The 144,179-nt window shown below is 44.2% G+C and overlaps 1 protein-coding gene across 2 annotated transcripts; it reads right to left on the bottom strand.

The window, feature by feature from the left end:
- Positions 1 to 19,403: 19,403 nt before the first annotated feature.
- On the bottom strand, positions 19,404 to 95,851 carry CPEB4 (cytoplasmic polyadenylation element binding protein 4). 2 transcript variants are annotated; one of them, XM_066591273.1, is made up of 10 exons: positions 95,594 to 95,851; positions 94,098 to 95,511; positions 59,093 to 59,174; positions 42,027 to 42,050; positions 31,286 to 31,459; positions 29,183 to 29,272; positions 27,658 to 27,776; positions 25,404 to 25,518; positions 24,198 to 24,379; positions 19,404 to 20,140 (listed from the first exon to the last, which is right to left on the bottom strand). In XM_066591273.1, the coding sequence occupies exons 2-10, from the start codon at positions 95,208 to 95,210 to the stop codon at positions 19,913 to 19,915; spliced, it is 2,127 nt and encodes a 708-aa protein (XP_066447370.1). In that variant the 5' UTR covers positions 95,211 to 95,511; positions 95,594 to 95,851; the 3' UTR covers positions 19,404 to 19,912. The 2 variants fall into 2 exon arrangements, with proteins under 2 accessions (XP_066447370.1, XP_066447371.1); XM_066591274.1 differs by lacking the exon at positions 42,027 to 42,050.
- Positions 95,852 to 144,179: the final 48,328 nt, after the last annotated feature.

The raw sequence follows: 144,179 nt of genomic DNA on the forward strand, positions 1-144,179 counted from the left end.
CATGCGCAACTCTTCGAGATGCAGGCGCATCAGATCGCTGAACTGACTAACCATCTTGATGACATCGAGAACCGCCATAGGCAGAACAATCTCCGCATCAGAGGGCTCTCCGAAGAGGTGGACAACAGTCAATTAGAAGAATGGATAGACGCATTCTTTAACCATATTCTAGGCAGACCTTCAGAGACTACCCTGGAACTCGACAGAGTACACCGCGCATTAGGCCCGAAATCGGTGGATCCAGCTAAACCAAGGGACGTCCTCTGCCGGGTCCATTTTTATAGAGAGAAGGACCAAATCTTACCAAAGACACATATAGCCGGTGACCTGACCTACTGGGGACTAACAGTGGCGGTGTACCCTGACCTCTCCAAACGTACACTTCAGCTGCGGCGGGCCTTGAAACCGGTGCTCATGGCCCTACGAGAGAGAGATATCCCATACAGATGGGGCTTTCTGCTCCAACTGCAGGCGAGAAAAGGAGGGAAGACGGCTACATTCAAAAACCTGGGCGACCTGCCCAAGATCCTGGGGACACTGGAACTGCCACAAATAGCGATACCAGACAGGCCTAAAATTGGAGGCTTCCCAACACGTCCGCCTCGGATGGAGTGGCAGGTGGTAGGGAATGGCAGCTGTAGAGCGAGAGACAACGCAGCAAGAGAAGGCAACAAAGACTGACACCAAGAAGCCTTGGAGCAGAAAAGGAAAAAGAAAAAAAAAAGCCCTCTCTCCTACTGGACTACCCAGAACTGACTTATCCTACATCTTGACCTCCCGCGGTCAAGACGGTCCTGCGGCGGACCTGAGTATTGCCTTCAGATGCAAATACCTCTTTCCCCTCTCTCCCCTCTTTTTCCTTCTTCTTCTTACCTTCTGTTCCTATCCCCTCTTCGCTCTCGCCTCTCTTCCTTTCTTCTTTCCTTCCACTATTTCCCTCTTCCCCTCGCTCTCTTCCCTCCGCTATCCCTCTCCTTATCCCCCCTTCCCCCTTTCTTCTGGAAAGTGCAATGGTGGTGGTGGGGTCGGGGGCGGACCTCTGTTTTTGGTCTCCTCTTCCCCCTAATAGGGTGGGCAGCCCTGAGCTGCAATGAAGCTTATTGTAAGGCGGACTACTGGATTCGGTTCGCTGAGGTTTTTCCTTCTATTAAGTTTGAAAATGTTTTTGTCTTTTCCCATCCCCTCCCCCCTTGCCTTTCCCAACCACCTACCCTTCCCCCCTCCTCACCCAGCATAGGCGCTTGCTCAGAAATGCATTATGGCTCCCCCTAACTCTTTACCATGAATAATTTGAAGGTCTGCACCTATAACGTCAAGGGGCTGAATATCCCGTCCAAGAGAGGACAAATTCTTTATCACATGCAAAAAAGGGGATGAAAGTACTCCTATTCCAGGAGACACACTTTAAGAGCGGAGAGATACCTGTGTGCTCCACCAAATTGTACCCTCTATGGTTTCACAGTCCCGATCCCTCCCGTAAAACGGGAGGCGTATCTATTGCTTTCCATAGCTCTCTACAGATCCAGCCCCTTGACGTGTTACGAGATCCTGAAGGACGCTTTATATTTATCAAAGTGGAAATCTTAGGCAAAGTGTTCTCATTTGCTAACTTATACTTCCCAAACCAGGGCAGACATCCTTCAGAATCTCCGTCCTAGAGAAATTGACGGTTAGCAGAAAACACGGCCATCATACTTGGAGGGGACTTCAATCTTGCGTTCGACCCGCAACATGACACTTCTTCAGGTAAGTCCTCTGTCTCACGGGTTGCAACACACTCTCTTCTCAGAGAGCTAGGGAAACTTCGTTTAGTGGACTTGTGGCGTGTTATGCATCTGGGCATTAGGGACTACACCTTCCACTCGTCTGCACACAATAGTTATGGCAGAATAGACTATCTCTGGGTTTCCCACACGCTTCTCGACACACAACCATCTAGCTCCATAGGACCATTTATCTGGTCCGATAATGCACCAGTCTATGCAGAATTTGCGGACACCCAAGACGACATACGCAATAAAATATGGAGATTAAACGATAACCTGCTAATAGACCCTCTCTGCGTCTTAGATGTAAAGGCAACTATAACCTATTTCATAAAAGACCACTGAAATGGGAGGCTTTAAAATGTGTCCTGAGGGGAATATTAATCTCACACGGATCCAGACTGAAAAAAGAGTGCTCGTGCGAGCTAAGCGACCTATTGTCATCCCTACATGATCGGGAGTTGGTAAATAAGAGATCCCCGAGCAACTCACTACAGGCAGACATCTCGGCCCTTCGCCAACGAATCAGATGAATACTAGACAAGAGGTCTTTAGCGTACAGGGACAGGATCCGCGGGGAGGCTTTTGAGTCCGGGGATAAATGCGGTAAATGGCTAGCCTGGTCTCTACACCCCAGAACGCCATCGACATTCATCCCAAAACTCCACAAAAATGGGGGAAACTTGGCCTTCTCAACTCAGGACATACTAAAAGAGTTCCAACTGTACTATGATGGCCTATACAATATAGAGCGAGAGCGCGGGCCAAGCGAGGATAATAGGAAGGAGGAAGAGGAGTACCTAAAAAAATTCGGACCAGGCCCCCTAGACCCGGAGATAACCGAGACCCTGGAACAGGATCTCACCATTGAGGAAGTCCTAGAATGCATTGGGGAGCTAAAAGTAGGCAAAAGCCCGGGCCCAGATGGGTTCTCAGCATGATTTTATAAACTTTTCAAAGAAGAGCTATCTCCGCTCTTAACGCAATCCTTTAACGAGGTGTCCCGGGGAAGTCGCTTCTCACCCCAGGCTCTCCAAGCACATATTGCAGTGATCCCAAAAGCAGGAAAAGACCCCTCCTACTGCGTAAACGTTAGACCGATCTCCCTGATCAATATAGATGTCAAAATGTTTGCCAAACCTCTGGCAAATAGACTCAGCAAACTCATCCCCGGCTTAATCCATAAAGAACAGGTGGGCTTTGTCTCTGTCAGAGAAGCCAGGGACAACACCATCAAGTCCATTTCTCTGATAAGCAGATCTAGAGCGAATGGTGACCCGCTCTGTCTGCTCGCTGTAGACGAAGAGAAGGAGTTCGACAGGGTCAGGTGGAGGTTCATCGAAGGACCACTCCAGCACCTGGGGCTGAGATGCAGGATGAAGGAGTGGATTATGGCATTGTACAGCTGCCCCTCGGCTAAAATCAGAGCAAATGGGGCCCTATCGGACACCATAATGATCTGCAATGGTACGCGCCAGGGTTGCTCGCTATCACCCCTATTCTACATCCTATCAATGGAGTCTCCAGCCAATGCCATTAGGGAAAACGCCTCAGTCAGAGACATAACAGTTGGCCCCTCTGAACACAAAATGGCGCTGTTTGCGGATGACCTCCGCCTGTTTCTGTCGAACCCCAGAATAGGACTGCCAGTGGTGAGGAAGGAGTTCACAAGATATGGGCGGGTGAGCAATTTCAAGGTTAACCTACAGAAATTCGAAGTTCTAAATGTAACTCTCCCCCAGATCGAAGCCCAGGAACTTTCAGAAGAGTTCCCATTGGAAACCCGCATCCATCAAATATCTGGGGGTGCATCTACCCGCAGACCCTGCCCAGATTTTTTAACTCAACTTCCGACCCTTCTTATCTAACCTCAGGACGGACCTAGAAAAATGGAGCCCTCTTTATCTGTCATGGACGGGTAGAGTCAACGCAGTAAAAATGGACTCTTTACCAAAGTTCCTGTATCTGTGCCAGACTCTACCCGTCCACTTTAATCGGCAATATCTGAATAGCATCCGATCCCTGATCATCAACTTTGTGTGGAAGGGTCGAAGACCTCGCCTTAGTTTCGCGCTCCTCATGCGCCCTAAGGAGGAGGGAGGGTTGGGTCTTCCTGATTTCGCCCTGTATTGTAGGTCGAGCCTGGCTAACGTTGTGCTGACACTCCTCCAGGGAAAAGGCTCCAAGTTATGGGTCGAAATGGAACAAGAACAGGCCTCAACCACAGTACAGGGGGCCCCCTGGATTCCGAGGAGGTTCCAGAAAGAGGTTAGCACCCTCTCGCCTCTTCTGATGGGAGTACTGAAAAAATGGGGGACATTCGCTTCAAAATTGGGCCTGATATCGGTCCCAGGACTGTGGACTCTGTTAGTGGCCAACCCTCAGTTCCTGGCCTTCAGACACAGAGCTACTGTCCTTTCCCTACCCAGCGACACAATCCCACGGGTAAGAGATGTAGTCACACAAGCAGGGGTGAAGCCGTTAAGAGAGTTCTACATGGGCACTAGGCTCCCCCCGGGGGCATGGCTGAACTATTTCCAGGTGAGGGGCTACGTGGGGTTCCTGACACACGAAGGATGCTGCACCTTACCACTGACACGCTTTGAAACCTTATGCATGATGTCATTCCCTGTGGAGCACGGGATCTCAATAATTTACAAACTGTTGATAATCCGCGGGACAGAGGACAACCGCCCTGACTTCACGGGACAGTGGGAGCATGAGTTGGGGGTGGAGTGTACTAGTCTTGATTGGAATAAGGCCTTTAGCATGTGTCATAAGAGCACCAGGTTCGGTAGAATTCAGGAGCAGAATTTCAAAATCCTATCGCGCTGGTATAGGACACCGTCAAGACTCCACCAGATGGATGCCCAGATCTCGCCAGTATGCTGGAGATGTCTGGTCATTCCGGGGACAATGACCCACATATGGTGGGACTGCCCCCCAGTCAGAGAGCTGTGGAAAAACGTAGAACTTCTGTATAACAACATGACCAGATCGACGGTGTCCTTAACAGCTAAGATGGTCCTCCTGCTCATGCTACCAGGGTCCATGGCAAAGATCAAGTCGGAACTGCTTCGATTGGTGATTCTGGCGGTCAGGATGTCTGTCCCTGGTCTGTGGCGCTCCACGTCCCCTCCCACAAGGACCTTGTGGACGGAAAAACTCAACATGCTCATGAGATATGAAGTAGAAGGGCCACAGGAGGAGGGCGAGAGGACCAATTCATATGAACTCTGGAGACCATGGGTAGCCATGAGATCTTCAGACGCATTCGAGAACTGGCTAAACACGGGCTGCCTCGACCCATAGGAGCTTGCAGATTCGAGAGAGCAAGGCCTCCCCCCCCTTAGCCCCCCCATCTTTCCCACGCCCCCTCCCACCCCCCCTTCCCCTCAGTTAGGTTTGTTTTCCCTTTTTATTGGTAATGGAAATTTAACATACTCTGCCACAGCTAGAATAGCATTGCGCAGAAACGTGATGTAGCTATGTTGCGACCGAAAAATACAGGCGGATCAATGTTGTGAAATATCACTTTGTTCTAATTGAAAATGTTTAATAAAAACTGATTGAAACTAAAAAAATAAATAAAAGGTAATAACAGTATAAAAAAGTTTCCCATATTTTTAATAAAATCTGAATTAAAAAATTGCTATTGCTGCATCTGTAAAAGTGTGCTGTAACAAAACACATTATTGCACTTTTTTGACCACCCCGTCTCCAAGAAAAAAATGTAATAAAAAGTGATCAAAAAGTTGCATGTATTCAAAAATGGTACCAATGGAAACTACAGCACATAATGCAAAAAACCAAGCCCTCACACAACTATATCAACGGAAAAGTAAAGTTATGGCTGTCAGAAAACGGGAGTTTAGTTTACCGTTAATTCCCTTTCTTGAAGGCATCATGACAGCATACGATGGAGATTACTCCTCTGCTGACCTGTAGGGACAGGAAGAGGCAGAGAATAAAAGGACCTTTCCTCCACTAAGCATCAGTGTGTTCTAAATAACCACAATGACAGTATACTTAATCAGAAGGTGTGTTTTATCGTCTTCACATACCTCCAACAAAAAAAGTATATATACATACACATTACCTCATGTGACAAGAAATAAACATGCCGGCAGGGAGGGAAAAAAAGCCTGTATGCTGTCATGATGCCTTCAAGAAAGGGAAAAAATTAACGATAAACTAAATTCACGTTTTCCCTACGACATCATGACAGCATACGATGGAGGAATTCCAGATAATTGCAAAGGCTTTTAGGGAGGGATTACTGCCTGCAACACCTTCCTACCGAAGGTTGCATCATGACTAGTCTGTAAGTCCAGTCTATAATGTTTGATGAAAGTGTGGCTAGAGGCCCACGTGGCCGCACCACATATCTGTTCAATGGAGGCGTGTGCTCTCTCCGCTCAAGAACAATCCACCGCCCGGGTAGAGTGGGCCTTCAGTCCTTTGGGAGGGGGGATGCCTTGGGCCTTGTACGCCTCATGGACTGCTTGCCTGAGCAAACGAGCGGCCTTTCCTTTGGCCGGCCCCTGAAACTGAATAAAAAGCTTGTCAGTTTTCCTAAAAATGCTTTGTTGCCGCAAGGTATGCTAGTACCGCTCTCCTTAAATCTAAGTCATGGAGCTTTTGTTCCTTTTCATCCTTAAAGTCCTGACAGAAGGATGGAATAGTAATAGCCTGATTCCTATGGAAATCAGACAGGACCTTGGGCTAAAAGAATGGGTCCAAGGTAAACGAAATCTTATCAGGATGAACAGTCACATACGGGGCCCTATGGATCTCGCCTACCCATCTGGCTGACCTTAATAGTACACGAGGAGGGCCACCTTATACGTCAAGAAGGCAATATGTAAATCCATAGAGGGCTCAAATGGCGGATCACAAAAGGCCTAGAGGACTATAGTTAGGTTCTAGGGAGGGGCGGTGGTTCTAACAAATGTGTGAAGTCTACTCGCACCCCTAAGAAATTTTCTTAACGATCTGTTCTCCGCAAGTGCGTAGTCAAAGAACGCCCCCAAGGCCGCAACCTGGACCTTCAGGGTGTTCGGGCTTAACCCCTTATCCAGGCCCTCCTGAAGGAAGTCCAGGATCTTAGGCATGTCTGGATATTCTAAATCCTGTATGTTCTGGCCCATCCATCCAAGAATTTCTTCCAAACCCTTGAGTAAATCTTTTTAGTTGAGGGCTTAAGGCTCTCGCATATAGTCGACACTACTTTGTTGGACAGACCCTTTCCTAAGAATTTTTCGCGCTCAACATCCAGGCTGCCAGCCTGAATTTCTGAACCTCTGGGTAATAGAGCGGGCCCTGACGAAGGAGATCTGGCCTTGGCAGGAGGTGGACTGGGTCTCTGACTGAAAGGGATCTCAGGAGAGGAAACCAAGACCTCTTGGGCCAGTAAGGAGCCACCAGAATTACAGACTTTCTTGACCCTTGTAGTTTTCTTAGGAAGAATGAAATCAAAGGGAAAGGAGGGAACATGTTGGTTAGTTCCCAATCCCAGGGATGAGAGAGGGCACCCATGCCTACAGCTTGACTTTCCGAGCTTCGAGAAAAAAAAAGCTGGCATTTGGCATTCTCGTTGGTGGCAAAGAGCGCTATCTGAGGAGCCCTTCATTTTGTGACGAGTGATTCGAACACCTCGGAATGCAGCTTCCACTCTACTGGATTCACCTCTCTCCTGCTGAGAAAATTTGCGGCTGTATTCTCAGCTCATTTTATATGGAAAGCCGACAGCGACCGAGTTATGCGTTACGCCCAATGAAGGATCTTTTCCGCCAGTTGCTGAAGCAGAGGATTCCTGATGGTACCATGGTGGTGAATGAGCGACACTGCGGTCATGTTGTCTAAAAAAAACCCTAACATGCTTCTCCGCTAACTCTGAAGGCTACGCAGAGACTACCAAATTGCATTCAATTCCCTTAAATTGTGTCCTCCTGAGTAGTGGTCCCCCCAACCCTTAGCACTGGCATCTGTTGTCACAACTATCGCAGGGTCCTGGTTCCTCTCTGAAGCCCGAAATAGGTTGTCAATCGACATCTACCATCGGAGCGAGTATTTGACCTTGGAGGAAATAAGAATTGTCTTATTGAGGGAAGCTTGTGATTTGTCCCATTTCTTAAGGATAAGCACCTGAAGATCACGGCTGTGGAACTGGGCCCGGGGTATGATATTGATACAAGAGGTCATTAACCCCAGGATCTGCATGGCTTCCCTGCAAGACACCTCTGATTTCTTATACAGGGCTGAACATTCTTCAAGAATGTGCTGTTTCCTTAAGGGGGGTAAGGAAGAACACTGACAATGGGAATCCAGGATTACTCCTAAAAATGTTTTCCTCTTTTTAGGATCCATGCTGGACTTCTGATAATTGATAACCCAGCCTAGGTCCCATAGCAAAGCAACTGTAACATCTAGATGTGCTTTTAAAATTGTAGGAGAATCTGCCACTAGAAGAAAATCATTTAAATATGGGATGATGATTATTCCCATTCTATGAAGGTGGGCAATCGTCCCAATGACCACTTTGGAAAAGACCCGTGGAGCGAAAGAAATCCCAAAGAGAAGGCAAATGAATTTAAAGTGACAGATTGATCCTTCGATTTCCAGCGCAAATCTTAAGAACCTTTCTGAATTGGGGTAAATGGGAATGTTATAATATGCGTCCTTAAGATCCATAGTGGCCATAACACTATCTGCCCTAATTAAAGGGATGAAGGTTTTGATGGTTTCTATTTTAAACTTCCTATATTCTATAAAGCTGTTTAGGTTGTTATGGTTAATTATGGTTCCATGTGAACCATCAAGTTTGGAAACGAGAAACAATGGGAAGTAAAATCCCTTTTGATGAGGGATTTTGAGCAATTGATCCATGTTAGAGGAGAATAAGTATTTCTTCTCCTCCTGCACCACCTCACTCAATTTGCCTAGGGAAAAATCTTTCTCCATGTCAGAGTCAGAATCTGACACCGCCAGAGCTGTCCTTCTTGTGGCCCCCGAGGGCTCGGGCTGGAGTTCTTCAAGTGAAGACTGCACCTCTTCATGGACTGCTGCCCTGATATCGGACATAAAAGATGATTTTTCTTCTTGCAATATTTTAGCTGAACAAGCAGCACAAAGTGTTTTAGCGTAAGCTTCGTCCAACTTTGTCACACACATTGGACATTTCTTACTCCTTCTCCTAGCCTCCCTGGGCTATTGAGTATCCCTATCCTGCAATGACAAGGAATACTCAGTGAGTGAAGTGAGTGTAGTGCAGGTGCATTTTATGGTGTCCCACAGGACCACTTACAGTCTGGAAACTCTCTGGATACTTTCTGGGCAACATTCCTGCAGTGAGTTCCGGAATCTTTTCTTGGAACCGGACACCAGTCTGTATATGCCTCCCGCAGCGTTCCTCTAGTGTAGGAGCTTTTAAATTTGGTGCACTTCCGCTAAGCCACGCCCCACGCACACCGGCTGACGCCCCACCCTCTTGCGGAGCGTCGGACGTCAGCCGCTGACATCCCGAGTAATCGGCCGTGCTGGGGATTGTGAAGTGGCAGCCACCTAGATGACGGCCGCAGTGGTGCCAGCAGCCCATCCTTGGACTCTGGACCACGCAGCCTCCAGTTAGGACCCAGATGAGGTACCTCTCACTGCGGTAATCGGGGCTGCCACCATCCGATGTTGCTACGCGACCCCCTACCGGGGTAAGTCCATTCTTCCTGGCAGCATGTGGGGGAGTCTCTGGTGGAGGGGGCTTTTTATTCTCTGCCTCTTCCAGTCCCTACAGGTCAGCAGAGGAGCAAGCTCCATCGTATGCTATCATGAGGTCGTAATGAAAATAATTTTCTTTTTTCGAGATTCTTTTAGCATTTGTACAGCAAAAAATATATATATAAATTTTGCATCAACGTAATTATACTGGCTCCTCAAAGAAAGTGATGTCATTTTTGCCGCAGTGTATTCACCATAGAAACAAATCTCTCCCCCCACACCCCAAAGATGGCGCAATTGCATTTTTTTCCATTTCACGCCACTTAAAACTCATTGAAATCAACGGGAGTTGTGCCTGCAAATTACAAGCATTGGCCGCTACATGTAGCAGCTTCTACTACGACCCCACTGTATATGGGTGCTTTTAGCAGGTGCCTAATCCTCTCAACTTTTGACCTGGGTCTCACCCCACTGGCCTAAATAGATTGTGGACAACAAGTGTGTAAGCAATAATCTAACGGCTGTATCTCTGGCTAGCAGGTAGCTACTGCTGCAATTTTGGTCATTAGGTGTTGTAGTTGGAAAGTTGTTCATGCCAAAAGACAGATCTGCATCCTATAAATGCAAGCCTAGACCAAGCCACATCATGGTGGACATTGATTATCAATTTGTTGCCAACCCGGGCCAGTGCGCTACGATCAGAAGATTCTGCTTCCTGTGTGACAGTGGTCCTGGGAATCATATGATCGTCGGGGAGCCGAGTGGAAGGTTCCTACCAATCATCTATTGATGACATAAAAAAAAAAAAGGATAAAAAAAAAGTCCTGGAATACCCAAACATTTTCACCAAAAAAAACTCTGAATATGGACATAATGAATCTGAATGGACATAAATAAATCACAGCAATAAGCTAAAACTAGTGAAGGGCCATTACAGTTTTACCATTGTTGGTCAAAAAAGATTCAGAAGGGACAACCAATCAATATTCATGGATATTTTTCTGACCACCACAACAGAATAGAAAATGCCAATCGAACAGATAATGAAAAACATAATGAGCTAACTATTCTCTACTGCAGAGTACTGATTAAAAGATTGGCAATTCAATTTATAACTGGAACTTTTGCAAAACTAGGGAATTACGCATATAGTGGTAATTTTAAGGTTACGTTCACATCTGTGTTACTATTTCCATTGCGAATTGAAACTTCGATCCATCGCATGAAAGACACTTGCTGTTGGGTGTCACTGAGGTGTCTGTCGTTGAAGGGCAAAACAACATTGCATTTAATGCTATTTTTCTTGCCGAATATGCAGTCTGCAATGCAGATGTGATTATAGACATAGGCCGCCTGCACACGACCAGGTCGGATTCTGCATGCGGGATCCCGTAACGGAATTCGACCCAGTGCCTGGCCGGTGACCCCCGCATACCTGTCCAGAATCTTCTTTTCTGTGCTGTGGATGTGCTGGCCGGCGCACGTGTGCAATACAGATAGTGCCACGCCATTGCTAGGTGATGGCGCAGACTCCGCAACCTTTCTACAGTGATGATTGTGGAATGACTGTGGGTCGGGCGGCTTCCATTGACTTTAATGAAAGCTGTCCGTGCGGACTCCGCACAGAATCGCAGCGTGCTGTGATTTCTCTCTCCTCTGCGAGCGGAAAATTGTCTCCAGATTCTGCAGCAAATACCACCTATAAAATGCTATGTAAAAACACGATTTTATCTACACGAGCGGAAATCGATTGTGAATGCCTGCTCCACATTCCGCAATGCAAATCCGCCCTTGTGCAGGCAGCTTTTATACATACTTTTTTCCAATGTGAGTTCTCGGTTTAACTGTTCTTTACATTTTTCATCCAGTGTTTAACCCTTTCAAATCCAATTTCTATCCTGGTTTTTCCTAAGGGGCTTACTCTTCTGCTGTTATACAACAGTGCTATATGCTGGCTAAAGCCAGTACTGCATGAGGTGATACAATGGATAGGCTCAGACAGCAGAGAGGCTGGCAAAATACAGTAAGAGAACCCCGATGGATGTCTTCCAACATCGGAGCTGTACAGCCTTAAATCATAATGTCTTCAGAGGTCAGACAGTGGATTGGAAAGGGTTTAGAAGGTTTGCAACAAATAAAATGGAGTTATAAAAATCATGAATATAGAAACCTAGTCCAGAAAAACAGAGACCCTAAACCCTTCCCACTGCAGCCCTTTTTAGTTTTCTCAATTTACTTTTTACCATTCCCACTTTCAAAAAAAAACTTTTTTTTTTCCAGTTACATAGCTACATGAGGGGTTGTATTTTGCAGCGGTACCATTTAACTTACAATCCAATGTGTTGGAAAAGTTTAAAAATTTCAAAGCAGGGAGGAATGGAAAAAAATGCAACTGCAGTTTGCCTTTATGATGTTCATGACGCAGTAAAAATCTTTATTCTGCAAGTTAGTATGATTACGGCAATAACAAATTTATATAGTATGTAGTATGACTTAAAAAATAAAATACAAGCTTTCTGTTGCCATCTTTTGACTGCATAACTTTTAATTTTGTTGTAAACCAAGTTATGTGAGGGCTCATTTTTTGTGCGGTGTCCTATAGGTTTTATCATTACCATTTTCGGAGTACATAAGACTTTAGGGTTAATTTTTTTTTTTTTAATTTTCCTTAGATGCAGGATGACCAAAAAAAGTGTCAGAAAAAATCCCACAATTCCAGAATTGCTGTGTTCACTGCGCATAATTATGTGATATTTTAATGATCTGGACCAAATTATTTTTTTTCCTTTTTGATTAGACAACTGGAATTTTTTTTACTTTTGATTATTTCTTATATATTTATGAAATTTTTTGTATCTTTACCTTCTATTTCAGTCTCCACAGGGGACTTGAACTTGCAATCATTTGTATATCATACAGTATAGTGCAAGACTATAGTATTGCATTATACTACATTTTGAGCATTCATGTCAGTCCTTGGGGCCTTTAGAACACCAGGCTGCCAAGACAACAGAAATGAACCCCTCCCCCCCCCCTTCCGGATTGCACTATGGGGAAAATCACAGTGCAATCTGTCAAAGATGGCTGACACCCACTTTGTGTATGCTGCGAACCTGGGAGCCAAACCTGCTACACACAGATACCCTTATATGTACAGTGCACATCAAGAAGAGGTTAAAATAAAATAATTAAAACTGGGCTATAAACACAGATGTGTCATAATTGTGCAATAAATATTATATAAAAATAAGTGTCCCACGCATATGGAAAGAGTCTACATTTCTCATTTTTTTCAAAAAGTGACCAAACTCATCCGATTAGTCATGTTTCGATTAAAAACCTTCATAAAACTTGATGAAGTGGTGTATTTGGGAAAACCGAAGACAAGGAGTAAGGCCGGGTTTACATGACCATATGTTTGCCGCATATAACGCAGGCTCTGTACGCCCGTGTGATCCACGGTAACTTGCAAGCAATGAATTACATTTCCTTACACAGTTCTGATCACATTAGTGTCTCAGAACTGTGTAATACGCAAGCACAAAAATAACGCAGCATGTTCTATTTTACCGGGTGTATACACAAGATAGAGCCCATTGCTCGATAGTGTCACGTATATATATGCACCCATATGCAATTACATTGCGCAAGGGCCACGGGTATACGTATCATCGGTAAGCGACAACGCTGGAAATATGAACAAAAACCAGGTGTACTGCACATGACAGCGTTGTTGAGTACACGGTCATGCGCAGTACAATTCTGCCCCCATATGCAGCCGTACGCAGGTTCATGGCCGACTCCACAACTATAGAATGCTGCGAGAACGCCGCTTACGGCTGTGTGAGCCTCAATGACCATTAAATAAAAATTCCCCAGAGAATAAGGGGTACAATTTGACATATACTGCGAAAAGTAGAAATAAAAAAAAAACAAAACTAAAGCCAAGCAAGAGTTTAGAGTTAAAAGTTTATTCATTCAACATCTCACATTACAAATATTTAAAAATTATATGCATACTGGTATAAATAGTCATTTGCAAACTATTTAATAACATTAATTTTTCACTAGCACTTCAACAAATGAACTCCTTAAAAAAGAACTTGTGTTATATAACTTAATTAGAGTAAAACATACAAAAATATGAACTTAAAAGTGAAAATGACTTTAATAAAAAAATGAATTATCTTTATTTAAAATGCTATAATAAATACTACAACCTCCCCATACACAGTAAAAACTATGTGTAAATTCAGCCAAGTGGTACACTGACATACTTAAATAACTTTTTTTCCTTCTGGTAAATGAGCAATACAATGGAGAAAAAAAGAGAACATTAGGGATTAGTAAAAACTAGACACCCACTTGTTGTTAATAATAATAATAATAATTTCACTTTCAAAAAAATATAACAAAGGAATCTGATGAAAATTATAAAAACTAATTATGCTTTCAAATTTAAAAATATAAAAAATAAAACAATTGAATACAATATTGTCCCAATTCTTACAATGTTATCAATCACAGTAGCTTTAAACCCTGACTGTCTGGAGAGGCGGCGCAATTCTCAGAAAAGCCTTGCGCTCCTTCCCCCGACACCAGATGTTAAAAGAAGGTAACAAAATAACGCCAATGACCAAAACCTCTTTTATTCCATTTTTTTAAAAAATAATCTGTTTTACATTAGTAGAAAGATTGATTTCTGATTCTTTTCTTTAGAAACACCAGCAAGAAAGAGGATTACTAGAACAGTAGAAAACGACATCTTTTAAATGCCTGCAATTAAAAACAATGAAGAATTACACTGCAAAGATCTCTCAAAAGTCAGAAATAAGTATTGCACATAACAACTTGAAGTTCAACTCGCCACAATATATTATCATATTCAAGTTTTAAATCACCTTTTAACAGAAGGCTTAAACTCTTCAAAAGCAATAAAAACATTAAAAAAATAAAATTAAAAAAGGAAAAAAAAAAACAAAAAAAATTAAAAAAGGTGGGATTATCAAGTCTTTCCAACGGCATTTCTTTAGAAAATGCCGGTCATTCACTGCAAACATATTAACTTGCATTATGCAGAGATCTGTGTATGGAGAAGTAATATACTAGGCCGAAGCATTGGGCAGTGAGCGTTTCCTTCGCGTGGAAACAAAAAGTAATGCGGTTCTGTTATACAGTGCTGAAGAGAGTCATGTTGACGCCCTCGCATGGGATGCTTGGGCTGCTTTTTTTCGGCTACAGGTACAAGCACTGCACTCACTGCTAGAAAGGCTTATTCAGAAGAAAGCAGGTTACAGAAAACCAAAAACTCCTGGCATGTGAAGAGACGAGGACTTATGCTATATATCACATGCTCCGCCTCGGCTCATCAACCGAGGTGCCAACTATTGGCCGAAGAGATCGATTATCTACTAGCATACATTATACTAAAGCCATGAGTCCGTACAATGGAGTAAGGTCATGGGGACTTTATGCTCTGTAAATTAAAGTGTTACCAAGTCTGTATCTGTAAACACGCTTTTCACACAATAACAACAAGTGAATATTAGTAGAATAACTAGATTTTTTTTTCCTTATATTAGTCATGCATACTAACATTACACATCTGGAAACCCGAAGGTGTGGTTTTAATGTCTTTTAATTTTTTTTTCCACTTAAAACATTTTTTTTTATGTTTTTTTTTTTCCAAACTGCAGACTGGTCTGCAATATAAAACACCTAACATTAATTCTGTTAATATGTAAAATGGCTAAACATTCACCAAAAAAATTTGCAAATTTATATATAGGTTTTTTTTATTTTCACTTCTTTAAAAAAATGAGAAATATGAAGAAGCAGAATACATTTTCAGTTGTTACTTTAACTTTTAAATTTCTATGCTACCATTTTTATTTTTTTTCATTTTATTTTTTTTGCATTTTTCCAAGGGACTATAAGAGTAGATTAAATTGTCTTGTTCATGCGATTTCTATTTTTTTTTCTCATCTCCTCAATGGTTAAGATCTAGAACATCTTTGTTTTTTTTATGTTTTTTTTTTAATGAAACATCCACCAAACGTTTGGTGTGGGGGCTAGCAAATTTTTTGAAGCCACGTGCTTTGTATCTCTGCAGGTTCTGAAGTAGCATTACCAGTGCGCAACATCCATCATTCATAATGTATGCGGAGCACTGAAATGTATAAAAAGCAGAATAAGAAAATAAAAATTTATTAAAATTATTTATCTTAAAAAATGAAGTTATATGAAGATCTCTCCGTAATAAAAGTACAAAAAGCTACTCTTTGCAATATGAAAAATTGAGGTATTGCATAAAGAGATATCCCGCCAGTGAAAAGTGGGCCTAAATGCTCACTGCTGGAAACATAAGATATATAAAATTAGTGCATAACAAGTGTACAATATGTGCATGACAAAAATAAGTTAGCTACAAAAACACTGTACCGAAAGTCAGCAGGTCATGTACAAAGGGAAATAAAGAGAAAATATTCTTCAAAGCTAGCTTCCAAACAGTGGTTCTATTTCCGGAGTTAACCTTTTCCATGCCGAGGTGGAGTCTACACAAAGCCATCCAGATTATTGGATCTTGGATGCATAAAGCAACTGTGGGGCTTTGCTGTGCAAACATTTAGCAATGAAAAGGTTAAGTAATCACCACCATTTACTGATAGGAATGGCACTCTAGCACACCCCAAGCCACCTCCACTCACTTTCAACAGATCAAAGGATTCGAATCTGTCAAGCCGTTGACTAGATGTCTACGAGAGCACCCACCTATAGGAATGACGTTTTTGTCATCGCAGTACAGGGATTGGTTTTTGTAAGCAGCTCCTCTAACCAGTTCACTAGAACCATCAGCAAACGTCTCCATTTCGAAAACATATTTACCATACCCCTCCGATGGTAGCTATGCACATTAGAACAGATACAAAGGAACACCGAGAACAATAAAATAGGCAGGTGCATTGTTTAGTAACGTTAATGCTGAGGGGAAGGGGAGGAAGGCTTTGGCTTCCTCTGCGAAAGTCACATACCTCAATATTCGATTTCAAACCAGATCTCATTATGTTATTATAGGGAGTTGAAATTTGGTAATAACAGAGGGGCTCCTCAAGAGTTAAGCAGCAGCACTGAAGCAAGTCTTTGGTTTCCACAACCTATGGTAGCACTGCATTGTTAGGATGCAATGCGCTTGGACATTTTAAACCAGTTACATCTGAAGTGTTTATTAAAAAAAAAATTAAAAAAGGTCAGTTTCCGGAGCTAGTACTTGCCTCTCTAGCCTACAGCAAGAAGTCACTGTAACCCTTTTGCAGTCAGACAGCACCACGTTATTAACTGCCATAAAAGCTCATTGAATAAGCCTCTGCAAATCCTGCCCTTCACAGCAGCAATTCAAGAATGCAAATCCCAAGGAACCTCTGCAAGGTGTTCTATGCAACTATTGCCATACTGATCTATGCATCAGATCTTCCGTCCAGTCATGCTCTTATGAAGCGGATGTTTACTTTGAAAAGCATCTGTCACTAGGATGATAAGAGAATAGTCGTTTTTGCACCCACTATGTGGATCGCTGAATTGCTTATGAGAGTGGACCAAAATGAGTGCGACTCAAGGCGGTCCTGCGTGTTATTCTAAAGCTTACTGAAGCATTTGCTGTAATATATATATATATATATATATATATATATATATATATATATATATATATATATATAAAATGTTCATCATTTCTGCCCTGCAATCAGTAGTTCAGGAAGCCATATAGTGGGTGCAAATGCACCAGTTAGCTTAAAAGGGATTGTCCAGTTATAAACTATCAATGGTTAATCCTCAGAATACTCCGATCAGCTATAAGCAAGGCTGGTGTGCTAATACACTGAGCTGACCTCTGCAGTAAGCACACAGCTCTGTCCCCACTGTAGTGGCTAAGCTCAGTATTACAGGCAGAGCTCCCATTTACTTAAATGGGTCTTTGAACAGTCATACCAAGCCTGGCCGCTGCAGTGGGAACAGAGCTGTCCACTTCCTGCAAAAATCAGCTCCGTGCAGAGGCGCACTGACCAGCCAAACAGCTGGGGTCCCAAGCGGCAGCCCCCCACTGATGTACTTTAGTTGACCTATTTTTCAGATAGGTCATCAATAGTTCACAACTGCACACGCCCTTTGATGCATATGAATGCCCTAATTAAAGAAATAAATGCCATTTAAAGTAAACTGGTCACCTACACACAATGGAAAGATGTGAATTTCAAGTTGAACCAATAATCTCTGGGTTTCAAACACCGAGTGCTGCAACAAACTACATACACTCCGATATATACCACCTCAGCATACAAATTCACTGCTTCTACTGTATGAACTGGAAGGGTGCGGTTCCTGGAATTTACATACATGCATAAATGTTTCTCAAGACATTCTTCAGGGTGTTGAGGTCACACCGTAACGCACATTTGTGTGATGGGTAGCAGCAAAATTTCCAAGCTTAATATTGCACATTGGATATAATGGATACATCTGCTTGAATATACAGGGCAGCGCTTGCTACTGACTGAAAAAAAAAACAACAAAAATATCCAACCTCACACCTATGAGTACTACCAATGTAATTCTTCTGAAACCATCATCAAGGTTGTTATTGCCTCAGAGCTGGAGGCTGGCAAAGATGAGTGCTGGCTAAATGACTTGGCCTGTAAAGAGTTAAGGCATCAAGATTATTCAGTGGTATAAGCAGCTTAAAGTCTACAATGCCAAAAAGGCTTTAAAACTAGGTACTGAAAGTTCCTTAGCCAAACTCTGAACAAGCTAGCTCACGATGTCGAGTTTCATTGAGAGAGATAGTTATACCTTGGCGTTGTACACACTACAGCAAGAAAGTGAGGGGGGACGTAAAGTGACAACTAATACAATGAGATACAGTCATCACCTGCACAGCAAATATGGACAGGCAGCCATACAGTACAAGGTTGTTTTCTAGGCTCACTAGGTAACATTTCACTGCACTACCCACAGCCAAGCAGAAGCAGCAGGCGTATAAAGTGACATTATGCTGAGGGAAGCCCTTCATTAACCCTTTGATGTTCAAAGGGTAAATAGTATGACTTATGGGGGAAACTGATGTGTGCTGCCACTATACTCTCCGACAGCAAAGGGGTTACATAAGCAAGAATGGGCTCCTCTGTTAATGTCCAGAATTCTAAAGACTGGAGGCATTAAAAAAAACATCCAATTCCATCCTTGAGGTATCTTTCAAGTGTTCGGTGTCAAAATGGAGAACAGAAGCTGGCACCTGATAATAGGTTTAAGAAAGTTAGGACTATAGATATATATTAAGCATCAAAAAATAAAAATCTATACATTTGTTCTTTCTGAGCAGAAAAAAAAAACTGCCTTCTGTAAAATTTTACTTCTTTCAGCTTTGGTAGGAATTTTTTTTTTTGGGGGGGGGGGGGGAAGGGTTTAACTGATACTGTGTTACTCTGATTTTTTTTTTTTTTTTTAGATTTTTTTTTCACTGAAAAAATAAATAAATAAGTGCACTCCCCTCAGTAGTAACTTCACTCAACATTTACATTCTTTAAAAAAGCTTAAATAAGCCCACGCTTAAAAATACTTCAGAGCTCTAAGGAGATTCAGCCAGTTATGTGGATGCCAGAACAGAAAAAAAAGTGACAATGAGTTAATATATATATTAAAAAAAAAAAGATAAATATTGGAGGCATCTGCCATTGTTTTATCCTGTCCGAAATTGTTCGCATACATTTTGCTGCTTTCACTTTTTTTATTTAATTTTTTTAATATGTGGGTTATTTATTTTCACAATAGGCAATTCCTAACGTCCACTAAAAGGTAAAAAGCAAACTTAAAAAAAAAATAAAAATAAAATAAAAAATAATAAAAATAATCCCCAATAAATAGGAAATTAAAAAATCCCCCCCCCCCCCCCCTAGTAAAAATAAACTGTGTCAAACAGACCAATAGTGTTACCGCGGTTGCATGGTTACATTAACAGCATTCTTCTGTTAATTTTTGTTTTATTTAACAATAATTTAATAAAAAAAAATACTCTGGTTTTTCTTTTCTTAATAATTATCTAGTTGCAAGCTCTCAAACTCTTCTCTCTGAATAATAAAAAAATTAGAATAATAATAATATTAGTTGCAGTCTCCCTGCTCCCTTGGTTTTCAATGAGGACAGCATGAAACATGCATGCATCAGAGTGATATTGTTATGAACAAAAGAAAGGCTTTCCAATACAGTTCTCAATGACACAAGACTTTACAAATACCTATGGTGTAGGTCATTCTTTCGTTATACTATTGTTAAAATACAGACTACGACAAGAGGACATGCTTTCCTAAGGATGGGAGGAGGGTTAAGAGAACAGAAGAGTGCACTTATTTGGATCCTTAGAAGGAAGTTAAGCAATGGGTGGTTCAATTCCAACGGAATGAAATATGCCTTGGGCGATCTCCTCCTTCCTTGACCAGCGGCTTGTGGAACTCCCGGCCAGCACGCGAGTGGATAGCAGCCCAGCAATATTCACAGTAATACTGCAGACAGGTAACGTTAGCACAGAAGAATGGAGCGAACTTGCCACTGCAGCGAGCTCCTTGACACTCATCACACAGCTGGTCGTCCAAGACATATGGCTTCACCTCCACCTGAGTGCAGAATAGATACAATCAGAAGACATGCAACCATACTAAACTTGGCAATTATTTGTATACAGTAGACTGGATGTGCACAACCTGATGCCCATAATGCCATTCCATGTGACCCCCAACCATCTGTTCACAGGACATGCTTATCTGCGCCCGATGGCTTTTCATATGCTGCATATTGGGGAAAAGAGGAGTAAGACCATGGATGGGCAAGTACTAACTGGCGTTGGATATATAGTGGCAGAAAGTATACCGCAATCCAGAAAGTAGTAGATGAAATGGATCTTCATAGTAGCAGTGAAACACTGCAACTCAAACTACAATGGAGAGCCACATGCGCAGTCCCTTCCTTTCTGGAGTGAGAAGCGGGAAAAGGGGACCTTGAATTTCCTGACCCCCATTCTCTTTGAAAGTGGACCTGGCACCTAAAAGACACTTATGGCCTATATAGATAATCCCTAATTTGCGATTGTTTGAGTTACGAATAGAGATGAGCGAGCACCCAAATGCTCGGGTCCGCGTTGTTCATGTCGAGCTTTTCGGAAAATTCGAGAGCTCTACCCGAGTAACGAACCCTATTGGCTACAATGGGAGACTCGAGCATTTTTGTATGTGGGACGCCGGGTGCCGAGCTTTTTTTTTTTTCTCCTTGGTTCGTGTGTTCTCTCTCTCTCTCACTCCCTGGCAAAAAATTTGCCATTGACGCACGCTGTGTCGCGGCGGGGAGGGGCGAAAACAGGAACGTCACAGCGGGGAGGAGACAAAAACTGGGGCAGGGTCGAACACGGCGTAATGCTCGTTCGAGTAACGAGCACCATCGAGTACGCCAATACTCGAATGAGCATCAAGCTCGGCAGAGTACGTTCGCTCAACTCTAGTTACGAACTTCGGTACATACAAAGTTGTCCTCAAGTTAAAAGTTAGCGTGTAAGCATGGTTTGCATGTTTGCTGGGTGACGACAGCAGTGAGCAAGCGTAGCGTACGTTGTAAACACTAGTTCTCCCTCACAGCGCCCACGCAGTTTCATTAGAACGTGTGTTGTGCAAAAGCGGTGGTCCCAGTACGGACAGACGCACAAATGGAACCTGTTCGTAAGTACGGGACTATCTGTACTTTCAACATGCCATACACATCCCAGCTGGTAATACTCCTTTACGGTCTATTGTGGCCCTTAAAATAGGTTAAATCTGGCAATGTGGCCCTCAGACTAGCAGGCAATTTATAAAGAAAAAAGGCTTTGTTGTACGGTATACAGTAGGATAAAGTAGATTTGACTAGTCTGACAATTGTTCTATTTTTCCTTGGGGATTGTTTTTTACAGGTATGCTTTCAGAGGGTCATGTGATCTTTGTTGGGCACTCTGTATTTACATTTGTGCCATTATAACAACATTGTTATTTTTCTTTCATATATTTATTGTTTTCTTTTGTTCATTTGTATTATTTCCCGTATTTTGCATTTCTTTAATAGCCATGTTATTTCATTCTAGTGGCGCTGCATATGAACACGTACCTATAGATGGGCTGATACGTTATTTGGTCACGTGCATGGTTTTTTAGCTTATGACCGCCTCAGTCATGTGATCCCTTTTTACTATCTGGGATTATACACAGCATGTCCATGTGATGCAAGTAGCTCATAAATAAACATTCGTGTCACAGGTTTGAGTTGTGGACACATGGTTGGATATTCCGTATTTTTAATAGTTGGCAATGTGCATCGTGCCCAAAACTGGTTTGTATTGGGGAGTTACAGCTGAACTGGATCTTCATATAATACAAAAAAGCATTAGTTCTTAGTCTGTGAAGCTGGATATTTCTCCTTATAACACAACAGAAATATGGAACTGCAAAAAACCCTCTTCTACAGTAGGATAAGAACCCCCAAGCAATCTGCTGTGAATATCAAGAGGGAGAATGCAAGTGAAGCTGGCATAAAGGTGAGGGATGAGCACAGAGAATGCTACGAATATGTGAAATGACATTTAGATGTTCAGACTTCAGAGCACTTCTCTATTAAATAGGTTTTCTGCTTTTGCTTACATGAAAATGAAGAATGAAGAATCAGTAATCGATGGCTGCTTCCACTAGGATTTAAAGAGTAACTAAACTTCTGTAAAAATGTGTACATTTTTTTTCCTCCCAGCATGTAAGCTTATGGTGTTATGGATGGCACGGGCGCAGGAGCTGAGCCCGCACCATCCGCAGCGTGAACTGGATATGAATGACAGCTGGACTCCCCCTGCGGGGATTGGCGAGAGCCCTCTGACGTCATTAGCTTTCGACTATATAATAGTGGAGGCCCGATGGGTTGTATTATAGCAATCATAACTTTACAGGTTCCCTACAGGGGCATAAAAAATGTAAAAAAAAATATGGGTTGAAAAAAATTTTTTTAGCACACTTCCCTTACCTCCCCTTTGTAAAAAAAAACAAAACATATTTGTTACTGTAGTAGCCACAGCGACCTGTACAATCAATTGAACACACTTTTTATCCTGAATAGCAAACACTTAAAAAAAAAATAAAAGGTTAAAAAAAACAAACCAAAATGCTTTTTTTTTAGGTCATTTCATCCCCGATCACTCCACTTTAAGGGTGGATTCAGACAACCGTATATCGGCTCGGTTTTCACGCCGAGCCGATATACGGTGTCCTCATCTGCAGGGGAAGGGGGGAGGATGGAAGAGCCAGGAGCAGGAACTGAGCTCCCGCCCCCTCTCTGCCTCCCCTCCACCCCCTCTCCAGAGTGGTGGAGAGGAGGCAGAGAGGGGGCAGGAGCTTTGAGCACTGCTCCTGGCTGTTCCATTCTCTCCCCCCCCCCCTCCTGCAGATGAGGACACCGTTTTTCCAGCCTCCACTCCCTGCAGAGAGGGATGCCGTATATCGGCTGGGCGTGACAACCCAGCCGATATACGTTCGTCTGAATCCAGCCTGAGAGTGATGAAAAAAAAGATCGCAGATCTCAGTGAATAGAAAAAAAAAGAAGGTATTGTAATTTGAACTCAGCAAAGAAAAAAAGGGGGGGGATGGGGTGTTTATAAGGCAATAAAGTGGAAAACCCTGAAAATAAAATTATATATAATTTTGGAATTATCTTAACCGCACTAACCTGCAAAAAAAAAGTGTCATGTCATTTATGCTGTATAATTAACGTTCTAAAAAAACAAAACAAAAAACAATGGCAGAATTGATGTGTGTTTTTCTCCCTGACCTACAAAAATAATTAGTTATACAATACATTACAAGTACCCAAAAATGGTACTACCGGTAATAAAAACTACGGTTTACCACGCTAAAAACAAGCCCTCATATGCCATGTCAACAGAAAAATTATAAAGTTACGGCTTTTGTAAAGTGGCGATGAAAATGTCCAAAAATCATTAGGTCCAAAATAGGTTAAAGAGTAACTGCACTTTAATAAAACTTTTGATATGTCATAAACACATGTCAGATGTTTTGATTAGTAGGGGTTCGGGTGCCGAGACTCCCACTGATTGCTGAAATGAAGGCGCTGCGGTGCTTACACCAGTGCTGGGCTCAGAGGCGTAACTTGAAAATCCTGGGCCCCAATGCAAAATCTGTAACAGGGCCCCCAACTATAATGCTTTATTCATACTACTAAGCTCCCTATATGGAGAAGAGAGGCCTTATGGGCCCCCTAAGACTTCTGGGCCCGGGTGCAACCGCATCCCCTGCATCCTCTATAGTTACGCCTATGGCTGGGCTAGTTAATTTTTATTAGCTGCTGAGAAAGACAAACCTGTACTTTAGTAAGGTTGCCAACTGTAAATGAGCAGCATAGTACATTCAACCGGCAGCGGCTACAGATTGTCTTCTGCAGGGAAATGTGTGGTCGGATCCAATGGATATCGCCAGAACTTTCAAGAACGTTAAGCGGTTTTCCTTTTCTTATTGAGTGAGGTGGCAATTCAAATATTGTACTGAGGTGCAAACGTAATTGGGCTTCATAAACCGTACGAGGCAGATTATGCTGATGTCCCATCCAGTTACATTATAACTTTGTGTATGCGCATTAGTAAGAAAATCTACATACCCGCTTATCAATCTCTCCATGCTGCAGCTGAACGAAGCGGGCACTGATAGCAGCTATATAACTCTGTTGATTGGAAAAGGCAACTCGCCCAGCTCCCTTGGGGTATTTCAGCTCCGGGTCTGTGTCTATGCCAGCATAGCATACACCTCCATATAGGCGGTCCATAATCATTGCTAGCTCCACTATTAAAGAGAAAAAAATAGAAGAAAGACTTGATGTTTAGTCATATATGTACTGAGTATGGATGGGCATTACAATTGGAAGAGAAACAATGCTGCCGAAGACACCCAGCCATACTGTGCAGGTTACACTTCTAATCTGTCAGTAAATAGGAATCTTCATTCTTTACTTCCAGGGGATACAAATCTGTCCTGGGAATGAAGAACACTCAAGTGCGCAACTGGTAACAAGGGAGAACTCGAATAATTGTAACTAGAGATGAGCGAGTATACTCGCTAAAGGCAATTGCTCGAGCGAGCATTGCCCTTAGCGAGTACCTGCCCGCTCAAGGCAAAAGGTTCAGGTGCCGGCGGCGGGCAGGGAGCTGCGGGGGAGAGCGGGGCAAAACGGAGGGGAGATCTCTCTCTCCCTCCCCCCCCCCCCGCTCCCACCTGCTGACAGCCGCTACTCCCCGCTCTCCCATAGCGGCACCCGAACCTTTCATCACGAGTGGGCAGGTACTCGCTAAGGGCAATGCTCGCTGGAGCAATTGCCTTTAGCGAGTATACTCGCTCATCTCCATTTATCTGTGTGATCGGCACATAACAAGGACAGGTTTTTTTGTCCTTTGGAAATAAACAAAACTTATATAATAAAATATACTTTAAAATAGAATACCCCTTCAACTGAATATTTAGGATGGAGGAACCAGTTTATGGCGGCTTCATAGCAGCTGATCAAGTGCCCACAGCATCTTGATGCCACCAAGCATTTATAAAAAGCATTAGCTTTCCCATTAAAGGGAATCCGCAGATATCGGCTTATTCCCTATTCACAGCAAGGAGGAGAGCAAGCATGCACACGACTCCTCCATTCGTATGGTCGGTGGTGGTCCCAGCAGTCGGACCACCACCGATCAGACATGTATCCTCCATGTTCTTAGAAGGGGATAAGTTGATATCTTGGAACATCCCCTTCACGTTTATCAAAAGATCTGTATATAGGAAAGACTAGCAATGAAAGTCATAGCATAAACTGATCACATACCAGCTCGCAGGGGTCGTGGAACACCTCCAACAAAAATAGTTTTCCGTGGATCGAGAGGCTGGGAGCCATCCATCACGAAGTCACTGTCACTAAGATTCCAGGGCCGGATCTGAACCTGTTAAGCAATACAGTAAGCTCCAGTATGAAAGGAGTCGTGGCTGCAGCAAAAGGGTCTAAAAGCATTTCCGGACATGCAGAATTCATATTCCGGTCCAACCTACTTGCAGAAAAACACTGGTTTTTTTTTTGTATAATAAAAATGTTTCTGTGATAGAAATCTCCTGAGGGCTGGGGGGAAGGTTAAAGCGCAGAGAAAAAGAGGCTGGGCTATGTCTTCATGTCAATCACTATTTAAAATTAAAAACTTCACTTTATTGATTATACTTGTAAATGTCCATTTTTAAAGCAACCCACAAAAAAAAATCACTTACGCTGGTGCATTTTTTATGCCAATCCTTACTCATAGCAAAGTCCTTTTTAACCCTTTCCAATCCACTTTGTACCCTGGTTTTCCTAGGGGGCTTACTCTTTTTCTGCCATTATACAACAGCGCTATATGCTGGCTAAAGCCAGTACTGCATGAGGTGACACATTGGATAGGCTCCAACAGCAGAGAGGCTGGCAATATACAGTAAGAGAACCACGACGGACGTCTTCCAACATCCGAGCTGTACTGCCTTAAATCATAATGTCTTCAGACGTTAGACAGTGGATGGGAAAGGGTTAACAAGACCATGAACCTCCCCAAATCACTGAATAAATCACATGCACCACAATAGCTGGAGGGAAAATCATCCCATCATGAATAAAACACGAAACCAAAAAATCTGTCATTGTGTATGTTCAGACCGCACGCCGTGTGTATACAGCCATGCGAAACGTCAGTAAGTCCTGATGGATGATCACCCTGATAACAAGGATCACATGAATGTAAACTAGTATACATAAGTATGACTGAGCCAACTATCAGTATCTGCTACACATATACCAAGTGCAATGCCAAGCATCACCCAAGTGACCTGTTACAATGTAGCTATAAGGCTGGTTACATTAGATCCTTTTTAGAGGCTCCCATCACTGTAAGGCTACTCTCAAAACACACCTTCGGTAAAACTGCGTTCTTATGCGATTTCAAGCTGCATTTTCTAGCGCATTGTACAGCGTTCAACAGCGTTTTTAATGCATCCCATCATTGTGATGGGTGATGAGATGTGTTGAAAAGCGCTTCAGCGCATGAAAATAGAGCAGACAGCACTCAAAAATCGCACCATTAGAAAAACTGCATTCGACTATTCTGCAAAGTCCCATTGAAATCAATGGAGGCACGGTACAGCGTTTACAACGCCAGGTAATGCTGTAAAAAGCATTGTGTGTGAGACTGGCCTAAGGCTAACTTTACACAGTCGAGCGCGATATGGGGTCGTGAATTCTGCACCCATATTGCACCCGCCATCCATGTGAAATCCCCAAAGATGTGAGGCGTTTTCATGTGAAAACAGCCTTCCATAACTTCAGGGATGCAGGGAACACAGGTTCACGGAGTTTCTCCTAGCACGTGGTGCGATACTGCCGCCGGCCCCATTGAAAGCAATGCGAGGCGAAGCAGCAAGACAGAAAATGCTGCGATTTGTTTCCCACATCACAATGCAGTGCCATGCAGGGAAGCATCGCTCATGTGTATGACTCCATTCAAAAGAATGGGGTTCATATTTGTGCGTCTCACAATGCACAAATCTCACACGATGTAAGCGTTATTTTTGTAACTGTCTAATGGCTATTAAAAGGGGTGTGGTTTACATGGCTACCAATTTATGTGGATAGACGACCATATTAGCCGTATACATGACTAACTCAGGACTATAGAGCGCCAAATCCTCAAGTAATTCAGCAATTACAGATCAGAAAAATATAAAAGATCCACATATCTTCCCCACCAGCAGGCAGACACATTGTGGGCTCCACAGCAGGTTTTCACTACTAATGGGCTATTGACAAGACCAGAGTATCGGCAGCACTTTGATGGCTAGCCTCATCCCGAAATGGAGAACATATGAGACGCACTTGAAGTTGTCAAGCAGCGCAGAAGACAGGACGTTCCACCCAGCTGACGCTTTCATGTCTCTATGTAAACACTGGAGGTGCTTCAATCAAGATTTCCTTTACAAGCTTAGCCATTAGGTGATACTTGTACTTCAACCTACCTTGCATGAATAACTACAAAGAGAAAATGACATTTCCTATAATGAATACTCACAGGCTTGTCTTTAATGGTGGGGCTTGACACGCACAGGTAGAGCTTACTATCCTCTTCAATACAAGCATCAATCAGAGCTTGCACAGAACTTTCATCTTGAAACAGCAAGAATGCATAGCCTGGGTTATAAGATACAACACTATTAAGACCAGAACATAAAACAGCACCCTTATTAAGCAGCACCTGTCACCAGCTCCGGATTCTCTGAAGTTTACAATACAGTAAAAGGCACAACCAAGTAATGGAGGTTCCAGAAATAGCGTGCACCACCTTAAAGTAGTTGCCCCACGTATACCTGTTTTGCTGCAGGAAGCAGGCTGAGTCCCATTCACTTTAATAGGACTCAGCCTGCAGTACCAACCCAGTTCACCGTGCAATGCATGGAGCTGTCTGCTTCCTGCAGCAAAATGGCTTTAAGTGGGAACCTCTAAGGCCTTCTTAGATGCAAAGAGCTGCATAATATAACCATGAATAGCCGAGTTCTTAAAGCATGTGCAAAATACCTTTAAAAATTCCAGAGCTAGAAAAAAAAAGGTGTACACTTTTTCTCCAGACTACCATCATGCCTGCCCATAGGCTGTGTCTAGTCTTGCATCTCATCTCTATTTAATTCAATGAAGCTGAACTGCAATACGAAAGATAGCCCATGAATACATGTGACACTGCTTTTGCAAAGACAACACACCCTTACTTCTAATCAAGACTATACCCCTCTTAAAGAGAAACTGTCAAAACCTCTGAGCCTCGTAAACTGCGGCTCAAAGATGAGGTAACAGGGAGTTGTGCTTCATTCTCACCAGATGCCCCATGCCCGTGCTGTGTCCCCTGCATAAAATCTGACTCTTTTCAGAGGGCTCTGCTCATGCATTTTCCCTCTCATCTGTATGGGAGAGTGCATGAACATAGCCATCTGAAAACAGTCATGCTATGTGCGTGTAGCAACTCTGTGGGAGCATACAGTAGGAACAGGGCACCCGGTGAGAATGAAGCATAGTTCCCGGGACTTCTTGTTCCCTCACCTTTGAGCCCATAACATAGCTTATGGGGTTGAAAGTTGATGACAGGTTCCCTTTAAAGCAGTATTCAGATGGCCCTATGCAAGTTGTGCTCGAGAAACTGGGGTACTACTGTCATGTGACAGCATGTGGTCACCAGTCCTTGTGCAATCGGATATTCAGGGACCCTGCACATTTCATGTGTTATTGTCACCCGTGAAAATGGATGAGAACAGGACTTGCAGGGATTTCCCTCATATGACCAATCAGTCCATGTAATTAGTTGAATTAGCTAGAATGGGTCCATGTGCTGTCGGTGGAATACAGTGGCCTGAATGGACCCCAATTCCCTGGTCTATATCCACATGCTCCACAATCCAGAGCCCAATGGATTATATTCCACTCTATCACTGCACACCACTACCGTAACAGATGTGCTTTTTCCTGTTTATTGCACACAAAGGCAGACTCATAAAACAGACAATTTCAATTGACTACTATTAAGAAATTAACTGCACCGACTAAAATACCTTTGGGTGGGAAATAAGATTTGCTTTCTGCCTTATGTGGCCAATCCACGATCAGAGGACCAAACCGACGAAAACTAGCAGTAATTTCATCTGAAAGAAGCACAAGTGGGTACATTAGTGTAGAAACAATAGTGCTGCTGGGAAACAAATGTCAAACTCAACTCTGCTAGACCAACTTGTTAATCAGAATAATATGGACACATACAGATTTCTTTATCTTGACGCTTAGACCGGGCTCACATGGGCTGATTGCAATTGTGTGAATCCCCAATTGGGGTCCACGTGGAGGATCCGCAGCAAAACACAGCCATTCAATAGGCTTGTACTTTTGCTTTTTCGCTCACAGTCGTGGATACGAATTGCGTAGTCCACAAGTGAAGGAAAAATCGCAGCATGCTCTATTTTACTGGCCGCTTGACCTGCAGCCCATAGGCCCATTAACATTGCGTATGGGCCGTGGGTACCTGCGTCACTGCTAAGCAACGGCACAGGAAATACAAACACACAAAAAAAACGGTACTGCATGTGACCGCCTGCGAGCCGCTGCATTCATCCGCAATACAGATTCAGGCACCCAGGGTCCCCAGCCATGCGGAATGCAGTCCACCCATGACATACTATCAGGGTGGTTTATTTACTCTTTGAATTACTTTCAATGGGTTTCATTGTGTTACGAGAACAAACAATTGTTAAGGGCTTAAGATAACTTTCGGCACTATGCCATCTCAATCAAGCTGAATTTGGCTGCATCTGTATGTGCGGGCGCTTTTACACAGAACGACTGTCATTAAAAAAAGAAAAAATGTGTTAGATCAATGTAAACGCAGCCAAAGACGAACGATGAGCTAAGCAATTCTGTTCATGAAAATCATTGCTGGCTCGTTCGCTAATCGTTCGGTTTAAATACCGATCCTTCAGACGTTCTCAATCCCTGGTGCAGTGAATGGGAGGGACTGAACGATTTGGGAGCGAACAATGTATCGGCCTGTATAAACAGACTGCACGAGCGAACTGTCCGAGCACTCTTGTGTAAAAGCACCCTGCAAGTGGATCATCGCACAATAATATTGGTACATGGCTAATATTAAAGGTAAATTAATCTAATATACTGCAGGAAATGTACTATTAGGTGAAAGGCAGTAATGTGTAAGCCTTACTAAAATCCTGGGTAACACTTGGTACATGCAGCCATATTACCAACCTTAGGTTTAGTGCCTAGGAGGGGATTCAATCCAGTTCTTGGCTCATACATCGAGCCACTATAGGACTGGGTGCATAAACCTCTATGAATACCATTTTGGGTGGATTCACCCCCTAACTTGAAATCACACAAATAACGTACATTATCATCAGATCTGCATCCCAATAGTGATGAATTAAAATATCAGAAAGCATGTTTGCAGCATGCAATAAGGCCGCTGTGAAGTCATGAGATCACACCGACTGTCTTACAGGGGTTTGCCGGTACATAAAAACCACTAAACATGCTTAAAATGGAGAAAAATTGAATAGCCCTTTAGGATGGAGTAACCAGTTTATGGCGGCTTCAGAGCAGCTGATCAAGTGCCCACAGAATACTCCCCTATCCCTCTGCAGGTCCGATGCTCACTGCATGGAACCTAGAAGAAGCGGCTGGCGGTCGTGTGCTGCTCATTGTGTATGTGACTGCTCAGCCGCTCACAGGCTACAGCAGTGATACCTCTATGGCTGCTGAAGCCTGTGAGCGGCTGGGCGGTCACGTCCACAATGAATAGCATGTGACCACCCTCTGCTTCTTCCGTTTTCAGGGCAGCAGGCACCAGGGCTGCCTATGCATAGGCAAGTTGACTTTCAACACACAATTGTTTTGTGCTCCCTGGAGATAAGCCGCCGGCACTCTCACATAAACGGAATTCAAGTATTTGGGGGAGTCGGGGGAAATAGGCGTCAGATATTTAGTAAGTATGTAGGGTTTTTTTTTTATGGCTTTGGGATCTAAGGGTACCCGTCTAAAATGTTTCGGAGCTTTTACAACTTCCAAAAAGGTAAAAAAAAAAGGGGGGGAAAGGAAGAACTCCACCCATCATTATTCCGCATTTAGTAGGTTCTATTGGCTTTGCTCACCTTCATCGATATCTGGAGGCAAACCACCCACAAAGACTTTGCGGGAATAGCGCTCCACTCTTTCACCGTTCTGATGTGGGAAACAGTGAGGAGACCCCAAGCCGCTGTGGAGGGTTTGATCACTTCGACCGTCATCCAAAAAGCCATCTTCCATTGGAAAGAGAGAGGACTGGCCTATAGAGAAACACAATACAATATATAAGTAACTGCACTTGTGACAACGGCTAGAGCTAGGCAGGAGGGATCGACAGACGGACTGCAGATTAGAATACCGTGTGAGAGTCTTGGTCTTGGCCAACAGAATCCATCCAACCATAATGTTACAAATGATTAGTAATTAGGAGATTAATAAAATAAAATTTTCTTTTGTAAATTCACCCGTTTGTAAAAGTGTACAGCCATTACACAAGCAGCAAAAGTGACCTTCCATAGCGAAAAACTAAGAAAACAGGCTACTTCAGGTTGAAATTGTACATTGATTGTCTTAACACATGAATGCCTACACTGCAGACATCAATTCCAGCCAGCAAATCAATACTTTCTCATCCCCGACTCCAGCATTCAAGCTGAACTACAATTTAGATGTGAATTTGTTATTTAGCCAACTCATAAAACAAGTGTACCGGAAGGAGTCAGTGCCGTATTAAGCTCTGCAGTTTACGGCTGGGGCTGGTAATGCCCCTCATGCCAGGCTTGTCTGCCTTTAGTCTGTCTGCATACAGGCCATGTAAAGATCCATAGACTGTTCTTGGCCTGAAGTGGTATCCAAAGCACCCGAGTCATGTGGAACAAGTCATACCCCATGACAGACCTTCCTTCCACCAACACCCTACTGTTTGTTGACTATTGCTCCTTCCACCGCAGGTATATTGACGGATGTTTCTGTATTAGTCTACTGTACATCGTGACCCAACCACAATCACACACAGCCGGTCCTACATCCTGAAACAGGTGGGCCATTCATGTTCTAAAAGGCACTGTGAGCTTACAGAGAATGTAATATGCAAGTGCAATAGTAGCGCCTCAATCTAGAAGACCCAGTCAGCTCTAAGAACAGTCCTGGAAGGGCTTCTTCACATGACCATATTTTCGGTTATTGTGCTGTCCGAATCTACAAGTCACTACACTGACAGCACACATACCAATACTAGTCAGTGCGCCAATTCACAAAAGTTACTTTCAGGTGGAGACATGGATCATATGGGGAAAAAAAAGCAGCATGCACTACTTTGATCCAATCGGTGAAAGAGACTTGCCGATTGAAGCCAACCGGTCGGTCTGTGTGCTGTCTATATTTGACAGCTCTGTCATTAAAAGATGCATAGAAGGAATGAATTGGGGTTTGTAGCTTTTTTTTCTCCTATTTTTTTGGAGATGTGAAAAGCAGATGACATACGGATGTATAAAACTGCCACACGGACCACATATGAACGCCAAACAGCAGTGCACTTAGATGACAAAGCATCCGGTTTTTGCACGCTCAGCACAAATTAATTTCATACACTTCTGTGGATTCAGCCTGAGTTTGGCGTTGTATACGCGTTTCCTCTAATGGCTGCAGCCCTGTATACGGCCTGCGGTCAGCACGCAGCCTCCAAGTATAAAACAAGTACAGACAGAAAGCAGAGCAGTGTGCTATAACAGCCCATTACATTGTGGCTGGCAGGCGGGTATATAAGAGTAGCGGCCTAACTGCTTGTTATGGACACAATGCAGTATGTCTGTTCCATGTGTTTTGCCTAGACAACAGTTTGTGGTGAAAAAGATGCAATGGAGAAACCTCTGTTAGTAGCTACAGAAGGCGGCAGCGGAGAGTGTGCAACACATGGGGAGACAGGAAGGGTTAAAGGGGTTATCCCGGAAGAGGCATTTAGAGGGAGTGAAGTACATGGAACTAGAATTACTGCCCTTCAGGTGGTACTGTCTGACAGTTTGGCCCTCACCCACATACACTTCCATTCTAGTGCGTGCCAATCTAAAAGGTGGCGCTGCAGAGGTATTGTTCTATCTTCCTTATTTGCATATATTCCCAGAGGAACATGAATGGCCTTATAAGCCTCCTCACTCACCTCCTAGGTGTCTCCGAAAGGGGTTCTGTCATTAAAAAAAAAAATCTATACTTACCTATTCCTAGCCAGGCAGTCTAGTTGCCGTATTTTCCCCTGCAGTCCCCCAGGTCACCTCACCACCAGCCCGCCGGGTCCTCTTCTTCCTGTAACGAAGCGTACATTGCTGGTATTCTGCTTCCTGCAGGTCAGTGTACCCAGTCACGAGTGACAGCGTTCACTGCCTAGCAGGGAATGCCGAATCCTCGGCAGCCTGCTTTAGTGCGACTGCGCACATGTGATGTCTCACCGCTAGTAGGTGAGACATTGCGCATGCGTGCTAAAGCAGGCTGCCGATGATTCGGCATTCCCTGCTAGGCAGTGAACAGCAATGTCACTCGTAGCATTCATTGCCCTGCAGGAAGTGAACTGCAGCTAATGGAAGCTCCGAAAGAGGAAGAACAGGCTGCAGGTGAGGTGACCGGGGAACTGGAGGAGCCAAGAGAGGATCGATGAATAAGAGATGCGGTAAGAAGACTGCCTGGGGAGGAATAGGTAAGTATTGATTGTTTTTTTTCTAATGACAAAATTCCTTTAAGGATACCCCTCCCAAAGTAGGCAAAGAAATCCCCACTGAACAGCAAGTGGCAAATAACATGAGATCATCACTGGAGGGGCAGGGTAGAACCCAACAAGTATACAATTATACTGTGGTGCAGTTCTTTATATAAGCGAATGCCCCAAATCCTGAGCTCTGCTGATGAATACTAGGCTGGCCTGACAGAGCTCAGCAATCCCTACATTACTCACTATATCTTCACAGTGCGTGCGATTTCTTCCACGGCTTGGATAATTCGCAGTTATATTAGTAAAGTCATATGCTATCAGGTTTCCTACAATGAAGGAAGATGCTTAAAATCCTTTATGATATGGATGGAAAACAAAAAAAAAGACCATGTTTGATATGTGCCTTCACAGAGAAAATGAGAGGAGGTGCAGCAATCCTGGGCACAGCCCGGAGATGGCGCAGAACACAGAGGGACATGTCTGACAGCAGTCTGTTCTCACTGCAAAGCCCAATGTGGACTTAAAGGACGAGCTCAGAAGATTTGGGGAAATTCCAAAAATATCCCCACTGCGGTCTTTCATGACCACAAGGTACGTGCTGCCCTATAAAGGTGAGGCATCACATTATCTACATTCGCTTTACGTTAGCCAGTGACTTTTGTGTTGCTTGGATCATGAACTTCACTACTGACGACTTCAGCTTAAATCTTAATTAAATTATACGCGTGACTGGCTAAAATAGAATGCCTCGGGAACGCAACATGACAGACACGTCGCAGAAGCTGAAGTCTTTCAACTCTCTGAAATTAGACTGCTCCTCTTCCCAAGGGGTAAAGGGTAAGTTAGTGGTTAGTCATACCACTGCCCAGACAATTATTATATGGTCACGGCTCTACACCTCTCCGTCTATTTTATCATCTTCTATTCCAAATCAAGTAACGGTGGATACTAGATTTGTCATTCCTTACCGGCCCCTTTTTACCTATAATTCTATTGCCTGCTGTCTGAGCCTGGAGGATCCCACTGAACAAATGCGATGATACAGGCGACCATGGCAAATGCACCGAGTCGTGACAGACTCCTAGCGTGACGTTTTCTTGGCAAACTGTTTTTGCAGGGTGGTTTGCCATTGCCTTCCCCAATAGGCGACCATCGCAAAAAATAAGAGACAATAGTCAACGGCAGACTACAAATATATAAATGATGTGAGCGCACCAAAAAGTGCCAAAAATAATGCCAACACTGCACCATGTATATAGATGAGGTTCTTGGTGCACATTTTGATCAAACTGTGAGATCCCATCTGCTGGCGACGAGGGACTGAACACTTGGAGGTGTGGCAGCTTTCTGCCCCCCATCTGTCCAAGACCTGAACCCACCATCGCCTAGTTCATTAGGTGGCCATGGGCCGAAAGAGAGACGAGTCTGAGTGTTAGGGCTCACTCATGTATATATGGGTTGCACATTACGCACGTATTTTTCATGTGCGTAATACACAGTAAAATACGCATGTAACATGCTGATTTTATACCCCCATAGCCTATAATGGGCATATTACACACCAAAATAGGACATCCTCCGTTTTGTTCAAGTGCGTAATACCCGTGTGAAAAAAACTGCATGTCTGAATGGCTCAATGTAAATCCATGGGCTTCCGGAACTACATATTAGCCCCTACACATCCGTGTGAGTGAGCCCTTATGGTCCTGTCTGAGGAGTCACCTTGTCGCTGGCAGATGGGCCCTCACATTTTGATTGAAAAGGACACTGCAAACCTCAACTATATTTGTAGAATGTAGCAGTAATTCAGGTCAAATTCATGAATTCAGCATTGGCATATTTCTTGGAGCTTTCACTGTGCCGTTACACCATTTGCTTTCAGTCACTATAAATAGTAATATCCATCGAAATACATTTATTTCACCTTGGATGTGCTCTCTGATTCCCAGACCCAAAGTATATGTCAACCTCCAAAAATGTGATCAGTCAGATTGAAAAATCTCAGCCTTGGTAGACTGAAAATAGAAGTGTATGGCGTGACCGGCTAACATTCGCCACTTTGCACAAGCCTCGTATGTTTATTTTTTCTACACTATTTTTCTTAGAACTTTGTTCCTCGTCAACCAGTTTAATCTAGCACATTGTTACTGGGATTCCTTCATACAAAAGGTCCCATGGATGATTGAGCAGCCGCGTTGTGGCCGATCAAACTGTTGTATGTATGGGCGGCTTTAGGGCTGTATAATGGGGGCCTATAACCAAACCATCAACTGGTCTAATAGATCAAAAATACAATACACTGCAGTTTTGGGGCCTTGACAATGGAACAGTTTGGGACTATTGGGAAAAAAGTGCCAATTTTTAAAATACCACTGAGTTGCGTATAATTTCCAAATATTTTTCTTCATCAAAAATGCAACTGTGAGCCTCGACTTTAAAGGGCTTCTAAAAGGATTTTACTGCTGATGGCCTGTTAGGATAGGACATCAATAGATGATCAGCGGGTATCTGCTGCTCAGGATCTCCATCAATTAGCTGTTCATTGCAGACAGAGCCAGAAGCAGACATCTCTGGGTTGCTATTTGAAGGTACAGCTCCCAATGAATTTAATGGGATTGCTTTGACTTGCTGTCACTCCAATCACATGACCAGAGACCATACTGATGAGTTTTGGGGTCTTTGGGCAAAGCTCAGTGGCTTCAGCTGTCTTACGACATGAAGGGGAGCCAGCAGAATGAGATGCCTGAACTGTGAGATGCAGAAGGGCACCGCAGTCCTTTCTCACTGTAATTGCTGTGCCTGGCTATCATTAATCATTGAGCTGGGGGATCTCTGCATGGACATTGTAAGATGGACATGTAGAGCTAGGATACAACTGCATGGATGTTTATAGTCTATAAAACAGTCCTCGAGTGGTTCAAGGAGATGGGATGACTTAAAAAAACAAAACACAATTCTGGCATTGAATATTTTTGTTTCTGATGGTGTTCACTGCGCAGGATAAACAATATGTTATTTTAATAAATTGGTCTTTTAGAGATGCAACAATACAATTTTTTTTAACTTTTTTGATGTGACAAGTGGGAAAAGTTTAAATTATCACTATATTTAAAAAATATTAAAAACTGTTTTTTTGTTAGTCCCCACAGTACACTTACGATCACTTACACAAGCTATTCAGGTGGCAGAGAGAGCTCCCCTCACTCTATTGGGCCTTTTAAATACCACTTTCAGAACTGATAGCAGCAGCTAATGGGTTAACTGCTTTGATCACGGTTCTCTCTGATCCAAGGATTTGTGGCTGGCTGTGACTCGCTTTGTATAGAGCCCACTCTACACAATGACCAACTTACATCCAGCATACATATATGTCGGATGTCAGAAAGAGGTTGAAGGGGATTGTACCATGATTGCAAGTTATTCCCTATCCTGTGGATTGCCAATCCATTCACTGCAATGGGATCACTTGGCTATTTCTGGCGGTCCTACTGAAGTGAATAGAGTGGCAGCGACGGTTGCTGCCTAAACTTTAGGCTGCTTCAACACCCTGATATCATCAAAATACTAATGACCACCTGTCTGTGAGTGAGTTACATGCTCCGCCCCTGATCACACAACGGTGACATCATCACAGGTTCTAAAACATGCAGAGTCTGGCAGCAGCCATGTGTTTACAGGCCCTGTGAAGATGTCACCGTTGTGTGATCAGTCACCAGTGTGGGAGGAGTTGGGGGTCACATGACCAGGGGGTGATCAGTGTGTGCAGGACTCAGCTGTGCTGGTTGTGATGTCTCCTGTATGGGAAAAAGAATGTATGTAGCAGAGCTGTATGTGACGTGCATGTAGCAGAGCTGTGTATGTATGGCGTACATGTAGCAGAGCTGTGTGGCTCGAGATGATCACTGTCATGTGATTAGGGGCGGAGCATGACAGTGACGTCATCACAGGTCCTTCATCTCTTCTGCTGTGCTACTTCTGATCTCTGTTGTATGGGATGAACAATGCATGTAGCAGTGCTGTGTGTGTGGCGTGCATGTAGCACAGCTGTGTTGCACATTGCGCCACCAGAAATCCTGGTGCTATAATTTCCTAATAACTAATAATTACTAGAGGTCCCAGTGGTTGGATCTACACTAATTTGCAAGTTATTTTTGAGTAGTAGAATATAAACTACATAAGGCCGGCTTCACATGAGCAAAAAAATCGTGTGAGATTTGCGCGTAGCGAGAGGCACAAAAATGAACTCCATTCTTTTGAATAGGGGGTCATACACATGAGCAAGGTTTTCCTGGTCATCACACCACGTGCTAGGGGCACGCGATGCGAGGCTTTCCTATTGAAAACAATGAGAGAAACTCTGCGCTTCCCTGAAGTGATGCAAGGCAGCTTTGTTACAAAGATGCCTCGTATCCGGAGCAAAAATCACATGTTGGCAAGCGAATTTTACTTTACAGCCATATGGCACACTTGCCAGTGTGACGTTAGCCTTAATCTGGTACAGTAATTGTACTGACTAACAGAAAATAGATAACGTCATTTTTACTGCATCATGATCACTGTAAACCCCCCAAACTTGTATTTTTCCCCCAACTGACCCTACCTAGAGATCATTATACACAGTGAATAGAAACCATTGATTGCAATGGGTTTATTCATAGCTGCGTTTTTTTTCACCACATGACCGAAAGAAAAAAATATATATCATGGCCGAAATTGATGCGTATTACACACCAAAATAAGCCCAGAGATGTGAATGGATCTGTATGTTTGTGCAAGAAACTAATGGCATTTTGTGCAATTTTTTTTTAAACGCACGTATAAAAAAAACACTCATAGGCAGAAATACGCATGGAATCTGAGTATTTCAGTTTGTGACTACGCTGTGTATTCACGGACCAAAATATGCAATACGGCTGTGTGAATAAGCCCTTACACATTTTCCTGTTTTCCAATACGTTACATGGTATGTTATTGAAACCTACAACTCATCCCGCAAATGCCTTCATGTACCCTTGTTACTAGAATAATGTATGATTTTTGAAAGTGGGGGAGGAAAAAAAATGGTGGAAGCAGATCTTTAATACTAGCACAATACTTTACATCCAACCAGCTGTAGAATATTTATATGGTGTAGCTGGTGCGAACAATCTGCAGCGTTTTACAGTATCAGCACCACTGGATGAGGTTTTCCCACAATCACCACACAAACTGACCTGGAGTGCAATTTTCATGTTTAGGGCTTATTCAGACGTGCATATATTGGCCAGGTTTTCACGCCCGACTGATATACGGTGTCCCTCTCTGCAGAGGGAGGAGGCGGGCCGGAAGCTAATGCACTGAGCTCACGCCCCCTCTCCGCCCCTCTGCACTATTTGCAGTGGGAAGGGCTGGGGCAAAAATTAATATAAGACAGGGTTGTATTTTCGGGGGAAACAGAGTAGGTCCACCGTAGTCCTGAGGGGAGTGCACCCCCAACCTTCTCACAGTGGTTGACAGACTATTGTGTACACTGGGAGAGGCAGAGGGAGCGCCCCCTTGTGAAAACAGTAGACGTATAGTTATGTGTTTACTGCATGCTATGATCTCCCCTATTAGCCAAATGGAAAAATCTTCTTTTGTGCTGTTTGGCCTTATAGAAGAGCAGCCCTGTCCATGTAATATGCTGCTCTTACATGGGACAACCCATACAGGCAACAGTCTGCTTTAAAGTTGTGTTTAGACATAGTGGATTATTTGCGGATTCGGCACTGGAAAATCCGTAATTGAGTAGTGCAATCCATGTGATTTACAAAACACTATATGTAGCCAACAGCAGTGACCCATTGGCGTAGCACAAACAGAAGAGAAGAATTTGTGGCAGCAAGCAGCGATGCAGTAAAAACTTCTTCCTTTATTACTCCATACACATACGACGTTTCGATCAACACAGTGATCTTTGTCAAGTATATCATCGGCGTAGCACATCGGCACAGCGATTCCAGATTATTCAGGAGTTTTGAAATGGTCCCACCTTGCAAGTATCCGATTTCTATTCTGATTTTATCCCATTACCTAGTTTTATATTGTAGATATAGATATGCAGCTGAAGTTGTGTGCAGGTGTTCTTGAGGGAAATTACCAGAGATTCTGGACAAACTGATGGAGTGTCAAGTAAAAAATGCTCCTTTTGAATGTGAACACCCCATGTTTCACCTGTTCAGCTACAGTAGCCCCTTCCTCAGTCACGGATGTTACCAGTGAAGCGCACACTACCCAGCAAACCTCGCTGTTCAATTTACTAAAAGAATGGAGTAACTGAATAGTGTGAAGACTGACATTTTCCTTATGTTCAGGCAAGATTTGGTCATTCATACCAAACAGAGTTTACGCTGAACAGGCTTAACCCCTTAATGGCACAGGGTGTATATATACGGCCCGTGCTTTCAGGGTTGGTTTGGTGGGGGATCTTACAGTGGACACCTGAACGCTAATCGTGCCTGGTAGCCTTTTAAATCCCACTGTCTGTTCTGACAGCGGCATTTAAATCCGCAGATCAAAGTTTGGGGCTTCCGAATGGCCCCCCCATGATGAGATCGCAAGGTGCTTTTCAGTTGCCATGGCAGCCTGGTTACCTCTGAAGACCCCCGGCATTGCCACCGTTGAATCATGCATGTGGTGTGGCTTGAGAGTTTGCCTGTCCGATCATATGTGTATATACCAATGTATGTATGTATTATATATAACTGGACTGGTGTAGTTATAATCGGACTGACCCACAGAATAAAATTAGGTCATTTTTCCCGCAGTAAGCCACCGTATGAACAAGACCTACCCAAAGGTGGCAGAATTACTTTTTTTGCCATTACACCCCATTTAAAAAAAAATATTTTCAGTGCATACAATACATTAAATACATATATAGTACATTAAATAGTACAAATGAAAAATACAACGCGTCTCACAAAAAACAAGCCATCAGATTATCTACGTTGATGGATAAACAAAAGAGTTATGATTTTTTGAAAGTGGGGAAGAAAACACGAAAATGAAAAAAAAAGGGCCGTGTCCTTAAGGGAACCTGTCACCTCCCTCCAGCACCACAAACTTACCTATGTTGCCATTAAGGAAGGTGACAGGGAGCCGGATAAGTTTGTTTTTGTCACACTCATCCGCTCCTGTGTTCCTCCTTCACTGTCAGCCCCTGAAGATCGCGTCCCACATGTCAATCCGACTTTTTTTTCAGATTGCCATGCGAACGCTCTGCAATAGACTTGTATGGGAGGGACGTGTATGGTAATTTGAAGAGTGTCGGATTTCCCTACGGTGTGCAATTTTTGGTGGCCGACAGCGAAGGATTGTGGGCGCGTATAAAAAAACACTTAATCTGACTGTCACCTCCTCTAACAGCCCCGTAAGTGCGTTTATGGTGCTGGCGGGACAGCTTCCCTTTAAGCTGGCCATACATCTTCAAAAGCAGTCAGTTGAACACTTGCTCAGCCGCCAGCTATTTTTCCTGGTTCCCCCACACATATGCACTCTTGCTTCAGCTGAGTATTCTTGTCTTTTCAATAAGCAAGAGGGAGGTAAGCTGATGCCAACAGCTCTGAAAGTAGCTTATCTCCAAGGGGACAAAAGAAATGGGTGTTAAAATTAAACATGCCTTCTTTATCTGGACTTCACCTGTGTAGGTGAAAGTCGTAAGGACCCCATACACACCCAACAGTCAGCTGGATGGCCGACTTTTCTCTAATGTCTATGGGGGCCTTAGACAGTCAGACAAGCATAAGTGATACTTCTCTGTAACCTCATGACAGCCAATGATCCTGTGCCACAGAGCAAAGCACAGAGGGATGTAGTACATAAGGGGGGATAAGCGGGGCTGGTCATGAGGATTCAGGAACAGTCATACTTGCATTTTCGGCTAATGGCACACATTGAATGGTAGCTATCCTAGTTGTGTTAAGGATATGATCTTGAAACATTTCGGAATACTTGATGCCGCTAAAGTCGGAGTCAGTTGAAGCCATCAGTATGATAGAAGCAGAAGATTTTCATATTTTCTAGTATTTCAGAAAATGACAAGCTAGTAATGCGGTGCTTATCACTGATATTATAAACATTGTTAGAAGATGGAAAAGCAGAAATATTACCTCTCCTTCGCCCATAAGTCCTTGCTGCATGTCAGAGAAAGAAAAGAACTTTTCAGAAAATGTTATCAAGATTGGAAAATCTAATTACATCCTCCGTACAGTATGTCATTTACTGGGCTCTGAAATGACTGCTTAGCAGGTAACTATTTAGAAATCTAGACTTGCACATTACTGTGATCATTGCTTGATAAGAGCATAGGAGGAAAAGACTGAAGACATCAACAGACAGACCCAAATGTCATCATCACGCTCATTGATTTGTGCAACCTGGAAAGAATAGGTGTTAGAACGCAACTTCAAAACAGAAAAACTACAACACTTGGGGGGTGGAAATCGCACACGTGGCAGTGCTGCTGCAGAACTCTGTGCATCAAAAAGTCTGTTCCATGCATCTGAAGGGGTTTTGGTTTTCTCCATAGCATCAATGTGACATTCTGTAAGCCTCATCCAGATGTATGGAACAGTTGCAAACATTTTTGCAACAAATCTGCCATATGTGAATTCACCCTCAAAAGGCTATATACACATTTGTCCTCTTTTTTTCCTTTTAATCATTGGGTTTTTGGAAATCAAGACTTTTTGCTTTCATTAAAAATCTCTGGATTGTTTCCCAATGCACTGCAGACTGGAGGACTGAAATCTTAGCAAATTTTGACAGAGTAAGCTAAAGGGTCGTTTCTCAACTCCTCCCCTAGCCCGCTCCCCTGTTGTGAATGTACATTCAATGCCTTTTCACTGAGCTATTACATAGGGTTGTATGACGTTACTGGGGGAGGAGAGCAGAGAAAGCTACTATTACAGAGGGCTGCATGACAGAGCTAAAGGACGCTGGAGAAGATCAGAAGAACAGAGAGCAAAGAAAGCTATCACAGGGGGCTGTAATTCACTTCAGTGAATTTTCTACTCCTATCAGCAGTGAGGGAAAAGGACCAACAGCTACTCAGAGAAGGGATGAGACATAACTATGTTGTATTGAGTGAGTGCGGTTATCCTACACAGCGTCTTAAAGAAGAGAGGGAAGGGGGAGGTGAGCTTGTGCATTTTCATGAAAGACCAGCGGATCAGTGCTAGGAACATTCCAGAGCCAGAAATTTGAATGTAGAGGAGCCTGCAAACCAAGTATGATGTTTTTTAAATGCATGGAAAGGAAAACTCAATGCAAAACACAGATGAGTGCATCCCTTTTTTTGCAGGAACTTAGTAAGATGTGTGTGTTGATTTTTTTTATGCACAGAGCCTTCCATAGCCTTTCATGAAAACCTGCTAAACCCCTATGCATTAAACTCTTTCCACTCATTAGAACTCATAGGACTGTAAAGCAGTTGCATTAATAATGTTTGAATTATGGCTACAAGAACTGGCTTCCACGCTGTTTAACTTAGATCACCAAAGAACCCACAAACCGTCTGAATGAGGTCCTAAATTACTTTGAAGGGTACATTGCCATCACTGTATCCAATCTGTCTAGAGAAACTGTGGCATCCAGAGTTGTACCTCAAGCCCTAAGTCTTCCAAAAAGGCAACTTTGCACATAAGGGTGCATTCACATGGGGTGGTTTGGAAGCAGTAAGAACAGTAGCAAAAGCCACATCAGAAAAACTACCGATATGCGTTTTTCCGATACGATTTTTACTGCCTCCAATACACCGTGTGAAAACACCATAAAGAGAAGTCACAATGAGAAGGCTGCAGGCTTTCTACAGACCAGCTGAATTGCAGACCTGAATCTGTCTATTAGGCAAGAAACCTGGTATCAACAGATTAACATACCAAAAGTCTTAAATACATGATTTTATGGTTTATGAATAGCATTGCATCTACTGTAGACTCTCCTCTGAAACGGTTACTGTAATCAGATTAGAGAAGTAGTAGACATAAGAGCGGGCATAAGTACCTCAATGACATTAATGGTCAGTAAGGCTGCCTTCGTATTGGCGATAAAATCACGCGATGCGAGAGTGGGTGGAAACGCTGAATTATGATACCAATGATTTTCAATGGTTTCCTTCACATTTGCGTTGGGGCAAAAAAAAAATAAAAAATCGCTGCATGCCGTCTTTCTGCGTATTTTTAATCTACATGGATGTTTCCTTTAATGTAATATCCCTCATACTGTAAGCTGTCCAGGTTCACTACTAGCGCCCATCCAATCAAACACATCTGTAGGACATTATGTTCATTAGATACTCGTGATCACTATGGCTTGTTACCAGATTAACATATTGCAGTTTATGTCAGTATCAGCAAAGTAACTATTCCATGCCAGGGGGGTACGATGTAATCGCATGCCCTCTTCCCAGCACCCACTGCACAATTAAAGCTGCTACTCACAATATCATTGGCATTCTAGTTTCGGCTTACCCTTCTTTGCAGCCATGTGAAAGCAGTTTTTGTACTCTGTCCTAGGGCAATTAGTATTCATCACATATTGAAAGCTGGCTTGTTTTTCTGATATATCTTGTGGGGTTGCAAACTGGCTGAGATCATAATACAGGTCAGAAGTTAGTTTTTTCATACATATATATATATATATATATATATATATATACACGCAGTCACTCAAGTTAGGCCCCCTGCACATGGGCAGAAATTATGTGGCAGGATTTCCCGCAGAATTTCCCCTAGTGCCCGCTGCCATAGGATTGCATTAGACAATGCTATCCTATGCAGACAGCCGCGATTTGACCGCATAAAAACGAGCGCGGTAAACAAATCGCGGCATTTCCTATTTCTGTGCGAACGTCACTAGTGGTGCGCCAGCTCTGACTGCACATGTGGCGGCTGGGCAGCAGCCAGTACATAGCAGAGCGAGACGCGGGAGCAGGTGAGCCGCGGGTCACGGTTCACATCCCACTGTGAGAATTCTCGCCGCGGATCTGACCCGGACGTCTGGAGGCGGCCTTACAATATAAATTTTTTCCAGGATGACCATTGAATGATGACAATACTGTTACGTGAGACCACAACAGCCAACACGGAAACCTTTCCAGATTTTTGATAAGGACGCAGAGTTACTGTTAAAGTGTTAATTACCATAATTACAAAGATGATGTACAAGCCCCAAAAATATGGACTTAATCTATGAAGAAGTTATTATATATATAGGGTGGACTAGGACAAGCATGAAAAATAAATATAAAACCCATGGGAGCTATGAAGCGAGGAATTATGCATGGACAATGTTAACCATATACATTTCATTGTATTCCTAGTTTGTGGAAGCTTCTGTATCCTGTCAGTCACACTTCATATATTTCGATCTACTTTTTCTAATAAGAATACCATGATTTAAAAACAAATCGTCTGTGATAATTATTAGTGTCTCATCTGGTACGACCTGTAAAATCAACTGGATGTGATGATTTCCAGGTTCAAACACAGAGTCCTGGAATTGAGCAAATGATGTAGGATTAACCGGACTAAGTACTTTCATGAAATGTAGCAAGAAGCTGAGAACTCGATGAGCTAATTTACCAGAATGTGAACCAGACAACTGGTTCCTCAAGCAGAGCATCTACCCTGAAAAGGGCGACCCTACTCTGGGAAAGACACCCAAGAACCACTCCAAGGTGCACTAGCTTCACTGAATACTAGAAACTCAGGAAAACTGGGTATACAGCTAACTGTAGCTGAACCACTGAACAAAGCATCTCTGAATACTACAACTCAGAACACACTGGCACAGCGATGGCCAGTATATAGGATGTTATAACTGGCAACCCTTGTATTAAGAGGTCTGTTTAAATATTTTTAAATGTTAACTGATAGGCTGGCTGGGCTGAAAGACAATCCAGCCAGCCTATCAGCAGTTGGCAGCAAAGCGAGAAGCTACTCCCTCAGTGTCCAGCACATATTGACACTGCGCATGTGTCACCCAGCGCATCACATTGTCTGAAGATGACATAGTTTCACATGCGCTCTCCAACCCGACATAGCACTGATCAATGGTGGATCTTTTGTGACTGGTTTGTATTATTGTCTACAACAACACATGGAAATCAGATCATTTATGTATGATGAACAGATTTTTTTTTTTTTTACTATTAGGGGAGCTTCACAGACAATTTACTCATATAATAAGACTCGTGACCCACAGGGAGATGCACAACACAAAGAACTTTTTGTAATACACTATAATGAAAGAGACTGTCATCTCAGGCCACCTCTATAAACTACAGGATTAGCTACATAGTATACAGGACACTGAGTTCAGATGTGTCATTTGTATCCTTATAGTCACCCCCGTTTACTGCTGTGCGCCCGCAAAAACTGCATCGAGTGATCGGCTGAAATGTTTCAACTCAAAAGGATCACATTTAGGACAAGCAGAGCTATGCATGAGCAGCTGTAGCCGCCTGTGCACGGCCACGATGGGATATCGCTAGCAATATTCCGCCGAAGGGGAGGAGGGGGGAGCACTAAAAGGTCTCCGCGATGAGCCTATATTAATGATAGGCTCCCTGCAGAGTATCGCGGCATGCCGCAATTTTAATCACGCGAGCAGAAAAATCGCTACGATTCTCCGCTCGTGTGCAGAAGGCTGTGCTTTCCATAGTTATCCTATGGAAAGCATGTCATGCGAGTTCCACGTGCGATTTATCGCCGCGGATCTCGCTAGGACACCTCGCCCGTGGACAGCCAGCCTTAGGCTGAATTTCACATGCAGGGTTTTTTAGCCCAACAAGAGGAGATATAAAAAGGTGAGAAGTAAGCACACTAAACAAGGACATAAGAGATACTGAAGGGGCCATTGTGAGCATCCACAGGCAGTGCAGCCTCAGGCTTATGGCCTTTAACATTAATTACACGCTTTGTCAAAAAAGAAAATCAAGCACCCAGAAGTTGTTGTTGTTTTCCTTCAAAATGCAGATATGTAAATGATTAGAGCTGTGGCGTGATTAGATGTGCCGTCTTGTCACCCAGTTAAGAGTTTGAGAGGGGCGCTTGGAATGTGAGAAGCTGGATGGTCGTATTGATGAATTGCCTCCACCTGGGCCGCTCTGACCAGACTGTTAGGAGGAGTTGGCACCAGTGGATGTGTGAGGGCACACAAGGTGACCGGGCTCAGGACGCCCTGGTCAGATCTCCAGTAGAGATCATCATCTGATCATCCGACAAGTACGAGCAGCATCAACTGTTCCACTGCTCTCCATCTATAGACAGGTGGCACCATCATTACACCCGTGTCTGTCAGAAGCATTTCCAGGCACTTGGCTGAAGGACATTTTGTCTCACAGCGCCCATTACATATACAGCCTTTGACATCCACCGACTGTCACCTCCATTAGCAGTGGTGTCATGAATGACAAAACATGACCGCTACAGAGTGAAACAAAGCTGTTTTCAGCGACAAATCCAGATTTAGTTCAGGCATCAACAATGGCTGTTTTCATGTCCTAGGTGTGAGCACCTCAATCGTGCCTTGGCTGTGCCAACATCAACAGTCTATGAGTTTGCACAATCTACAGGCTCAGTTACAGCAAATACGGACCAATATGCCACAGGATACCATACGGAACTTGTATGTCTCCATGCCTGCCAGTATCACATCTTGTATCCAAGCTAGAGATGGTATAACAGGGTACTAGAGCCTCCATGCCTGTCCATATCACATCTTGTATCCAAGAGAGATGTTGCCCGGCAGGGTACTACAGCCTCCATGCCCACCCGTATCACATCTTGTATCCAAGATAGATACTGCCCAGCAGGGTACTAGAGCCTCCATGCCTGGCCGTATCATATCTTTTATTCAAGCTAGAGGCGGCCCAACAGGTACTAGAGCCCCCATGCCCACCTGTATCACATCTTGCATTCAAACCAGTGACGGCCCAACAGGGTACTAGAGCCTCCATGCAAGTATTCAGTTTTCCGCAATAAATCATTTTGCTTCGATATTGTTACAATCACACACAAAAGTTTCATTTGATTCCAACAACTTCCTTCTAGGTGCTTTTGGTTTTTTTTTTGCAATGAGTGTACTTTAACCTTTTCCAATCCCATTTCCCTGCCACCCACACACTCCCCCGCTCTTATTTATTTTGGATAGGAAGCACATTGTGGATTCCTTGGAACTACTCAACAGAGATGCATAAAAATGACTTGTCATGAAGAGATTAGCAATGTTTTTGAAGTAACAATTTCAGATCCAGTGTCAGCCCTCGTCCAACACTAAAATTTCTCTACATCGCTCCGATATCGGATGAGGGCTGACACGTTTCTAACAATATGCAGGACAGCGCTCCGATGTCAGAGGCTGTTAGAAACGTGTGTCGGCCCTCATCAGACATTGGAGCTATGTAGGGAAATCTTAATGTCGGACGAAGGCCAACGCCGCATTGGAAAGGGTTAAACAGAAGTAAGCCAATACAAACAGTTCCTCAAATCTTTAACATTAAAGGGGTTGTCCCGCGCCGAAACGGGTTTTTTTTTTTTCAACCCCCCCCCCCCCCGTTCGGCGCGAGACAACCCCGATGCAGGGACGTACAGAAAGCTCACCGGAGCGCTTACCTTAATCCCCGCGCTCCGGTGACTTCTATACTTACCTGTGAAGATGGCCGCCGGGATCCTCTGCCTCCGTGGACCGCAGCTCTTCTGTGCGGTCCACTGCCGATTCCAGCCTCCTGATTGGCTGGAATCGGCACGTGACGGGGCGGAGCTACACGGAGCTACACGGAGCCCCATAGAGAACAGGAGAAGACCTGGACTGCGCAAGCGCGGCTAATTTGGCCATCGGAGGGCGAAAATTAGTCGGCACCATGGAGACGAGGACGCTAGCAACGGAGCAGGTAAGTATAAAACTTTTTATAACTTCTGTATGGCTCATAATTAATGCACAATGTATATTACAAAGTGCATTAATATGGGCATACAGAAGTGTATAGACCCACTTGCTGCCGCGGGACAACCCCTTTAAGGGCCCATTCACACAGGTTTATATGGAGTCCATAGTTTTTACAGAACGAATACAGTCAGCACACGAACCCATTGAACTAAACCAGAGTTGCGCGTAATGAAACAATAAAAGCATGTCCTATTTTGGTCCATATTCATGGACCAAAACCGTAGAGTAAAGTCTATGTGGGCATTAAAAAAAAGCGAACATGAATTTGCATCCGTGTTCACTGTAAGATGTTTTGTTTTGGGTTCTTTTGCACACCCTGTATTTTTATGGGTTAAAGCTGACATCAATTGGGTCTTATGGGGTTTCTTTTTTTGTGCGTGTGAAAAACAGGTGACATATGGATGCAAAATGGAAGTTAAAAAAGGCACATATGCAGCAAAAATGCCGGTAACATACAAAAATACATCTAGTGAAAAGTATGAGTTTTTATGAGCTCTATATAAGTTATCAGGTAAGTCTTTCATACATTATTTTTGGCAGGTCCAGCATGAGACTTTGTGATTACCCTTGTCTGTTACGATATGGCATGTCAATGAACATTAATTAGTGTCATAATGAAAAGAAAAAAAAAATGTAAAAAGTTTACAAAAAGAAACAAGTCTTCTAGCTCTATTTGTAGTCCATTTTGGTCTTTGGCAGTCCTTCTTCCTTGCCACAGTTAATTCCGCGGTACAAGGTCACCCGCTCTATTAGCAGGTTTTCAGATGCAGACTTCTGATCTTTACAGGTAACAAAAACTTCCAATTACACGCCTAGTTTCAAACGGTTTAGCTGTAGGAAATGTTATCCACTACTTTCCCCAATGCAGCTTTCAATGACGCTAGAATATGTTTTATGTGGCTTGTTTCTTTAACCTTGGCAAAAATGCAGAATTGGTGGGGGAGCGGAGCCGTGCAGGCGTTGTCCAGTTTGGAGTGTTTGCATCTATAGAACACCTCATGTAGCAGACTCCTCCGACAGCCGGCCCCTGGGTGTTGTTACTGCTGGGAAAGGGTGGATGGCCAGGAATTCCACTGAAGAGGAAAGAAGCTGAAGCCTCGCAGAGGGGGATTAATAGCTAACACAAGCTTACTGTTAGGAGGAAACAGCAATATGGTACTACTAAAAAATACTGATGTAAGTGAAAAGTGCAAGTGTGCATAAGGGAATAATCAGATTCCCTGAAATATATCCATTTCTAGAATCAGGCTTGGACTGGGCCACCGGGGAAGCTGGTGAATCCCCAGGTGGGCCCCTGGACTAACAAGTCTGTCCCATAGCCTGTTATTTTATTCTGGGGGCTCAATTTTGGTGTCCTTCCCTTCATAAATCCAGAATTTATGGGTGTAACTGATGTACTCTCACACAGCTTATATAATACCGGGGCTCTACAGAAGGGTTTTCCTCAGGGGTGTATGCTGGGGCAAATTTAGCATAAACATTCTCTATTGCCGGCCTGATTTTATATAAGCAATCAGAGCTGGTGTCACCGCTGGTGGGCATTGTGAGAACATACCCAAGACAGACAAACTGTCCAGCAGCACTCACTTCTCAGGTAGTCATGCATCAAGCTGTATATTCGCAATTGCTGGATGCAACGCCTCCACAGGATCGGATCCAAGACCCAGAAGTACCTCCAATGTAAAGGAAGCAGCATGCACGGCCTATGTTCAAATCCTAAAAGGACACTTTGCTTACGCATGAACCATGTGGAATAGACAGCGATGTTTCGATCCCAACCGAGATCTTTGTCAAGCTCAACAAAGATCCAGATTGGGATCGGAACGCCGCTGCGTACTTACGCATGGACCATGTGGAATGAAGTGTCCTTTTAGGATTTGAACATATGCCTTACATGCTGCTTCCTTTACATTGCTTTATGCTGGTGGGCACTGCGTGTTATCATGGTACTGGTGCAATAGGTCTCCACCGGAACTAGAGGTGGAGACATGGGTTGGCCTGGATCAGCGACAGGGAATGCCCACGTCACGCCCCCAGATGTGGATTGGGTGCTGGCGCTGTATTCTGTTTCGGATCTTGTGAAGCCACTGCTCCGAACGCTGGTCCGACAAGCTGTGGTTGCGGTTTTTGTAGTGAATGCCCTCTGCTCCTGCAGCCCCCGCTCCGCTCTCCACTCTTGCGGGGTCCCCTCTCCCCTAGCAGCAATTATGTTAGCAGCCATCACTAGGCGTCACACTTTAAACACGGGACATAATAGGGGAGTCTAAGCATTTTTGCAATATGTTTTATTAGCCTCTTTCGTACATTTTTCCTTGAAAACTCCTCTTCTGCTATGCAGCTACAGGAAGATGTTGCTAGGGAAATCCATATTCACCTAACAGCAAAGCAAAAAGGAGCTGCAGACAAAGCTGTTCCCATATACAGTAATGGTTTTAATGTTGGTTCTATTAATTTGTAACCCTTTGTTCTCTTGTGCCCCCTGCTCTGGTGTTTTTCCTCTTCACTGGTCACGGCGAGTCTGATCCCAGCGCTGTGAAGGAGAAGGCGCTCTCTGCTCATTGCATCAGGTGTACAGTAATGTATGTTAGCATGCAATACATGGAGTCCAGTGGGGAGGGGGCGCTCCAAAAGGGGCGAAGCCGTCAGCGCCGGGGATGATGATTGATTATATATATATATATATAAAAAAATATATATATAAGAAAAAGATACAGTTTTTAGATAGTTATTGCATGCAGAATGTTGTATAGTGGTGCAACTTTTGCTCATGTGGCGCATTGAATTCTGGTGCAAAATTCGTATAAAACTAACATGTGAACTGGCTTTATTTTTTGGAACTATTCTTTCAGGTGGACGGTGGGGGATTGAGTTTTGTTATACATGTCATATTTGAAAATGACTAAAAACACTCATTTCAACCACTTTACACCCATTGACATAACTGTGTATCAAGGGAATTAGGTAGTCAACGCACCTTGATATACTATTATGTAAAGGTGGTCATGTGGAGGACATGTGGACAGATTTATGAAACGGGCTAAAATTAACTCTTTGTTGCCCATCGCTACCAATCATAGAGCAGCTTTTATTTTTTAAGAGCACTATAAATAATGAAAGCCGTGCTGTAATTGTTTGCTATGGGCAACAGACAGCGTGGGATTTATGAAACGGTCTGAGGATACACTCACATGTAGCGGTGTTGGTGCAAAAAATCCGCATCAAAGTCTATGGCAAAAACTGCATCAAAATCTGCACCGAAGCGGTGCAGATTCGCAGCAGACTTCACTCCTGCAGCTGAAAAGGCGCGGGTCCAAATAGTACAGATTATGAAGTGGATCTTGATGTGGATCCGCACCAGAATCTGCTTTCTGATTGTACCCCAAGGGTATTTACACAGCAGATTCCTTAGAGGTATTTACCAGTAAAACTGCAGCAGAAATCCACAGCCGTTCTGCCACGTTTGTCAAAAGGCGCAAATTCTATGTGCGGAATTTCCAACGTCTTTCTGTCCGGATTAAGTGACATGTCGAGTCACTTGTCTCTTCCAAATTCAGTGTTATGGTGGCGTTTTAAGGTTTTCCAAAATTAACTACTAATTTAATTCTGTTTGACACTGGATAACAGACATTTGACAATTTTTTGTTTGTTGTACTATAAACACCGCTCATTTAGCAGTATTTAGCGAATACAGAGTACACAGCAGATATGCATGGAGCATGTATCTTATGTACCAACCTACGATAATGGTGTGTAATCTGCACCAAAATAGGACATGCTGAGCTTTCCTTCACATGCATGAATGTCCCAATGCAAATCACTGGGCTTTCATGTGAATGAGCCCCACAGAAACATATTTACAAGTTTTTGGTAATTTGTTTTTAACTCTAGACTGCCAGATTATGTAAATAAAGACACTTTATTCAGCCTAGTTGGATACACCGATACGACGATGGATCTAACGTCGCCCAGAGGTTCTCTATGCCGATCAGTCAGATTGTGTTGCAGGTAGAACTAGTTTTGACAATATGTGCGGGGAGACATGAGGGTGTTATGGGCCTCACGTCACGCAGACCAAGCTATTGAATGTGTCAAGTAGGCCTAGATTTCAGCTGCACTCTCCAGATTTGGTTTTGGCTCAGGTTTGAGGAGTTCGGTTGATGTTTTATCTTTAGTCACCTTGAATCTGAATAGATTTGCTTCAACGTACTTTAACCCTTTCCAATCCAATTTTGGATTCAGGGGTTCCTAAAAGGCTTTCTCTTTTTGCTGTTATACAAAAGCGCCATCTGCTGGCTAAAGCCAGTGTGTGCGCGCCAGAGAGGCTCCGACAGCAGAGTGGCTGGCAATAGATGGTAAGAATACCCTGTCATGCGTCTTCTCACATTGGAGCTGTACAAGCTTCAATCAGAATGTAGGAAGACGTCAGACAGTGGATTGGAAAGGGTTAACAAGGGGGACAAGGCAAGGCCGCCCCTAGTCCACTTTATTGTTTTATAATGGAGCCTATAGCTGCGTCTATATATAAGATGACCATGAGATACTTGGGTTTAGAGGAGGTGGAAGAGAAGTTAAATTACTACTATATGCAGCTTATAATCTTTTATTATAAAAAAAAGTCTCCCTTAAAGGGGTTGTGTGATGTCAGCATTGGATATTGCAGAATACAAGTGCTCGGCAATCTCCAGCGCTCCCATTGAAATAAACTGAGCAGCGGCATGCATATACCGCTGCTCCATTCGTGTAGGAATCCTGGGGAGGTTCCAGCAGTCAAACCCCCACCCAGCATACATTTATCCACTATCCTGTGTATAGTTTTATATCTTGCACAACCCCCTTAAGTCAGTTATGGAAATGCATGTAAAAGCATTCCAGCATTAAGAAGCAATCCGCAATACTGCCATTGGAAGAGACCCCTTCTCTGATCACAGGGGGCCCCTAATGCTGGCACCCCTGGGTTCCTGGAGATCCGGTTTTCCACATTACACGACCACGGCGAGTAATCCTATAGGTATCCTGCTGCACAATTCAATATCTATGGGATTGAGAGAAGCGGCCTTAAGAGCCCTGAGCTACCGTCCAAGTCCCCCCAACTGGAACAAGAAAATCAGCTTTATTCTCCTAGTTGCAGGGGAGCGACATTTAAGCTCTAGCACACATGTATACTACTATCAGAAAGCCAGGTAAGAAGTAGATATTGCTGTATTTGGTAATCTGAATACATTCACAGTTCCCATGGCAACAAGGAACGTCTCGGTAGTGCAGCCTCGTGCGTGGAACTTCAAGCAAACATATCACAGCGCACAAGATACGAGAAAGAAAATATATCTCTGCTTTATAATTAAGGGTCCTCCGGGGGACGCTCACAGGTTGTGGAACTGGAACAGATTTTCCACACCAAAAACCCGCATTGAAAGCCGCACCACTAGTGTGGATTTCGATATGGAAGGGGTTAAGTCTGCTGCGGATCCCTATCAAAATCTGCACCAAACCAAAATATCCTACAGGTGATCGTACTCGGAGACATTTTTTTCAACCACTGTTAAAGGGCTACTCTGGCAAAAACATATTTTTCCATCCCCGGCCCTCTCTCCTGATTGCCTGTCACATTATGGAGGTCCCCCCTGTGTATTCCAGCAACTTTCATGCAACACAGTCCTCTGTCTGATACCTATCAGGCACCATTTTGAGTCCAATATTTTTCCCTTTCTGCTTCCCATCTATCTCATGATGTATTAGCACAGCATTAGTTAATACTAATTCTGCCTGCAGTTTCATTATGATTACCTTTTATATTCACCTATATAAGCTACAGATCAGAGGTACACAGTCGGGAGGATGAGCTGTGATCTCCTCTATTATAACTGCATGACAGAAGCTGTGTGATCAGTAACTGTGATAGGAGAGTCTGTGTCCCCCTGCAGGCAGTTTTAGTGGCAGTTCCACGTAACAGCATCACACAAACTGAGAATCTGACTAGAAAATGAATACTTAACCCCCAAGCAGATCTGAGATCACATGATCATCTGAGGAAAAATAGGCCAGCAGATTCAGACAGAAATAACTAATCAACCAAGATAACACTAGTTCACTTATATACTGATGGAGAACTACATAACGAGTGAATTACAAAAACAAAAATCACCAGAGTGACCCTTTAAACATCAGTCATCAAGTTAACAAAGAGAGGGGTCTGGGCTATAGATTAACAGTTAGGCCACTTACTATTTAGAAGTAGTAAGATGCATTTTACCATTCCCCAGACCCAAAAACACAATGTAGGAGGTTACTGGTTTCTAACCATTAGGAATGTATTTCCTTCTGGGACGTAGTAGGTCAGTACTCAGTTTGTAACCATCCTATACGGACGGGACCTCATGACTCTACGACAGCCCACAGAGAACAGCTCTAGAATTATCTGTGATGTGCCAACCTGCCCCCTATGGCCGTTACTGATTTTACAGCACCTTTTTAACTTATCTTATGCTATGGAATTTCTACATAGAATTCACTTCTTCAAATGAGAGGGCAAAATCCATATGTAACACATGTGGATCCGCATAAACATCTACAGGGAAAAAATCTACTACTATGTGTGATCATATCCTTTTAATGCGCTAATTATACAGTATGGAACTCCTCAATGGCCGCGGCATCCCCTTCCCCAAGCCAACAGAATGTCGTCACATCACTAATCTGTTTCCTTCTCTTTCCATGATGCTTGGTCTATCTGCAGCCCAGGCCTGGCATGGCCTGGTGTACTGGACCTCACACATAAAGGGCAGCTGAGAAATGTAGTTCTGCTGCCACTATGAATATTATGTGTATGTTTTAGCAGTTTTCACCTTGTAGTAGATAAAATGTAAAAAAAAAAACGAATGGCACTCGAATGCACATGGCACTCAAGTGCGAGGAGTTTTTTTTCACGCTCCCATAGGAAATAAACTGGCAATTATTGAACAAGAATCATCCAAAATTAGGACATGCTGAGTAAAATCACTCATGTAAAACAGATTGAAATGAATGTGTCCAAGTGCGAGTTCCATCCATATCTCTATCCGACGGAACCCACGCACGAAACATGTGGATACAGCCTAACTTTATATAGCTGGTCTACCAGAGAATCCCAAATCTAATCTAAGAGAAGGCATAGATCATATACCATCACACATGGCAGCATAAACCACCTCCTGCCATCTTGGTTTAACTTTCAAGCTGCAAACCGTAAGGAATTATGTGGGAAGACATCAATTTACTAGAAAGAACAATATAATTATATCTACTGAGACTATAACGAAGATCAGTGACAAACAAATAACTTCAGTGAACTGGCACGACTACACTCTGCCATGTAGAAGTATGCCAATTCAGGTCTGCCAACTACACATCGCCTCCGTTGTACATTTAAACGCTTGCACAAAATTACTACATTATTCCATAGAAATGCTCAATAAGGTGAGTCCCCATATATCTGGCGCTTTGTATCCTTCCAGCACTGTAGTAAAAGCCTGAAGGGAAGCTGATACCACAACTGATCCCATAGTTTTCTATGGGATCATTCATGGAATCCAGCACAACATTTTTTTGATACCAGATGCCTCCCTGCGCCCGACAGGAGGACGTTGCATGCAGCGCTGCTTCCAGCTACAGACGCCGGACTGATGCACAAAGTGACATCCGTTGGCATAAAACCAATGGCCGGACACAACTGATACATGAAAACCCTAGCCCAACATGAATGCATGACGGCAGTTCCTATGCTACATCTGGTTCCATTTTATCTATAAATGCACACCTTCTATTTATCTTGATTTACTTCTCCATGGCCATCTGATAACTTGTTACATTTGATTATCTGGAGCCCCATTGGTCCTGGAGGTTAATTATGGACTTTCTATAATGAAGCTGAAGTTAGTAATTTGTGTTAAGGCAATATTAATTCTGAAAGGCAAAGTTCCCTAAGGGTAGAGCCCCACGTAACAGCTGCAGCGCGGTCACACCAATGCCTTTGTTTCTGGTTAGCTCCATCATAAGAGCCGAACAAGGACAAATAACTGAAGTGCTGGGTCTGGCACATGACGAGCGTGCAACGTTCCTCTAGGACATCATTAAAGGAGCTTTCAGGGCAAAAGTGATTAATAACCTATCCTCAGTATAGATCATCAATAGTTAATAGCCAGGGACCTGCCGCTGCTCAAGATCCTTGGCAATCAGCTGATCATCCGGCCCGCTGTCAGTGCGGTGGGCCGGACATGGTCATTGGGGAAAAGAATGAAATCAATGGGAACTGAAGTGACCATTATTCTTCCACGTCCGACCCCTGCCGAAGTGAAGCAAGTTGCTTCAGCTACCATTGATCTCAACAGGAGTGAAGCCTGCTTTGACACTTCCACTCCCATCTCTGCCACACTGCACTGATAACAGGCTAGCGATTAGTTGATCGTCGAGGATCCAGAGCAGTGGGTCCCTGGCGATTAACTATTGATGATAGTTTTTGGCCGGAAAAACCCATATAACTATAGGGAGGTCAGTCAAGTTTTTCTCCTGCCCTCCAGCGCTTTGTAGCTGCGCTATCTTGTTTTATGCCAGGGCTGTGCCTCAGGCTCAAAATTGAGCCTCCCACGCAGATGTGAACGTAGCACAAGACTTACTAGGTAAGCCATTCTCAAAAGCATTTATTAAAGTCGCTCTACTTCAGAGCCTTATTTTGATATTATTTATTAAGACATGCGTGGATTAAAGGGGATGCCCAGTATAGACTAAGAGAGTGGATTCTGATTAGATTTGCTCTATTAGCCCTAAAAACACCATGTTGCTGAGATAATCTGCCCTAAAGCCTCATGTCCACGGGTACAGATCTGCAGCAGATCACCCGCACACGTGATCCGCGCCCCGTAGGGATGCATTGGACACCCGCAGGTAGTTAAATACTTGCGGATGTCATTTACCCTTGAGGCGCGGATTGCATGTGCGGGAAAACACCGGCAGCATGCTCCATTTTAGTGCGAGTCTCCCGCGGGGACGGCCCCCGCAGGCTTCTATTAAAGCCTATGGAGGCAATCCGGATCCGCGGCACACCCGCAGCTGAATTCCTGCTCTCCGGCGCGGGAGAGCAGGAGTTTAAAAAAAATAAATAAATACTGTATAAAAAAAAAAGAGCGCCGGCGTGCCGAGCATATCCGCCAGGACGAAGAAAAAAAGATCCGGCTGCAACGGAGGGCAGATCCGCAGCGTCTGGACAGGTGAGTAATTCTTATTTTCAGGCCTCATGACTCTGGGAAAGGAGGGACCCGCTGCGGGATTCTGCATGAAGAATCCGCGGCGGGCCTGATTTTCCCCGTGGACATGAGGCCTAAAAGTAACACTTCTGGGGGAGAAATTCCTCCACAACATACTGTTTAATTAAGCACACTACATCATTTTTTCAGTCGAAAATCATACATAAAAAACAATATCCATGCCTTAATAAGGGGTTCAGTAGACTTCCAGCTCAGAGGTTGTATGAAGCTAGAAACAGCCATGTACTTCTTCAGTAAAGAGCAGCACCCCGCACTGGAAGATTTCCGGTATTATATCATGTAAGGGAGCGTGAGCACTTGGCAGGTGGTACCCCTGATAACTAACCACACCGAGCCCCTGCATCACACAAGCCAAACCCCCTAGAATGTCATCTATATTTTAGCAAATTGCAGATTTCTCATAGGGGTTGTCTGCTACAAAGTCTTTCGTGAGACGTTAACTGCGCTCGCGCCATGCTACACACGGGGGGGGGGGTTAAAGATCCACATTGTAGCCATCTCAACAAGAACGTTCTCATAAATTCACATCATCTTTCGATGTGAAGCAGAGAGAATATTTTAGCTGCACCTCACATTCATGCCTTCCAAAAATGCACATAGCAAAACAAATGGTGTTGTGCATAGAGCAAGACGGGGGGCAGGGAGAAGGGACTGGAAGAACGCAAGAAGTGGTATATCAGGACACAGCTAAATGCCTGAAAAGTGAATATATTCTCCTCTATATACCAAAAAATACCTAAGACACACCCAGGTGTTTCAGAAACTTTAAGGAGGATGTGAGTGTGCGAAGCTAGAGCAGAAAATGTGAGCAACTTGTATCAGCATTGTCCTCTCAGATCCCCCGCCTGCCCGTATCACACATACAAACCGCTTAATCCAAATTGAAAAGCGAACGGCACGTGAAAGAGGTGACAGAAATGCATATTTACCTTTCAGTGAATCATTTTCTGCTCTCATTATGTCGATCAGGGAGCTTTCCAGTGAGTGCATGTCAAATGTTCTGGTGCGATCCTGCAAAACAGAAAAATCACATAACATTTAGATGGAAGGGAGGCCGAACTCCAGAGACACACAGGAAAAGAAACATGACAATGGTGAGTAACAGGATGAAAGTGAGTGAACGGTGGAACAAGGTGGCAAAGGACGTTCCTCAAATAAAAACAAGTCTGAAAAAGGAACACAAGATAAATGGCGACGACTGAAGGTCGTCTGTTCGCTATTACTAGCCGAACACATCTGAGGTACAGATAGTAACATCTTAGACTTAAGAGGCAGTTAGCGGACATCTACCAAGTGCTAACGATTCCCCTCTCCCCAGCGCCCCCAGGTAATAGTGCAGAGCAGACGGGCGAAGCCAGCAGAATACAGACGCCTGCCGTCCGTGAGTCCACGCAGTAAACCGTCCGGTGAGCACACAGTATACTCTGAAGACATTGCTGCGGAGAACTGGAGCTTCAGGACATTGCTCTTCCTGGACTTAAGCCTTATGTCAACTTGCAAATTCTAATTTAAAATCAGCAGCGTTTTTCCTGCACGCGGATCCGCGCCCCATAGGGATGCATTAGACACCCGCAGGTAGTTAAATACCTGCGGATGTCATTTTTCCCTGCAGACGCGGAACCGCGTGCAGGAAAAAATCCGGACCATGCTCCATTTGGTGCGGGTCTCCCGCACGGACGGCTTTCTCAGGCTTCTATCGAAGCCTATGGAAGCCGTCCGGATCCGCGGGAGACCTAAAATCAGAATATACTCACCTGCTGCGGGCCGTGCGTGTCTTCCCTTCTTCCCAGCCGGATCTTCTTGCTTCAGTCCGGCGGATGTGCGCAGCACGCAGCCGGCATGCCGAGCACATCCGCCGGGCCGGAGAAAGAAGATCCGGCCACGAAGAAGGGAAGACACGCACGGCCCGCAGCAGGTAAGTTTATTCTATTTTCAGCCCTCATGTCCGCGGGGCAGGAGGGACCCACTGCGGATTCTCCATGGAGAATCCTGTGATAGACATGATGATTATTTTGGTATAAAATGTCTATCGATTAATATAACCCAAATGTATTTTGCTGTTGTAATGACTTTTTAGCTCAGGAGTTTAAAGGACACACACACAATCTAATCATAGTATTTGCTAGACAATGGATGTCTGATGTAATGTTAGTTAAGTACATAGAAGTTACACAAGTTGCACAACCAGCCTCTAAGAGTTAAAGGGCCATAGTGTCGTGTATATCCTGTGTTTAACACTGAGTGTTTACCTAGCCCCCTTCCACTCCCTTCACACAAGCTAGTTAAACAATGATTCATCACTACACGGAGCTGACTTCAGCTAGGACAAAAGTCCATACTACCTCACCACTTGGAAAGGGGTGGGCAGAGAGGTGGGGGATTCTATATGATCCGACAAATGAGAATCTTATATGTTACTGATGTAATCTGTTGCACGCCCATTGAAGGGCGGTTGTCATGTGTTATAATAAAAGGCTTGAGCCTCTACACATTGTAGAGACTCTCCCGGTTTTAGACCAGCATTTGTGTCGGATTCTGGTCGACGATGTGTGCACACGATATAATTCGGAAGCGACAAAATACCCCAAAGCCTGCTGGAGAAATCATAATCCAGAACAATCCGTAGCGGGCCTGATTTGCCCCGTGGACATGAGGCCTAATTCTACAATCAGTCCTGTTCCTAAGGGGACAATTCTGGTAATATCTAATTAGAAAGAAATTATGGATTAATTCTGCACCCATGTGAAAACTAACAATCCCCTTATGGCCTCACATCCACGGGCGGATCAGATTCCACACACGGATTTCTGCAGAACTGCGGACACCAATTGTGGGAGATTGCAGATGTAATGGGCTTTCCGCATGGATGCACTACGGATCATCCGCAACCCCACTTCCCTAATTAATTTTAACCTTACAATTGCTGATGCACTTGGAATTTGATTAGTCCGCACCCATTGACTTCTGTTGAGCCTGTCCGCACAGAATCCATATTGAAATGGAGTGTGCTGCGATTTGTTTTCTGCGCCAAACGGTCTGCAAATCAAATTCACATGCTTAAATTTAGTTCCAGATGCCAATGCTTCCCTATGGACACTATGAATTACAGTTCTTCCACGCAGGTGACCCATGCGGATTCCGCAAATCATACCCGTCTGTCAACATTGGGCCTAAAAGGGTTTTCGGAGATTGAAAATATAAAGAAATAAAAATCTGGAAGGCTAGGAGTGCAATAAAAAGAGGAAAAAAAAACAAAAAAACACATACACCCCAGCCTGGTCTCCACCACTCCCGGAAGTTGCAGTGGTTACATGTTATTCATTGTACATGTGACCGTTTAGCCAATCACTGCCTTGAAAGACACGTAAGCACTGAAGTCAGTGATTGGCTATGTGGTCATGTGCACAATGAATAACATGCGACCTCGGCAGCTTCTTCTGCTACGGGCGCTCCTGTACTTTCCCTGTCAAGCATTCCTTTTCACTCTCAGAAAAGCTCTTTCATGGTCATGGCTGGTTGTGTCACAGTTAGCAGCCATCGGGGCAGACTGGCCATAGACTCCGCAGGAAGAAATCATGGTGGCCCTGTACGTAGGCTCTTCAATAAAATTGAAACACTTATATACTCACCTCCTGGCACATGATCACTGCAGCCAATCCCCAGCCTCAGTGTTAGTGAATTGTAGAACATTTACTAAGGTGAACTACACTTCTCCCCTCCTGGGTGGCAATTGGCCGACCTCTGCCTACTTGTGTTCACCTCAACTGCAACCGGTTTTGGCCCTCCTACAACGAGGCCACTTGGGGTTCCCAATCCACCATTAGTAGCCATTACTTAAAATTTTAGAAAAAATTGGTCTTATCAGTTGCTTTTTTTGCAACACAGCTGAGAAATTTTAGCCCCTTTCCGTGTAAGACGCTTCGGGTTTTGACACGCTGGTAGGTTTATGTGAATGAACTGCAATGTGGGCTCTACAGGTCTCTGACCATACGGCGGTCACCCATTAGCAGGCAGTGCTAGGGAAGCCTGGGATGAGGTCAGTCCCAACAGTCCTGCTATTTCCTGATGTCAAGGGAAAGCAGGACGTGAGCGGAAACATATCTGGGGGAAGGGGAGGCTGCAGCTGCATTGTACCTTCAGTTGGAGTCTATCTGTGCTCTTTTAAAGAACACCAAGGCCTCATGTCCACTTGCACTCACGGATTCCACTGCTGAATCCAGCCGTGCCCGCAGACATGGACAGGAAAATGCATTTTATCACCTGTCCAGGATCCAGCGCGGGTTTCTTCCGTACCGGCCGGATCTTCTTTCTTCAGTGCAGTGGATGCGTCCGGACGCCCCGGTGACATGCCGGACGCATTTTGGGTGCAATTTTTTTCTTAAATCTCCTGCTTTCCTGTGGATCCGCGGAACGTCCACAATGACAGCTTTGGCTGTGCCGTGGATCAGACTGCTTCCATTAAAGTCAATGGAAGCCGTCCCGCAGGATCCGCAGTAAAATGGAGCATGCTGCGATTTCTTCCCACACGTGCGATGCGCACACTGGGAAAAAAAATCTGCATGCTTTTAATTGTCTTATAGATGCTAATGCATCCCTATGGGCGGCTACAGATGCGGATCTCCCAGGCAGGAGACTTGCGCAGATTTTATCATTAAAATCCGCCCGTGGACATTGGGCCTAAGGCCTTATTAAGCACTCCACATCATTTTTTCAGTCCAAAGTCATAAAGAAAAAATAATATCCATGGGTCGGATTCCGCCGGCGAAATATCGCAGCAGAATCAGACCCAGCGCCCCCCAGAGACCCTATAATCACCTCTCCGGATCCGCCGTGTCTCGTATGGCGAGCCAGGACGCAACATGACGCACCAGTGCTGGGCTGTGATGCAGATTCCCAAAATCCTTCCGCAGTATGAGCACTGCGGAAGTATCGCAGGATGGACGGCTTTCATTGACTGCAATAGAAGCCGTCCGTGCATTTTTCCGCACAGAATAGAACATGCTGCGATTCTCCCCCTGCAAGCGGAAAATTGCAGTTGATTTCTGCCCGTGAGCAGGGGAGAATCATTCAACACAGCATGTCCATGGACGGACACTGCTGTGTAATTTGCGTCGGGTGTCTGACCGCGAATTCCGTAGCGATAATCCATCTGTGGGCATTCGGCCTTAGGTCTTATCTTCAGGCACATTACACTAGTCAAAAAGGATCAAATCCATTGACAAATCACTGGAAAAGGCCATTCTTCCTGATGCAAAGATTAATTGTGTGTGTGTTTCTATGTGCAAGTATACTACCTAATATATGGTAGGCATATGAGTGGTTGCTCATTGGGGTCTTGCACCTGTGCTACCTCCCCTATATAATATTTTTCAGTGATCTCTCATAGTAGAACTGTTAATAAATGGGCATTTTAGAGAGAGAAAATAGAATGATAACGCTTGGAGAGCAAAAAGGTTTACACTGCTTATCTGTGAACTAATTAAGGATTTACTCTCCAAGCTCGTCATGCTTCTGTTTTTCATACTATGTACATATATTTCTCTCTTTACTGTACACACTGTGGCCACTTTTTTCAGAAATACCCACCTAGTAGCACATTCTACCTCATTTGGCCTTTGTTGTGGCACAGATCCTGCTAGGCATTGAAATTGTTCTGCAGGAACATTGGCCCATGTGGACAGGAAGCTTCTTGCAGCTGCCGCTAATTAGATGGAGTCACTATCAGCTGCCAGAAAGGGTCCATCAATTTATGCTGCTTGCATCAAATTCTGCCCTCCTGTCAGCTTGCTGCAACAGAAATCTGGATTGATCTGACCAGGCGATGCTTTTTCACTGCTCAGTGATCCAATATTTGTGCTCTTTGCCTTCCTCATTCTCTTAGACAGCAATGACCTTGGAATTGGCCGTCTCCAGTTGTGAGTTCAGACATTAGTTGGAGAGCTGGCATTGTATGCGCCTGCAATTGGCTTGACTGCACCACCTTTGTCAGAACAGTTCTTGGCCTCTCCGACCCCTTTTGTTGATGAGTTGTTAATATCCAGAGGATCCCCTTTCACTGGATGTTTTCACTTGGTTACACCCTTCTCTGTAGACTCTTGACATCACTACATGAGGAAGCCCACAAGGTTTAGAAGATTTTGAAACACTGGTCCCGGCTAGTCTAGTATCGACGACCAAACCTTGTTCAGAACGCACTATTTTCCCATTCTAATACAGACGCACACCAAGACTGCTACTTGGAAACCCTGTTCACCTGATTTTGTGCTGCACTCTGGGTATCGAATATTCATAGAGGTGTAAGCCGGCCTCAGGCTCCCCACCTGGAGCCAGGAGAGCGCTATCCGCTGCTGCTGTCATGCCTGGATGACTCAGCTGTAGACAACTCAAGCGTCATGAAGTTGTATGTTGTGTCTCTGCAGGAGACCGCATATGGCAATGGCACTTGATACTGGATTGGCTAGTCTGAAGTTATTTTGCTCCCGAGGCATTACTCCTCATGTGAAGGAAGTCGGGCTCATTCAAGCAAAGGGTCAGCACTAGACAGGGCTATTTCCACCATGCTAGCTAGGTGTGCTCAGCAACGTTCTGCTCAGCACAACTTTCGTGGGAGCACTCCGCTCCTTTGCGCCTTGCGCCACATACTGTGTGTCAATGCTTTATAATCGTAATCACCACCACAGCCATGCTCAGCACAGGAACCTACTATTTAAAAAAGGACCCTGTCATGTCCCCAACAGCACTATAAACTAAGTTATGGTGCTGTTAGGGGAGGTGACAGGGAGCTGAGGATGTATTTTTTATACTCAACCGCTCCCTTGATCCAGTAGTGTCCTCCTCCGAAGTCCAGGCGGTGCATGAAGATCTGACTCTTTTCAGACACCCGTGTGCGCGCTCTTGCATAGACTTGTATAGGAGAGCGCATGCATGGAACCCTGAAGATACAAATTTGTGTTTGCCATCGGGATTTCGGTGGATCCAGTGAGCAAGTGAATTAAAAAAATAAATAAATCCATCCCCCAGCGCTCTGTCACATCCCTAACAGCATTATAAGTTAGTTTATGTTGCGGTGAGGACATGACAGGTTCCTTTTAAAGCCCCATTTGCATACACAGAAATGCCCCCAGCATACACAGCCGCCCTGCCATACTCTGACTTGACAGAATGTACTGGCGCAAAAACATGGTTACGGTATTAAAAGTGACAGTACCAAACACAACTTTAAATAAACTTTGCCATAACTTTACAAAATTATCATCATTGTGGTGAACATTAAAAGTTTAAAGGGGTGATCCAGGCTTTAAAAACCGATGACCTGTCCTCAGGACAGGCTATCAATACCTGATTGGTGGGGGTCTGCCAACCAGCTGATTGAAGGGACCAGGACATTTGTGCTGCAGCCTCTTCAGTGTTTATTACATCCAAGTACAACGAGCCTGTGAGTACGCAGATCATGGTATTCCTATAGCAGCCATTCTGCGCACCGCAGGCTCGTCCCTCTTCAAACTAATAATAGGCCGACATGACTGCTGGAAAGTTTTCTCTCCAGATCATCTCATTATCATCACAAGCAGGATTACAATGAAAGGTGACACCTAGACGCAGAACGCAGGATCCACCATTCACAACAGGTGATGGTCACAGCATGTGCCGTACAATCCAGAGGAGTTTGGAAATCTTGTTTATATGGTGCCGAACAAAAAACGCACAAAGTCCGCAGCAGAACGGATTGCGGTGCGATGTTCAATGTATGTGGCGCATTTACAGTGCGAATGAAATCAGGGGGTGAAATCTGCACGAATAGCGGAAAATCTGCACGAATTGCTGCCCTGTGTGGCCGCACCCTAAGGGCAAACCAACAAGCCACAGAGGGAGCTCCTAAACTGCTAGCCGCACTTCATAGCCGTATCACTCACAAACTACTTGACATTCTAGGTGCTACATGTGATGCCATGTGAGCTCCTGCTCGACACGTTTGACAGGCTATCGCTCAATATCTGCGCCAAAGTATGACCCTCCTTTCCCTGTGTTTATGGGAACGGTTCACAGACCTCTCCCCGGCCTGCCCTAACCTGTTCTGCGTGAGACACTGGATTCGAGTGCAGTTTCTGCATTAAACAGTTGCTATATAAATACGTTGTATAATACTTGCCATTTTATTTACCAGTAGACAATAGATTATTACATAGCTGGCAGTGGGGAAATGGGATAATTTTATATATATAAATTAATATTGTCCTCGCTGCTGACACGCTGCTCCTCCGCGGTCTGCTGACTTCGGTTATATGTTGGTTTACCCACTAGCCGCTGCAGCCAATAGGAGAACCTGACATGGGTGTCAATGATGTCCTGTATATAGGCCGGGGCTACTGCATTAGAAGCCCATAGGACCGGTTTACTGGATGCTACCAGGTCAGGAGGCCCACAGGCTGTATGCAGCGGCGCCACGGGAATTATGCAGCTAATTTATAGTTTGGGGGACTAAAAAGCAAAAAAATAAAAAATTGGAAATCCTGTTCAATATTGTTTTATAGGAGTTTTCAAATTCTATATATTTTATATTGCTCCAACTTCTTCAGGGAAGTGATAGGCCTGCGGACTTCCAAAAGCCTTCCTGCCCATTTTGAGGCTCTGGCTGTAAATGAGTAGAGAGGCTAAATCCTTGCTGAGGGGGTGAAGAGAAGTGCGGCCCTCCGGCCACCAGGATAGCACAGGTCTTACGGGGGTCCGGCAGTACAATTAAGCACCACTAATCCAATCACAGGTAGAAATATATTCATAGGAGGCTTAAAGCTATGTTCACACATGGCAGTTTTGTGGCATCCAAAAAAAACGTATGCAGCTTTTAAAATCCAAATGCGTTTTTTTAAAAAGGCAGGCGCGTTACGAAATAAAGGATGTTTTTTGGATGCAGTTCACAAACGCTTCAAAACACAACAGAATGTGAACGCGGCCGATCCTCCGACGAGCGTGAAACAAGCGCCGGAGGATTGGAATTTCAGAGTGAAAAACGCCTCCCATTCGTGGGTAAAACGCACATTGACAAGCGCGATATCCGGCCAGGTTTCTCAGCCTCCGTGAAGCCTTAGAAGAGAAGCTTGCACTCATAAGAGAGGCATGTCCTTAACCCCTTAAGGACCAGATACTTTTTAGGGATTTTAACCTTGTGGTGGTTTTACAGGCCTATTTTTTTCCTTCAGCTGCCAAAATTATTTTTGCTGCGTTTTCCCCCCGTGACATATATGGCTATATTTTTTTATATATCTTTCTCAGTGACATTTTTCAATTTTTTAGTTTTATTGGGGGAAAGAAAAGCTAAAAAAATTATTTTTTTAACATTTATAGTTGTTGTTTTTTTATTAGTACATTTACGCTAAAATATGTATGGGTAAGTATGGGAATGGGTTCCTCATTTTGTTTTGGACGTTTTGATATATAATATGTGTGGTTTTGGATTACAGCGCGCGTATGGCGACGGTTTTGGGTCATTTTCTTTTTTGCATATATTTTTTTTATTTCATTTTTTTTTTTTACTTCTGAAACTATTTATTTTACCATCTATGTCCCCATGGCGTTATATAAGGCCTCTGGGGGTCATTCACATGTTTTTGATTTTATTACACACTTTTCCACTGTAGCTGGGGCGTCCATAGGGGTGCCAGTTACAGGGAAAACATCCCCTGTAGTGACAATAGTAACTGGCAGAGCTGATCAGGGTCTGCTAGGACCCTGCTGCTCTGCTGTAATAAGTGGGGCCCAGCGGTCTCGTGACTGCCAGCTCACGTAGTGGAAGAAGCACTTCCACTTTCATTTTTTAGTACATGGCGCTCATTGAGCACTATGTACCCCAGAAAGAAGCTAGAAATAGTTAAGAACTGCTTCTCCTTTGGGTTCTCCGCTGTAACTAACAGCAGAGGACCCGACCTGCTTGATTGCAGAGGCTTTAATCCCACACCGTATTTCTGCAATGGGGCAGGATTAAAGCCCAGGACCAAGCGCTGTAAATTTACGGTGCTTGGACCTTAAGGGGTTAAAGCACATCCGCCTGTACTGGTGACCGTGTCCTGCTAATAAACCCGTTGTCCCACATTGGTGTTGTTCTCATGTTGTTGTGAACAGTACTCTGGTCCAATTTATATCCGTTATAGCGAGAAAAATAAACTGCACTGAGTGAAGGGCGATATGTCCAAAAGATGGAGGAAAATGTAGCTAAGCGTTTGGCAAACTAGAGTTTGTTCACAAGATGAAACACCTACAGGGCTAGAATGACAAGTTTATTCTTCATAGTGACTGGTTGTACGTCTCCTTACCTCCATCAATCCCTATGTGAGAGGAAGAAAGTGCCACGTGCCGCAGTACACCAGAACAGGCCACCAAGGTAGAAGCTGCTATGTGCATAAAGCTACTAATCCCCTGCAGAATGTATAGAAACAGGAAGGGATCACTAGTCCCCAAAAGTAACGTCAGTACTTCTACAAGTAAGAAATGAAGTAAACACTGTATAAGGTCTATGATGTACTGAGAAGGAACTGCTTGATATGTAGAGATTCTCCGAATTCAAGATGATATCACCATGTAGTAATAGGAATGGAAATAACAGCTATATGTGGCAGAACAGAGTCATGGGAAACACACCCCTGAATATATTTATGTCCCGCAAGCCTTAAGGAGAAAACTAATAAAAATGTGCAGAAATAAAAAATTAGGAATCCCCCACTCTTAAAGCGATCCTCCGGTTTTTGAGACAGGATTTGGGACCAGAGGGTCCAGAGTTATATTACCTGCAGTTGGCCGTTTTGGACAACAGAAAATGCACAGTACGCCCATTTTTAACAAAAAATACATATCACCCGCGCCATTGCTTAGCGATGATGCGTATACCCGCAGCCCATACACAATGTAATTGCATACAGGCTGCATGTATATACGTGACAATAGAGAGCAATGGGCATTATTTTGCATACATAAGCAGCAAAATAGAACATGTTGCGTTCTATTTTACGCTCTCGTTTTACGCAATTCCAACACGCTAATGTGAGTGAAACTGCCTAAGGCAATGTAATTGATTGCTTGCGAGCTACAGAGTGTCACACAGGCTTACAGAGCCTGCGTAATTCCCATAAGGTCGTGTGAGCCCAGCCGGGGGCTGCATTCAGACGATTGTATATCGGCTCGGTTTCCACTCCGAGCCGATATACGTTGTCCTCGTGTGCAGAAGGGAGGGGGGGAGGGGAGGATGGAAGAGCCAAGAGCAGGAACTGAGCTCCTGCCCCCTCTCTGCCCCTCTGTACTATTTGCAATGGGGAGAGGCGGGCCGGGGGCGGGGCTAAGTTCCGAGAATCAGCCCCGCCCTGCCTTTCCCCATTGCAAATAGTGCAGAGGGGCGGAGAGGAGGCAGAGAGGGGAGCGGGAGCTCAGTTCCTGCTCCTGGGCTCTTCCATCCTCCCCCCCTGCACACAAGGATAACGTATATTGGCTCGGCGTGAAAACTGAGCCGATATACTTCGTGGGAATGCACCCTTAGACTACGAATGCACCATAAAGGCTCTCCGGTTAGCAAGAACTGCTCATGTGGTCAATGCTGGCCAATCAGAGAGAACTACACAGTGTGCATTAGGTAATTTCTGCAGCCATTTTGGATGGCCCAAAACCAGGAGATTGGAGGGGCAGCAAAGAACAACTGCAGGTAATACACTGTCCTCCCCCTCCGGACCTGGGCTAGAATTCTGCCCTGGAACCGAAGGGTCACTTCAAAGATCAGAGGAATAGCTTGTGAGAGTTCAATTCCTCAAATTGTCCAAAAAATATATTGAAAAAAGGAGTGAAGTTTATTTCACCATCTGAGAAAAAAAGCAGCCTACTACTTCGAAGGAATTCCTCCCTATGTGGGAAGTACAAACCAAAAAAGTAAAAAGAATAAATTGACTTCCTAAAAAGAATACCCCCTGGCGTTCTGTAAATCGTAGATAAAATTAATCATTTACAACAGGTATTTACAGAGAAGCCCGATTGGGATGGGCACATGGGGCAGTCATATCGGGAATCCCTCTGGCCGGTTTTAGAGAAAGTGTGTCCCCAGGGGTTAAGATTAGAAATAGGGCCCCAAATGCGGAACTACAGCATTAACATCACAGTCACATTCAAGATATTTAGGAGGCAGCGTGCAGAGTGCTGCTTCTTCCAGGGGTGTTAAGGCTTTAACCCATTAAGGACCAGGCACAGTAAATTTACAGCACCTGGTCCTAAGCTTAAAGCACCACCGATAGGCAGCGCTTTAAGTCTCCTAACTCTGCAATCAATCAGAGGCAGGAACCGGTTATCAGCTGTTACGGACAGCTGATAACCGAAAAGGCAGAAGAGGCTTTTAACCCTTCCTGCCTTCTGCTTTCCAAAGTACACAGCGCTCAATAAGCACTTTGTACTGAAAGTGAAAGTACAATGTAACTTTCACTACAGGAGCCGGGTGGGGTGAGGTGAGGAAGGGGATGGGGGGGGGGGGGGTCATGTGACCACCGGTGTTCCCTGCTACAGCAGAGCTGGAGGGTCATACTAGACCCTGGCCAGCTCTGCCAGTGACTAATGTCACTACAGCGGTTGCTTTCCCCTGTAAATGGGGCTCCTATGGATGATAAAAAAAATATGAATGTCCCCCAGAGGTCTTATATGACGTCATGGGGGACATAGATAGTAAAATACATGATTACATAAATAAGTAGAACGATATTACAGAATAAAACAGCAATATATACATAAAGAAAGAAAATAACACAAAGCTGACGCCAACCAAAACCGGCGTCGTATGCACTCTGTAAACCAAAACCGTACATATTATATATCAAAACGTCCGAAACAAAATAAGGAACCCATTCCCGTGCTTTATTTTAGCATAAATACACTAAATTTAAAAAAATAGCTATTATGTTAAAAAAAAATCATTTTAGCATTTTACCCCTAATAAAACTAAAAAAAAACGGAAAAAAAAGGTCAGTGAAAAAGATATATTTAAAAAAAATAAATAAAATAAAATCGTCCTATAGGTCACAGAAAAAAAACGCTGTAAAAATAATTTTGGTAGCTAAAAGAAACAAAATAGGGCAGTAAGACCGCCACATGGGTAAAATCCTTAAAAAGTGTCTGGTCCTTAAAAGGGTTGTCTTGCGGCAGCAAGTGGGGTTATACACTTCTGTATGGCCATATTAATGCACTGTGTAATATACATCGTGCATTAAATATGAGCCATACAGAAGTTATTCACTTACCTGCTCCGTTGCTAGCGTCCTTGTCTCCATGGTTCCATCTAAATTCGCTGGCAGCTTGCTTTTTTAGACGCGCTTGCGCAGTCCGGTCTTCTGCTCTGAGCACGAGCCGCTTCAACCTGCTAGCCGCTACAGCTCTTCTGCGCATGCACAGACGAGCTGTCACTTCTCGGGAGCGCGCTGGAGCGGCCATTCTGTACCATCCTTTCTTAGAGGAAGGTGCAGAAACTTGAGCCGCCCAGCTGTCCCGAGAAGCCACCCAGCTGTCCCGAGAAGCCGCCCAGCTGTCCCGAGAAGCCGCCCAGCTGTCCCGAGAAGCCGCCCAGCTGTCCCGCCGTCCTGCCGCCCAGGTAAGTGATGGGCCGGGGGGGCTGCCGCTGGGCCGGGGGGGGGGGGGGGGAGGCTGCCGCTGGGCCGGGGGGTCTGTTGTCAGGGGTCTAGCGCCGGTTACCTGCTGCCTGGCGGTGGGTGACTGTGTGCCGTGGTCGGCCGCGTTCAATCCAGGGGTCCGGTCGGCGGCTGCGGGGCGTCTGGTTGTCAGGGAGACACAGCTGGTAGCGTCTCGGGAGCGCGCACGTCGGGCTACAGCAAGCGACGGGAAAAAAGCCGGCGGCCATCTTGGGAAAATTTTTATAAGTTGCTGAAACGCTGGAACTGTAAGTACAAACCAGCTAGAAAAGTCATTTACAGGGGGGCTTAGTAATGTATGCTTAATAAGGGGGACTGGGCAAAAAAAAAAAATTCACTGCTTCCTCGAGACAACCCCTTTAAGGTACAAAACAGCTTGGTCCTTAAGGGGGTAAAAAAAAAAAAAAAAAATTATATATATATTCATTTCTAGCTACAAATACCAGGACTCAAAATTACCACCACGTAGTGATCAAATATCACCGCCATATTGTGTCATCCTACTATGGTTGACTTAAGCCGTCTGCACACGGGCGGGTTGGATCCCACAGCGGAATGCGGCCCTGGCAGCAGCAGCGTCCGGGCGTACCTGCAGTTTCTTTGCTTTTCTGTAGTGCGGATGGACCACACGGCTCGCTGTCGGACATGTGCAGTACAGATTTTTAATTTTTTTTAAACTCCTGCTTTTCATTGCTGGGCGATGACGCAGAATCTGCGACCTTTCCGCAACGTCACTTGTGGAAGGGCCGCAGATTGGACGGCTTCCCTTGACTTCAATGCCGCGATTTTTCCTACATGAGAGGAAACCACAATCAGTTTCCGCTCGAGTGCAGTTAGAATCACTAACACGCTATGGGCGGTATTTGCTGCGCAACCCGGAGGCGGACGCCCTCTCCGGATTCTACAATGCAAATCCGTCCGTGTGCAGACGGCCTTAACTAGATAATATGCATACTAATACATAGCTACAGTGCCAAGCAGGGGACATGGGTCTGCTGTGCCTCTAACCCTTAGACCTTGAAGGTGACTTTTTCTGAAATAGTACTTACGGTATGTCCGAAGCGGTATAGGAACCGGTATATAAAACTACGTCAGTTCTTTTGGAAGATATCCTGCAGGTTTACAGCACATCTGCATACAGGATTGCATACAGAACTTGGCGCACAGTAGTGCGACTCCATCCTTAATTGTGTCACCACCTCATGGCGATCGCCAAGCATCACAGAGCTGAACAGCCCATTCACAGATCAGATATACCAGCGCAGTGGCTATATAAAGCTGGCCATACACTAAATGCTAACCTCTTCCAATACAAGCATGCGGTAATCAGGCGCATGTATATCATCACTCAGTGGGGAGAAGGGAATAAACCTCATACACTAAGGGCTAAATCCCACGGACAGATTTCTGCCACGGTTCACGTGGCGTAAATCCCCGGCGGAATAACATTGTTATTAGGTTCTATTGAACCGAATAGCTCAGTGCCCACAAGCGCAATTCTGTCGCGGGTTTATGCCACAGGAAAGAAATCGCAGCAGGTTCTATTTTACGGCATTATTCTGCAGCATGAGGTCTCCATTAATATAGTATTAATGGAGACCTCCCGGCGACCGTGGAATAACGAGCGTTATTCCGTGATCGCCTGTGGGGATTTTTTGTTTATCCCCTCGGGATTCACACTCCGTGCACGGGAGCTAGTATCGTTAGCTCTCAGCTGGGAGGCTGCAGGAGATTTCACTCCTCACACTCCCCTGCCCCTCTCCATTGACATAACATAGCGGCTGTTCAGTACTGAACGGCCACTATTTACACTGAACGATCAGCGTTCAACTTATCATCTATCGTTTATGCAGCATAAACGATGGACGATGAGCTGATCGCTCAATGTAAATGGCGGCTGTTCAGAATTGAACAGCCGCTGTGTTGTTACATGAATGTAAAGGAGGGAGGGGAGAGAAATCTCCTGCAACAGCCTTGCCCCTTGCTGGCTGCTCTGTGAGCGAGCCAGCTCTACTAGCTTCCATGCAGGAGCACAGGAGCGAGGACACACAGGGACGAGTGTCGGGCATCGTTTGCCCAACATTCATCCCGTCTAAATGGACCCTTAATAACTGATGAAACTGATTGGTTTTGAGGAGTCAACATGTGAAATATTTGGCTTCATCAGTAGGCAGTTTGTTTACAGGAGGGCTGGAGAGCGATACAATAATAAGTGTCTGCAGACAGCAGTGAAGACTGGGGGAGGTTCCTTATGGATTTTGGTCTGCACTTTAGAAAATGGAGTTGAGGATTTGGTCGGGATTAATGGTGAGAAATACTGACTCAGTAACTTATCAGGGAGATGTCCTGCTGCAGAATAAATCTGGAGCTGATCAGACGACGATCCCAAACATACAGCCAAAGTCATTAAGAACGTAAAGAAGAACAAGGAGTCCTGGAAGTGATGATATGGCCCCACAGAGCCTTGACCTCATCATCATCCAGTCTGCCTGGGATTACAGAAGAGACAGAAGGGTTTGACCACGCTACAGCCAAAGATGTCTGGAACACCTTTTCCGCCATGTTCCTTCAAAAACTGTGTACAATTTTCTTCCACAACCTTAGCTTTGTAGCAAAGTTTGGCTGTTCCTCACCCAGTTTTAAGCCTCCTACACAGCTGTTTCTGTTAATGACCCTTTCAACCTACATATGAAAATGATGATCATTATCACCTGTTTGCTATAATTAAGTTAATCCTACAAAATCCTTGACCTTGTGTAACTGTGGCTACAAGAATTGATGCTGTTTTGACAGCAAAGGGCGGTCACACCAAACAGATCTAGATTTCTCTTTTGTCAATTCACTTTGCATTTTGGTAAATGACAAAAGTAAACTATTAACCCTTCCATTCTATAAAGCATTCGGAGGGACCGTCCACACTGGCATATATCCATCCGTGAAACGCACACATTTATTTGTTCAAAAAACAGACGAAAACGCAGTGTTTCAGGGATGTATGTGCTAGAATGGGTTAAATGTAGTCAAACACTATATACACATTTGACTACATTTAGCCTAGTATACGTGTGTGGTTTTTTTTGCGGGATTCAAAAACTACATTTTCCTGTCCCACAAAAAAACATATGGAAACGTTTTGTTATTTGTTAACATTGCAGTCAATGATAAATGTATGGAAACGTATGGCTGTATGTTACCATATGCATAATGAATACATTTTTTGTGATTAAGGGGGAATAATAAGAAAAAAAAAAAGTGTTCGACTACATATGATGTGGCCGGCGGTAGGCGGGGAAGCGTTTTCATGCTATCTTCTGCTGTGCTACAGCGGAAAATAGCGTGACGGACGGCTTCCATTGACTGCAATGGAAGCCGTTGGCGTTTACGCCCGCGGCAAATAGAACATGCCGCGGGTGAGGACGTGTGATTTCACGGTGTGGGATTCCACGGTGGAATTCCGCACTGTGAGCATTGCGCTATTAGGTTCAATAGAACCTAATATCTGCGGGGCAATGCGGCAGATTTACGCCACGTAATACGCGGTGGAAATCCGCCCGTGGGAATTAGCCCTAAACCGTTAATATGCCACAGAGTGAATTATTCAGAATAGATGACCAGCATGTTCAATTAAAATAATCATGGTCGAAATTGTATTGCAATGTATTTCAGAAAAAAAGTTTTAAAAAAAAATTGAAACTTTTCTGTGCGATTTTCCAATCAACTGAAAAATCATAGATTCTTGACAAGCTGATGCAAACTGATCTTATTGTGTGCGTTATGGCCTTCATCCTCTGACCAAAATAATAATAGAATCATTTCACTACTCAACAAGACCACCTCTACATAGCGGCTATTATGCTGCACATCCACAGCAAGATCTGCATGTGCCAAGTTCTGTTCAGATTTCCATTGGACGGTTTCTATGACCGCTTCCGCCTGAAATGCCGGTGACAATACCGCAGCACGCTGCACTATTTTTTCTGATAAAATTATGGAAACCGAATGGAACTCATTATAGTCAACGGACTTCGTAAGGCACCAGCGTTTTTTGTTATTTTGACAGATTTGGATTGCCATTTTATTTTTGTTGTTTCGTTGTAGAATGGAACAAAGGAACGAAAATCTGAACAGACCCAACAGGAACGTTGCTGTGGGTCTGCCACATATTTTGCTTTTTACGTTGCATACGGCTGCAGTTCCATGACGCAGGACATGCTGCCGATTTGAGGCTGGGTTCACACAGGGCAGATTTGCTGCGGTTTTGCCGCGGATTGCGTTGCATATCCGCACTGCGGCAAAACCGCTGTGTTTGCAGTGCAATGCAGCACAAATGAGATTTGCCAAAAAGCTGTTCTCACAGGACGGATTTTTTCCGCACAGCCGCAGTGCGGAAATGCAACTACGTCGCAGTTTTAAAAGATGCAGCATGTTCATTCTTTGGTCTTTTCCGCAGCGCTTTTTTGTCCATAGACCTCTATGGAGACAGCCAAAACCGCACCAAATACGCGACAAAAAGTTAAAAAGCGGTGCGGAAAAGAACGCGCGCGGATTTTTCCGCACGAAAATCCACAAGCCCAAGTTAACCTTTGAAGCGGTTTTGCCGCAGAAGCAGTTCTTCTGCGGCAAAACCGCAAAGGAAAAACCGCGGCAAATCTGCCCTGTGTGAACCCAGCCGTAAAGTATGTGCTGTTTTTTTTTTTCTTTCCATCTAGCAATACAGTTTTGTACCTGCGGCCCCTTAGAAAGCCATTAGGCTTAAGTAGTGTAAAGAATTTAAATGTAAAAGACTTAACAACTTGTGCTCATGTGATAGCCAATGTGATAATTAGCAAAGGTGCAAATCACTCTGCCTAAACTGAGGTTTTTGTGCTTAAAAAAATCCCTCTAAAGTGCTGGCCACTGGGAGTCTCCCTTCCAATTTGCTGTTCACAGCCTGTTGTAAAGTGACACCGATCCCTCCTAACAAGGATAACAAAGCAGAGAACAGGAAGGAGGAGGAGGATGACTCATGCTGCCCACAGAAGTCCATGGAGAGCAGAGGAAAAAGAGAAGAAAAGACATACAAATGTACCTACAGCTAACTGGTAAGTGATTTACAACGAATGAAATCACATCTACACTGCTCAGTACTTCTTTAGTTATGAGGTTATGTTTGTGTGTGCTTCAGGAAGTAAGGGAACAGAATCTACCGTTTTCTCTATGCACAGTGTATAGAAACCAGCAGCACAATCTCCTCCCACCAGCTCACAGACAACTGAGAATTACATATACAGACTGCAGAGGTGAAAAAGGGGTGACGAATGCGGGGCACAAGTCATATAATGACCATAAAGTGTAATTCCTCATGTACACACACGCCAGCTTATTCTGAAAAGTCACGTGCGCTTTAACGTCATATTATCCATGACTAACAATGTTATCCGTGACAAGATGTTTAAAATACTTCTATATCTATATAGTCAGATATGTGCAGAGCTGGGGCTAATCACATTATGAGGGCAATCCAAATTCAGGAGATCGCGGCAGGATAAATTTTAATTGTACATCTCATATTTTATTTCACAATATATTTTAATGGTAAATCCCTCCCAGATACTGGACTTGCTGACTAATGGCTTTTTTTATGTCAGCAAGCTTTGCTACTGTTAATAGATAACTGCATTAACTTGTTTCCCCACATGCATTAGTAATAGGCTGAAATGCGTGCTCGTACTTTTATTAGATATAGCAGGGAGGATCGCAGGCGGAAAACTGAGAAGGGTTGGTGAGAAGCAAAAGGCTAATGATGGAATAGTATCAAACTACACCTAAATAAAGCAGCACTGCAAGAAATCTTTAAATGCCATCTAATGGATTTTGGGTGTAGCTATATAATAGCTTTTCCTCATTTTGCCTGGCCCAGTCATCTGTACTAAAGGAGGCTCAGCAAGGGACAGCAAACACACACTAGGCAACATGGTAGAAATAGTCCCCTTGCCAATCCAGCTATTTATCAGCATAACTAAAGCTAAAAAATAAATAAAAAAAAAATTATTAAAAAACATCGCACCTGTAAACCTGCGAAGTGCTTTATTGGTCAGGGGGTTTCTCAGACTGATATCACACTCGCCTGTGTAAATACCGCCTCACAATGGGACAGGCTAGTTTGGTTTTTTCCACTTTACAGGGTACACGCTAAGGGCTAATGCCCGCAGTTAAATTCTGCAGTGTGATAGAAAACGCGGCATGCTTTAATTGCCGAGTAATAACGCACGACCGGCTTCCATTGTAGTCAATGGAATCCATCCATCACATGATACTTCCGCTGTGAGCACACGTAATGTGCTGTACTGTGCATGCACGCTGACTCCTCAGACGGGACTCGCGCAGCGGATCTGGAGAGGCGAGTGGGTGGCACTGCGTCGGATTCCACTGGCGGAGTCCAACACGGCCGTGGGCATGAGGCCTATGTTACAGTATGCAATGTTGAAAAACGACAAATATCCATCCAGTTCAGCCTGTTTCCACCCCCCACTGTTGATCCAAAGGAAAGCAAAAAAACAAACAATGAGGCAGAAGCCAATTTACCCCATTTGTGGGGGACGGACCTTCCCTATTTCCAGTCAGAATAATCTCTGGATCAACATTAGGCCTTTTTCACACGAGTGACAGTGATATTGCAGGTGTGTTCTGTGCGATATCACTGCGCCCGCTGTCAGGTCCGCCGCACGTCTCCTCTGCATCTCCGGCAGACTTGCTTGTAGTTCTCAGCAGGAGCTTCCTGGCTTGGAGGTTCAAAATCCCTGCCTCATTGATTCTTGATCGCCACGGCTCAGCCAATCAGAGCTAGCGCACGATAAACCAATCAAAGCCATTCAACCAATTACGTTCTTCAAGCACTGGCTCTGATTGACTGAACCCTGAGTCACGCTTGAGAACCAATCAGAGCCAGTGCTTCCTGGAGGCAGGGATTTTGAACCTGCAAGCTAGGAAGCTTTTGCTGAAAACTACAAGCAAGTCAGCCGCAGCTGAAGAGGAGACGTGTAGAAGACCTGACAGCGGCTGCTAGGTGATATATTCTTTTTTATGCAGCTAGGGCTTATTTTAGGGATTGTACAGTAGGACTTCCTACTATAAAAGTTGCATTGCACCACACGAAAACCGCGTTTTCGTGCAATGCGATAGAGAGGAAGGCTCCATAGGGAAGCATGGGCTACAAAACCTCGCACATCGCTGCAATATTCAGCAACCCGCAATTTTTTTTCTTGCAATGTAGCAGGCTATAAAACATCATTAATGTGAAGGAACCCATTGGAAAGCATGGGCTTCACATACATGCGATTTGTAGCGCTGTCGCATTGCGAGAAAAACGCACGATTTTGTTGCCCGTGTGCAACCGGCCTCAATGAAAAGTTCCTACCTGACTCCAAGACCGGTAGTCGGAAGATACCTGGACTAACAACGCTTCTGACTATTTAATGTCTATTTCCTGTAATGTTGTAGTGCTCCAAAAACATCTAGTCCCCTTTTAAATGCCTCTATAGATTTCACCATCACTACTTCCTCAGGCAGAGAGTTTAACAGTCTCATTGCTCTTACAGTAAAGAACCCCCTTCGCCGTTGATGATGAAACCTTCATTCTTCTAGACGTAGAGGATATCCTCTTATTACAGTTGCAGTCCTGGGTATAAACAGGTCATGGGAGAGATCCTTGTATCTTCCCCTGATGTATTTATAGATAGTTATTTGGTCACCCCTTACCCGTCTTTTTGCCCAAGGTAAATATTCCCAATTTTGATAGCCTCTCTGAGTATTCCAGTCCTGTCATTCCGTTTCTTAATTTAGTTGCCCGTCTTTGAACTGAATGACTTAGGGGCTACTTTATTGGAGACACCTGCCCTTTCACAAATCGGGCGTTCCTATATGGAATTTAGACATGTGCAAGTTTTGTGTGGAACAGTTTAAGTGTATCGCGCTTGTGAACATGCAATTTAGCCGCAGATGCTAGACGATTTTCAGGCAAAACCGCCTTCCATCGGCGAAATCCCAAGCCTCTCATGCGATAGCGGATCGGAAGGGTTTCAATGGAAAACCTTTCATCGCGCTTTTAGGTCAGAAACGCTATCTTTTCTCCTTAGGGAGAGCAACTATACTATAAACTAAGTGAGGAGACTCAAATGGCCATGAATTTAAAGCAAAGCCAGACTCCTTCCTGGCCATTGTAACAAGGCTTGTATAAAAAGTCTGACTTTGGCTTGAAGGAATGCTGCCATCCAATAGGTGGCACCGTGGAGGATTTATTCCATCTCCCTTATTTGCATATTACCCAGAGGAGCGTGCGTGGCCATTTGAGTCTCCTCACTTAGTTTATAGTATAGTTGCTCTCCCTAAGGAGAAAAGATAGCGCTTCTGACCCCCATCCAAGGCCTCTCACTAGCAATGCCACACTCCTACTGTACACAGGTGAAGGGCAAACACCCTGAAACAGCTGTATGTACATGGAGTCTGGCTTTGCTTTTAATTTCCAGTCATTGTAATAAGGCTTGTGTAAAAAGTCTGACTTTGGCTTAAAGGAATGCTGCCTTTCAATAGGTGGCACTGCGAAGGATTTATTCCATCTCTCTTAATCGCGCTCGCATGCATATCGCACAGCATGGGAGATCCACGAGATGCATTAAAGGTCCCATTAACATCAATGGGGTTACGGTTTACAAAAATCGGGAAAATGCAGTAGGAAGACCCACAACATGTTAGTGTTATGGCCGAGGCCTTACACAGAACGGTATGTTTGATCATAGTTATCGGTGTTCTCTCCGGGTTGATGATGTCCCTCCGACACGGTGATTGTCTGCCATAATCCAGGGGCAGTCAGGGAAATGTCACTTATTCCTTGTGAACCTTGCTCTGTGTGATCGCAGCACAGCGGTACTCATTAGTTTTTACTGCTTTGCTTTGTGCGCTGTAATAAGTTATTTTAGTCTATGTAATGTCCTTATTTGTATGGACACTGGATACATTTTGTTAGTATGGGCTGCTGCGGTCGTGGGCATGAGTCCATAGGCAGCGTCATACAAGCAGACTGTGTGCGCCGGCATATCACGCACTGCGCAGGGCAGCATGTCTCACGGAGGCCGTCATGCGCAGTCTGACTGGTTTTTTTTTTTATAATTTCTCGCTCTGACGCTTAGCAATGTTGCATATGAAATAGACACATAATAGGGCGCGTAATACGCGGTAAAACATACTGCGTTCTTTTTTACACGCATATTATATGCAATGTATATACACATCTAGATAAATAAAGATCAATGTACTTTTAATGGCTCCATTCACCATGCATCGTGCCCGCTGTGGACATTTCACAGCAAATTCCACTCTGTGTGGGCATATCCCAAGGGGGCTTCACATGGGCAGCAATATTACATGTGGAAGGGATCAGCAACAAAATCCAAATGTCTGAAATGTAGATTTTAATGTGGATTTGTCTTTGCTAAACCAAACCCAGGTCTCTTTCTAAGCTGCCCACTAAATAAACAAAGGATCTGACGATTCTAATGTGTATGGGGGTCTTCCAGCCGTCCACCAAAATCAGAGGAAATGAGGCGTGGGTGGACACGTTGCATCTATGCGTTCCGTCACAGACAAGCCCTTACCATTCTGCCTGTAGAAGATGCAAGTTCAGCATTTGTAAGATTAGTAAATAATGTAAAAGGAAGCCCTCACGTCTAGAGGACACCATAAGCCAAGTCACTGTGCTGTATGACAGGCGAGGATAAATAATACAGCACTGCAACTTCATTTATGGTGCTGTGGGGATGTGACAGGTTCCCCTTATAGGGGTTCTCCACTTTCTACTCTTTATGGAGTAATAGGAAATCATACAGTTTGCTAATGTACATACATTTAAAATTCTTCTATTAGACCAGTTGCCCCTGTCTGCACACTATAATGGTACAGTCCATGGGCTGGTTTCTGCCCATAGTAAGGACACTAGTCATGTGACCTGCAGTTTTCAACTAGCATTGATCATGCATCTATTAGGGGAATAGTAATTTATTGAGGGCCATGTTTTAAAGTATTATTACCTCCAGCATCTCAGCATGTCTGTCAGTGTCTGTACAGAAGCAGCTTTTAGACTGGGTTCACACGGGGCAGATTTGCCGCAAAAATTCTGTGCAGAATTACTTTGTGGCAAAATCCGCCCGCGTCTCCTAATTCCAGGATTAGCCAGCCATATAGACAAGATTTTGCAAAAATCTTGTCCACATGGGGCAGCCAATCCGTTGTGGCAAACACACACTGAGCCGCGCTGCGGAATTGACAGCCGCGGCGTATCAATTCTTTTTTTTTTTCCGTTGCAGCCTCTCTCTTGTCTATGGGGAGAGAAAGCCTCAATGGAATGCCGGAAGCCGAACTGCTCCAAAACCCCCGGGGCAAACTGCTAAAGGGTTTTGAAGATTGTCGCTGGATTTCCGTCCCATAGGAACCGAGCCTTCTGGTTTTCACCATCTCCTGTATTTTTTTTCTGTTCACGTTAATTAACAACATGAGATTATCTGGGGGTGTTCTATCCATGAGGCAGGATAAGGCTCCAGCTTCAGGTGGCGCCTTTTAACGGGAGCAGAGGTGTGAAGTGGAGAGAACCTGGATGCTCTTTAGGGGATAACTGATGATGTTCTGATGGGGCAGAGCTCAGCAGTATATAAGGAGGATGAAGGTTGGGCAGAGGAGCTGAAGGACCCGTCACAATGTCATGAGGAGTGGAGCTCAGCAGTGGCTTGTGAGGGACCTGTAATGATGTCATGAGGGGCGGAGCTCAGGAGTGGAGAGTAAATGACCTGTAATGATGTCATGAGGGGCGGAGCTCAGCTGTGGAGTGTGATACTTGATTGCAAGGAAAGTGCTGAGAGTTGTTCTTCTCATGTCTTCTGCCATCCCATAACAGTCTGGATGTGCCATTAATTGTAGTTCTGTTCCACCCTTTCCCTTTAATATTTTCTAATGTCAGTGTGACAATATGGGCATGTGACTTGTGAGTGGATTTTGATGCGGATTTTGAAGTGGATCTGCACGAAAATCTAGCACAGCCTTATTCAGTAGTTAGAGAAAAAGAAAACCCTAAATAAAACAGCACTCACCACCTCCATCTTCCTTCAATCCAACGCAGATGGTGCCTGCTGGGTTTTGCCTATAGGCTGCCAGCTATTGTGCTGTAACGGTACATGACTACTGCAGCGGGCCACTGTCCTTAGCAGTCATGTGCTGTACTTACTGGCAGTACCAGGCAGCAGGGAAAAGGTGTGGTTTTTTTTAGGGCCAATGTTTCTCCTGCTTCATTGGACAACACCTTTTACAGGCAGCACCAGATCGTCAAAGTTTGTGCCATAGATGCCAAGCCGCACTGTATAGTTGCAATATAGGCTACTGAGCGCTCCCCGGGCATTGTGTGTTGAGTATAGTGCCACCCTCCACCCTTACTGCATTGTACAAGAAGTCAGTGGCAAGTAAAGAAAATTGCTTCAGGGGGAGGGGCAACTTCTCAGTAAAGGACGTGTATGCATCTCTCTGTTAATATATTTTCTCTTGCGGGAGGAGCACCATTGTGCTGTTCGCTGCAGGCAGCAGAAGGGCAAGACACACCCCTGACAGCAGCCGGCAGCTGAGTGTGTATTATACAAGTTAACTTTACTAACATCATTTAGAGACCCGACGCCATGTGATATACGTAAATACACACGAAAGAGGTTGATGTGATAATCATAACACAGCAATTATTCCACCATTATTCCTTTTTAGGCTGGGTTCGCACACGGTGTATTCCCGGCGGAAAGCTCACGGTTTGGCCACAGAAAAAAAAAACGTGAAATTTCCGCCCAGAAAGCGCTGCTTCAAAACCTGCGGCACTTAGCTGTGGGTTTTGGAGCGGCTTGGCCGCACGCTTTTACGTTGTAGCCGGCGCTCCCATAGAGAAGAGCGTGGCCGCAACGGAAAAGAATGAACATGCTGTGGCCGGCAAATCCGGGCCGCAATGCCAGCTTCTGCCGGCTTTGCTGCGACAGATTCGCCGTCCTGAGTGGATGAAATGTCTGAGAAATCTCGTCCACATGGCTGGCTAATACCGGGATTAGCAGCTGCAGGCGGATTTGCCGTGGCGGCATTCCGGATGGAATTTCAGCGGCAAATCCGCTCTGTGTGAACCCAGCCTTGGGCGGCCTGTCCCCGGGCGATTCTTCACTGCGTTTCCTGCGGCGATAATCCACCCGCGAGAAACGCAGTGAACGCTTTCCATAGACTACTATGGGAAGCGCAGCTATGCTGTCCACGAGCGGAGAATCATAGAGAGTCTCCGCTCCTGGGTTTTAAATCCCAGCATGCTGCGATTAGCCTTGGTGAGCCTGTCAGATAGGCTCAGCGTGGAGAACCGTCAGTTCTCCCCTGCTGCAGTTCCCGCGGTGTAGATCCGCGGCGGGATATTGCTACGCCCATGGACAGGAGCCCTTAGGGACCCCTGACTGTCATGTAAGCTTGTTACCAAATGAATGCTGGGCAGGGGGAGAAGTGGGGCACATTCTGTGTATTATATGACTGATGGACCAGTTGGGCCTGCTCTGGAATATGCCAAGGGGCTACTGCACAGATATAAGAAAGGTAAGGGAGCGGAATATCATATTAGTTTCCTAAGCTGTAAGTCAATAAATTGGTTTCTTCCATGCCAAGTTATACGTTAAAAAGGACAACAACAACAAAAAAACCTAAACTCACGCTTAAAAGGGGACTGCCAGACCACCCTATTTCTCCTAAACAAATGAATGCTATATAAATGTTGAAAAATACTGCTCAGAGACTTTATGAAAAAAAGACCAATTTTCGTGAAATATGAAGTACTGTTAATAGACGGCTAGAACCGTTAAATAGCAATTTATCATTAAAAAAATTTTTTAAGTACACAACTGACAGGAGAACTGAAGTTTGCTAATGTTTTTGTCTATGACAGAAAAGAAGCAACGATAGCTGCTGTGTAAAATTTTTAGGTTGGTCAGACATTTTTACAGATCCTGCTGACTTTTATGTCTAGGGGCCAAATAGTCCATCATTTGCGCACAGTTATCAGTAAACGAGGGACACTACAAGGAGGTACTGCTAAGGCCATCTATGCCCTCACTGAACATACGCTCACTATCAGAGCCTGGGGAAGGGGTGGCTACCATAGGCCTTGGCACAGCCAGCTCTTCCCCAGACTGGGAGCATTGTGGGAAACTCTTACCACCATTATTGCGCTACCCCCTGGGCCCCTAATGACTTTAATAGGCCATCTGGATGGATGGGAATCTGCCCTGTTCTAACCAGCAGGCCCTATTCTGGGTTTCAGACTGAACCTGAATCTGAGAGAAATGTGCCCCTCACTGCTGTATTCACCCTGGCGGTATTATTGTACCTTGTCACCACCGGAAGTTAGGGGTACCCCAACTGCCTTAAATAGGCCACTTTCATTTTAGTTGCATGAATATATGCATGAGGAATATATGCCCCTACAGCAGCTGCACTACCACAATGCATATGACGATATGCATACAATACAATAGGCACTTTATTCTAGACACCCATCGAGTAGTGCACTGGACATCCTTTGGCTTTCAGCGCTGCAGAAATTAGTCATAGTATCCATCTACAGGTATCAGAGAACACCGGGTGTACTAAAAAAATGCTCCACATTACTGCACCTGCGCCAGCCTGAACTGCTGACCCCTGACAGGAATGGTTCACTGATGCATGCTGCTAACACCAAATTCTGACCCTCCCATGTTTTCCCACTGCTGTGTGATCCAATTTTTGCCCACTAGGGCATTACCTTGACTAGCACTCAAACAAGTCATTAGCGGTTATAGCCCATCTGTGCATTCAGACGCATTAATTGCTTAACTGTAGACTGCCTGTTCGGTAGAACAATTCTTGACATCCTCCTCTCAATCCTTTCATGAGCAAGTTGTTTACATCCACAGGATCCCCTTTTGTTGGATATTTTACCTCAATCACACCATTCTCAGTAGACTCTTGATATGGTTAAACAACAGGGGTGTCTTGTTTTTGAGACCCTGGTTATGGTCAGTCTGGCACCGATGACCAGGCCTCATTCCAAGTCGCCCAGGTGGCTACATTTTCCCATTCCAATGCGGATTCAAACAAAGTGACCCCTGAAAGTCTTGTGCACTTGATTTTATGCTGCACTCCAGGGTCACATGTCTAATTTCTGTACAGTGAAGCTCCAATAGTTAATGGGCCGGTGTCTCTAATAAAGTGACTATTTAGTGTAAATACACAAGCTGAGTGCGGTCTTCGTCACACAGAAGCATTTTTCAAAGCTGCGTTTACTGCGGTTTCAGCAACGCTGACATGCACTGACTGGCTGTGATTGGTTCCTCAAGTGTTGGCCGAGACAAACGGAGCAATCTCTTGCTGGAGGAAGGGTCTTCAAACCCCGTTACTAGCAAAAGATGCTCCGTTGGCAATGACAAGTGCCTGTTTTTTTTTTTTCAGGTAGTGCAGCTTGCGCTTGCGTTTAGTGACGCCAAAAAACATGGTACCAAGTTGTGCCACGTTTTCAGCAGTGCTGAAACCGCTGCCCATTCATTTCAATGGCCACGCGCAGCTGAAAACGGACAGAGATAAAACATGCATTGCTGTCAAAGGGAGGTCTTAGGTAGTAACTAGAGTTGAGCGAGCGTACTCGGTAAGGCGATATACTCAAGAGGGCATCGCCTTTTTCGAGTACCTGCTGGCTCATCCCTGAAGATTGGGGGATGGCCGCGGGGGAGGCGAGCGAGAGAGATCCCTCCCTCTCCCTCCTGATCCCCTCTGCAACCCCCCGCTCACCCCAGCGCCCCCCTGAATCTTCAGGTACGAGCCAGCAGGTACTCGAAAAAGGCAATGCTCTCTCTCGAGTATATCGCCTTACCGAGTATGCTCGCTCATCTCTAGTAGTACCCTTGAGTTCTCCAAACCACAAGTATAGTGAATCAGAAAGCAGACATATGATGGCCATGTGACAAGCAAACCACCACCCATTAGAAGAATTTGAAAAGTGGTCTTTTCCTACCAGTGATCTGCAACAAACCTTCCGACTGTCCATTGCCTGCAGCGTGATACAGACCTCCACTGTTCTCCGGGTTATGTTATGGGAGACTGAATAGCAGCATTCAACTTCTCATGCGTGCAAACTATAGGTTAGCAGCCCGAGATTAGAAAATGCAGTTGGCCTTCTGCTGCTTGATTGCAGAAGCAGAGGCTTTAATCTTGCGCCGTACATCTGCTATCGGCAGAAATTAAAGCCCAAGACCAAGCGCCGTATATTTACCGCGCTTGGTTCTTAAGGGGTTAAAGTATAGATGGATCTGTATTTGATCTAAATAGCATCTGCATTTTCACTGGTAATTGGCCAATAGAAAGCACTACCAATAGATACAAATGTTGACACATTCCGTTTTATCACACATCCATATCACGGATCTGTATTACATTACTCCGAGAGAATAGGGTATATTCCCCTGTACCCCCCTTCCTCCCTCCCTCCCTCCCGAGCTCAATGATGAATGTATCTATTGCCTATTAAACATATATGGCGTTTTCAGAAAATGTGCTTAATATCACAAGCTCAGATGTGATCACTTCCAAGGTATATCACATTCTCTGCTATTTAATTAACATCTCGGTTTGGTCACTATGGATACACTTCATTTCCAGTGCAGCACATCCCAGCGCACACGGCTGCAGATTACCTACGGCTTCGGGCTTACACTATACCTTCCTTGCTGTATTAACCATCAAGTACATTTCAGAAAGGAAGTTCTTTAGACATTCAATGGTCATTCACTTCTCGAACAACTTGTGCTTTTAGGATAGCCAGCAAGATAATAGCAGATCTGCTCGTTACTTTATCTTCCTTTAATTTATTTATTTTTTTAGCTCAAAAACCTATCACTGGCCACTAGGGGCATCCTTTCCACCTAGCTGGCTGTCCACTGCCTGCTCTTAACGGACTGACAGTAGACCTTAGAACACAGGTGGAGGAGAGGGAGGAGTCATTGTACTCATTGAATTGTACAGAGAGCAGAGGGGAGGGAGAAGGAGACTTCAATAGATACTGACTGTTAGCTAGTACTAAGTCACTCTTTACCGTGTTTTAGGTACAGAAGTCACATTTTCACAGCTTGCTTTTGCTGTACACTGTCCTACAACATGATTTTAGGTTGGCTGTGTGCATTAGACATTTAGAGAGCAGAATCTGCAGTTCTCTGTATGCAGTCTATAGAACACAGCACAGCAGCAGGCTTCTCCCACCAGTCCTGAGGGGAGAATTAGAAATACATCCAGCAGAGCAGAAAATGGGCAAAATACAGGATACAAGTCATATAATTGCCAGAAATTGGGTTATTCCTCGTGTACACACACAGCAGCTTCTTCTGAAAAGTCTTCAGAAAAGTGCTTAAAATACTGCATTAGCTTTTTATTATCTGCAATGAAAACAATTACATTTATTCATTGCTATTAAAGGGGTTATCCAGGGAAAAAAAATGCCCGGTCCAACGTTAGCAGCACCAACACCAGGTCACATGGTATGAATACTTCCTTCCCACTTTCATAGTTGGTGACATCATTGCAGGGGGCTGCCTTTTCAACAACCAAGTCAGCCCCCTTCTCTGTATCAGCTATAACAGAGAAAGGAACTGGTTTAGTTATTTAAATGAGCCAAACAGTCAATACCTTGCAATGATGTCACAAGGGGAGGGAGAAAACATCATACTATGCGACCAGGCCAGAAGTGGAGGTGTCGCCTCCCCAGAGCCCAGACAGGATTGTACAAGGATTTCTCTCCCCAAATAACAGATTTTAGGCCATGTCCACCTTGGCATTTTTTTTCTTATCCAAAAAAAGCGGCTTTGCAAACCAGTAAGAATTTTTAACTGACTACAGCACCCGTGTGTCTCCCTGGTAACAGACAACAGCCCTCTTTATTCTTGTCCCGCAGTCATATCCCCTCCTCTGTCTTGTAATTCTAGCTTGCCTACCAAATGTAGTAGACAAATGGAAGCAAGTGCGAGACTGTAAGACTGCAGGATTCCACTACACAGAATTTGACGTATGTTACCATGGAGACGTATAGTGTGCATAGGAGCTGTAGAAATAAGATAGCAGGAGAGTTTTCACAAAGACCTATTCTATTGCAAAGTTGCTTCTTTTTTCCCCATTTTAGATTTACTAGGATAATGACAAAAAATGTTTGCCAAAGTTACATAGTCCTTAAGGGGTTGTCCAAGCATGTATATATATTTTTGTTGAGGTTGCCTGCACTTTTTCCACTGTTGACTTATTCTCTTGATAGGTCATCAGTAGTTGATGGACAGGCGTCTGCTGTTTCGGACCTCAGTCCATCAGCTGTTCGTCTAGAAGACAGGGGAGGAAGTGTGGGTTCCGACTTCACTCCCCCCTATTGAAATCAATGGGAGAGCCACACTGCTACGCCACTTCCTAGTCAGGTCTGGATATGATGGATCAGCTGATGCACAGGGGTCCCAAGCGGCAGACCTCCAGCCCACAACTACTGATAACCAATCCAACTGATGGATCAGTGGAAAAGATGACAGACAACTCCTTTAAATGGTCAGGCATGCTCTAAAATAACAGATACTTACCTCTCTTCTCACCCCTGGAAGCAGCGGTGTGGCTCCGGTAAATGTCCTGCTGTCAGTACTGGCTAGAAGTTAGCCGCAACATACTGTCCTGAACTGCTGGCATCATGGCGCCCAGAAGGTGAGCAGTGATGCCAGGAGAACAGGAAGCAAGACTGCGCCCTCTGATTGGCTGCAGTGGTCACCTTACTTCCAGCCAGCGTGAGATTCAAGGGAGCTGCTCTGCTGCTTCCAAGGGGCGAGAGAAGTTATTTTAGAGCAGTGGTCCCCAACCTTTTTGGCACCAGGGACCGGCTTCAAGCAAGACCATTTTTACAAGGCCCGGCAAGGTTGGGCGGGACATGGGCGGGGTTTTGGTTATAGGGGGCGGGGTTATGAAGGGGGTTGGAGTTTAGTGCATTCTTATTTAGTTATGACATTAGAATGTCCTGGCAGTACACACATAGGGCAGTATATAATCTCCCCCCCCCCAGCACACACATAGGGCAGCATATAATGTATCTTCCCCCCCAGTAATAGACAGCCCCCATCCCTCAGTAATAGACAGCCCCCACCTCTCAGTAATTAGCAGCCCCTCCCCCTGTAATAAGCAGGTGTCCCCCCCCCCCCAGTAATAAGCAGGTCCCCCCCCCCCCAGTAATAGGCAGCCCCCCCCCAGTAATAGGCAGCCTCCCCAGTAATAGGCAGCCTCCCCAGTAAAAAGCAGCCCCTTCCCCTGTAATAAGTAGCCCCCAGCCCACCCCAGTAATAAGCAGCCCCCCCAGTAAGCAATCCCCCCCTCCCAGTAATAAGCAGGTCCCCCCCCAGTAATAACCAGGTCCCCCCCAGTAATAACCAGCCCCCCCAGTAATAAGCAACCCCATTCCCCTGTAATAAGAACACCCCCCCCCAGTAATAAGCAGCCCCCCCAGTAATAAGCAGGTTCCCCCCAGTAATAAGCAGGTCCCCCCAGCCAGTAATAGGCACCCCCCAGTAATAGGCAACCCCTTCCCCTGTAATAAGTAGCCCCCCCCAGTAATAAGCAGCCCCCCCAGTAAGCAACCCCTCCAGTAATAAGCAGGTCCCCCCCCCAGTAATAGGCAGCCCCCCCGTAATAGGCAGCCCCTTCCCCTGTAATAAGTAGCCCCCCCAGTAATAACCAGCCCCCCCCCCCCCCCAGTAATAAGCAGCCCCTTCCCCTGTAATAAGTAGCCCTCCCCCCCAGTAATAAGCACCCCCCCCAGTAAGCAACCCCCCAGTAATAAGCAGGTCCCCCCTGTAATAAGCAGGTCCCCCAGTAGTAAGTAGCCCCCCCAGTAATAGGCAGCCCCTTCCCCTGTAATAAGTAGCCCCCACCCCCCCAGTAATAACCAGCCCCCCACTAATAGGCAGCCCCTTCCCCTGTAATAAGTAGCCCCCAGTAATAACCAGCCCCTTCCCCTGTAATAAGTAGCCCCCAGTAATTACCAGCCCCCCCAGTAATTGGCAGCCCCTTCCCCTGTAATAAGTAGCCCCCAGTAATAACCAGCCCTCCCAGTAATTGGCAGCCCCTTCCCCTGTAATAAGCAGCCCCCCAACCCATATACTTACCTCCTCCCTGCTGCCGCTCACTGTCTGCTTGCCCTGACGTCAGCCCGGAACGCTTCCTCCCCGAGTCCTCTCCTGCGGAACTAATGAGCAGGGGACTCGGGGAAGAGTATCCTGGCTGCACAGACGTCAGTGTGCGCCGGCATCAGCGCGATTACCAGCGGGGAGCTGCGGCGCCCTCGCTGGTAATCGCTTCGGTGGTCAGCGGCGTCGGCACGCCGCGGGCCACATAGCACAAGGCAGCGGGCCGGATTCGGCCCGCGGGCCTTGTGTTTAGAGTAAAAGTTCCCGGCGGTGCCGCGGACCGGCGCTAAACACCCAACGGCCCGGCCCCGGTCCGCGGCCCGGCGGTTGGGGACCCCTGTTTTAGAGCATGGCCAGCCATTTACCCAATAAAAAAAAAAAAAAAAAAAGTTATATTCGAATAACCCCTTCAAATCATGCTAAAAAGTATATATAAAAAAAATAATAATATTCCCATTTACCAATGCAATCATAATAGAAACTGCTTTTTTTAACCATCTGTCAGTAGTTACAAGGCTCCTGTAAATTAAACTATTCGCATGGAACATAATCCAAGAGCAAACCGTGGATACTGCAGTGGGGCATGGTAAGTGAAGCCTTGGAGCCGACCGGCCAAGTCCTCACGTGGTTCATTATCAATACTGCAGAGAAAAACTATGCTAAGGCAGAGGGCAAGCAAGGAGCGAGCGCTGTAAACAAGTACTAAATAAACTGATACTAGTTGAACGTTCTCAGTGAAAAGCGTACCGATACAATCTAGTTACATCCATAAGAGTAAAGAACGTGCAGTCGGAATAAACGCTAATTGAGTCGTTCTCGGAAAAACCCTTCAGTTTACACTAAATAAATATATTTCCACGTTAGTAAAGTAATTTTAATGGATTGTCAAAGAATCGACGTAAACGTGATTGTCAATTCATCCATATTGCATGGTGCGGATACCCAACGTATAAAAGGGATGTCATGTAGGACATCCTAATGTAAAGAGTGCCGGCCATCAAATCCATTCTTCACTCACCTAGGGGGAAAAAAAATGGTACGCTGCAAGCTATTGTCCAAAATCCAACCTAGTAATCGAGATAGTAATAGTAACCCGTTAACTGCCAAGTATACTGGGTAAATCACTGCAGGCACGTGGGCAATCAGATGGATTCTGATTACTGCATTGAATGCTTCAAGCACTCACATATTGATAAGCCGACATACAACATCTCCATCCTCAATCTGCTACCTCCAGGAATATATAATATATATCTCTATCTCATCAGCATCATACCGCACTGAAACCCTGTGCCGTAGTGAAGGATTTTACGTCCCGACCTCTGCTGGTAGAGCACAATGCCTTATTGTACCCACAACTCTTCTTGCAAATGTGTAATTAAAGTACCTGCAGTGAACAATACATGGCCGGTGCTGAGGCCTGCGTACCGATGCAGTAAAGCTGGGCTTGTCTCCGATGTGTGGGAGATATAAAGCCACCCCACTGCATGTATGGCATGGAGTGGAGGAATGCAGCCAGCAGCGTTTAGCACATTCTCCCCGCTTGCATACCACGGATATAAATATCCTCCATCAGAATGTATCGGCACACGGAGGAGAGATGCATTATTACGGCTGACCTGAGAATCTGCAGCCTCAACCTTTGTTTTGGGAACAATAAAAGACGTCTTGTCTATTTTTAAAGGAGCTGAGGCTATGGGCCGCTGCCAGGAGCTGCTGCGATATCTGCAATGTACAGAGCCCATCACCAAACGGCACGAGGACTGGAGCTCTGCTGCAATATTTCAAGGTCAATCATGACGCAACTACTGATATTGCCAGCAATGGCTACCAGCACATAAGACATCCGACCCAGAGAGAAGCAGGGCTAAGATGTGCGACATGGACCTGCACGGATCAGAACCACCACTGCAGACAGCTCTGGGACCAGCTAGGACTGGTGAAGGCAAGTGCACGGTGGTGCAAGCGTCCTCCTCCCTCTAGGGCTGGTGGCCATCTACGACGTGACAACTTCCCTGTGATAGACGTCATGTATCACTACCATCCGTGAAGATGGTGGCACCGGTGACCTCATACTCCGATGTCACACAAAACCTCCCATGTGTCACAACTTGAGAGGAACCTCTATGACCGGTCGAGCCGGCTCTGAAGAACTGGTGTCACTGATTAAAGAGGACATTGCAGTTGTGGTTCACGTTTGTGAAAAACGGCACAACGCATCATTAAACATGGCGTTACGTTCTGGTCCGCCTGTCCAACCAAACCTTAAAAGGTTTTTCTCAGTTTTAAAAAAAATAATAATTAAATATTGTAGGAGCAGGGAGTGGGTTAAAAAATAAGTCAATCACTTGTGAGGTGTACCCCTCTCTCCTAGTCCAGCGCCGAAGCTCCGGCCGTCACCGCTGCGGTCCCAGAAGAAGCTGCGGCGATCACATGACTACTAAAGCCCGTGGTTATGAATACAATAAGTCACATGATCGCGGCAGCTTCTACCGGGAGCAAAACGACGTGAAGACATCTGACCAGCAGTTATAGCTTTATTTTAAAGGGACGATCTTGTTTTGGGATCGAAGGAGGCCGTTCTACTATCTACTGTTACTGGTCTTCTGCGCCGATGCCCCTCTGATTCAATGGGTTCTGGTTTCAGCCACCCAAGATGGCAGATGCAATCTTCAGACTACCCAATCCCCACAGTGCATTGGTGGCGTTAGAGTCACGTGATCCGTGCTGGCCAATCAGACGGCAGCGCAGTGTGTGCATTGGGTAGCTAAGAAATTGCAGCAGCCACCTTTAAAACAGGATCCCAAACCAGCGAGTCAGAGAAGACCAACAGCAGGAATCACACCAAGGATAGAAATTTGTCCTCAAACTGGAGGTTCCCCTTAACTCCTTCTACACCCCAACCATTTCTTTCAAATTAACGAGATAAAATGATTAAAAAAAAATTATAAATTCCCATCACGTTTGATTCTCCATGTTTCCAGACCCCCACAAACACATACAAAGAACAAATATATCCTCACCGCAAAAGGAAAGATGTTGTCGGCTCTGTTCAGGCTGTCTTCCATCCAAGATTTTTGTGCAAAGGCAGAGTTGGGCCTGGCGTACTTCTGCAGTTGGATGTGGTTACTCCCAAAATTCTTCTTTAAGGGCGAAATGGAATTCAAGGGCGTTATTCCTCCATTGAGTCCTCTACGGTGGTCCCTACCTTGGGACCCACCCCATCCTCCGTATCCACTGCCGCCGGGACTCCATGAAGACGACGGTGTGGGCGACGGGCTTTGGTAGCTGCTCCACGGAGAGGGAGGTTTATTGAGATTATTGGCCAAATGGGGCAGTTGGTTAAAAGCAGCATTTCTGTGGGGGAACGGGGGTGGGTGCGGACTGGCAGGAGACCTCCTTTGCTGTTGATGTTGGTTATGGTGATGCTGAAAGTGTGGGTGATGAGGGTGATGTTGAGACATGGGTCCAATCTGTGGAGAAAAGCTCCCTCCGAAGCCGGGGCTGACGTGGTGAGGGAAATTTTGGAACAGCAAAGCACCATTATTTGCCGAAGCGGCCGTGACGCCACCCTGGTGAAAGAAGCTGGCATCCTCGTTAATGATCGTGTTAGAAGACGGGGCGATAGCAGCTGACCAATTACTGAAACCCGTAAGCGGGGACGCCGAGGAGGTCAGGGTCTGGTTGGAAGACCCCAACCCCGATGCCTCTTGGTAATCGAACCCCGTCAACACGGGCGACTCTATTCTTATTTTCTCCTTGCCGTTTTCCGATGAGTTGTCTCCGGGGTTTTCCTCGGATTTGCCCTTTTCGGGATCGGGGAGGATCCCCGCGTCCTGGTTTTGGCTGGGGGACAGTTGTTGCTTCTCTAGAGACTCTTGCTGTTCCTGTTGAGACTTGGATTTGTCAGAGCCCAGAATCTCATCCTGTATATTATGAGCGGCCGGAGCGGGGAAGAGCCAGGCGGAGCCGGCGCTACTGCCGTTGGCGGCCGTGTTATTGATGAACGCGGCGGGGCTCGGCGTGGCGTTCTGGTGGTGGTGAGGCGGCTGCAGATGCGGATGGAACCGGACTGGAAACGCCGATTTATTCCCGGTGTTATTTTGCACCAGCACTCCGAAGCCGTAATCCCCCATTGAGTACTAAATTTTAGGGGCAAAAAAATAAAAAAAATACCGTGTTTTTCTTTTTGTTTCCTTTTTTTTTTTCTTTCTTGCTTAAAAGGCCGGATCTCCGGGGAGCGTCGGCCGATATCTGCACCGTCTAACCGGAATAATCCTGGCGGGGATGGAGAAAAAAAAAAAAATACTACCAAATTAATCTTGCGGTGACCGGAGACGCCGCTCCCAGCTTCAATCCATGAAGTGCGGCAGATCACTGGGATGAGCCTGTCACTGAGGGGCGACCAGATGAGGGGCCTCTTCTCCTCTCAGCTCCCTGCCCGGCGGAGAAAACACAGACAATTAGGACGCCTCATCCTTCCAGAAGGACAGAACCGTCACCCCCCGCACCACATTACCTCATGAAGCCAGCGCTCCGGTGACAGCCTCTAGCGCAGCCGCTCGCCTCCCTCTGACATTACAGCATATGGTGGCTCTGCTCCCCCGCCCCGGTGACAGCCCGGTGTGACAGGAACGAGAATGGCGTCGAAGAGGGGGGAGAAGAGGGGGGTCTCTGTGCGAAGTCGGGGAGCGGGGGAGGGGGATTCTATAGCCCGCTATGAGCGCCTCTCAGGCTCTGTCCGTCTCCGCTGCTCCTCCCCGTCCTTCTAGTCAGGACCGAGCACACACAGAAATGACAACCAGCTGGAGAAGAGGCGCTTCCGGTTCGCGTACTCGGCTTAGCGAGCAGCCAATAGCAAAGCGAAGGCGGGTTGGGGTGGGCGGGGTCACACTAGGCCTGACCGGCAAGCTTCTTAGGTTAGTGCCGCACAAGCCACGCCCTGGAAGGTCGGAGACTGCCGTCACGCTAGGGTCACGTGGTGACATCCAAGTGGGAGGGATTTTTTGTTGTCGTTGCTCCTCCCAGGAAGGTCACTAAACTCCGCCTAATAGGGTCAGTTGCTTGGAGGGAGGTGTTCAGAGTGCGTCTTAATGAGGTCAGCCAGAGGAGGTTTGGGTGTTGTCTGCTGGTGATAGGAGGATATTTACACAGCACTGCTGTATTAGAGCTGCACATGGATTACCTGCTGCACTGTGCAGGGCCGTGGATAGGAAAGATCTGCACCGTTTTTAGCTGCGCAGAATTAAGGCGCTTTTACACGGAACGATTAGCGTTCAAACGAGCGAAAGCGAACGATAATAAAATCGATCCGTGTGAACGCAGGTTACAGCGAATGATAAGTCATTCGCTTTTTATGCTTCGTTCATTTTATGGAAGAATAAAAATTGGCGTTGGCTCGGTCACTTATCGTGCGGCGTAAACCGCGCTCGATCCGCCCTCAGTCACTTACACAGCGATTGTGAACAACTGAACGATTTCTTGTTTGAAGGCGCCAGCGATGTATCTGCCTGCATAAACGGGCTGCCTGAGCGTTCTCCGACATCGCTCTGTGTAACCGGACCCTTAGGTCGCTCTTGTACACGGCGTCGGCAAAACGCTACGATTTTGATCGCAGTGTTTTGCCACAATCTTTATCAGCGTTTTTGAGCGCAGACTATTGCGTTCGTCAGCGATTTTTAATACACCTCATCATTGTGATGGGTGATGAAGAAAGTTAAAAAGCACAAAAACGTGCCAAAATAGAGCAGACAGCGCTCATAAATCGCGGCATTAGAAAATGAGCGCCAGTCTGCCGGGCCCCATTGAAATCAATGGGAACGCTGTAGAGCGATCACCGCGTCGCAGTAAAAAGCGCCTTGTGAGAGTGGCCTTAGGCCGGGCTCACACGCCGTATGTGTAATACCCTGCGTGAGTCACGCAGAGTTTTACCGCTGGTGAGCCGGCCTGTCGCTGCGTACGGAAGCGATATTGTACTGCGCATGACAGTGTATCTCACTGTAATGCGCAGTCTTCCAGTTTTGTTTAAATTTCCCACACTGTTGCTTTGCAACGACGCATGGACGCCACCCATCCGCGATGTAATTGTGTAAGGGCAGCGTTTATTCCGCGCCCTTAGAGAACAATGGGCTCTGTCACATGTAATACGCAGGATAATGGAACATGCTGTGTTATTTTTTGCACTCACATACTACGCAAATGTGAGCGAGCCGGAATAAGGCCCAATGTAGATTTGAATTGCGGGACACCCGCGCAGATGATCCGCAGTTCCAGCCACCCATAGAGAAGCATGGGGCATTTGCACTTCATTATCACCTGCGGATTTGATTTGCGGATGCCATGCACGGAAAAGAAATCGCAGCATGCTACACTTTACCGTGGATTCCATGCGGATGGGCTCCATAGACCTCCATGGAAGCGAGTGATCCGCAATTCAATTGCAGATTTGTAGGCAGATACCTCTCTGTTTGCTTGGAGACCAAGCAGGGAGGTGGAAGGCAGGCACTTCGGGCTTGTGTTTCCCCCCCCCCCCCCCCCCCCCCCGTATATACTGTGGATCAACCGTGTGAAAAAAAGAAAATGCATCCTCGATCACTGGCAAATATTTAATTATAATTTCTGCACTGGCACACGTCTTTCGCAGTGGGAGACCTGCGGAAATAATTTTCAGGAGTTTGTGGATGTAATGTTTTTTCCGTGCAGATATACGCGGATGCACTGCAGATCATCCGCATGGAAAAAAAAATCGGCAATCCCACCTCCCTAATTGATTTTAAACTTCCAATCCACAGTGCATCCGCTATTGTATTTGCGGATGCACCGCAGATCGTCCGCACCCATTGACTTCTATTGAGCCCATCTACACTGAAATGGAGCGTGCTGCGATTTGTTTTACGCATCAAAAGGTCCGCAAATCAAATCTGCATGCCTAAATTCTGTTGCGGATGCCAATGTTTCCCTATTGGAACTTTGAATTGTGGATCTTCCACGCAGGTGACCCATGCGGATTCTGCAAATCATATTCGCCCATGGACATTGAGCCTAGAGGCAATGTATTTGATTGGCTGCGAATTACCGTGTATTACACGCATAATACATGGTAATCATACACCTGGTCTAAGATAGAGTGCCATACTATTAAATACTGCCAAATATATATATATACTATATAGTTCCTATAGATTAGAAGTGGACTGCAGCCCGCAGCTCTAAATCACATTCATCATGCTGTTGTTTGTGCAGTCTTGATCCAAACACAGGTGAGTCATAAAGGTTTCATTTTTCTATTTGCTGTAGTTTTCCAAGTTGGTCTGGATGTTACAAGTGTCTATAAGCTCTCCCTGCCTCTGCCCGGCTTCACACGGTGAGACTTGTGCGCTGCAAGACGCAAATCTCTTACCAATATGAACCCTATTCTTTTGAATGGGATCATACACATGAGCGATTGTATCTTGCACCGCTATGCAGGAAATAAATCGCGGAATGTCCTATCTTTGGCCGTGCCCGCCCATCTACCCTACCGTTCAATAGGGCTGGCGGCGGCAGCGCACCACATGTTAGGTGCACGCAGTGCCATGCCAGGTCTCCCCATTGAAAACAATGAGATGCACTCCGTAATACTCTGCCACAGCGGAGGATCGCTACTTCCCGGAAATGATGCCAGGCGGTTTAGATATAAAAACGATTCGCATTCGCGGGGAAATCGGATGTTGGTGAGTGCGATATTGGTCCTTGATTCTTGGCCTCTGTATGACACTGTATTAAGCTCCATTATCATCGGTGCCCTGCAGTTCCCGTCTACGTCTGTTGTTCAACTCTGCTTTCGGAGCCAAGCAATAAGAGATCTACTGGACCTGATCGGACCCCATTGACTATAAAAGCCCAAATTACGCATTTCGGTGCAAATTTTTTCAGCTTTGAAAAATCTGCAGCAAATCTGTCATGTGTCAACACACCCTGAGGCCGCTGTCACCCAAGCTGTCGGCAAAACGCCACGCTGGTAGTTAGCCCCCCAATATCATATATGTATATATCTATATATATATATATATATCAGCTGGTGTTACCTTGGTTAGTTATTTTTATCGGAATCTTCTGCCCTCTTTGTCCTCAGTTGGTCATGTGATCTTAGGCCTTCTGCACACAAATGGGTTTGCATTGCGGAAATACTGTTCATAGCATGCTTAATGAATTGTGATTTTCACAAATGTAGAAAAAATCGCAGCATGCTCTATCCTTGTGCCACGGACGACTTCCAGTGAAGTCAATAGGAGACGTCCAACCCGCTCTCCATCTGCATCTGCATTCACACGGGCGTATTGTCACTGCGTATTACGCACACGTATTTTTCGTGTGTAACGCACGGTAAATGGAGGCAATGAAAGTCTATGGACTTTCATTCTTCCATTCACACCTGTGAGGAGACATCCGTATAAAACGCATGAAAAAAAAAATCGCAGCACGCTCTATTTCTTTGCATTTCCTACAAAGCCCTTAAAGGGCTCTGCATTGAAACGTACCCTCTTGCAATGCCTGCGACAGGGCAATGTTTAATATAGAGCCCCAATCTGCACAGAGCGGGGGATTCGAAAAAAATAAAATCACACTGTGCATTTCTGTGATGTCATAATTCCGGGCATGCCCAGTGCCTATCGCAGTCCTACACGATCTCTACCGGCAGAGTGTAGGGGCTGCGATAAGTACAACGCGGAAAGACTCGCAGCGTTGTACTCATACGGCCATGTGAATGAGCTCTTACTGATGATGATCACACCGCTCCTGTCGCACAGGTATAATAGAGGAGATCACAGCACAGCCTCCTCACTGGATACTTATGGTCTGCAGCTTACTTAGAATTAGTAGCGAATGATAATTAAACTGTCCGCCTCCCCAGCAGGCAGAATGGTGTAGACGCAACTAATGCAGTGCTGATGCATCATGGGATTTATTGAAAGTTTTAAAAAAAATCTCACTATTAAGATGGTGGCTGATAGGCATCAGACTGGGGGTACACAGCAGGGAAGTGACTGGAATATACAGAGGAGGGAGGCAGGGCTGGAAAAATGTGTTTTGGTCAGAGTGGCCCTTTAAGTAGTCACTCAATCTGTGTGGTGCCGCTCTACTCTAAGTCTGTCCGACTGACAGACCGCCAAGTGTAGCACTCAGCTCGGCAGTTCAGGACATTCTTCTGTCCTGACGCCATACCCTGTCATAAGCCATAGGAAGCAGGAAGGGACAAGCCCCCAGGGGTATCTCCAGGTCCCAGATAAGTAACATTTGGGAAGTTACAAACAAATCTTAAGACCGCTTTACCATTAACGTGATATTGCAGTGGCAAATCTTGACCCAAATGTGGGTATAATGACCCAAACTAACAGATTTATAGATCCATATTTTTTTTTTTAGTCGGGCCCAGGATATTTGGCTACAAAACCGCTCCAAAAATGTGAAACCAGGCTTAGGCCGGTCTCACACAACCAGAATTGGATTGTAGCATCCACACGGTTAAACACAGGCATTGAAACGCATGTATCTTCGAATTTTCCTTCACACCCCTGGATACAAATTGTGTATTCCACGAGCGTAAGAAGTCGCAGCATGCTTTATTTTTACCGTGGATTGCACGCGGACAGCCTCCAAAAATGCCAATGAAGGTGTCCGACCTGCAACCTATACGCAATTAACATTGCCTATGGGTTGTGGTTACCCATGTCATCACTAAGCAACGGCGCGGAAAATTAAAAAAAAAAACTGCAATGCGCCTGACCACCTGCGGGCTTCCATGGTTATACGCCATACAAGTAATTGTAGTACGCAGGGTCACCGGCCGGGCTCACAGCCGGAATCCGACATTTAGTCATGTGAGCCCAGTCTTACCTGAAACTATAATTCTACTTATCCTTGAGAAGTAACAATTTAATGTTATCAATCAAATTGTAAATGAGGGAAATGATTTCTATGGAAGTTTTTATAGCTAAATGTAAAAGTTTGGAAAAGTCTAAATTCCTGTAGTAATCTGCAAACCTAGGGGAAGCCAAGCATGACAGAAAATATTTGGCTATTCAAGGCACACAAGTTTTAACTCCAAATCATCTCACAACCAACACCCTTGTTGCTTTTGAAACTTTCCCCTGAGACTTTTCTAGCCAGCCTTCCCGTGAACCTATGTCGTTTCAGTTCTAGGAATTAGGTTACGGGGCTGAAAAATATTGCTTAACTCTGTATAAGGGCTTTATGCACCAGTGAGCAAAGCTGTACAACCAGTATCACTTACAAATGTCACCTGTTCCACTGGAACCCTCTGTCTGAACTTCATGTTCAGTCTCTACCACAGCATCTTAAAAATCACTTGAGATGTATGGTTTTAGATGTTTTTTGTTGTTTACCGATTTAAGAGTTTTCTGGATTTATGTCAATAAAGGATAAAGGAGAAGTCCTTTACTACTTAATGAAGTTATCCTCTCTCCACAGGGTAGGGCATGCCGAATTAACAGCATTATGGCCCCCCGGGCAAAGCAGTGTACTGGAGTCCCTACAACAACTACTCACAGGAATAAAAATATAAATTGTCCATAACGTTAAACATATTTACTTTATTGGCACTTTCAACAAAATCGGTGTCGAAACATTAAAAACATGTAGTGCGGCACAAACTAGTCAACGTGATTAAATGGTTATACACCTAGAAATATATATTATATTGGGATGCGGCAGCACGGGGGACGTCAAGAAATCTTGGTAGGACGAGCGATTTAGTAAGCGGTGACCTAGGCTGGAGAACCGGAAGTCTAAGTCTCTAGGGTCCGTTTCCCTCTTGCACTGTAGACGTCTCTTTGTTCATAGTGCCAGGCTACTTTACACTAGAAAGTAATGAGACGATGTACTGCGCTTCACAAGATGATCCACACGTCCAGTCGGCGGGAAATCTCTCTTTTCATTATAGAAATTATGGTTAATTTACAATAGGAATTATGGGTAATTGGAAAGTGAAACAGAAAGTGACAAAATTAAAGTCTTCACACATGGCATAGACAGATTGGAGCCAAGTTCATATCCCGCCACACAACATTATCATATATGATACAAGGTGCATTAAAATGTTAATATACATAGATTAGTATAGGGCCCCTTTGCTTGTAGGCCCACGTGCAAGGGTTAATGCATTAAGATGGCACTAGGATAGGGGATAACACTTTGATGAAGGACTGCCCATTTGTGACCCTACTGATTATGAGAAATGGGCTCCTGATGAATGGAGTGGTAGTCATGTCCGTGTATCATCACTCCATTATTTTCAGTGGGACTGCTGTTGATGCTGAGCCTTTCTTTTGAACATGACCATTTACAGCAGTTCCATTACAATGAATGGTGCGGCTGTGAAAATATGTGACTAACCCTCCATTCATCTGGGGATTTTAGGGACTTCTAATCTCCTAATTAGAGGGAGTCCCAACAGGCGGACCTCCACTGAGCAAAGATTTATAATTTCATTTCACGGGACAACCCCTTTAATCACAGAACAATGATATTTTATGCAATTTTCTGATATATTTTGTGTTTCAGTTAATCTCCATTTTTCAAGATCTGTTCCAAAATGTGTGTTGCAGTCAATGGATGAAAATACTCTTGTTTATATCCAGGGGTATCCTGAAAAGTAATATCAACCTAATACTTCTAACATCTGATTATTGGATATCACTTATCCAACCTAGGCATACATTTGGCTAGGTGGCCATCTTTCCCTCCATGAAACCAGTCAACAGCTGGACCTCCACAAGAGTAGGGAGACGCAACAGCCGGATCAACAGCTTTTGTGTGGATATTTTGTGCATATTAGGCCATTTTAACATCTGCGTTGGAGCTTCCGGTTGGAGGTTCCGCTACTGATATATCTCAAAGCTCCAGGAGAAAAAGCGCTGCATACTAGGCAACTGAGTAGAAAGCGATCGGACACCAGTATAGTCAATGGAGTCCGTTCGGCACTGTTCTGTTCCCTCCTGAGACGGAACCATTCCGCTGTGGGGATTCCTTTTTCCTGCTCCCCAAATGGAGCAGGGAAGCGGAACCCCTGTAGCGGATGTGAAACCACCCTGAGGGCTCGGTCACACGGGCGTTTTTTGGTCCGATCTGCAGACGCGCTTGCGATCTGCAGATCTATAGACCCAATGCATCCCAATGGGAGCAGGCACATGTCCGTTTTTTATGCAGGTCTGCGATAAATTATAGGACACAAGCTATTGAATGACAGCTGAGAGCTGCCTCTGATTGGTCCCTGCGCTCAGCCAATCAGAGGCAGCACTCACCTATTCATGAATACATGAATGGGTGAGTGAGAGCTGCCTCTGATTGGTGAGGGCTGTGACCAATCAGAGGCAGCCCATTCAGCAGGCGGGGATTTTAAATCCCCGCCTGCTGAATACTACAGAGAGCAGTTCAGGAGAACTGGCGGCCGGACGCGGCTGAACTCTGGCTGCAGGAAAAAGGTGAGTATACTTTTTTTTTTTTACACATTTTCAGGATGGTTTTCAGGGAAGGGCTTATATTTTAAGCCCTTCCCCGAAAATTCATCCAGCGCTTGCTGGCAGCCCATTGCTTTCAATGGAGCCAGCTGTATTGCCGGCTCCATTGAATTCAATGGGCGAACATCGTTCTCCTCTGCCACAGCTGTGGCAGAGGATAGCGGGCAGTGCTGGGCTGTTTCACTGAAAACGCTGCTAGGTGCAGCTTTTTTAGCGAATCGTCGACCCCGGACACGCGATTTGCGAATGCGCATCCGTTATGCGATCCGCAAATCGCGGGGAAAAACGCCCGTGTGACTTAGGCCTAATCTTGTGCATCATTTCCTATTTAAGAGCAAATGCTTTTATAGTGCAAATTTTCTTGTAAAGCTTTACAGTTTTAGTAAATAAGGCTAAAGCTGAGCTGCTCCAATGTTTACGTCAGAAAAAGGAAATCCTACAACTCAGATTGCAAATTTACACACAATTTGGTACAATGTGACTAGATACTAAGAAATAACAGTATTGCGGTGTAAATCTGGTCTGATTTACTCTCATGCTACTTTTACAGTATATTCATATAGCTGCCGCTGGATTAGAACGTAGAACTAGTTTTATTAAAATGATAGTATTGACTAAAGTAGTCCATCTGCTATCCCATGTAATAAATAATTAATGAAAATGTCTCAAAGACTATGTGCTGAGTCACTGCAGTGAGATCAATAGTTATTGTTTCCTCCTTATTTAATCATTTCATGTTATAAATGCAAAGCCTAGTGGCAAAGATTTCCAGCATATCTAATAGTGATTACATTGTAAGCAGAAGTAAGACAGATAAGTGCCCTCTAAACCTCCTGTCCCTGGGTCTTGTTCATGATGTTCTGTGGTCTGTTCCAAACTGTGAGTAGTGTAAAAACACAATGGCTGGTAAGATTATACTGCCGGCATCAGAATATATGCCCTGTTGGGAACAGCCAAGGTACAGCGAGGGGCCGGGATCCATTTCTGTTGTTCATGTCTCTGTGATTGATTCAGATTGCAGAAATAATGAGCACATAGATGATAGCACTGTAAGGCCGCTTTCACACAACCAAGAAAATCATGCAAGATTTGTGCATTGCGAGACGCACAGATCTTGCACGAATACGAACCCCATTCTTTTGAATGGGTTCATACGCATGAGCAATTTATTTAGTTTTTTGTTTCTTTTCTATTTCCCACATCAAAGCAAATCCTATCTTTGGGCATTCCCTCGAATTGCCCATTGTTTTCAATGAGGCTGGCAAAGCATTGCATGGCATGCGAGTGCCATGCGAGGTTGACTACTTTCTTGAAGTGATGCAAGGTGGTTTCAACACACAAATGCCTCGCATCCATGATGACATTGCATGCTGGCGAGCATGATATTGACCTGAGTTTCACGGCCTGATATCGCACTTGCTCGAGTTAAATTAGCCTTAGGCCGCCTTCATAAGGCCAAGAAAGTCACACAAGATTTGTGCGTTGCAAGACGCACAAATTTGAACCCCATTGTTTTGAATGGGATCATACACATTAGCGGTGTTTTCCTGCATGGCACCGCGATGCGATGCTATGCTGGAAACAATTCGCAGCATGTGCTATCTTCCTGCCTGCTCTCGCATCGCAGCGCCCATCATTTCCATGGGGCCGGCGGCAGCAGCGTGCCGCATGCTAGGCGCAAGCGATGCAAGGTCTCCCATTGAAAATAATGAGAGAAACTCTGCGGTCCTCTGCCATGACTGTCAGCAGCGGCAGAGGATCGCGTGATGCGAGGCTGATTTGATATGAAAGTTCACATGGTGGGGAGCGCGATGTGATTCACATATTGCGCTCACAATTGTGAAGTTAGCCTAAGGCTGAATGCCCACGGACGGATTTTTGCTGTGGAAATCGCGGTCAGACACCCGCTGCAATTTCCGCAGCAATGTCTGTCCGTAGACTTGCTGTGTAAAACGATTCTCCCCTGACCATGAGCAGAATCCAGCTGTGATTTTTTGCTCACGGGGGAAGAATCGCAGCATGTTCTAATTTGTGCGGAAAAAACGTACGAAAGGCTACCATTGCTGGCTCGCTGGCTGACACTCTCGCGTCGGATCCAGACAAGTGAATATAGGGTCTCTGGGGGCGCCAGGACTGATTCCGCTGCGAGATTTTGACCCGGCGGTGGGCATGAACCCTAAGAGTGATTTCACACATCAAGGTTTTAGAAAACATGTTGCATTTTTAGTGGTGTTTTTCCAAACGTTTTTTTACTGTACTTTACCCTACAAATTCTGCTGCAGATTTGTTGGGAGATTTTCACAGTGCATTTAACACTTTGCAATACCTATTGTGCAAGCGGTGACAAGTCTGCAGTGGTCAAAAATCAGTTGTGTGTGAACTGAGCCTTAACCCAGCATTTTCTTAAAGGGATCCTGTCATCAACTCCAAGCACCATAAACTAAGTTATGGCAGTTACTTACAGTAAGTGTTTTTCTTATATCCATTCTATGTCCTTAAGACAAAAAGACTTTTATTGATCACCTATAGCACAATATCACGAAGCGCAGTGACACCTTTTTCTAATAGACTTCTATCCATGCTTTCTTGTGGGGGTTCCCTTATTCCTAGGGAAACGCTTTTCACGTCCTGCAGCTCTCCCAACACCTTGGGCATTGGATATTTGTGAGCAAGATTTCTAGAAGACCTTGTGGCGCATTCCTATATTGTCACTGCAGGAACAGGGGAGCGGGTGAGTATTAGACATACCCCGTTTCTCTGAAAATAAGACCTACCCCCCAAAATAAGCCCCGGACTCCTCATCATCTAAATTATAAGGACCATAACTTAGTTTATGGTGCTTAGAATTGAGGGCAGAAGCCCTATTAAAAAAAGATTTTTTGCTGAAAATCTAAAAATGAGCATATACAGTATTAGTAAATCAGAAGTAAGAGCAGTAGCCAGTTTTCTAATGAAGTTTTGTTTTACTCATATTTTTCTGTGCAGTGGTCATTTTTGTAAACAGAAGTTTAGTCATTTTTTTTGCCACTTTTGAATTGGCTTCTCCAGAACTAACACCAATTATAATTTTACTAGTTTTACTATTCGTTACTATGAAGCCGATTCAAAAGGTGACAAACAGGAAATGCTACATCTGTAAAGTAAAGGAAGTATAACTGGTAAACTTTGGATATCAGTCTAACTACTTTATTATTTATTCAATAATTTGAGGCAATTTTTAAGGTCTAAGCGTGGTTTTTAGTTACCACATTGTGACAGTCATAACTTTTGTTTTTACCCTTTTATAGCTGTAAGAGGTTTTGCTTTCTTTGCAGCAGCATTTAAGGTATACACTATGTTGAGAAATATATTGGGACACCCACCAATCCTGTGTTGTCAGGTAGAGGGGATACGCAAATTTGAGGTGTGAGCATTAGGTATAAAAGAGAATATCACACAGGCATAACTCAGTACAGAAACCATCCGAATGCCACAAGTTGTAGAGGTGACAGACTTCCAATGGTGGTGGGATGTCATTTCAGCAACCAATCAATTCGGGACAACGCAGCGCTTCTGGACCTTCCAAAGTCCACTGTTGGCAATGTTATTTGGAAATCAAAAACATTTGGTGTGTGCCCTGCAGTCACATTCAGGGAGACCTTGTAAACTGACAGAATGTGGTTAGCGAAACCTTGTATGTGTTGCAAGGCATTATCTGCCGAAACACTCGCTCAAGAGGTCCCACAGGCCACTGGAACATCCATTAGCTCCAGAATCATCCGTAGGGAACTGCATGCAAAGGGTTACCATGGACAAGAGGCTGCACACGGCCAACATTACAGCAGTGAATGCACAGAGGCGCTTGCAATGGTGCTTGGAACGTCTGTCTTTGGCTGTAATTGAGTGGAAGCAAGTGTTGTGGACAGTACACCATCTTCTGATCGGAGGGCTACACTTGGGTGTGACGTCTGCCTGAAGGACGGTTTCAACGTGATACTAAATTTCCTGGAACATAAATTTAAATAGAACCTGTGATTATGAAAAGGCTTTCTGAACTACCAGCATCGCGTTTTAAAGCAGAAGGAGCTGAGCATATTGATGTATAGTTTTGTGGGAAAATATTCAGAATAAAGGCCCATTTACACTGGACGATTATCGCTAAAAATTCGCTAATCGGCGATCATTTTAGCGATAATCGGTGCGTGTAAATGGGCACAGGGCACCTGCATTTCGGGCACTTTTTGCTGATCGTTAAAATCAAGCTCACCTAAAAATCATCACTCACTTTTATCAGTAGTTCTCCACGGGGTGGGGGGTGGGGGGTGTGGTGTGTGTGCGGGGGATAGCATTGTTTCCCCATGGAGGACAAAGGATCTGAGCGCAGATAATAGCCTCAGGCTATTAGCCTGCATTCAGGGAAGGCTTCATTTACATACATAATTGGTATTTAAGTAGCTGAGTAGCTACTTAAATACCCATTACTGTTTATGCAAAATAATCGCTCAAAGCTGTTGATCTTTGAGCGATTATCTGCTCATGTAAATGGGCCTTTACTTGTATCTTATTGATTGAAATCCCTGCTAAATCTATGCTTTGGAGAAGTGTTCTATGGATTCTGCAGTCTCTTCTTAGTGCAGAGGTATAGTTAGGCCTTCCTGCACCGTTGGAAAAATATAGGCTCACAGACTCTGGTGCAAGAGTTCAGTTTGGGGCCCTTGTGCGCAACTTTTTTTCATGGCTGCTGGTGACATTCCATTCATAACTTTGCACTGCATTTTTGCATCTCTGGACTATAATTGCATGCTGTAAATTTCAATGAAAATCCACATTCTACTTGCAGATCGCCAACACAGAGAGTCAGTGATCTACCTCTGGATTTAGCAAAGTCAATGGGAAAATTCCATGTGCGATCTTCTGATGTAGAACCCATGTAAAGTAGTGACATGTCACTTCTTTTTCTTCCGCATGTGGATTTCAAGGCCATGTGTGGAAAAAAATCTGTGCTGTATACACTATTCCATGTATTCCCATTAAAATAATGAGAGCTCAGATGCAGATCTGATGTGGAATTGGCACAGATTCCACATCGAATCCACTGTGAAAAACGCTATGTGTACATGGTGTTAAGTGACCCAGCAGTGCAGCACTAGCAGGAGGGCGTATTGTTAGTGTCTTACAATACCAGGGGCACAATCTCTAAGAACTATGTCCACCCCTTCTCCCACACAGTAATCCCCCTTTGTGCCCCTTCCACAGGGATATTGTCCTCCTAAGGCCCCCCACAGTGATAGTGCCCTCCTAGACAGTGCTAGATCTCTCTTACCTGCTGCTTATGAGGATCTTTATTTCTTGCACAGTAGAAGAAATATTGCAGGAAACTCCCCAGACCACAGCCTGGAGTCTGACTCCTCCTACTAATGTAACTGATCACACACTTATAACATCATCCAAGCCCCTTTAGCCCTTTTCTGCTGTCCTACAGCAATCTTCTGATTGCCTCCTTTGTAGGCTGGTCTGGTACCCCCCTCATTGCACCTGGGGCACCTCGCTCACCCAGCTATGCCCCTGCTCAGTGCCTTTGATAGTCCACACTCTCATCAGTACTGGTCTGTAGTCAGCACTTCAAAAAATAAGTTTAAAGTGCTGACTGCAGACCAGTGATGACAAGTTCAGTGAAGGAGGTACATTTCTCTGCTATTCAAACAGCACATAGCGTGCTTTAGGGTAAATTTACATCGACAGATTTGCTCACTTGATTTTTGTACATTACAAGATGCACAGAAATTGCTCGGGAAAAGAACCCTTTATTTTACACGTGAGATTTTTTTCACAACATTATCCCCTCTGGCTGAGCTGCATAGGCTTTATAATATACTGCTATACTGAAGTATAGCAGTGTATTATAAGAACAATAAAATACTGATATTCAAGTGCCCTTGTAACACAAAAATAAAGTTAAAGGAGAAGATAATAGTAAATAAATAAAAATATCAAAGCACTTTTCCGTCTTTATGATTTTAAAAAAAAGCATCACAAATCTGGTATCGCTGCATTCATAATCACCCACAGAAAAAAGTACATTATTTAACCTGCACAGTACACACCAAGAACCACAGAATATAGCTAATTTTGCCTATGACACCTTACAAAAAGCAGAACAGAAAGCAATCAAAAAGTCATATGGATCAACAAACCGTGTTATTAAAAAGTACAACTCATCCTGCAAAAAAGACCCCTCACACAACACAATTAGCAAAAAAAATGTTAGGGGGTCTGTGAATTAGGCAATTAAAAAAAATGTTTTTAAAGTGTGAAAGACTTGCAAAAAACACTATATAAATTTGGTATTGACTAATCATAGTAACCCGCAGAACCAGTTTAACATATTATTTATGCAGCACAGTAAATATCATTACTAAAGATTAAAAAAAATTCCAAAATTGTGGATTTTGTTAATCATGCCTCCAGAAAAGAATGTAATAAAAAGTGATCAAAATGCTATATGTTCTCAAAAATGAGATAAATGGAGAATAGAGTTCATCCTGCAAAAATAGCCCTTATAGAGCTAGGTAAATGGGGGAAAAAAATGCTAGGGGTCTTGGACTGGGGCGACACAAAAGAAAATGTTTTGTTCTTTGTGTACAAAAATAGCAAAACATAAAAAATACTGTATAAACTTGGTATCACTGTCATACGGCTGTGTCAACAGAAAAAAATAGAAAATTAGTCATTAAGGTGCTAATAAGGGGTTAATTATGCTGAACGCTCACAATACAGTAATGGATGTGGAGAGATTTATTGGTGGCAAAGAGCAGGGAAGGTGAAGAGAATCTACCCATTAGAAACTTCACCCTGAGTATGGCAGATTACATCAGCTGAGATAATGTTTAAGGTAGGATATCTCTCGAACTTTGCACCATGTATTTTTTTTTTTTAGGAAGGTATCCTTAGTGCCTGTACTGTACATAGTGATCACTAACTCAGGCTGCCCTTTGTTTTATATACTTTTCAATTGCTGTCTGATCACACAGAATGTTTACAAAAACAAGTGCCTCAGATTTAATATCTGAATAAAAGTGCACAACTGTTGTTTATTAGAGATGGGCGACCATACTCGCTAAGGACAATTACTCGATCGAGCATTGCCCTTAGCGAGTACCTGCCCGCTCGGAAGAAAAGGTTCGGCGGCGGGCTGGGAGCGGCGGGGAAGAGCGGGGAGGAACGGAGGGGAGATCTCTCTCTTCCTCTCCCCCCCCCCCCCCCCCCCGCTCCCCTCTGCTCACTGCCGCAACTCACCTCTCACCCGCGCCGGCAGCCGAACCTTTTCTTCCGAGCGGGCAGGTACTCGCTAAGGGCAATGCTCGATCGAGTAATTGTCCTTAGCGAGTATGCTCGCGCATCTCTATTGTTTATACTAACTGCATAAAACTGCAAGGTATTTGGGATATACTTTAATCAAAATATGTAGACCTATCTGCCATACCCAGGCAAACCTTATTGGACAAGTTCCTAACTCTAAAAAGACATCTCTCTTTCTGCCAAAGGCCTCCAAATGGACTCAGGAAAAGTAGGATACCTGGCTAAATACTGTCAGTAAGACACCTGAGACAGATGGGTGAATGGAATGTCAGACAAAAGTAAATTCAGCCACTACTCCACCAATGCAATGGATACAAAAAACAAAGTTTGCACTTCCAAGAAATACATTTAAATGTGAACGTGCATATAAGCCATAGCTGCAACAAATACAGTAACAGAAACATGTGCCTCAGCACTCATACACATTTACTATCTAAATAAAATTACTAGGTTCATAATGCACATTTTGATCAAAACAGGTAGACCTATCTGCCACAACCAGGCAAAACGTTTTGGATGGGTTCCTAACTCTAAAAGACATCTCTCTTTGGACCAAAGGCCTCCTAATGGACTCGGGGACAGTAGGATAGTTCAGTTATCACGCTTGGATGACGATGGTCCGTAGCGCCGATATAGAATGACCACTACCAAGAGCATTGTTCCATTAAGTGTAGATGTCGGAGGAGGTACCGTTGCCTATCTGTTGCACCCACGAGCGCCGCGGATCACCAGGAGGCCTCCGCCATCTGGCAGGGGATTGTCTCTCGATTTTCCTAGCAATTGCTGCAGTTAGAGCACCATGGGCTGGGACCAGCATGCAACATGACCAAAAAGTGTGAATCGTCTCCTTGTTATTGTTTCTGTGATTCACTTGAGCCCCATGCAAGCCTGTATCTCGCTGTTTCTGATGAAATCAAATCAACGGACATGGAAAATCTGGCTTTGGCATCGCATGTGAAAGGACTCTAGATGCTCAGTGGTTTGTGACAGCAAGGTCCAAGTCTCCAAGCCATACAATAATATTAGGATTACATAGGTCTGGTAAAATTGAATCTTAGTGTTATGTTCTGCCTCCACCAGAGTTTTTTCAGTGACCTCATCGCCGAGGGTGCCAGTACTATTCTCCGCAGGATTCTCGGAAATGCCCTCCCATCTGCGTGCTAAACGCTTCCGAGCTCCACGGACTCACTGACAGCGTCGACTCTCTGACCGTTTACGTCTAGGTCTGGAGGGATTGCTCCGGCTTCTAGATTACGCAGCTTGTTTTTTTGCCAGAAAATGTGACACCCAAGACAGGACACCTCAAAATCGAACTGTTCCAATGAGTGTCTCAGATTATTAGATGTGACGTTCAAGAGTGCAACATTGTCGTTGTAGTCCAGGTCGGTGAAGTGGTACTCCGGAAGAGTGACCCCATTACATTGGACAATGCGCCGAAGAATCCAGTCCATGGCCATGCAGAAGAGTGCGGAAGCAAAGACACAACCTTGTTGAACACCAGACGTCTCAAAATTAGCAGAGGTTGAACTATTGATACGGACTTATGCAGATGTTCCCTGATGCATGTCTTTTAGTAGGTTTAAAAGGAATGTGCGGATGCCAATGCCATGCAGGGCCTTCCCGAGGGCTTGTCTGTCAACCGAGTCAAATGCCGCCTTGAGATCAACATACGCGATGAGGAGCGGTCTGTTAAATTCTCTGTGTATCTCTGAGAGGAGCCCAAGAGTGAGTATGGCAACCATGGTGGAACGGCCTGCTGTTGAAGCCTAGCTCCTGGGGTCTCCGCTTGGAGGTCAGGAGTGGTTGTAGCCCTGAGAGTAGAACGTGCACGAAGACCTTGCCGGGAACCGAAAAGAGTGTTATCAGCCTGTAGCTAGCGCATGCTGTTTTTGGGCCCTTCCCCTTGTACATGGCAAGGATGATGCCCTCCTTCCATTCGACGAGGACTTTCCCACAAGACCAGACGCGCAGAAATAGTTGATGTAAAGCAGTGCTTATCGGCTCAATTGGGCATTTCAGCAGTTCAGGTGGAATGCCATCTGAGCCGGCGGCATGTCCGTGTCTAATTTTCTGAATAGCAGAATGAAGCTTTTCCCGTGATGGAGCATACGTAGACACAGAATGGTTATCCGCAGCAACGGATGTGAGGTCATCTAGGTCATGGCATGGATTAGCCGGTGGATGGTTTAGGGTGGATGAGAAATGTTCACGCCAGCATTGAAGTGTCTCGTCATGGTTGGTACAAGGGCTGCCATCGGATTTGTGGATTGGCGTATGCCGGCTGGTCCCTGAGGACCCCCGGATTCTGGCGACTGCTTTGTAAGCTGCTCTTGGATTGTTTGACTTCAGACCCTCCTCAGCTTCATAAGCCAGAGCATTATAGTACTGCTCCCTGTCTTTCTTGGCCTTTGCCTGGAACACGCCCTTCAGCCTCTTACATTTTGCTTGGTCATTTTTAAGGCAGGCTTTCGCTTCCAGGACCTGTATAGTGCCGTCCATTAGCCAGCGCTGCCTACAGGGATACCGGTATCCGAGAACGGTCTTTGCGGCTTCACGGACAGCATCTCTAGTGACATTCCATGCTGCCTCTGGTTCATCTGTGGAACCGTTTTTCAATTGCGATGTTGTATTGACGTTCGAGTGCTGGATTTTCCCTTAGAGAGTCAGCGTTTAGTGAAGGTTACAGTAGGATACCTAGCTATATACTTTCATTAAGACACCTGGGACAGAAAGGTGAAGGGACTGCATGACAAAAAAAGTCAGTGGCTGCATTAACTTTTGTCCTGCACTCCATTCACCCATCTGTCTCAAATTTTCTAATGAAAATATATAGCCATGTGTCCTACTTTCCCTGAGTCCATTTGGAGGCCTTTAGCTTCAAGAGAGGTCACTTTAAGGACCGGCTCATATGAACGTAATTGCATTGCATAATACGCATTGAACGGAGTCAATGTAAGTACATTTGATATTACACAAGGATAAATGTTGAGCTATACGTTTCTGGCTTTGAAATTAGAAATCACAGACTAGACAAGTGTGGTAACCTACTAGTTAATATCAATCTGCCTTTAAACTTCTCATGTTGGTCACACTGTAAATATACAGAAAGCAAAATAAATATTTGATGAAGCCAGTCATCATAAGAAGAACAACCTTTGCTGGATCCACCTGTTCATTGGTCGAAGCAAACTGTGCCACCTGCTCAGGACCTATTTTTGTTCCCCATTAAGTCAGCAGAGAGATCAGTATATCAAGCGAAGGGCGAGCAGCGCATGTATACTGGACCTGATGGATTACATTCCATAGACACGGCAGAGAGATGTCACATTTCTTGTGTGTCTGTTAAATCCTGTTATGATTTTGTAGGAAACCATCCCATGGAGACATCTGCTTGTCAGACGGTTTTGCTTACTCACTTCTCTGCACACGATGATAGTCATCAAGGTTGTTGTTACTTTTTTAGGAACTATTAAAGACAAGTTATTACTTTGTTGTGAGTGTCATCTAGTTTTTTACAGGTCCATGGCTATGATAAAATGTGGAGACCCTTTTATGAGCTGGAACGGAGAGCTGCTCTATATAAACAGCTCCCATTCTAGTAGACTGGAACCACCCTTGTAATGGCAGCAATGTAATACTATATTTTCTGTGCAGGGAAAATGCCTGGCTGACTGCTACCTTCCCTGGCAAAATCAACTGTTAGCCAGTGCTGTCAGGAAAAGGGACTCAGGGTAATAAGCTTAATGCCACGGCAGCTGCATTTTAGAAGTGCTTATATGTAGTGAGACTGCTTCTCTAAAAGTAAGGCCCAATGTCCACGGGTGGATTTGAATTGCAGAAGTTCCGCAGTTCAAGCCGCGCCATAGGGAACCATGGGCGTCCGCACTCGAATTTTGACATCCTTTTTTTTTCCAGATTCCGCATGCGGAAAACAAAATCGCAGCATGCTCCATTTTAATGTGGTTCCCACACGGCCAGCTTCCATTAAAGTCAATGGAAGCCATCCGATCCGCGGGAACGCAGGAGTTAAACTAAAAAAGTATCGCGCATGTGCGCTGGCCGGTGCTTCTGCACACATCCGCAGTACAGACGCAAGGTGGCCGGCTGCGGGCAGGGTCGGATTCCGCTGTGTGCTCCTGCACCCGAAATCTGACCCGCCCGTAGATATGAGCCCTTAACCTGGGTGATTTTACACTATATTTTTGGAAAAACCTCACAGCAGTTTTGATGCAGTTTTATTGAATAAAAGCCAGAAGTGGATCTAGCAAGAAGAAGAAGAAGTCCTTTTGTTATACACTATCCTATCAAAAACAATTGGACACCAGCGCAAGTATCAAAAGTAGTATTTCTATATATGCATTAATATTTAGTGGGGCATCCTTGGGCCCTAATGACATTGGATACTGTCCGTGATATACTTTCTACTGTCTGATACTCTTCAGCTAGTATTTCCCTCCATCCTGCAAACGTCTGGTAAGTGCTTTCAAAGACAATAGACACTGTTCGTATTTTCTGACCCAATACTCTCATTTGTCTCAAAAATGTTCAGAAGGGTTCAGGTCGGGACTCTGTGCAGGCCAGTCCAATCATGGAATATCGATATCCTCAAACCAATGTTGGATTTACGACAAAGCACATTATCTTGTTGGAAATATTGCTGACCATTCCCAGAGTATTGCTATATTGTCGGCAGCACATTGTCTATAATGTCCAGGTACACCTCCGTATTTGTGGTTCTTGCCACTACACCCAACAGACCGAGACCATGCCACGTAAGAAAAAACATCCCCAGACCATAAGAAAACTTCTTCCATAATTAACTATTGGCACAATACACTCAGGCAAAAGGTGTTCCCCAGGGATACTCCATACCTAGGTACATTCATGTGATTTGACGATGAAGTAGTGCGATTCATCATTCCATAGAATGCTCTTCCATTACTCAACTGTCCAATGGCAACTTTCCTTGCAGCACTGTAGAATGGCCGATGCATTGTGCTTAGTGATGGATGGTTTGTTCCTGTCAAACTATGGCAGATACCTCCAAGGGCCTGCATCTTATATAGCATAGTTTAGGACACATGACATGCTAGTAAGACACAATCCATTTTACTGATAGGGGTGTCCAAATACTTTTGTCTGTAGGATAATTTATTTCCTATTCTTTGTGAATCCACTACTTACTTGGGTTCTAAACCTGCATAAAGACGGTAGCATTTCTTTCTTTTTTTTTTATGAATAGTGTGTGTAAAACTACCCTTATACTTCAATTTCTCTGTGCCAGAACTGCAGGAGAATTAAAGGGGTATTCCCATTTGACATATGTGCTATGAATGGGAGTTACAAAAACAGCATAGCACAGTGAGCTAGGCTGTTTGCATAGATCCTGACTTCCATAAATCCCAACTACTGTTGTTTTTACTATCTGCATAACATGCAAGGTTCTTGGCATATACTTTAATCAAAATATGTGGACCCATCCGCCACATCCAGGCAAACCTTATGGGACAAGTTCCTAACTCTAAAAAGGCAAAATGAACATTAATCGCTGGGGGTAGCAGTAGCTAATTTTTGCAGGAAGTGCAACCTTATTGGTTTTCACATTTGAATCATAGTCTCAGAAACTGACTACATCTACTATTTTGTTACTGTGACATTTTACTGAAAAGCTAATTCACAGTTGACAACCAATATAGCTGAACTTTATTTGACTTGCAAAGGTGATAAAATGGAACTTACAACTTCGCTGAGCACATCTCTGGCTGAAAACAACTAGTTGTCAGTTTTCAAATCTATTCATTGGCCTGACAAACTGTAAGGGAATTTCAGGAAATGGATTTTTCCATGATTGGAAGTGATGAAATATTGCTAGAACTTGCCATTAATTCTAGTATTGTGGAGATCTCCCTAATGCCTTCGATTCTCAGAATGAACAAGCCACAATGCTGGATCACAGCCATGGCTTCTTCACAGATTTTCCTTGCACATCAATGTTCTTGCCCACCCACCGTGTAGGGAACCAGTAAAGGCCCATTTATACCAGCCGATGATCACTAAAAAAAACCAAAACGCTAATCGGCGATCGTTTTAGCGATAATTAGTGCGTGTAAATGTGCGCCCATCGTCCACTTTTCGGGCACTGCTAGCTGATCTTTAAATTCAGTCCAACCTAAAAATCGTCATTCACTTTTATCAGTAGTTCTCCTTTGGGAGTGCTGATAGCATTGTTTCCTGTGGAGAACAAAAAATCTGAGCGCAGATAATAGCCTAATAGGCTATTAACTGGGTTCAGGGAAGGCTTCATTTGCACACTTAATTGGTATTTAAGTAGCTGAGTAGCTACTAAAATGCCAATGATCGCATACCAATGATTTATGCAAAATGATCGCTCAAAGCTGTCACTCAAACTGTCGTTTGAGCGATCTTTGAGCGATCATCTGCCCGTGTAAACCAGCATTAACACAGAGCCTTTTATTTGAATGAAGATTTTACTGGGAATTTGCAGAGGATTTGACCCCTGATACTCTAAAAGTGGTGAAATCTGACTTGCTGTGGAATCTAAAATCTGCACCGTATGTCAATTCCCATACACAAAAAAGTTCACAGCATTTGGATGAGACTTGATGATACCGTAATCCGCTGTGGATTTAAGGTATGTGATGATTATCGGCCGAATAATCGCTCAATAAGGCAAATTCAAACAATAGTTGTTCCGCGTAAACATGGCCACTGACAGGTTGACAAGTGATATGTCGTTAGTCATTTTTTTTCAACTTACCAAAAAATATCAAAGCCGTCTGGTGTAAAGTCACAGTTCGTATTTGAACGAATTACGGATACATTTGCATGGAGATCCCCCATATGAACGATTTCTCAGCAAACAACTAATGAACAATAAGCACTCTGTGCAAAAACAAAGGAACGACTGTTTGTACGCTTTACCTGCTGAAATCCACAGCAATTTCATCCCAGGTCACTTAACATAATAGAGCGGAGATACTCGAATTCCCCAGCAAATATTGACTGATTTACAACATGTGCCATTGCAGCAAAGACCTAATGCAAACACTGCAATGGTGCAGTGGTTTTATGTAATATCATTACACTTATGTAGTCCTATTTCTTTATACTAATCAGAAAGCCACTGTGAGAACACAGCATGGGGACACAGATTGGTTTGGGATCGGCAAAGGCGTCCGAAAGGGCTGCATCCTCTCACCCTTCTAGTTTAATCTATATGTGGAAGTGATCATGCGGAAAATGGAGCTGGACGAATTGGAAAGCGGCATGAAAATAGGTGGAAGAAACATCAACAAACTTCGTTATGCGGATGACACAACTCTGCTTGCAAAAACAGAAGCAGGTCAGAAACAGCTGATATGTAAGATTAAAACTGAAAGTGAAAAAATGGGCCTCTACCTGAATTTAAAAACAAAAATTATGAGAACTGCAAAAAATGGCTAAATACAAATCAAAATCAACGAGGCCATAGAATGTGTGCGAGACTTCACCTTCCTTGGTTCGAAATTTGACCAGACTGGAGAATCTATGCCAGAGATAAAGCGTAGGATAGCATTGGGGTGAAGCGCAATACTAAGCATGGACAAATCTGGAAAAGTAGGGATATCGGTATAGTGCAGGATAGTGCAAAATACTGTTTTCCCCACAGCCATGTATGGATGTGAAAGCTGGACTGTGAAAAAAAGTTGATAGGAGGATTGATGGGTTTGAGCTGTGGTGCTGGCGAAAGCTGCTGCATTTGTCCTGGACGACGAGAGTAACAAACAGAGAAGTTCTGAATCGTATAAGACTCGATATATCACCAGAGGGCAAGATGACCGGGCTCGGACTCACGTATTTTGGCCTTGTAATGCGAGCAGAGTCGCTAGAAAAATCTATAATGCTTGGACAGATCAGTAGCAAAAGAATACCCGGCTGATACTGTCAGAGCTGATACTGGCATGGATATCAATCAACTACAATCAACTACAAGAAGCAGTGCAAAACCGAAAAACATGAAGGGAGCTTGCCTATAGGCCGGCTGCACACGAACAGATTTGCATTGCTGAATCCACAGACAGCTTCCGCACTGTGGGTCCGCAGTAAATGCCGTCCGTAGCATGCTACGGAAAATTGTTTTTTCCTGCACGAATTGTGATTTCCGTAAGCAGAGAAAAAAATCGCAGCATTCTCTATTTTTTTCATGGATTCTGCATGAAATGGAAGCCGTCCGACCCGCGGCTTTTCCGCAATTGACATTGCTATCTGTATTATGTGAAATCATGTATTTTTTAAGATTTCAATCATGTAATATTGGGAATGGACAAGGAATTATATATTTGTCCTAAAAAACACTAATTCTTCCATTTATTCATCACCTGTGTATAACCTGAGGAGGACATGAAGGGGCTTTCCCGCTAGTAAATAAAATCCCCATTGTTAGATACTCATCATCCCATATTTAAACCACTCTTGGCAACATTTTTCTGTCACAGTTCTTTTTCTTGTGCTCAGCTGTTCCTTCGGCATTCTTCAGTGTTGCATGTTTGGCACATATATCTGCACCCACGTGACGTCTAGTATCTCGCTGTGCCAAATGCAGTTACATGTAGGAAAATGAATTGTGAATGAAGTTTGTGAATACTCGCACAGGAAACAAGATCTTAATACTGCAGCCAGACAATGGGGCACATATTATATTTATAGCCAATGGCAATGACCCACAAAAGCCAATTATGTCGCTGAAATATGTGGATATAGAACATGATGACAGTTGGAAAATTATTCTAAATATGGTTATCATAAATGTATCCCTTTAATTTACATAATCCCATAATTATAAATATTATTATCCTCAATTTCAACTGCACTAGTATTGCAAACAATAAGGCCTCTCTCACATGAGCGTCTTGTCCTTGTGCGTCACGCACACAATTTTACGTGCGTACAACATGCAATGCCAATACTCCATTGATTTCTATTGAGTTATCCACAGTTGCAGGTTTTTTTTGCGTGCATATTACGCAAACAAAATCACGACATGCACTCACGTACTGCCTGAGCATACACGCCAAGATGGTATATGGGAAATGGTGGCATGCAGCAAGTACGCATGTCACGGCATACTTGCGTGTTCGTGCAAAATGCTGCTTAAAGCCATGTGAGCCCAGCCTAAGGTATTAATAAATGTGTAATATGACATCAGCACTTCTTTCGGACCTGCTGCATGCTCACGCGCGGTGCTACTTATGTTCTTGTGAGCCCAGTCTAAGGTATTAGTAAATGTGTAATATGACATCAGCACTCAGTGACACGCAACTATGTCACCCTGTCATGAGCAATTTCATGCACAGTAACTACTGTAGTAGTGCAGTACACAGAAGGGCTTGTAGAGGGCCAGAGACAGGACTTCTGGTGCCAGGGTTAACCAAGGGGTGGAGCGGGAACCAGATAAAAAGCCAGTTCCTACCAAAGAGAGAGAGAGAGGACCAGCGCAGCATAGGAAGGTGCTGCAGGTTGGTGGCCTGAAAAGGCAAGAGTCCGACAGGGATGACGCCCCTGGACTCCCACCCAAGTTGGGGTGCTTACTGATATTATGGACACTGTGGGATTTGCTGTGCTGTGACGTGCTGTAAAATAAACGCTGGCAGGAGCCAGACAAAGAGATACGCTATTCCTGAGCCGTGTTTACCCGTGTGGTGCGCCATTTCTGGTATGAGAGGTCAGCTATCCTGAGGCAAGAGTACTCCCCTTGCTACATTACCTACTGCATAAAAGCCACAGGGAGATTTGGCTCTGGGACTTTTAAAGGTAACCTGTCACCTCCCTCCAGCACCATAATCTAATTTATGGTGCTGTTAGGGTATGTGACAGGGAGCTGGGAGATGTATTTTTCATATTCACCAGGTTCCCACGGTGTCTCCCACTGAAGTTTTAAAGGTTGAGCAAGGTTCTTAATGCATAATTTGATCAAACTATGTTGGCCCAACCGCCACGTCCAGGCAAACCTTGATAGATGGATTCCTAGCTCTGTAGACCCCTCTCTTTGGACTAAAAAGCCTCTACATGAATGGGAAGGATGGCTATATAGTATCACTGAACCAAATAGGTAAATGTATATGTGACACCTGTAGGCAGCCACAATTACAGTAACTAACACATGTGGTTAGTATAAACAACAGTTGTAGATTTTTATGCAGATATTAAGTGTGTATGAGTGCTGGCTCCACGGCTTGAACTCTCCACATTACTGTTGATTCCTTTCAAGCACTCACGTTTGTTGACATAGGAAGCAGTATTGTTTTCAGTCTTGTAATTATGGTGTTGCTTTTTTTCCTTCAATTGTTAGCAGGGTATTATTTCTGTGATCTGTTGTGTTGTTTTAGCTCAGTAGTAATCATGAATGCAGCCATTCAAACACAATCGTTGTAAGCAAACTTGCACCTTAAATTAACCACAACATACTCCCTTTTTATCGCTTTGGTCTGAAGTTTATGTATTTTTGTAAGCATAAAATCCTACCAAATTGCAACAATTGCGCAACAGGACACCTATTTGCTGCATGCTGTTGGAATGACTTGATAGCATTTGGGTTGGCATAGGGACACTGGCGTAACTATAGAGGATGCAGGGGATGAGGTTGCACCTGGGCCCTGGAGCCTTTGGGGGCCCTTAAGGCCTCTCTTCTCCATATTGGGAGCCCAGTACTATATATAAAGTATTATAGTTGGGGGCCCTGTTACATGTTTTGCATTCGGGCCCAGGAGCTTCAAGTTATCCCTCTGTATTAAGGGGTTAAGAGAATTTGGGGGGCCCCAAGATAAACTTTTGCATAGGGATATGGTTGGTAGACAGTAAGGAATTGGGGGGATGTAACAGTTAATAATATGCATTTGAAACCTCGCATATTGTCTTATATACTGTGGAATACATAGTTGTAAGGCTCTCATGGTCTTCCCTTACTCTTTGTTAGATTTCAGCCTACTGAAAGTCTACTTGAAAAGTTTGTAAAAAGATCTATGAAATGACCAACTGATACTTTCTAGTTATAATGTAATTATTTTAATAAAGAATGTTGCTATGTTTATCTTCTCAACAATACTAAAACTTGGACGAAGGGATCCTCACAGGCAGGTGTTCTACATATAATGGATCTCCAGTTTTAACCCCTACTGAGGTTCACTTGACTCAGTATATGTGTATTATTTCCCTGATATTTTTTTTCCCACTGTTGGCCAAGTTGAGTATAATGTATAAGTTTAATGCTTCTTCCCTTTCCATGATATAAATCAACTTTTCATGATGTGATGAGCTTTGGAGTGAGATTGTGCAAATATACTGCAGTCAATGTACACAGATAGTGTAAACTTTGGGGGGTAGACAGCATATGATTCGCAGCAATGAATGTCGATTCGTTGTGCCTCTAAAAAAGTTTGACTTTGGACTAGTTTTATGGTTGTATCTGTGAATTCCTGATTTTCCTCCTTTAACCCTTCCAATTGGGATCTAGTCTTCGCTGCAGGGAACTCCAGACGACTACCCCAGAAATAGTCTCAGTAAAGAGAGTTGGTCAGGAATACCATAATGGTTCTGGAGTGTGTAGACAGATGTAGTTGACAAACTGAATGGAGGTCAGGACAGGCAGATTTGTAGCATAGTACAGGAACATATCATGGATCAGGGCTGGCAGAAAAATTGTAGTCTATAAGCTAGCTGAAATCAGTAGATGGGAAACCTGGAAAGTCAAGTAGGACAGGCACAGGTCAAACCCAGGAAATCAGACAAACACTTTTTGTTCCTTTGCACAGTAGAACACCATTTGCTTTGGCGCCTTCCAGTGAGGAAGGGTGCTTTAAATACTGGATTCTATATAGATTGACTGGGGACTGAAAAGCTGGGTGCGCACGCTGGCCCTTTAAGAGACAGGCCAGACATGCACCCACAGACGGCAGCGACAGCTGAATAGTGACATGGCATCAGCTGCAAGGGACAGGACACTGTCCGTAACCATTGGCAGGAGGAAGTAAGAGATGCAGTTGTCCACAATCACTGGCCATAACAAGTCTAGAGTTGGGAGTAATGACGAGTGCCAAGTTTTCATCTACTTGTTCTCTATACAGACTGATTCAAACAAATAAGGAGGGTGAATGATCATATAAAGAAGCACACGACGTCTGGACTGGGGTTTGAATTTATTTGTGTTGCTACAGAGGCTGGAAATAGCTGAAGAAGCGAGAATCCAAAAATGTCTCAGGCAGTAAATTCTGCAGTTCTCTGGAGAACTCATCAGTGTTTTGGGCCATATGGAGAAGAAAAACAAAGAAAAATGTCTGAAATCAGAAATGACAGCACCTGTAAGGTCAGCGTCGCATGGATGAATTTTAATACGCAATAGAAGTCAATGAGAGGGGTGCGCAAATGTGTGCGCAATACGCAAGGAGATGCGTGAAACACTGTGTAATTCCATTGGAAAAATAACACATCTGAACTAATTAGCCATTGCAATTGGTGTGTTTGTTTGCCGGGCATAAAAAGTACAGCAAATGCCGTCGATACATGTGCAAATAAAGCTTCATTCATAGCGCAAAAAGTTGTGCCAAGGCGTGCGCAAAGCCAGCCTAAATCACTGGATTAAATTGTACTGTAATCACCTATACAGTCTACCGAAGGCCTGTGCAGAACTGGTATTTAACGCTCTATAGTAGTATCTTGCAATACTGTATTACATTTCCTATTTGCATCCAGCCATGGCACTTTTATTTTTTGGGGGACTTCATCCTCGCTAAATGGGTAGCAGCATTGAAACGTTTGACACATACAGGGGTTTATCCCAAAAAATGGAAACACCTGTATAAGTATGATTAATCTTAGAGGTTACCATAATCTTGATAAACCCCTGTACACATAGTGTACCAATCAATGAGGTGCTGTTAAAACACTTTAAAAAAAAAAAGAAGCATCCCGTAGGTATGGCATCTTTTCTGTTGTGTTTCCCGTAGGCTTCTTTAAGGGACATTAAAAATATATGAGAGAAGAGCATGTTATAAATGTTTTCTCAAGATTCTCTTTGGAAGCATCAACTTTGTCTCTTTATTATACCTCACAGCTAGCAGTCAAGTTACTCTGAAACTAGGACAATAGATCATTAGGAGATATAATTACATTATTTTATATAATTTAATTAACCCCTTCCCGACGTGTGCCATACGTATATAGTGCTCATCAGGTGTCTGTGTATGCAGCGGGAGCCGAGCCTTTTCCCAGTTGTCTTATCAAAAAATAAAAAACTAAAAATGTTGTATTGCTGCATCCGCAAAAGTTCAGATTATTAAAATATTACATTAGTAATCCCATATGGTTAACGACTTCAGAAGGAAAATATATGCAATGATAGAACTGCGCTTTTTTGGTCACCTTGTATCCAAGAAAAAATGGAATAAAAAGTGATCCAAAAGTCGCATGTACCCCAAAATGGTAATAATAAAAATTGCAAGTCACCATGCAAAAAATGAGCTCTCATGTAATCCAATTAACAAAAAGTTATGGAGGTCAAAAATAGCAACAGAAAGCAACTTTTTAAAAAAGGTATTTTATTTTTTAAGTCATACTGCATAAAAAAAATATAGAAATTTGGTATCACCTTAATCTTACTAATGCACAGAATAAAGATCACATCATCTCTGGCGCAGCATCATAAAAGCAAATGCTCGCTAAAAATGGTGCAGTTGCATTTTTTTTTCGATTTCTAACCACTTTGAATTTTTAAAAATTTTTCTAGGACATTATATGATATGTTAAATGGTACCATTGAAAAATCCAACTCATCTCACAAAACAAGCTCTCATATAGGTTCGAAACCGGAAAAGTAAAATAGTTATGATTTTTTGAAGTAGGGAGAAAAAAAAAAAAAAGGGCCGTATCAGGAATGGGTTTAAGTGAGTACTAATGTTTTTTTAATTCATGGCACTGATATTATAGAATATTTTAGCAAAAAAAAACCTCACTAGAGTGCAATACATTGCACATAATAGCTGTTGAGAACAAGGCTTTTCTTCCTGCAGCCGTGTCACAAATGTACATAATTGCAGTGGGGAAAGCCTCTTTGTGTAATATATAGGCAAACCATACAGTGCACAGACAGTGAGAGAAAGGGAAACCCATGTACGGACTTGGTAATGCTGCTGTGTTTATATCAGTGGCACTCAGTTCAATAGGTGCCTCCGGAAGGGTGCAAACCTCTCATTCCCGCCTTTAAGACTTCTCCAGAGCAGCACCAGTCCTCTGGAACGCACTGCCCAAACTATCCGGGCAATCACTGTCACACAAAACTTCAGGCATGCCCTAAAAACACACCTCTTCAGGGAGGCATACCACATCTCCTAAACCAAACCCCTCTAGTCCGCTTGATAACATGCTCCCTGACCTACTGACTGCAGTCCCTGCTAGCCACAATCAACCGCCCCTGCAGTTATACCGAGTCAGCCACTATACAGCCCAAATTGACTATTGTCTGTGTGTATAGCATCCCACACTCTCCACCTTGCACAACTCCAGCCCCTCTACCTGTATTACCCCATTATCTGTAGTATGTAAGCTTGTTGGAGCAGGACCCTCACCCCTACTGTTTACATCAGTTGATTACTACATGTGACTGTGGTTTTTGCACGTTTGTCATTCTGTATCCTCTTGTTTTTGTAAGCGCTGCAGAATATGTTGGAGCTATATAAATAAAGATTATTCTTTTTACAAACATGGTATTGTAAAGCCCCCTTATTCATCTAAAATAAGTAAAAAAAATGAATGTGTCTTATAATACATAAATTGAATGAATAGAATGTATAGCAAAATACTAATAAACTGGTATGCTTAGGATCCTGAGGAACTCGATTAGATTACCCAAAATTTTGGACTACTGAAAGCTGTCCAACCCATTGGGTAACTGGGGCAAGCCTTACATTACATTATGTCCTGTACAATACCTTATGTTGGGATCCCTATATCTTGTACATTTATGCAACGTACAAATCATGCCATACAGCGCCTAATTATAAATACTGTACAGTGCTCAAATAACAGCCAAGTAACACACGATTGCATAAATAACAATGCTATTCAGCGTTTCTAGTAGTACCACATAAACCCCATACAAATACCACAATACAATCCTCAAGTAATACCAGCATACAGTAACCATACTAATACGATAACGTCCATACCATCTCTAAATGGAACAGCTGTAAAATTAATATCGTGATTAGGGGTGGTCACAGACTAAGGTGATAGGCTATCTGTGGCCTCCTTCTTAAAGGTGTTGTGCCAAGTTATAAAGTTATCCTATACACAAAGGATAGGGGATTACTTTATAATCAGTGGAGGTCCAACTGCTGGGACCCCCACAATCCTAAGAATGGGGTCCGGTCTCTCTCTGAGTGAATGGAGCGGAGGCTGTACAGGCACGCTGTGCTCCATTCACTCCAATTACAGCGCCAGAGATTAGCAAGTTCAAGCACTTCGTCAATCTCTGGCAATGTAATTGATGCGAATGGAGCAGCAGCACACCTGCGTGACATTCACTCGGAGACCCACCAGATCCCCATTCTCTGGATTGATGGAGTCCCAGCGATCAGACTCCCACAGATCATAAAGTTATCCTCTATTCTGTAGATAGGGGATAACTTTATAACTCGGCACAACCCCCTTAAATGGGATAAACTGATGCACCTTGTACAAGCACATAGGTTTCACACATGTAAGACCAGTCCTGCAGGTAGCAGTGAAAGAGTCGGATCTGTATAAGTTTTCAAAGACTGAAATGCAGAAAAAGCCTTACCCAGATTCTCTCTGCCCAAATTTGTGGCCCTTTGTCTGAAGTATAATGTTCCTCATTACTATACTATTGATGCGCCAACTGCAAAGCTTTGAGGAATGTAGTAAGGTGAGTCTATAAATGGGAACACGCATCCCACAAAGCTTTGCAGTTGTTTCTTGTAGGTCTATCAGCCATCAAGCACTACAATACGGATGTTTGACCAATTCCAGATTATTGTAAACCATCAGGGTCTGGATTAAGTATATGAAACAGATGTTTTTATGTATTCAAGTATAATTTCAAGCCAGTTAGCTATAACGTGATGATTTTTAGAAACACGTGTTCTACTTAGTTGTGCATTAAGAATTTTACCATTAAATCTGATCCTATCCATAAGTTTAAAATAACACAGAGCTTCAAGGAACAAACCGCAGCAGTTGCCATTTGCCTAAATATAGATTGTAGCTTTAAATAGCAACCTCTATTCAGTGCAGACTGTTCGAGATAATGACTATGACAGCTCTGCTTCTCCGACACAAAACATTGGAGATATTCTCCTGAATCACATGATGATTAATGGCACCTTCTTGAAATTCTGCACAGCAATCTTCAGTAGGCAGGTGGATATTGTGACTTCAGTCTCTTATTTGATATGTGTCTGCAGCAACAAACTGAGATGTGTTGTGTGGTCCGATTTAGCACACGTTTTGGGCCGCCTGTAGTCCATTTTGTAATCTGTGGAACATTAAACTCTTTGTTGACCAGCAATTTTTCAAATTCTCCTTTTCGTTTTTTTCATCCCCCCTTTTCAACAGCTATAACTTTTCTATTATTGGGTGAACATAGCTATATGAGACTTATTTTTGGGGACAAGTTATATTGTTAATAGTACTATTTAATGTACCATGTAGTATATTGAAAAACTTTTACACATTTATAAGTTGGGTGAAACAGAAAGAAAAAAGAATTGCGACTTGGATTTTTGGGTTTTGTTTTAAAAGGGTTCATGATGCAGCAAAAATGACATGTTTACTTTATTTTGCGGGTCAGTATATAAGTGGTGATACCAAATTTATACAGTTTTTTGTATAAATAACTTAAAAAATACTTTTTATTTGACATATTCTAAGACCAATAATTGCCACCAATTTGGGGTACAAATGACTTTTAATCACTTTTTATTTAACTTTTTGTAGGAGACGGGTGCCCAAAAAACACAATTCTGGCATCATGTTAACCCTGTAGAATAAAATTATATATTATAATAGTTTGGACTTTTACAGATGCAGCAATGCCAATTATGTTCATTTTATTTATTTTTATACAACAAATGAGAAAATAGGTTTTTAAAGCATTTAATTTTTAAAATTACTTAATATTTTTACATTGTTATTAAACTTATTTTTATGGTTTTTTGTCCCTATAGAGGATTTAAACTTGTGAGCACTTCTATATAGCAGCTAATTGTGGATCTCAATATTAGTCTATTATGTCCTGCCACAGGCAGGGAGTAATAAGAGTGCAGTAGATGGGAGCTCTGGCTCTACTGGGCTCCAGGCTGCTATCTGAGCCCATTGGCACCCTGTAATTGTGTCACAGTTGGCTGATGTGGTGCCAAAAGAGGCAACCGCTCTGGCTGGCTGCTTAGACATGCTTTAAATTTTGACAGCATCATCTAAACTGTTAACAGCTGCAATAGGAGAGAGCTATGAATATGGGCGGATGTGAGCTGTCCCAAGCCTGCCCTCTATACATTTACAGCAGATGCAAGTTATGGGGTTAAATGAAAAATATACATTGATCTACTACTGTACATTGTCACAGTAATCCGGTACATGAGTGAACATTGCAATTTTGGGTTAGGGAATATTCCAAACTATTAGATGTTAGAAAAGTAAAGGTAAAAATAATCAAGTGGGAGTATTACTTTTCTTCTCCCCTAGCTTGCTGTGTGAAGTCTCTGAGTGCCCTTCCCGAGTGGAGCCTAAACTTCTGCAGCCGTCTTTGTGCCTCTCCAAACCACGGTCCCCGGAGTATTACTTTTCTGTAGGTATAGATTGGGGTTTAGCAGTTTCATTTGCATTAAAAATAGCTCAATTTTTGAAAATTATTGCTTACTAAATAGAACCTGTCTATCTGTTTTAAAGAAGCACTCTGGGATTTTCTTTTTATTGATGCCCCTGTTTGTACACCCCACTAAGTAATATCTTGTGCCAGGAACACTCACACTTTGAGCTTTTTTGAAGAACCATCAGCTAAGGTCATGGACACCCGTAGATCATATGATCCTGCACTGACAACCCAAATCCTAAATCTCTGGTCCTGTGTGAACCAATAGTCAGTCTATCTATGGAAGTCTACGAGACCCTTGATGTTAATCTCAAAGACTTGCATAGAAGGACTGACTTCCGGTTCACACAGCAGATGCTTTGGATTCAGATTGTCAGTATGGGCGTCCTGCGATCTACTGGCGTTCAGGACTAGAGTTGCTGGTACTTCAATTAAGTGTCGGGTAAGAGAGCTCCTGGCAGTATACATTCCTTAATGGGGTTTACAAATGGGAGCACCAATACAAATAAATCCCAGAGGGAAATTGTGTAGGTCCCAAGGATAGCTACTATACAATAGGTAATGTTTGGTCCGGGCCTCATACAGCAGAGTTATTCTTCCCTATAACCAGTGCTTGTGGGGAGAATAGCTCTCTAATATGGTGCTCAATGGAAAATGCTATAGTATTGTTTCTGTATGAAATATGAGGGCTAATTTGTGGTTGTACTCCATGTATATTGGAAACTGATTTTTCTAGGTGCCATTAATGGCCCCTACTGCCTAGAAGCCTATACCATCTGGAATCATAGATGGGAAACAGCACTCCAGACTTCAATAACAAGAATGTTTCAGTAACAATTTCTTTATTAGGCCAGGGGACTCACCAGCCATGGCTTAATGTAGGACTTGTTTCCAAAATGTTGCTCCTATAGCTATGTGCTATACATGAATACAATGTCTAGATAATCGATATGGATTATACATATCTAAAATGTTAAAACTGGAGGGCTCTAGTGTGCATGAGCCCTAAAAGAGTATTTCCACCAAGAACTTAAATTGTTGATATATGTACTAAAGAATAATAGCTAAATTGAGAAGAAACAATAGGAAATGGAGCCATATTGCCTTCTTTTCAACTTCAAATTAACTTTTCAGTTTGTTATTGATAGAACACAAAATTACAGTTAAACTATAAGTTTCTGAGAATCTGCTTTAAAGATGGCAACAAGTATGGTTGCACTTCTGTTACGTTCGTCATGGACTGCCAACAGGAACCTGGTATGAGGGCAGCCAGAACGTACATGAAAACTAGCTATATAAGTGTCTAGACGCAGGCTGGACAGAGAAGTGAGGTAATGAACAGAGTTGGGCACTCAGAACCCCTCAGACTCAACCCACCTTGCAGCGGAGCACTCGTCCTGAAAGGGACGACCCCACTTTCTTGCACGAGGACAGGATGACGATCTGAAGGGAACCAGAGTGCTGGCAACCAAGGAACAAATAGAGGCAGACAAAAAGTAAAAGACAAGAACAATAGAATACCAGACAAACAACAGATACAAAACAGGGAACAAACCTGAACAGAGGAGCCAGACACTCAGGAGTTCTGAGTAGGCTGACTGCTCAGGGAACACTGAAAATCATCAGCAACTTCCAGCCAGGAAGAGCTGGATCATATAGGGAAGAGGGAGAAGCCGATTGGCTGACAGAAATGTCAATCACCAGCCACACCTGACTAACAGCTGCAGGACTAATTAACCTGAACTAGTAAGCACAGGAGATGTTAACGCTAACTAGTCAGGATTGTACCCACAGAAAACAAAGATGTCCTGGCAAAGACTTGACTGTGGGCTGTCTGTAACGTGACAAGTTCCTCTTATCAATTTTGGCAATCAAAAAATGGTCATCACAGCTTAATAAAAAATATCAATATCTCTGTAACGCCATTTTCATATAGCCATATCTGTGTTGTGCCCATGAAAATCAGTCTCAATTAGGCAAATATTCAAGCATGCCTAGGATACGCATATATCTATCCGAAGAGGAAAATAATTACATAAAAGGCAGACTAGATGAACCATGTGGTCTTTTTCTGCTGTCAATTATGTCTTTATGTCTGTGTGAAAAATTGGCCTTGTGAATGGCTATCACGTGTCCGCTTGCTTTCTGTGAAATGCACAGACAGCACACAAACAGAAATTTGCCTGTCCGAATGGGCCGTAAGTGAAATAAAAAAAAAAAAAGGACCAATCATTTTGTTCTGCTCTGAATTCTACTTTATTACCATATGGCCTTATTGGTCATCTCACACCATGCAAGTTTAATACACTGGGGAAGATTTACTAAGTTAGATTCTGGGCCAATTTGCACCAAAAAACTGTACATGCCTTGTACCAAATTAATTAATTTTTTAGACACTTTTTGCACCTCACTAATCAGCAGGATGTGATTTGTGGAAAGGGAAATGGCCTGCGACATGACACTGAGGGCCAATATTGCCCCCGAATTTTGACACAAAGTAAGCCAACCAATAGTGTAAATATGCTAAAGTTATCAAACATCGTGAGCCTTCTTCAAACTGCCTGGCCTAAGTTTATGCTGTCTGAATATTAGACACGATTAGGAAATCTGCCCCATTCTCTCTATTTAGCATTCACTAGAGAAAAATGCAAAAACAAATAGCCATTGCATTGTATGAACCTGATCTCTATTGTACTACCCATTGTATTCTGTGTTTCTACATTGCAGTATACACCCACTATGTTGTTTTGTTGAATACTCAAATGCAATGCATTGTAATGTTCTGGTACTGCAAACTGGACTAAACTGGTAGATTAACAGTTTATTTGTATTGAAGAATTGGGACAGAGGGGGGGGGGGGGGGGGGGGGGTTCTGGGTTAGTAAAAATCCGTATTCATCATTCAAAAACTCCTGTTCTCTCTGTGAATTATTTTGCATAATAAAAAAAAGCATTTGTAGCTATGGGAGTAATGTGTAGAATGCAACGGAACTGCATGCTATCCAGCAACAGATGTGACCACCCTGCTCTTTTACACGAGCGCATAAACATCGTCGTTTTTACGCCAGGCCGATAAAAGTGACCTTCTGAGCCATTGGTTTACAATGCATCTGTTTACATTGGCGAATATACGATGCATAAAAACGTTGAACCGTGAAAAACGGAACATGCGAGACCGATATAAGCGCTGACGCATATACACTTTTGCCCAATATACATTCGTAGGTGGACAAAGAAAGGGACGGGGAGGCATTTTAGCAGCGTCCAATACGTGCGTACGCGTTTTTACGTTTTCACGTCCACATCGTTTATTGGCATGAATGGACATTTTTCTGTGAACCCGGCCAGTGTTTTCTCGCCCATTCACACGACCGTGAGCATCGTTTTTAGCAAAAAAAATATGTTGCACCCCGGAAAACCCTCGCTCTGTAAAAATCTCTGGGATGCCTTCCAATGCCAATATAGAGGCACCTGTAAGCTTTTTGCAGCGTTGGACGCTGCTAAAATGCCTCCCCCTCCCTTTCTTTGTCCAGCACCCTTAGGAGTCTATGGGAGCTGCTGACGTATATATTCCAGAACTATCTTTTTGCCCTCCCTATATGACTCCCCACGTATTTTGGTCGTGTATGTTCCATTTTTGGCAGTTCAACATTTTTAAGCATTGTATATTCACCCAAGTGAACGGATACATTGGAAACCAATGGCTTAAATGGTCGCATATATTGGCCGGGCGTAAAAACGACAAAGTTTATGCATTCCTGTGAAAGACCCTCAAGCTATATATCATTGTGGTATCTGTCACAGCCATACAGTAAGAAAAAGTATACTTTTTTTAACATGGGAGTTTATAGGTGACAGATGGCTGATGATGGCATCCATTGAGACATCCGTAGGATAATTTTTCTACCTCCTTATTTAGTATCTCATGCCTTGAAACAAGTCGGGAATAGCGACAAGTTAAGTAAGAACACATCTGTACAGCATTTTTTAACCCCTTCCCGCCCCATAATGTGCATGTATGTTGTGGGTGGGAAGGAGTTCTCGAGGAATATTGCACATTTATCGCATATGGATAACATGGGCTCAAGAGTTGAGCATGCAGCTGTTACTGACAGCCGGCATCCTGCTGTAAGGGCAGGAATCAGCGAGAACACTGATGTTCTCCATTACCCTTACATGCCATGATCAATGCTGATCGCAGTGTGTTAAGACTTAACAGAGTGAGCGAGCTATGTCTGTGATGTAATTGACCGCCTGCCATAAAATTATTAAAAACAATGACAGAACTGATGTGTTTTTTTATTTTACCATACTCTCCAATTAATAAAACTTAGGGTGCCCACCCACTGGCGATTTTTTTTTCTTTGCGTTTTGCGTTTTTTCTCAAGAGCAATTAGAATTGAATGTACTCCTGTCCACTGGCGTTTTTTTTTGCGTTGCGTTGCGTTTTTTAACATAGGAACTGTCAGTTGCATATGTGTCCTTATTTTTCCCCTAATGCACCCATGAAAGTCAATGGAAATTAATGGAAAAGCCGCGAAAACGCAGCGAAAACGCGGGAAAAACGCACGAAAATCGCAAACGCCTGTGGGTGGGCGCCCTTAGACAATACACCTTGTCACACAATAAACAAGCCCTCATATGTCTATGTTGATGGAAAAATAAAAAGTGTTATGACTTTTCATTGCGTATCTCAGATGCCGAAGGTGATTTTTCCCGATGGGAGGCCCCACAATTACGACGCTGAAAAACTAACACCATATAGGTGTGGATCTGCGGTCAGGCTGGGCATCCGGAGCATGGAGCTACTACTCTGTTTCAACAGATAGCGGCTGGAGAAAGACCTAAATGGTCGAAACGTTGCCTGTATATCTATCTATGGAACAGTAAAGGCTCTTTTTTTGGAAACCGTCTGCACCATTTATGCTGCCACATTTTATACTTTATATTTCAATAATTTTTTATTGCATCCTTAGGTCCAAGCTAGGCCACATCCTTAAGGGGTTAAAAAAAAGTTTAATGTATTTAATTTAGTTTCATTCATTAGATTTGTCTGTAGAAGACAAATATTTTTTAAATGTAGCTGCTCATTTTAAAAAAACTTTCTGGGGGGCTGCCGTATCGTAGACTTACAACTTTTATCTGTATTGTCTTTGTAGACAATGCAGCAGCTGCAATAAATGGAAGTTGTGTGTCAAGGAAATACATATCATATACTACTACAGACTCCAGGAAGTTTTTGAGTCCAGCCTTCCCTTAGAGGCCAGGGGGTGCATGTAGAGCTTTAATCTGTGGACAGCAAGTTCTAGCTGACAGATCCACTTTAAAAGATGTTTTGGCAGCATGAACAGGACCAAAACAATATAAAATAATGTAAAAAAAACATATAATGTTCTGGCTGATTTATATAGCTCATACATATTCCACAGTGCTGTACATCACTTGATATTGAGTTTTGTCCCCATTGGGGCTCCCAATCTATATATATTTATAATAAAGACAGATAATAATAATAAGTATTTTACCAAAGCTGCTAATTTCATGGGCTTATTCACACGGGCATCAGTGTTTTTACGTTCGCCTGCTGGCAACATAAAAACATGTGAACGGGTGCACAAACCTAACGTTTGTGCACTTCTTCAGACGACCCTGGCCCAGCGCATATACACCGAGCCTGCAATGCCGTTGCCCTCCCCTTCGCCGTCACTCGGCAAGGGGAAAAGGCAAGACAGGGTGGGCCCTAGTGTGCTAAGCTCCCGCCCCTCTTCGCCTTTGTCAACAGCCAGCAATGGGACAGGGCAGGAGCTTAGAAACTAGCTCCGTCCCCGCCCCTTTCATCGGAAACTGCCAGCAAGTGGCGAAGAGGAGGAGAGAAGAGGGAGAAAGTTTAGCAGTCACGCTGCTAAACTCCCTCCCACCTCCCTTCTCCAGCAGCTGTCATAGGCTCCTATTGGAGTCTATGCAGCCACCAGCGCTATATTGTCCGGCCGGGTGCTTTTACGCCACGGTAATACGCCCATCTGATCTAATGCATTGGAAATTCAATGCATCAGATGGTAGTGCATATCGGCCGGCCGTGAAAACAGCGGCCGATATACGCTCGTATGAATCCAGCCCATAACTGATAAAACTGTAGGTATTGTTAATTAGGCCAACCAGGTAGTATGCAAATTTTTACATGTACTGTTTGTTTGTTTTTTTATTTAAAGAGGTATACATTTCTACTTTCTACCTGTGTCTAGTACTGAACAGTCTGTACAAGGCCCGTATGGCGCTGTAACACTCCAGCTCCTATAGTCTTTACTGCATAAATGTAGACCGACTCAGCTTGACATTTCTCTCCAGATAAAAGTAATCATTGCTGGATTAGGGATTTAAAGAGTCTTTAATGCTAAATTCACTCACACTAAATCTCTCTTTCAGCATTTTACTTCTTGCTAGTGAGCCGTACATAATTGGAAAATATGGTATACACAGCTCTGCCATTTATCTGCCTCACTTTTCCCCGGATGTGTATTCCAGCCTATATAGTAGTATACAGTAGAGTCTCCTACATGTCTTTACTTAACAAATATATGTTCATTTACAGAATTATATGTTTGATAATATTGCAGTCGGGAAGCCCACATAGATCCCAGCCTAGGCGTTACTAATCTCCAAATGAGAATGAAAAGTCAGATTTTAGAAGATGCTTTAAACAACCACTCAAATGGGTTTCTGGCTTGGATGAAAGTATGTTTATATATGATATTATTTAGAGAGAGCAATTCTCCGATATGCTGTTTTTATTGAAATTACTCCCTTCAGGGGCGTAACTATAGAGGATGCAGGGGATGCGCTTGCACCCGGGCCCAGGAGCCTTAGGGGGCCCATGAGGCCTCTCTTCTCCATATAAGGAGCCTAGTACTATGCATAAAGCATTATAGTTGGGGGCCCCGTTACAGGTTTTGCATTGGGGCCCAGAAGCTTCAAGTTACGCCTCTGACTCCCTTTATCAGTTTGAGTGATCCATTAGCACAGCAAAGAGGCCAGGGTTCATTCAGATTCCATAAGCTTGTCTGCTGGCTACCAGCACAGGCTAGTGACTCTTCACACATGGCGAAAATGCTGCGGAATTCACAGTCCAAGCCATGTGGAGGGGATTTAAAATATCTTCTTTACATGGTGCGGAAAAATTTGCAACAAATCCACAGCGGTTTTCAAAAACGCTATGGACTCCAAATCCACAGCATGTCTATTTATGCTGCAGATGTATGCTGCGGAATTCAACCCTTAAAATACAAGGGTTAAATCCCTCAGCAGATCTACAATTAAAAACATGGACAAATCTGCATCATTTAGGCTGGGTTCACACAGGGCGGATTTGCCACGGAAATTCCTTCTGGAATTTCACTGCGGCAGATCTGCCTGTGGCCGCTAATGCCAGGATTAGCCAGCCATGTGGACGAGATTTGTCAAAAATCTTGTACACAAGGAGCGGCGAGTCCGTCGCGGCAAAGCCAGCAGAAAAGCATGCGGCCAAGCTGCTCTAAAACCCGCGTCAAAATGCCGCAGGTTTTGAAGCAGCACTTTCCCCGCAGTAATCATGCGGTTTTTCACTGCGGCCAAACCGCGAGATTTCTAGCAGGGTTTGGCCCTGTGGGAACCCAGCCTTAGGGTTCAGTCACACAGGTGTTTTTTCGTGCAATTTTTTTGTGCGCAAAACTGTGCACAAAAAATCGTGTGACCGAAGCCAGTGTCACGGCTGAAAAAGGGCGCGGTCACACGGGCGCTGCCCGCTATCCACTGCCACAGCTGTGGCAGAGGAGAACGATGTTCTGAGTACTGTGACCAATCAGAGGTAGCTCTCAGCTATTGAATGACAGCTGAGAGCTGCCTCTGATTGGTCACAGTGCTCAGCCAATCAGAGGCAGCAGTCACTCACCCATTCATGAATTCATGAATGGGTGAGTGAGAGCTGCCTCTGATTGGCTGCGGACTGTAGCCAATCAGAGGCAGCCCATTCAGCAGGCGGGGATTTGGCCATAGCAGATTTTGTGCATGCTTGCTGCAACTTTTCTGCTGTGGGTAACCTGCAATGAATACACCATATGTATAGAGGGCCTTAGGGGGCCTTCACACTTGCGAGAAAATTGCATGTTTTGTGAGTGAAGCAAGAGTGAGTGAAATTGCATAATTATGAAACCAATGATTTTCAATGGTTTCATTCCCATTTGCGATGTTTTCTTTCATGCAATGCTGTGTGGAAAAAAAACAGCAGCATGTTCTATCTTTTTGCAATATCATCCATTGCCTTCAACGGGGCCGGCGATAGCAGCAGCGGCCCCATTGAAAGCAATGGGAGAAGTCTGCGATCCTCTGTCGCAGCTGTGACAGCCACGCCAGGGAATCACTTCATTCCCGGCGGTGGAATCCCTTCAGCCCCACAGGGATGAAAGGATTCCCCATAGTGGTGCAAGCTATTTTCACATGAAAATGCCTCGCATCCTCGGGGCTTCCACATGGTGGAAAGTGCGATATCGGGCCATCAATCATGGCCATAATCGCCCTCGCCAGTGCCCTTAGGGTAAGTTCACACATCATGGATTTCCTGTGGAAATTTTATTGCAGATTTAATTTTCAAATTCCGCCCCAATGTACAGTGCAGTGTAAAAGAATTGGGTTTTAACAAAGCCTGTTCACTTACAGCAGAAAGGTTCTGCTGTGGGAAAGAGTTATGCTGCAGATTTTGAAATCCACAACATGCTCTATTTATTGCAGAAGTTTTGTGGATTTTCACCATTTCATTCATTGTAATGCTGTGAGTGAATTCTGCCGTCACAATCCGTACCAAAATCTGCAACAGATTTTCTCACGCGTCAGTGGTAATTTTTTTGGCTGGCAGGCAGGCAGGGGGAGAGATCATCGATCAGTTGGTGGACTTCTGTAGTCTCTGACTGTACAGAGGTTTTCTGAGGGCTGACTGGACATTTATGTTAGAGCAGTGCTGGGCCATAGAGGAGTTTGTGTGTTGTATTATAGGGGCACAGTTTGTTCAGAGGGGTTAGGTATGCAGTACATCTGAAAAATTTGCTGACATGTTCTGTACTTCATAATTGAAACTCCTAAATTGCAACCAGCCATTACTGTTGTTGGCCACCCCTGATAAAGAGCATGTCAATGATAGATTACTGTATGTCCCTAACCTTTAGCAGGAGACTACTCCTCCATATCTAGTACTACCACACCTTCTATCATTTCCATTCTCACAGTGAGCAGTCATAATGTCCAGTATTCAAGCAAATGGAGCAACTCAAATCAAGCCAACCTGTCAAGGGTTGATGTAAATGCTGCCATGTATTGCACACCTTACGAAAAATGTGTAAACTGACCACTCGTGTTGTGTTAGGGATTTCCTAAGTCATAACGACCATGATTGAGACTGTTAAGTGTTGCATCGCCCCTTATTGTTGTACTGTTTGCCATGTTTTGTTTTAACCACATTTTACTCAGGTACTATAGAGTCTAACTAGTTAACTACCTGTTATGTTATAATGTATGTGATTGGTCCTGGGTTATTGTTGCAGATGCTGTGTGTAGCACCGCATGAGCTCCGTCAAGAGCAAAGTCTGAGATTATTATTGGGGCTACTTTTTTGAGCCTTATGTTGAGTTGTCTCATAGTGGCAGAGGGTTCAACAAATTGAGTATGAGAACTATACACAATTTATTGGGAAATCGGATTACGGTCCAGCAAGCCAAAAGTTGGGCCATAGACCGTGGGATCCTGTGGGTGGGCATTTTAAACTATATGCTATGGCCTTGTGTGGAGCTACAACTTGAGAAGAGTCAGCTTTAGAAAGTATTCCTTGTGAAGTGGGGCAGTTCCTGACCAGTACCTAGAAGTGTGCACTGTGGGTTAGTCAGCCCTGAGAGAGTTGCCAAGTGGACCAGCTAATAAGTTGTAACCTGTTGCCCTGTATGCTGTTCTGTTCAAGTGAGTGCCCTGTAAAATCAACAGAGTCTATAACCTATAAACTAAGTACCCTGAAAAAGGGACATAACCGTTAAGCGGTGTGCCCTGAGACCATTAACTGTAACCACCTAGTTATGTGCCCTCAGTAAGAGAACGCCAAGTTGAGAGCTCTGTTAGAGACTGTTGGTAGTTAATGACATCCACCAAATTGAGTGTGCTATTAAGAGACTGTGTATTCTAAGCTGAGTACCTTATTGAAAAGCTATACCCGCCAGTTTGCACTGAGACTGTAAGTGCCACGTTGTATGCCATATCTGTAGCTGCCAGGCTCTGTGCCTTACATAGGCTCTGTAACCATCAAGCCTAGACGTATTGCTACTGTAACACTGCGCTTTATGCATCCCGAGGAGTTAAGTTGACTAAGTGTCCGCTTCAGTTACTGTGTCAAGAGCCACAAATAAGAACTAGCCCACTTACAAGTCAGTCTGCTGTAAAATAAACTCACTAATTAAGCTGACCTTCCCTTCTGAGATGGTAGGCTGACACCCATGACGAGTGTTGCTATGGTTTGGGTATTTTGTGTTGAAGACCTGCATCACTGGGTAACTATGATAATATGGCCCACAAGATTGTTGCGGATTTCACAATATTAAACTCAACTAGAAAGACATTTTGTAAATGTGCAAGAATGAATTCATAGGACAAGGTACTCAGCTATGGCCAAATCCTAATCCTTATTGAGGGGGCACCATTTTATTAATATAAGGATAGTGTTAAAAGTTCACAAATGTTCTGCAATCAGGGTTGGACAGGTGCATCAGAAGACCAGAGGATCCTTGGTCATGCTCAATTATAAGGCTTAACACTACAGGGCCCATTAGGTACAGCAGAAAACATCCTATTCAGAAGTGGACTATGGGGAGATCATGATCATCTATGGTCTATCACTTTTTTGCTTAAATGCACAAATAATATATTAGTCCTTATTAATTGTATGACCTGCATGCGCAATAAAAACAGCAAAATGAATGGTGGGTGTAGTTAAAGGGAACCTGTCACCAGGCTCATGCTCATGGGTAGCATGAACTTGGTCTAGGTATGCACACTGCGCCCATGTATGTTTTATTCTAAAATGCTATGGCGTTCAGAATAGACATATTTTGAATATGCAGTCAGTGCTCTGAGCCATAGGGGTGGTGCCGTGCCAGTCACCCCCAACCAACTTCATGAAGAGGGATAGCTCTCTTCTTGTTTGTGTATAGCGAGAGAGCTGTCACTGTGCATGGTGCGGGCGAGAAAAGGTGAGAACGGCGCCACCCCTGTGACTTGGAGCATGATTCCGACTGTATCTACAGGGTAAGTGCATACCTGTACCAGGTTCATACTGTCCATGGTTTGGGCATCATGAACCTGGTGACAAATTTCCTTTAAAAGAAGACAAGGACATGTTTTTTTTATAACAGAAAGATAGGCTCTCAAAGACATTTACTTTTGTGGGCCTAAGGTTGTCCGGTCCGACTCCAGCTGTGATCATCGTAAGGCAATGCTCAGTCCAGCTTCATAGGCAGCGTAATAGAAATAGATTATATTCAGCACTCATTTAGAGCATTTAATGCTTCACAGTTGTTAAAGAGAGGCATAGACTATATCTCAGTCAATGGGCTACCCAGACTATCTAGGCAGCACTGGGACTCATTGCGTAAATAAGATTGTTAAAAATCCCATTCACTAAAGGCGTATTCACATGAATGATATTCTTGCAGCGAATATGAAATCCATTCTTTTGAATGGACTCATTAGCACGTTCTATCTTTGATGGTAACCTCGGAACACCTCACCCACTGTTTTCAATGGGACCCTAAAAGCCATCATTTGGCACTCGCATGCCATGTGATGTGCACGTGAGTGCAATGTAACGTCTCTCATTGAAGTCAATGGAAAACACCTGCGATCTTTTCACGAGCGCTAAACATACACGTGAGGATCGCAATTTCACAGAATCAAAAATGTTTTGCATCGTCGTGAAAAACGCACATCAGCAAGCGCGATATCGGGCTGAGTGTCTCTAACCGATATTATGCCCACCTGTGTGAACGTAGCCTAACAGATAATATCACAGCAGCCTGAAAACACCATAAACATCAAATCTGACCTTGGCCTATATTATTTAGTTAGTGCAACCTGTATAGAAGACTCACAAGCTGTCACAATGTGCTGATGGGAATTCCACATGGACTGTACAGGCTACCCTAAATTGCACCAACATAGAAGTGTGTACAAGGCAGCTGCTACGCAAATCCTTTTTCTTGAGGCCATAGAAAAATAAACAATTTCTATAGTATATCAAAATATAATTTTCTTGCCCTGGTGTTTTCCACTATGTGTGAAGTTTCATTAAATTGAACTCAACTTAGAAGGGCACCACTATGTTTTGTGATATCTCAGCCCTATAAATAATTTACAAATGAAGATGGGCAGGCTTTCCTTCACTTGTACGGAATACAAGGGTTGTAGCTGCTCTGAACAAATGTGCTTTCCAGTTTTTCCCCATGTTAGGAAATAGACTCATTACCAGAGAGGGAACACACACATACACGCTGCTAGCTCACGGAAAGCAGGTTTGTGCAGAGCAGCTGGGGCCCAGAGCCAGAAATCCCATTAAAATAAGCCCTGCTATTTCCAGCCCTACATAGAGCTTTACAGCATGATTATATTCAGTCATCTCATTCAGAAAGAGAGGACAGCCTGTATACCGTCAAGGCTGTAATAAAATGATTTCTGCTCCCTCCAGTTCACAGGAACCTGATTAATAGATAATCTGCAATGTTTTTCGTTGGCATTGGGTTGAACACTTTGTCTACATTTTTGTCAATGGCACAGTTTGCAAGAGCGATGCATATTGTATAGAGAAGGGAAATGAATGCTGGCAAGGGCACCAGACTGTATTAACAGTACATTTTGTAGCAAGTCATCGTAAAGATTACATTCAGTAAATGCTAGAAATCATACTGTGTAAAAAAGGCCTAAAAAGGCTTTCGACCCATTTACTTTTCTTAGCATTATTCAGCTTTGCATAATGTATGCATCAGGAACAGAGGTGCTTTACAGTGCAAATACAGGAGAATGATTGTTTGATGTACGGTGTTTTCACTAATTAGCATATTAGGACGAACTATGAGATTTTTCTGTCGTTGCCATGGAGATCAGTGATCGCTACGGCCTCTGTAATCCTAATCAGAGTTTCCATCAGAACGTATCGAGCAACAATCCCACTTGTCTCACATGGCAGTAGGGCTAGGTTTGATGCTCGCCTTGAAATACTGTACATTCTTAAAGGGGGTTTTTCAGGCTATTTTTATTCCTCAGGGTAGGTCATCAATACAGGGGTAGTGACCGATCAGCTGTTTGCCTGCCCTGTGTCACTGTCAAAACACATAGGGTATGGAACACAAGCCCTGTATAGTGCTCTCATTGGTTTTAATAGGAGCTGCAATCACCAGCTCCAGCCACTATACAAGGGTCGAAGCTATCTGCTTCCACTCTGAACCCTGTGTGTTTTCCCGGTGAGAGCAGGCACCCGAACAGCTGATCGGCCGGGGTCCCGAGTGGTGGACCCCAGCAGATTAACTGTTGTTGACTTAGGCCCCCTGCACAGGGGCGGAAATTCCGCGGCGGGATTTCCCGCAGAATTTCCACCCGTGGAAGCTGCCATAGGATTGCGTTAGAAAACACAATCCTAGGCAGACGGACGCGATTTGTCTGCGCAAAATCACAAGCAGAAAACAAAGCACGGCATGCTCTAGAGCAGAAATGTCACTCCCTGGCCGCCGGCTCTGGTCTGCGCATGCGCCGTCAGCCGGCATATTAAAGAGCCAGAGCCGTGGGAACAGGTGAGTGCCGCGCTGATCTCTGCAGGGGCTCGGGTCGGGTCCCACTGCGAGAATTCTCGCAGCCGAATCCGACCCGGCCGTCTGCAGGCGGCCTTATCATGAGGATAGGTCATCAATAAATATTACCTGAAAACCCCCTTTAACACTAGTTCTTCATAGAAAATAATGCTAAAAATCCTGGAACCACAAACTAGAGTAGGTTCTAGGATGTTAACAGAGAACATGCTGCTTTGTTCTTGCCTTCTACCATCACAGAAGCCGGTAGTTCATGGGTTTTACTATTGGAGAGTACAAGGTCTCTATGAAGGACACAGTATGTTATTTTAACTCTAGTGTATACAGATTATAGAATCATAGAATGTTAGAGTTGGAAGGGACCTCCAGGGTCATCAGATCCAACTCCCTGCTCAATGCAGGATTCATTAAATCATCCCAGACAGATGTCTGTCCAGCCTTTGTTTGAAGACTTCCATTGAAGGAGAACTCACCACCTCCCGTGGTAACCTGTTCTCATTGATCACCCTCACTGTAAGAAACTGTAACCCTTCCTAATAACTAATCTGCGTCTCCTACCTCACAATCTTGGTAACTCTTCTCTGAACTTGCTCCAATTTGTCGATGTCTTTTTTAAATTGGGGTGCCTACAACTGGACACAGTATTTCAGATGAGGTCTGACTAAGGCCGCCTGCAGTCGGGTGGAAATTCCGCGGTGGGATTTCCCGCAGAATTTCCGCCCGTGGAAGCTGTTAGAAAACGCAATCCTAGGCAGACGGCCACGATTTGTCTGCTCGAAATCACGCGCAGAAAACAAATCGCGGCATGCTCTATTTCTGTGCGGGGCTCGCAGAAATGTCACTCCCCGGCCACTGGCTCCGCTCTGCACACGCGCCGGCTGGGCGGCAGCCGGCACATCACAGAGCCGGAGCTGCGGGAGCAGGTGAGTGCCGCGCTGGTCTCTGCAGGGGGTTGGGTGAGGTCCCGCTGCGAGAATTCTCGCAGCGGGATCCAACCCGGCCGTCTGTAGGTGGCCTAAAGAAAAGTAGAGGGGAATAATTACTTCATGTGATCTAGACTCTATGCTTCTCTTAATACATCCCAGAATTGTTTTTGCTGCTGCATCACACTGTTGACTCATGGTCAGTCTGTTAACTAATAGTATACCCAAGTCTTTTTCACATGTGCTGCTGCTCAATTCCTCCCATTTTGTATGTGCTTTTTTCATTTTTCTGGCCCAGATGTAGGACCTTACATTTCTCCTTGTTAAATACTATTCTGTTAGTCGCTGCCCACTGTTCAAGCTTAAGGAAAACTAGTCTGTCAAATCTTTGGTTGGACCGTCTTACTATGGTATCTGTATTATCTCTTTCAGATAATGTCGGAAGAAAGAAGGATTGGGTACGTTGAAATTCATTCTTCCCATTGGAGATAAGTTGCCACCACAACTTTCTAGCAACAACTTTCTGTACTTTGCCTTTTGAAAACACACAATGCTTAGCCAAACTGACCATTCATATGAATGGAGTTCGA

Source organism: Eleutherodactylus coqui, chromosome 2 (genome assembly GCF_035609145.1).
Source record: "Eleutherodactylus coqui strain aEleCoq1 chromosome 2, aEleCoq1.hap1, whole genome shotgun sequence".
Classification (NCBI taxonomy): domain Eukaryota; kingdom Metazoa; phylum Chordata; class Amphibia; order Anura; family Eleutherodactylidae; genus Eleutherodactylus; species Eleutherodactylus coqui.

What these genes read in the sequence shown, in the direction of transcription:
- CPEB4 (XM_066591273.1), bottom strand. Translation starts at nt 95,210, where the DNA reads ATGGGGGATTACGGCTTCGGAGTGCTGGTGCAAAATAACACCGGGAAT. An exon ending in GCCTCCAGATATCGATGAAG is followed by an intron (nt 29,273 to 31,285) that starts GTGAGCAAAGCC and finishes TGCTTCTTTCAG; the next exon opens with ATGAAATTACTGCTAGTTTT. An exon ending in TCCACGACCCCTGCGAGCTG is followed by an intron (nt 24,380 to 25,403) that starts GTATGTGATCAG and finishes TCTCTTTAATAG; the next exon opens with TGGAGCTAGCAATGATTATG.